This window comes from Sarcophilus harrisii, chromosome 5, assembly GCF_902635505.1.
Source record: "Sarcophilus harrisii chromosome 5, mSarHar1.11, whole genome shotgun sequence".
NCBI classification, from domain to species: Eukaryota; Metazoa; Chordata; class Mammalia; order Dasyuromorphia; family Dasyuridae; genus Sarcophilus; species Sarcophilus harrisii.
This window is the reverse complement of record NC_045430.1, coordinates 249,755,744-249,899,922: the sequence shown is the minus strand read 5'-3', so window position 1 is coordinate 249,899,922 and position 144,179 is coordinate 249,755,744. Positions and strand designations below refer to the sequence as shown.

At 36.6% G+C, this 144,179-nt stretch overlaps 5 protein-coding genes across 15 annotated transcripts; 1 reads left to right on the top strand and 4 right to left on the bottom strand.

The window, feature by feature from the left end:
• The first annotated feature begins 5,940 nt into the window (after positions 1-5,940).
• CDV3 (CDV3 homolog) lies at positions 5,941-19,322 on the top strand. Of its 8 annotated transcripts, none has more exons than XM_031940099.1 (5): positions 5,941-6,801; positions 7,217-7,293; positions 14,475-14,611; positions 15,519-15,672; positions 16,774-16,948. In XM_031940099.1, the coding sequence occupies exons 1-5, from the start codon at positions 6,547-6,549 to the stop codon at positions 16,898-16,900; spliced, it is 750 nt and encodes a 249-aa protein (XP_031795959.1). In that variant the 5' UTR covers positions 5,941-6,546; the 3' UTR covers positions 16,901-16,948. The 8 variants fall into 8 exon arrangements, with proteins under 8 accessions (XP_031795959.1, XP_031795965.1, XP_031795958.1 ...); XM_031940098.1 differs by having other exon boundaries at positions 5,949-6,801; positions 15,513-15,672; XM_031940101.1 differs by lacking the exon at positions 16,774-16,948 and adding an exon at positions 15,762-15,953 and having other exon boundaries at positions 5,953-6,801; positions 15,513-15,672.
• Positions 19,323-28,279: 8,957 nt separating this feature from the next.
• On the bottom strand, positions 28,280-73,230 carry LOC100913881 (DNA topoisomerase 2-binding protein 1). Of its 3 annotated transcripts, none has more exons than XM_031940095.1 (28): positions 72,952-73,179; positions 72,581-72,671; positions 72,343-72,477; positions 72,078-72,221; positions 70,243-70,424; positions 69,186-69,382; positions 67,543-67,722; positions 66,638-66,807; positions 62,448-62,611; positions 62,045-62,289; positions 56,441-56,757; positions 55,497-55,672; positions 52,848-53,059; positions 50,197-50,477; positions 44,108-44,281; positions 43,916-44,025; positions 40,703-40,826; positions 39,121-39,270; positions 38,878-38,980; positions 37,127-37,319; positions 35,683-35,903; positions 34,439-34,605; positions 34,031-34,142; positions 30,476-30,639; positions 29,699-29,836; positions 29,092-29,181; positions 28,773-28,934; positions 28,280-28,483 (listed from the first exon to the last, which is right to left on the bottom strand). In XM_031940095.1, the coding sequence occupies exons 2-28, from the start codon at positions 72,662-72,664 to the stop codon at positions 28,340-28,342; spliced, it is 4,539 nt and encodes a 1,512-aa protein (XP_031795955.1). In that variant the 5' UTR covers positions 72,665-72,671; positions 72,952-73,179; the 3' UTR covers positions 28,280-28,339. The 3 variants fall into 3 exon arrangements, with proteins under 3 accessions (XP_031795955.1, XP_031795956.1, XP_031795957.1); XM_031940096.1 differs by having other exon boundaries at positions 28,340-28,483; positions 66,638-66,792; positions 72,952-73,183; XM_031940097.1 differs by lacking the exons at positions 28,280-28,483; positions 28,773-28,934; positions 29,092-29,181; positions 29,699-29,836 and adding an exon at positions 29,866-29,959 and having other exon boundaries at positions 72,952-73,230.
• An 8,809-nt stretch (positions 73,231-82,039) lies between these two features.
• Positions 82,040-108,329, bottom strand: LOC100914323 (DNA topoisomerase 2-binding protein 1-like). 2 transcript variants are annotated; one of them, XM_031940093.1, is made up of 14 exons: positions 108,253-108,329; positions 107,390-107,478; positions 106,820-106,954; positions 106,358-106,501; positions 105,131-105,312; positions 103,320-103,516; positions 97,882-98,061; positions 97,325-97,449; positions 94,310-94,479; positions 93,897-94,126; positions 89,371-89,687; positions 88,260-88,435; positions 85,124-85,335; positions 82,040-83,095 (listed from the first exon to the last, which is right to left on the bottom strand). In XM_031940093.1, exons 2-14 carry the CDS (start codon positions 107,468-107,470, stop codon positions 83,091-83,093), a joined length of 2,154 nt encoding a protein of 717 aa, XP_031795953.1. In that variant the 5' UTR covers positions 107,471-107,478; positions 108,253-108,329; the 3' UTR covers positions 82,040-83,090. The 2 variants fall into 2 exon arrangements, with proteins under 2 accessions (XP_031795953.1, XP_031795954.1); XM_031940094.1 differs by lacking the exon at positions 108,253-108,329 and adding an exon at positions 108,189-108,250.
• A 7,274-nt stretch (positions 108,330-115,603) lies between these two features.
• Positions 115,604-125,593, bottom strand: LOC100917100 (C-C chemokine receptor-like 2). The gene is made up of 3 exons (XM_003771992.3): positions 125,250-125,593; positions 117,536-117,767; positions 115,604-116,727 (listed from the first exon to the last, which is right to left on the bottom strand). Exon 3 carries the CDS (start codon positions 116,688-116,690, stop codon positions 115,650-115,652), a length of 1,041 nt encoding a protein of 346 aa, XP_003772040.1. The 5' UTR covers positions 116,691-116,727; positions 117,536-117,767; positions 125,250-125,593; the 3' UTR covers positions 115,604-115,649.
• A 6,327-nt stretch (positions 125,594-131,920) lies between these two features.
• On the bottom strand, positions 131,921-136,851 carry LOC100913351 (C-C chemokine receptor type 5). Its single transcript, XM_003771978.4, has 2 exons — positions 136,595-136,851; positions 131,921-134,632 (listed from the first exon to the last, which is right to left on the bottom strand). Exon 2 carries the CDS (start codon positions 134,619-134,621, stop codon positions 133,566-133,568), a length of 1,056 nt encoding a protein of 351 aa, XP_003772026.2. The 5' UTR covers positions 134,622-134,632; positions 136,595-136,851; the 3' UTR covers positions 131,921-133,565.
• Between the last annotated feature and the right edge of the window lie 7,328 nt (positions 136,852-144,179).

Below are 144,179 nucleotides of genomic sequence, written 5' to 3'. Positions count from 1 at the left end.
CTTGGGGGAAGCCAGGGATTCCAGTATAGCAAGCATAAAGGAGAATAATTCTTATAAATAAATGAATAGATAAATAGGTAGATAAAAAATGCCTAGAAAGGTAGGTTAGAACTAGATTGGAAAGTTCTTTAAGAATGTATTTATAATTCTACCGGCAACAGGGAGCAACTGAAGTTTCTTAATCAGGAAAGTGGCAGGACCAGACAGTGCTTTAGGGAGATTTAACTTGGACATTGCTGTTTTCTAAGGCAATATGTGCTTCTTACTGCTTCTCTGACAGTAGTGGTAATCCTTTCCTTCATCCTTCTGCTTCTTCATCACATTTCTAATTGTAAGTATTCTAGGGTCTAGCCCTGTCCCTTATGCCTCTTGGATTCTGGGGTCAGCTCTCCCTTCTTCAGAGCTGGAGCAAAACTCCTTTCAAACATCTTTACTCACTGCTAACCTCTTCTGATTTGGAGTTTGGTTCTGGGCTCTCTGGATCATCATCCTTTTTTTCAGGGGTCCTCAAACTATGGCCCACGGACCAGATGCAGCAGCTGAGGATGATTATCCCCCTCACCCAGGGCTATGAAGTTTATTTATTTAAAGGCCCACAAAACAAAGGTTTTGTTTTTACTATAGTCCAGCTCTCCAACAGTCTGAGGCACACTGAACTGGCCCCCTATTTAAAAAGTTTGAGGACCCCTACCTTAACTCATTCCCAGTCAATTGGAGAGCCAATTTGTTGCTTGTGTATTCCTCCCATGATATTTTCTAATCATTTACCTAATTGCCTCTCCTCCTCCTCATTCTCAGTGGAGAAAGGAATAGAATGAAAACTATATAAGTGAAATTTTAAAAATTACTTTAAAAATAAGAATAATTCAACACATAGACTACTCCCAGAATTTTCAAAAGATCTTTTTTTTTTCTTTAATTTCATAGTCTCCCCTCACTATCTTCAACACACATTCATATGATTTCCAAATTCATATTCCCAATTTCTGATTCCTGGACCCCTTCCTTCCATAAGTGTGGAATCAAATTAAATTGGGAAATGAAGATCTTATTTAAGCCTATCCCAGCTCTTTCTTAGCTATATAATCCTGAGGAAATTGTTTAACCTCTATCTGCCTCAGTTTCCTTATCCTTAAAATGGAGATAGCAATACTTACCTATTAGTGTTGTGGTAAAGACAAAATGATATTTTTAAAGTGCTTTGAAATATTAAGGTACTAGGTAAAGGCTTAGTATACTTATTGTTATATTATTATACTTACTATAATATAGTTGCAGATTTCCAGCTGCCTACTATCTTCAATTGGACAAAGAAAAGGCTAAGTGGTAGCAGGACCAGACCTGGAATCAGGAAGGCTTGAAACTTGTCCCTGATACTTTATTATGGGTCAGTCTATTAATCCACCTGAACTTGGTTTCCTCATGTAGAATGGAAATAAATGAGAGTACCTACAGCCCAATAAATACTAGTCCTAATGAATTATGTTCTTACTTATCACATTTGGGGGGCTGGAATTACTGTTCTTTATATGCCAAGGATGTTCTACTATTCTCATCCACTATGAGACTTGAGTTATTTCTTCCTTTGAAATGGATCTCTTGTTTCCTTTTCTTTATATATAGTATACATGCATACATACACTTCCTCCTTTACCCTTTTGAGATAGCCTTTGTAACAAAGATTTTTTTTTAAGGCAAAAAAACAAAGCATTTCAGCAAAACCAAAAAAGACCATTAACCATGGCTGATTGTCAGTATGATATTCTATGACCATAGTTGTCCACTAAAGTAGGGAGGTACATTTTTCATCACTCAGCTCAACTGAGCTTGTATTGTATTGTATTGTATTGTAACTGTTGTATATGGGGCAGTAACTGGAGAGAACTTAAATGTTATTATCCAAGCACAACAGGATCCTCTTGGTTTTTAAGTGGGCCTTTTGTTGTCTTAAGGGACCTTTATTGCAATAGGACCAGGTTGAATTCTTTGTTCAATTCATTGCATTGATATGACCCACAGTTACTGTATCCAATCAGAAGGCCAAATTATAATGCTAACTCCTTAAGGTTATTTTTTTCCCCTGGAAAAGAATCTACTTGTTACCCTCTTCTCTGAAGATTGATTAGGAACTGCCTGTATTATGGCATGGACTTTGCTCACCATCTTGCTCCTTATAGCTAACTCCTTAATCTGATTACTAAACTTTACATTAGATAGTTCATTAGGAACTCAGCCTGCCTTAATGGTATCTTCTCCTTGTTAGGGCATTTATTTCTAATGAGGAACTTTGCCCTCATTTTTCCCCTTGATAATCAATAAAACTATTTGGAACTTGAGCCCCCAGTCAGTGTCATGTTAATCAAATCTTTGCCTCTTGATTTGGAAAAGTTCTAAGCCTATATGAGATACCTTGTGACACTGCTCCAAAATCCCAATATATTTCTGGAGTCCAACCCAGCTCCCTAACATTTGGTGGACATATGGGGAGAACCTAAAACCTTATTATATTTGGAAGGTTCAGCACTTCTATACCTCCATAGCCCATCATCCTTAGCACTTGGCACATAGTAGACACTTTAAACGAATTGTTGAATGAATCTAATGATTGAATCACCTTCATTATACTATGATGGGGATAGAAGAATGGGAGGGGAAACACCATAATGTACTTATTTGGGTATTGTCTTATTTTTCCTCTGGGCTTTTAAGTTCTTGATCAAGGGGCAGAGACCAACTCTTACAGCTTTAATCTGCTGCTGTGGTACCTTTTTAAATAAGGCTGTCAATTCTGGTTAAAGAAAATTTAGACATTAGGAGGATGGAGGCCCAGGTGGCTTTGTAACATCACAGGGGGGGTATGATTGTATCACAGAGGGAAGTGACCTGGGGCATTCTGGGACACACCCAGGGGGTCACTGGATGAGATAAATGGTTGAGAGGTGGTGGTGATTTGGCTTCATAGAAATATGTTGAAAAGAAAAAAAGACAATATAAACTCTTTGAGGGCAGGAATGAGAATCACTAGCCACCCAAATCTTCTTAGGGGATCCTAATTCTTGTCCTTGTTCTCTGGTAGATTTTTTTTTTTTTTTCTGTAGATGATTTACCACAACTTTTGGAGATCTTTTTCCCCTCTAGGTCTTGTTACAAAGTTTTGTGGTTACCCTCAGGCAACTGATGTGTTGTACCTTGTTTTCCCAATGTGACCCATGGTCTCCCTTTGCCAACTATATATACTGAGGATTAGGGTTATGTAAAATATTCTTGATTGGAATATCTTATATGTGGTCATCATTAGTAACAACATGGTGGAAGAAGTTTGTATTTACCATGTTTATCCATACAATGTCCTTTAGGTCATATCCATCTTTGATTCTATGGAGATTGTGGCATTCCAACATATCATACATTGTACAATATATTTATAACCATTCAGCATCACCAGGAAAACACTGGTATTGAGAATAGATGAGTTTGTTTTTTTGGTCAGGAAGCATCCTGAAAGCAAATGTTGTAAGCAATGCATAATTTCACATCCTACTCATTCTCCCTTTATTCTAGCCGATTCTGATTCTCAGTCCAATTTACTGTGCCTCTGCAATGTCTGAACATATGTATATACACTTATAGTCATTGCCTCTGCCATCCCATTATAGGTCCCATTTTGAAAATAGACATTATTCATGCATTTGTTTCACCCTATTTGAACAGTTGGGCCTATCTATGTTTTGGTCTCTTTCAAAAATTTTAATTTTTTTTAATTCTAATCAAGGAATATTTTCATATACAAAGAATAGAAAACAAGGATAATGTGGTGAAGATGTATATTTTTATTAGATTCAGCTTGCTTTCCTTTTTTCTTTTTTTCCAAATATATAATAAAATCAGCATAGCTTTCAAAGTGCTTCTGCTTCTCTTTCCTTGTGAACTCAATCTTTCTGTACACTAAAAAAACTCTGCCTTTTTTCTTTGCTTTTTTGGTAACCCTGTTGTTAGCTAACCTTCCTCCCCTTCATTTTGCCCACCCTCTCAAATAAAAAAAAAAAGAAAAAGCATATCCTTGTAACAAAAAAAGCATAGTCAAGTAAAACAAATCCACACATTTGCTGTCAAAAATATATTAGGTTAAATTCTTTTCAGTAATAATAGCTAGCATTTGTAAGTTGCTTTAAAGCTTATTAAGTACTTTACACAAGTTATTTCATTTGAATTAAATAATGTGGAGCTCATTAAGGAGAGGATAAGTGACAGTATTAACTTTATAGACTTTTATAAATCCAAAAGGCGCATCTCAGTTATTTGGTAAGCATGAACCAATCAAATCATGGCCCAATGCTGAAATTGTCCAGTATCCTCTATGTGTTATTTATATCCACATCCACATTGAACTGGGGAGGAACAGAAAAAATTTAAAAACATTTACTCCCTCTCCTCCTGGAGTTTACAATCAGGTTGTTGGGGAGACAACATTTTACATTTCAAGTAGATATTATCAAGGGAGACCTAGTTCATCGTTCAAATTTTAGCTGTCTAGCTTCCGGCTGTAAACTGGGCCATCTCTTTAAGGTCAGAGGCAAGAGAGATTCTTTGGCTGACTGACTGACTACATAAGCGTTGAAGGCACATCCTGATGATGGGCCCGTGTCAATGTGAGCTCTGGGGCTCCTAGCTGTATCTTTGTTGCATAGCACACAGCCTGGCACATAATGCATGCTCCATCGAGCCCATGATTCCTCATTTCTGACCCAGTGCTCTTCCCAGCCAGGCAGCAAGGGTTTATTTGTTAAGCCCTTCTGTGTCTAGAGGCATACTGCAAAGGTCTGGGGCGCCCAAAAGAAATGATCCTCGCCTGCAAGGAGCTTACATTCTATGTCAGGGCACAACAGATGCCCTACAACAAGCCCTTCTTTGGGCGCATCCAAAGCCCTCCTCAGAAACCTCACCAAGAACTTCGCAGAAAAGCTGAATTTCAGAAGGGGCTCCGCTGGCTTTCTGGCCAGCGGGGAGCAGAAAGAGGCCCCAGGAAAGTGCACGGGGGAAATTGTAATAACAAAGCTTTTTAAAACCGTTGGTCTGGACACCGCATGGGGTTTCTTAACTGAATGTTCCATTTTCCATCCGTATCTTATACCTGCTATGGGTCAAAGGGCAGCGCTGGCCTCCTTAGGGCTTTCGCCGCTGGGAGGCTTTCTCGCCACCGAGCCCTGCCTAGTCCTTCTGGGAGCTCCACCTGGGGCTCCCAGCGCCGTCTAGTCCGTTTCGGACCGGGGCCTCCGCCACGGCTGGCTTATCTCAGCCCGCGCCCAGCTCGGCCAGACCCAGCGGGGCGCCGCTTCCGTGGGTTACTATGTTACCAGGCCGCCCCCCGGCTCGCGCCACCGCAAATTGGATACACGCGCCCTTTATTACAATTTTTATTCGAGTCACAATAAATAGCCATTATATATTTATACAACATTGTGCCCAGGGTGCCCTCCAGGCTCCCGATAAAGGACAAGGTGATGGGGGTGATAATGGACAAGGGCCAAAGGAAGGTTCTGAACGTCACCACCCATCCCCATAAAACGGAGTCCGGCCGGCAGACACACACATACACACACACACACACATACACACGTACACACGTACACACGTGCAATTCACTCTCCTGCGCATGCGCTCGGCTAGGCGGAAAATAACTTTCTTTTTTTCTACCGGGTTCCCTACTTCATTGAAGTTCCTCCCTCAAATCCAAAAGTGTAGCCAATCAGAGGATTCGAGACTCTCCGGGACGTGTGGCGCGGCGGGAGGGGGCCATCTCATTTGCATAGTCCCACCTCTCCGCCCCCACCTCCTCTAGGGCGGGGATTGTCCTCTAAGCATTTCGCGCTGCCACCTGATTGGTCGTTTCTCCCCCAGCCCTGAGTTGCCCCCTCTCCCTCCCGTGGGCTCTTTCAAAAGTGAGGGCGGCGCCAAGTGGGCAGGTACCGCCTCTTTTCTTTTTGCCCTCCCTCCTCCTCTCCCTTCCCCTTCCCATTCCCTTTCCCTTCTCTGGGCGCGCGTGCGCGCTTCTACCGCCCTCCCCCTTCCCCTCCCCCCGTGCCCGCCCCGCACGTTGAGCGTCCGGCTCTCTCCTGCCCCCTCCCCCGCCCTTTCCTTTTCCCCTCTGGCTGAGGAGCTGGCAGCAGCAAAAGCAGCGGCGGCAGCAGCCGTGGCCGTGGAGTAGCCGGAGCAGCAGCAGGAGCAGTGGCCAGAACCCGAGCAGCCGCCGCCGGAGCCGCCGCCCCTCGCCCTTCCTCCCGCGCGCGCACGGAGCCGTAGCCGTCCGCGGGCCCCCCCCCGAGCGGAGCGGACCGTACCACCGCCGGACGGCGCGTAGGGGGGACAGCCGGGGCCCGCCCCGCCAGCCCCACCGAGCCCGGGCGCCCGCCGAGGACCTGCGGAGGCCGGCCGCCGCCGGGGGCGCTGCTGCGGCCCGCGGAAGCCCGAGCCGGGGCCGGCGCTGAGGCCGGCGCGAGGCGGGAGCCGGGGCGTCCAGGAACCGGGTCCTCGCCGGCCGCCGCGGCCATGGCCGAGACCGAGGAGCGCAGCCTCGACAACTTTTTCGCCAAGAGGGACAAGAAGAAGAAGAAGGAGCGAAGCAGCCGGGCCGCGGGCGCCGCTAACGCCGGAGGAGCCGGCGCGGGGGCCGCGGCCGGGGCCGCCGGAGCTGCCTTGACCGGAGGCGCCGGGACTGGGGCCGGCGGCGGGGGCGCCCGACCGGCTGAGGGGGCGGCGGGGGCCGCGGGGGCCGCGGGACCCGGAGCGGCCGCCAAGACCAAGGTGAGTGCGGGCGGCCACGCCGTCCTAGGCCGCGCCGAGCCTGGGGCCTGGGCGGGAGGGGTCCCCTTCCCCACCCCCGCTCCGCCCCGCCATGTGTCCGGGCCGGGGGCGGCGCGGGCCCTCGGGCGCCCACGTGACGCGCGTGTCCGCAGGCCTCGTGGGCCTCGCCGGCCCGGGAAAGCGACCGCGCCCCGCCTCGTCCCCTTCCCCGGAAGGCCCCGGGCAGGGCCTCCCCTCCGTCCCCGGCCCGACCGAGCCCACGACTCCGGAAGTCGCCAGGCCCGACCGAGTCCCGCCGGTTGACGGGCCCCGCGGGGCCTTGTGACCCACGCCGGGCCCTGAGCGGCGGCCGTGGGCGCGAGGCTCTCACGCCCGACGTCCTGGCGCGTTTGACCCGGCTCTGTGTGTTTTCCAGGATGAAGACGAATGGAAAGAATTCGAGCAAAAAGAAGTCGACTACAGCGGACTCAGAGTTCAGGCGATGCAGATAAGGTGCGGCTCTGGGCGGGCTGCGGGGGGAGGGGGGGCCCTTGGGATCGGGAGCGAGACGGGGGCTCGGAAACGGACCGAGGCGGGCGCGGAGGGGAGGAGGCGTCTGGGAGCTGTCGCCGTCCGGGAGACGGGAGACCTCCGGGGGCAGAGAATAGCTGCGCCGGACGGGGGAGGCGGCCACGCCTTCGTCTGCCTCCCGGGCGTCATGGGCGCCCGGAGCCCCGACTCCAGTCAGAGCCGAGTGCTGCGGGACCCCCAGCCAGGCCCTTGGTCCCTCCTGCCTCGGCTTCCCGCAAACGGCCGCAGAAGGCCTGTTCTCTTGGCTGAGAAAACGCCGCCTGGGGTCACGAGCAGTGCTGATGCACATGTGGGATTGAATTTAAACAGCTGGTGCTGTATGGGATTTCTGGTGATAGTGTTACCGGCAGGAATGAGATTTCGCTTCTGCGGGGCTGCGGAAAGGACTTTCGTAATAGTCACTCGTCTTCCTTGTGAGCTCCCATTCCTGAAAACGTAATAGTTTCCTTAACTTCAAACCCAGTTTTTATCTTAGGGGGTATAGCTTTTTATTGGCCTTAGAAACTTGTTTTTTAATACAAGCTTTTAGGTGAAACTCAGAAATCTGCCCTTAGAAAGGAAAGCCTCGACTTTCATGTGATGATAGGGGCTCACTAAGAAATGGCACTTGTTTTTGAATGCCCTTACAGAGTGTAGTCATTTTATTGAAACTTTTAAGCACTTAACTGAATTTAAATCTTAAAAGTTTTGTTTTTAGCTCTTGTGATTTGTTGGGTGTTCCTAGTATAAGTGGGTAGTCCTGGAATTGGGAAAGTATTCTGCCTCTGATTCTGTTTTTGTTTAACTAGTCATCACCTTTGCCTTAAAAGTGGGAATGATTTATACCTGCCTTAGAGGTCGCTTGAGCATGTGTAATAGTTTTCGAATTTTAAATGTCTAAATTCCAGCTTGTTTTGCTACCCTGTTTAGAATGGGGCTTAGGTTTTTTTGAGGAGTGGGGGGCGGGGCCTGCCTAATTGACACCAATTCACAGGCTAGACTAGCATTTGGCCATCTTATATGAACTTTCTGACTTGTTGGATTCTGGGGGAAGACCTGAGTGGTGTTTATAATTTTAGTCATCCAATTCTTGTTTGAATCCTTTGTTGGATTGTTGCTAAGACACTTAGTTGCTGAGAAGATAGAGCATCAAATTACTGGATGGAGGGGGGATTCCATTAGTATGACACTGAATTTTTAAAGCAGGAAGATCACTTAGTAATAATAGTAATTCCTGTTAATGAATCTGAATTCCAGATTCAGTCCAGAGCACATTTTTATTCTTTACCAGGAACTGGTTTTTTGCTATTAATCTTTCCACAGTCGGCTATAACTTTTAGCTCTGCCAAAGTACAAATTTTAGGTTCAGCATTAGTTTTGCTATTTTACTGCTAGCCAACACTAGAGGCTTACCTTTTCTAGTCTTATAAAACCTTTAAATCTTTGAGGATTTGTCTTTCAATTAGTTGGAATGGCCTTCAAATAAAGTTACCCATGTAACTTGCTTTTCTTAGGAAAGGGCATGATATATATATCTAAATAAACCAGAGCGTATAGTCTGGGGTGGGGGGTGGGGGAATGGAGGGAAAAAAGAAGTGTTCTGTTTTGCATGGGAAGTTGCACAGGGGTCATGATCATTTACATATTATTCATCCAGAGACACTTGGATGAAATCTTTAAAATCAGATCTTAAATCAACTTGAGGGGATAATCTAAGGATTTCATAGAACAGTCTCTCATCTAGCTATTTACTTGTTTCATAACTACCAGAATGTGGAGAGTCGCTGAACAGCCAGTGGACCTAGAAGAGATGGAAATGTTCCAACTTGGGAGTAAAAATTGGGAGAAAAGAACATTGGGAGGGGAAAGGAGGAGCAGTTCAGTTTTGGGAGAAGTTTAAGTTAGCATTACAACTCAAAAGGCCCGCTTGGTTTGATCAGTATTTTATTGGGAGAATATAGTTCTACTGTGGATATGCTTGTTTGTCCCTTTGCCACATTTTTCCTTCCTGAAAGTTTAGCATATCATGAAGGAACATTGGTAAATATTGGTTAAAAAAGCAGCAAAAAGTTAATAATTGCCCGTTTCATACTTAGCTTATGGGTGTAGGTATATCTAATTAATTGGATGTCTGCATTAATACCATTGAGTGTACTGCATTTTGAACAACTTTCTGCTTAAAGCAACATATTGATTAGTCCAACAACTTACCCAGGCAAAATAGGGATTTGATACTATTCAAAAATATTCCCAACTCTGGCAGATAATTGAAGGTTAGTCTTAAGTAGTAGGAGTTTGGCATCTACCAGCTGATATTGTCTAAACCTCATGACTTGTAATAAGTCTTTGAAGGGATAAAGGAGTATTCATGTTAGGTAGGGTGAACAGCCCTTTCTGCCTCAAATGTACACAAGTCTTTAGATATTAATGAGCTGTAAGTTATGATGAGGAAAATTCTATACAATATCAATATGGCAGATGCATTTTTGATGCAAAAGATTGGGATAAAAAAACTTTTCTGCAACATACTTGGGTTTTCTTAGCTATTTGGCTTGTGCAAGTACATTCAAGCTTGGTCTTGTTTGGATTTTCTTTGGTCATTGTTTGAATTCAGGAATGGGGCTAATAAAAATGAAAGGCAGATAGCATCATGTATGCTTAGAGGATTGGTGTTGGGAGCCCTTTCAGATCCTGCTTCTGACCCATCACACTTAGTGACCACCAGGAAAGGCATTTTTGTCCGCTTGGGCCTTTTCTCTTAGAAGAAAGATGGATTGCCAGCATGGGAGTTGATTGGTTGATCTCCCCCCTCCCCCCAGGATCACACAGGAAAGTGTTATGAGTTCAGAGGGTCTTCCTGATTTCAGCGCTGGTGCTCTGTTCCTCTATGCCACCTAGCTACCTCACTGGTTGATTTTGATTGCCAGACTTGCTAGTTCCTTGTGACTTGAAGTTGGTGTAAAGTAGGACACTAGATTAAGGTGATTGCTAATAGAGCTTCATCCTGAATAGGTAGAGGGAATCTTAACACCTGAAAATTCCTACCTGGGTGGATCCCTGTCTTGACCATTAAAAAAAAAAGTAAATGTGAGCAAATAGGCTATATTAAAATTAAATCTGCTATTAACTAGTTGGTGTGACTTGGGACAAATCGTATTTTAAATGACATTGGATAAATTTAATACTCTTAAGGGCCCTTTAAGTTCGAATTCCTTGATCTAAATACTAAATATTGTGCATTATAATGGTCTGGATGTAATGGGTTGAAGCAGAATTTTAATACTTTGACTTAAATGAGAAGACACAGGACTCATTGGAAAAGACCTTAATGTTGGGGAAAATTAAAGGCAGTAGGAAAAGGGATGGCAGAGGAGAGAGATGGATAATGGTATCATGGAACCATCAGGCTTGAGTGTGAGAATCATTGAGAAGACAGTAAAAGTATAGAAGTGCTGTGGTCCATGGGGTCATAACTGAAGGAACAACAAATTGTAATGAATGTTAAAGTGGTTAAACTTTTCCTTTGGTCAATTGGATTCAGGTGTTTGTCACACTTTGAGATTATGGTTAATGAGCATCATTAACTAGAAAGAATGATGGGAAATGGGAAGAAGGAACCTAATTATTACTGGCACTAAAGAAAGACCATTTTATTAGTTAGGTTTCTGTCATAGCTCTTGCTTTTTCTTCCTCCCCTCCCATTCTCCATTTCCTTCTTCTGCCTTACAACTTGAAGGAAACATTTATGAGCCCTCTACCATGGGCCAAGGACTGTGATAGTGTTGGGGTGGTACGAAAGGGGACCAAAATCTTCTGGTGTTGGGAAGCTTACAGTTTAACTTGAAGAAATGTCAAAAGTTCTACGTTAGAGCTAAATCAGATTTAATGGAAAATAACTGTCTTTATTGCTATAAATAAGATACCTACAGCATAAGACAGTCAACTTTTAAAAAAAGAATTTAGCACCTTTTAATTGCAGCTTAAAATGCTAAAATTTGTTCATTTATATGTATCTTGTGCATCTATTCAGCATTCAGTATGGATAGATAAAACATTTTTCATGGACAGTGGAGTTTTATAAAAGTGAATTTCATTCAGTATGGATAAATAAAACATTTTTCATGGACAGTGGAGTTTTATAAAAGTGAATTTCATACAGAACTATACAGAAATAACAGACCCTCACACAAAATTATTAAAGATACAATTCTAACAAAATTTTTTTTTTTTTAAGATCAGGGCTTCTTAAACCTTCAGTTGGCACCTTCTAATGTAAAGATGGAGACCCCTAAAATCTCACTTTGTTTAGAGAAACTTGTCCCTTTAAGATTGGAAGCTTTTTTTGCCCATAGCCATCAGTGCCTGAAGAGTTTAAGGTGTCAGGGGATTATTTACAGCATCAGTGGAGTTAGTTGGCTTACTCTGATAAAATTTTGAATTATAATTCTTACCTGAGGATCTGGAACCTAACTTAGTAAAAAATAATTATAATTATAAATATGTAACTACAATATAAAACTTGAAAAAAAGTAGGTTATAATTGATGCTTGGTGTTTCACCTTTTTTAATGATCATTTAATGAGACACTATGCTATACTTGTCCATGTAGCCTTTTCTGTATTGCAAATCTGATTAATACAATGAAAAATCTGATATGTAGTGATCCATAACTTCTATCTTCTTGGGGCTCAACTTATATCATTAATTTGTGATAGTTTTTTCCATTTACTTTTTATGTAGTCAAGTATGCATTTTCCTGGCTCTGCTTTGCTTAACTTCAGTCCATCTAAGTGGTCTGCTTCTTTATTTTTTTATTTCAGCACAGTAATACATTTGCAGACAGTCAGTACTTGTTGAGCCATTTCCCGGTTGATGGCACCTCAATGTTTTAAAGCATGATATTAAGAATGCCCTTGTTTACACTTAGTTTTTCTTCCCTTTGATCATCCACATTGTTTTAGTGTTCTGAAATCTCAAAAGGGTTGATTTAATACTGGCCACAGGAATAATACTTGCTTGAGTGCAGATGAGTTAAGGAAAGATTTTCCATCTTCCTGACAAGTTTTAATAGTTTGCCTCATAATAGCTTGTAAAACTAAAGAACAGTGCTCTTTGCCATTATTTTAGGGACAGAGTATAAAGTTTAGTATTAACTTAAAATATTTTTAAAGAATCATTTAAAACTTGTCCAAATTAGTCTTTTTCTTAAACCTTCTTGACCATACTATTCAAATGATAGTGCCATTGTTTGGAACTATTTGGGAAATTTGTCTTTTGTAAAAATGTCAGTTTCTTTGCTATAATCCTCAGAGACTCCTCTTTGGTTCTCATACCTTTTTCTCTTATTCTCTTCCATTCTTTTCCCTCTATTCTCAGCTTAACCTTTCCCTCTCCATCATTCCTGCTTCCTGAGCCAACAACCCTGTTTACTGGCTGTAGCCAAGAGAAAAGAGGGACTATCGGCCAGATTCAAGCTGGGAGCCAAGGAAAACCTTGTATACTGCCTGTCTTCTCTAAGTGCTGCCAATTGATAACATGGGTATAATTGGCTAAGTGTGTCCTAAATTCAAACTTTAGAAAAACTTATATAAAAATTCAAGTTAGTGACTCGATAGCGAAGTACTTAAAAGGATTTGTTTGTTTTGTAATTTCTAAAGGGACACCTTAAGAGGGTCAGGTGTCTCATTTATTGGAAAGGCATAGACATCTATAAAAATCTTTTTATCTCCAGGAAAAGATCTGAAACTAGAACTAGAAGCTGACTTAAATCCGAGTGTTTTGTCACTAGGCCTATTTTACAGGGGGAAGGGAGATTGTTTCAGGTAGAGATCATAGAAATGACTGTGATTATGAAGTCTTTTAAAGCATTAGATTTGTTGCCAAAATGAGGGCTTTTTCTTGGGTTTTAGGAAACTTGGAAACCTATGGGCCTCAGTTCTCTGATCTGTAAGGTGAAAGGATTAGTTGTAAAGTTTTGTGCTTAAAGTGATTGGGTATATGTTTTGTTTTAATGTTCTATATTTGTTTTAATTGGTGTTTAAGGAAAAGTTTTAGATTATTTTTGCATAAAGTTAGCCAACCTTTTAAACTATACTTAAGTTACATCAGACCTAAGATCTGTTTAAGGTTAAAAGCATAATATTGTAGGCGTCTCTAAAATTTTTATTTGAAACATGAGTATACACTGTATTATAGGCTAGTTATTTAAAGGGGAAAATTCTTAAGCTCCTTATACTTTTTTACTTTCTAAAATCTTGAGCACTTTAAAGGCTTTAAAATGAGCCACATTATCATGTATAGGATATATATGTAAGATGCTATAGTTGGTTAAAACTGCACTGACACTTTTGGAAGACACCTGTATGGAATTGTGGTGGGATACTAAAGGTATTCTTACCTTAGAAAGGAGGAAACTAAAGCTTAGGTGAAATGATTTATTTGTTAAAGAAGGATTTTAGGTTAAAAGGTTACATGTGAGGAGAAAGTATTTAGTTACTGATGAGAATGTAAGATTTATCAGTTATACAGCTAGAACTCAGACCCAGGTTTCTCAAAAAATTGTCTTCAGCATTCTCAGGACTATTGCTCTTCAGAATTCTTTAAGTGTATTCATGGGAGAACAATAGTACTTTCCTAGGGGGCGCATCCTTTGGAGTTAGCTGACAAATGAAGCAGACTTAAATTTGTTTCCAATTTTCCACCTCTCATTTTCCTCTCCTCCCCTTTCTCCATATCATTCCTCTATTTCCCTCTTCCCCCCGTTATCTTAAAGGTAATTCAGAATTTCTTCCTATTCAGAAACACATTTTACAACTCTTCTGCCCTACACCATTCTCCTGTTCCCACTAGCCCATGAATATGGCTATTTCTCCAAAAGAAAAACTTATTAGATGTTATGTAGTGTATATCTGTTGATTAGAAGCTTATCAGATTCTTTTTCTCCAAAGAATGAATGAAGCTCTCCTATACTAATTAAAAAAAATTAAAAACCCCTCATGAGCAACTAGTTTTGAGATTTTTCCTGGTAATTCTTGTTAGTCTTAGAGTGTGTGTGTGTGTGTGTGTGTATATGTATGTGTGTGTATATATATATATATATATATATATAATCTACTTTCTAATAGTGAAAAGGAAGAAGATGATAATGAAAAGAGAGAAGATCCAGGGGATAACTGGGAAGAAACCGGTAGTGGTGGCGTAGAAAAGTCATCTGGTCCTTGGAATAAAACGGCTCCTGTTCAAGCACCTGCTCCAGCTATTGGTAATAGATTTTTTTTTTTATCAAGTTGGAACATGATTTCATCATAACATACAGTTTAAATACATTAAGTGTCAACTATCTAAGTGGGTTTTTATGTAACTCTTGAATTTCATTTGTTCTACATGTGGTTTGGGAATTCTGTTGGGTGGTAAGTAGGGTAGTTTAAAATGGGTATAAGCTAGCCTATTCTATTTGTATATTGAGCTATAGCTCAATCCTCGATTTTAAAAAACTAATCTATTTTGTAATTTTCTATGACTTATTTTATCAGAAATTCATTTAAATTCAATCCTGCTAATCTATCACACTAGCCAGGAGGATAGTAATTAATCAGTAACATTTATTAAAATTATACACTAACATTTGTGGATGGGGGAGAATTTATTTTTGATCAAGAATTCAATGTGATTAAAGTATGTTCATTTTTACCTTCATAGAAGGCAAGTTTTATTCCTTGTCCCTCCTAATTTTTATTTGATTCTTTGTGAGCAAATCTACTTATTTCACCTTTGATAAATCTTAGTGCATTTAGTTCTGTTAACATTTAGTTTTATTGTAGTAGGTTGTTCTCTTTGACAGTACAAGTCTAGGTAATTCATTTTGCTTTCATGGACAGAGAAACATTTTAAAGAATAAATTGACTAGAAATTTAGGCAGGTAAGGGACATTCTTGTGTCATATTTCCAGGTTCAATGGTGGGGACTCTAAATAGTCTTGTCTTTTATGTATAGGATTCTGTTGGGTTTGACAGACTAGCTAATGCTTGTTTTAAACTACCCTACCCATATATTCCAAAAAGGAATTTCTGTTAGATGATTACTACCTAGATATTTCAGGTATTCCTTGTTTCATGTAGTTGGTAGCATGTTATTATTTTTTCACTCAATCATTTTTGTGTTAGTTACAGAAACCCCAGAACCTGTTATGACTGGTGGTGTGTACAGGCCTCCTGGTGCCAGAGTGACTTCAACGAGGAAAACACCACAAGGACCACCAGAAATCTACAGTGATACACAGTTCCCATCATTACAGTCCACTGCCAAGCATGTAGAAAGTCGGAAGTAAGTTTAGCTACTTAAGTAATTTTGGAAAGTTTGGGATATGTTTGCTGTAAGTTTGTCATTTATTCATGCCTCTTCCCTCTTAACAGGAAATCAAGGAAGAGGAATGAAAATGGTCTATTATTAGTTAATTAGACCTTAGCTGGGTTAGTTGATCCACTAAGAAAAAATTGGGCATGACACAACCGAGAGACAGAAAATGGGCTGATATAAGGGGTCGTTGGAAGGATCTGGAAAGACTCCTGTTGTTGATACAGTACCTAGTCTATATACTATATAGCAAAGTAAAAAATGTCATTAAACATAAATGCGAGGTATTTGACTTTTATAAGAATGATAAACATATGTATTTCAGCAATTACCTTAAAAATGTATTGTGGAATTGAATTATTTTAAGAAACAATTCATCTCAGTTTAGGAACTATCTCCTTTTGGGGAAACTTTAACTTACTTCAAATGTTAGTACTACTTCTACACATAGTAGGTGGTTTTGAAAGCAGTTTCCAGGGCTTTTGTCTTTTCCTTTTTCTCTTTAATAATAGCAGTTTGAGTGATCTTTCACTTAGCCTGTTTCTTTTCCGAATTGTACTCTTAAAAATTGGTAAATAAAAGCCATTTCCTTGAATATGCCATTCTCAATCCCCACCCCACTTTTATTTCCCCCCTTATTCTACACACTTCTATAAGATGGAACTTCTAGATGCTTAGTCAAGTTGGACTTTCATGACTTTGACAAAAAGATAGATACATTTCTAGTTCAAAGAAATTAGTGTGAAATAGGAATAGCAATTTTTTAGATTGTTTCCAAACTAGCCCTGAAAATACCTGCAAGTAACCTACTGCAGGAGAGATTGTTAAAAGCTAGGGCCATATTAGAAAACAATTCTGTGTTTTGTTTAGTTTGAAACCTTTTATTTTTATATCAAGAGGTTACTCCAGTTCTAAAAATGGCTGAGCCCTTTTAAAGGAGTTACCTTAACTTCATAGCATCCATCTTACCCCCCTAGATTTTTCTTGGGGTGGGTTTTTTCAAGGAAGATTATTTTCAAAACATTCTTAGTCAAGAAGAGATATTTACTGATTCCATTTCTTTTCCCTTAGGGATAAAGAAATGGAGAAGAGCTTTGAAGTAGTAAGATACAGAAATAGAGGTAGGGATGAGGTTTCCAAAAACCAGGCACTTAAACTGCAGCTAGACAACCACTATGCTGTGCTTGGGGATCAGTAAAGCTGCCCACACATTACAATTAAGGAATGGCTTTTTGATAACCCTCCTACTAAGGTAACTAAACTCCAGCTATAACAGCCATGAACAACAAGCCATCTTGTGATGTCTGCCGGATCTCCTGCAGCACGTGCAGACTGACATCAGTGATCCGCTGAACTGCTGCTCTGTGGAAGCTTAATGTTGTACACCATTGGATGTGGGGGAATTCTCAATGTTATAAATTGCTTGAACTAGATTCACCAGTGTTCTTTAATAATTATTCTGCAAACAAAAACAAAACACACAAAAAAACCAAACAAATCTGCAGCCAGTGGTCATTTCCAAATCTTTTTATGTTCAGATACTGAGCCTTCGTAAGGGTTGACTACCTCAGATTTGCTGCACTCATTGTGGACACCATGTGGATCACAACTTCTGGATAAGAAGGTTACAGCTATTAAGTGGCGATGTGAAACTTGAAACCAGCTCTACTGGATTCCTATCAGAAATCCTGCAAAAGTCAGCCATTTGGGTTCTGATCTGCTATAAATGACAAAGATTTAAGTGACCTTAATTAACCTGTCCTGGGCCCCATCCTTAAGGAATACTTTCTCTAGTAGCTATGGCTATATAGGATTTTTCCTGAGACGTACAACTCTCGAAAGAACTGTGTTCAAATAAACCCATGCAGAGCTGTCTTGTTTTTTTTTTTTTTTTTTTTTTTAACCCTTTAGCTGTAACCATATTCTGAGGTTACAAAATAAATTTAACCACACTTTGATGTACAAAGTGGGATTTGGGGGGTGGGGTAGGGGTTGAATGGTCCAATTTTTTTCTTTAGCAATTTTTATTTTGATAGCACATGTGTTGTATTTTCCGCCAACAAGGCCTTCCTTGCTTTGACTTAGAATCTAAGTTCTTTGAACAGAGCATAATACTTGGTTGAGTAACTTGAAACATCTATTAAGAGGGATTGTGAAATAAGTTTCATAACCTGATTTCCACCCCCAAGGGGCTGGAACTCCATAGCCTTTAAAGAGCAGTGGATGCCAAGGCTTGACTTCAGGTGCTGCTAAAGCCTCTAATCACCAGGTCTTTAACTTGTACAGTATGTATTTGACAGGAGTACTGGTATCTAGCAAGTGGAATTGTCACCTTTTTTTTTTTTTTTTTTTTTTAAACTACTAGAGTAGAAGTGTTCAATCACCTGTGAGTTTCTTTCTAGCAAACATGTCTTGTCCTTTTTCAACTCAAACCAATATGATTAAGTTTTAATCAAAAGCTTGGTGTGCGCAAAGACTTTCCAGATGTTCCACATACTGATCAGTAGTGTGGTGTTTGATAAGACCGCTAGGTCCCCACCTTTTTCAAGGTTCAGGATGTTTTGCTGCAGCGATTATCCTGACTAGCTCTGTTGGATGTGCGTGTGTCTCCATGTCCATGTCCGTCCCCAGTGGTTGGGGGGTGGGGGAGGGTGGGGGTGGGAAGAATGGGGCAAAAGACAGGTGACATAGCACTTCTGTTTTTAATAACTCCAGGTTAAACAATCCAGTAACTTAGTCCTTAAATGGGACCTTGATAAAGCCACCCAAAGTTATTGCCTATGGTATGAAAGTTTCATTCCATCTAACTTCAGATTCTGTTTCATCTTTCTTTGTTTTTGTCACTTTGATTCAGTACAAATATTACAGTGGTGTATGACCACTTGATATGCAGAGTCTGGGTTTCTCTATATTACATTTCAATGCCAAATTCAGGAGGTGCAGACTTGCCACTGATAAGTGAAGCAAGTAGGTGAGTAAAACAATCTTGCTGATATGATGTAGCAGCATGCTCTCTTGTAGGGGCTCAGATGCAGAATCACCTGACTCTTATAAGGGTTACTGACAGTATCTCTTGGCAGCCCCTGCCAACTGCTTCTTGGCATAGTTGCTGGCATCCAAAAGAATTGGCAGGCTAGCTTCCTGTCCTCTTAATAAAGGTGTACCTGGAAAAATTGCTGAGCCAAGGAGGAGTTGGATGTTCAGAAGAAAAAAACTGAAGACTTCATTTGGGAACCAAAAACCTTAGTAAAAGAATTAAATAGAATTCTTGGACTTTGAGCCATCTATTTTTCCTGAAAAGTATGCATCTTTGCCAGCAGTGTCTTGTTGGATTATATTACTGAGGAATGAACTGAGATGATTATGTGGAAGTGTTATTTAATGGCATATTGTACTAGAAATTTGAAGACCTGCAGTAGATTTTAAATCCCAACTCTTGTTATAACATTTTTAAGAGATTGTGAAATTGTCAAAATGCACATTAATCAAGTTTTAATATACTGTATGATGGGTAGATGTCCATTGTACCTTATTTCGTTATTTGAATTCTCAGGCATGGTTTTGGCAGTGCAAGAACCCTGTAACATTAACAAATTCAATAAAATGGAAATGTATATGGATTTTTGAGCATGACTTTTATCCTTAGTTCATGATGTAATTTGGTTTAAAAATGTGTTTGAACCCTTGTTGGGAAAGGGGGAATGGAGGGAGAGTTTTATGTTTGGGTGGAAATAGGGAAACTTGGTAAGTCTTTCAGTAAAAAGGCCTGTTTGAGTGTGCTTTAGTTTTTAATTTCATAATATAGTTGGGAGTGAGTTTGGTATTTACAACTTGGTGGTTATGGAACGAGATATCGCTACCAAGTTACAATACAAACTAAAGGATTTTGTGTAAGAGTCAATGTGGAGAAATCACTTGAACCAGTCATTTCAGTATGCTAAAGATGTTTAAAAATAGTCATAGCCAGGGAAGTTTGCACAGTGCTCTCCTATAATAGGTTCTTTCTTACATTTTGGGAAACAAGATCCTAGAGCAAAAAGGTCCCAACACTTTGAGATTTACTGCAAAACACTTCAAAGCTTTCTTACTTGGAGCCTCTCACCAGGCCCTGTCTGTGTCATAGTTTCTGATTTATTGGTGGAGATATTGCACAGCTTTCGACTTGGCCTTGATCACCCAAATGAAATTGCACCCAGATCTTTCCTGACTCTGCTGCCTTTTCCCATTAAGAATCAACTTATCCATACCCAAAGTTGTTTGTTCAGGGTACATATCCCCATCAAGACTTGGCTGCTGGGATTCAACTGGAAGGGAACTTGGTTTGTCCTAGATACTGGTTAGAAAGCTGAAATTTTTAGTATTGTGTGGCATAAATTTACAAATAAAACATTTCTCCCCCAGAACATTGTATATTCTCTAATTAGAAGAAAACAATAAATTAAGCTTATGTGGGACCTTTGTCCTGAAAAGCATCATGAGGTTATGTGCCTTGAGGTGTTACAGCACTTTCAGCCTATTGGTTAGATTTCGTACTGATTTTGCAGATGACAAAATGTCAGGTTAAGAGGTTTGTCCCAAGGTTGCCTACACAAGTGATTGGAACTTAAGACTCACTAAGTACCTGTGTAAATTTGCTTTCTTGCATGGGTTCAAGATCCGCCCTATTTATTACCCTTATATGTGAGTGCACCCAGCCATGGGTTGGGACTCCCTGAGTAGATTGCTTCCCATAAATTGATGGGTTTTTGCTATTAGCATTTGATGCCTGCTGGTCTAATGCTAGGTATGTTTTAATGGAGCCCCACTTTTCCCTATTTCATTAGAAAAACATTTTTGTTGATTTTAAGTTTTTGAATCACATCTTGCCTTAATATATATCCCTCCCTTTCCTCAACCCAGCAAACCATCCCTCATTTAAAGGTTTTGGGGAAAAAGGACAACTATACCACATCATTCATAATACCACCTATTTACATAGGGAAGGGAAGGGAAATGGATTTTCTCAATTGTTTTGCACCAAAGCTTTGTCATAATGTGTTATTTCATTGTCATTTGTGTACTGTTTTTTTTCTGATTCTTGGTTCTACAGAAATTCATGTACATTTTTCCCATGCTTCTGAATTCGTCATTCATTTCTTAACCGGAGTTATGAGATTTCTATTACTATGTTCTAGTTGGTTTATCCATTCCACAAATTGATAGCATCACTTTGTTTAAGTTAACTGACATTTATATAGGGCTTTAAAATTAGCAAGATATTTATACATTCCTCATTTTACTCACATAAGAAACCCAGAAAGGACACATGAATTTGGCTTGGCTTGGAGCTATTCATCTGAGGCAGAATTTTGAATTCAGTTGTTCCTGACCCAGCACTCATTTACTAAGCTGGATGGGTACCTACTTCTCACTTCCTTCCTGAAGTGCTCCACTCAATATTTTGGTGTATATGGGGCCATCTTTCTTTTCTTTTTTATTACAGCTTTTTATTTACAAGTTATATGCATGGATAATTTTACATTGGCAATTGCCAAACATTTTGTTCCAGTTTTTCCCCTCCCCCAGATGGCAGGTTGACCAATACATGTTAAAGTATAAATTAAATACAATATAAGTATACATGTCCAAATAGTTATTTTGCTATACAAAAAGAATCAGACTTTGAAATAGTGCACTATTAGCATTAGCCTGTGAAGGAAATCAAAGATGCAGGCAGACAAAAATAGAGGGATTGGGAATTCTTTGTAATGGTTCATAGTCATCTCCCAGAGTTCTTTCCCCGGGTGTAGCTGGTTCAATTCATTAATGTTCTATTGGAACCGATTTGGTTCATCTCATTGCTGGAGATGGCCACGTCCATCAGAATTGATCATCACCATCAGTATCGTTGAAGTATATAATGATTTTCTGGCCCTGCTCATTTCACTCAGCATCAGTTCATGTAACTCTCTCCAATCCTCTCTGTATTCATCCTGCTGGTCATTTCTTCCCGAACAATAATAATCCATAACAATCATATACCCAACCATTCTCCAATTGATGGGGATCCACTCAGTTTCCAATTTCTGGCCACTACAAAGAGGGCTTCCACAAACATTCTTGCACATACAGGTCCTTTTCCCTTTAATATTTCTTTGGGATATAAGGGGCCACCTTTGTTACTCATTTTCCGATTAAGTCTAGCAGCAGTGTGATCTCTGGGTCAGATTATAGATTGTCTTGGTCATTTTCATTTTAACTTTTTTGAAAATAAGTTCTTGTCCCAAATGCAAGAGTTTGACAAGATAATAGATGAAATCCATTAGTGATAAATGTAAAGTTTACGCTTGGGTCCAAAAATTCATAAGTACTGAATAGGAATTTGTCTTGAAAAAAGATATGGTGGGGTCTGGTGGATTGCTACAGCTTCAAGGACATTGAATGCATGTCAGAGGGGTGGAAGGAACTAGGGATACAGTTGAAAAGGCCCAATTGAGATGTAATATCTGTGTGTGAAGCATGTGAAGGACTCCCATGGGAAGGGAGGCATTAACTGGGTGCAAGTTATCAAAAGAGGTTGGGCTTTGATCAGGAAAACCAACCTTCCCAACACTTAATGGTCCAAAAGTGGAATGATATGCTTCAAATGATGGGTTCTCTCATATTTTCCTGATGGTTCATTGCTAAATTTTGGGATTATTTATCCTCTTTTTCTCCCCCTCCCCCCTCCCAAGGCAATGGGGTTGAGTGACTTGCCTAGCATCAAACAGCTAGGAAGTGCTATGTCTTGAGGCCAGATTTTAACTTGGGTTCTCCTGATCAGAGCTGGTGCTCTGTCTATTGTGCAATTTAAATTAAAGTACATTATACATATATATATATGTTGTCTATTGTATTTATATCAATGATATGAATATAATAAAATATATTAATGTAAAATTAAAGATTTCATTAGATTCAGAAAATGTTTTAGCTTGTTAAGACCAATTTTGAGCTGTTACCATTGTATTATCACCTTTGTGTCATGTGTCAGTCTAATAAGTAAGCCATCTGTGCTTTCCAAATCATTAATGAAAATAGTCAAATAGCATAGGGTCCCCCACAGATCCCAGGAAGAGCCCTGGAGACCTTCCGAAGTGACGGACGGGGTCTAGGATGGATTCCCTCGAAGGGCCCTTCCTGTTGGGCCTCATTTTGTGTCCCAAAATGTGGGATTCTTTGATCTGTTATTAGGTGATAGGATCTATGTGGACTGATGATTTAAATCTGCCAATCTGTGATTTTAAGACTTTTTAATCAATTGGAGGGTCTTAAATGGATGAAATAGAAGATCTTAAGCAAAAATTTTGTAAGCTGTCAACAAGGGCATTTTTTTTTTTTGTGGTGTCCCCTTCATATCCATGGGGAAGAACATTCTCCAATCAGATATTTGCATAGTTTAATTGTTAGAAATGACAAATTGCCATGAGTTTTTCTGAAAAGAATGTAAAATTAGTAAAAGCAATTAGGTGGTTGGTATGTGAAAAAAATTAAATATTTTTTGCTGAGGCACTTGGGATTAAGTGACTTGCTAGGGTCACATAGCTAAGAAGTGTTAAAGTGTCTGAGATCAAATTTGAACTTGGGTCCTCCCAGATCCATTGTGCCACCTAGCTACTCCAATTAAATTAATTTTAAATAAAAAATTACTTTTTCCTCGACTTGGGAAGATGAATGAACTTAGATTGGGAAGTCTTAGGTTTTGAAATCTGTCCTTGTACTTAGTAGCCTTAAGATGTTGGCCAAATTATGTCACCCCTCTTAAGTGTTCACCTCCCAATGAAGTAGCTGGTAGCATCAGGTGCTGTACTCTTCGGGGAAGGTGTAAGATTGGTAGACCAGGGCTTTGGGGCTCTGCTCAGGATCTAGGTTCAGTCAGGCCTCGGGGCAACTGAGCCAAGGTCCCCTTACGATCTTGAGTACAAGATTCTGTGACTGCAATCAGTTAGTGTTTGCTTTGTGACTGAAGATATGAAGCCTCAACTTTTGCTGCTTATGGAATTTCTGCATTTTCCCTTCACCTTTGGTGGGGCTCATCTTCCTTCCTCACTTTTGGCTAATGTCTCATTCACACTTGTACCTTTGTGCTATTTGCTCCTCTCCACTCAGTGCAATGGCTCTTAAAGGTCATTAGTGATGGAAATATATTAGAGCTTTATTTTGCAAGGTCCTCCTTGGAAACCTCTTCCATGAAGAGGTCAGCTTTCCCATTCCGAACCTCCCATTTGTCAATTTCTGGTTGTTAGTGATTTTGAAAATCTACTTGTTTCATATTCTATAGAAGGTGAATTAGCAACATGTTACCTTCTCTGTCCAAAAATTTAATTATTCTGTAGATTCTACTTCATTATTGGCAATTTTTATGGGTGTGCTAAGAACCCACTCATCAATCCATAGGGCGAGTCAGGTGATCTGCCTTTTAAGTCTGTTCTCATTTGGCCTCTCTTTGGGTGCTCAATTAGGGCACCCAAGGGCTTTAGCACTTCCTAAGATTCTGAGGGTTTTCCCTGGTGACCCTGAAAAGAAACCCTTAATTAATGCAGTGAGAAGTTTTAGCTGGTATGGAATGGCACAGCTCATTTACTTAAGGAAGAAAGCCTCAGAGACCAGTGCTTTATGCTTCACCCATATACCCGTTTCATGGTTCATCTTCCCTTTCTGTTCTTGTTTTAAATGCAACTGCTTTTTAACACAAAATCTGGCTTGCAGTGGGCCAGATTTAAGGACACCATCTTTTTTTCCCTTACCTGAATCCATTAGTTTCTTTGATATTTGTAGTCTTGGGAGGTCTTCCTTGGCTCTTCAGTGAGCACAAGAGCGCCCAAATCTAAACTTCAGAAGTGCAGTTGGAGTGGTTGGACATGGTCTTTGAGATTACAAAATATTCACAGACCGATTACAAAAATGTTTGGAATTTTTCCAACTGCCATACCTCCTCTTGCAAGTGTTCCACTGATGGCTTGAGTCCAACTATGTATGTCGCAAGCAGAAGACATTACATTCCTCTGCCCACCTCATTCCTGTACCCTTTTCCATTCTAGGTACTCGGGTTCATAACCTTGGGATTAACACTGATGCTTTCTTCTTCACCCCATCACGAGGCATCGAGATGTGATTGTCCCTCCATCTTATTTTTCTGGCCAACAACCTCTACTGTATTTTTCTTAGGATCTCTTATCTAAATGAACATATTGGCTTCCTCCTCGAAGCTTCAGATTCTTTCCAAAACAAACCCCAATAAGTATCACTCCCATATTTAAGTATCCCAAGTATGGCTCCTGTTTAGTGTCTAACTCTTGTAGGATAAAATCCAGATTTCTCCATTAATCTGTCTCCCACTAAACAGTCTTAGTCTCTGTTCCGGTCAAGCCTCTTTACCAGCCATCTCTTGTGTCTTGATCCTCCTCTTACATGGCCCATGTGCTAACTTAGACTCGAGCTCTTTCCCCTAACATTCCCTCCTTGATGCAACCTCTCACTACCTGGTATGTGGACATTATATTCTTTGTCTATGCGTTTTATTCCCTTACCCTTATTCCACCCCTACCCCCCTTGTAATCTGCTTGGGGCAGAGAGGCAGGGTCTCTTGTGACACACACACACACACACACACATATGCATGCCTTGGCGTTTCTGGACTAGAGGCAGGTTTTTCACGTATGGGCTGGACCACACTGTCTCGGGGGGCTGTTCTTCATTCTGCCTCTTGCCTACTTATGCTTGGGAATCCTGGCAGACTAATCAGGACATTTTTTTAAATTGATGCCTTTTGTATTTTACATCAGCCGTTCCCCTGCATCCCCTCTCTGGCCTGCTTGCCCACCTTCCCCTGTTTTTGCAGAGTCTAGTATTCTGGATCATGACATTGTTTCTCTGCTGAAGAGGGAAGGGGTCATATGTTTTATGATGGCAGCTGATTAGTGTATATTAGTATGCCTTTTTTTACCTGATCTAGAACACAGATCTGTATTTGAGAAAGCGCACATTAGAAACAATTTAATGAAAGCACTTAGTGCTAGGTGGTTTTGACAAAGGATAAGACTTAATAGGCTTTTGGTGTTTTGCTCTTTGCCCCCTGTTGCCACATGGGCACCCTGGCTGCTCAAGCACAAGATGTTCCGCACTGGGGTTTACACATTTGCAGAGTTGTTAGCACATCTCCCTCATTATTAGTTTGAGAGATCCTTGGGAACTGTTTTTTCCTCTCTTATATCCCCAGTATTTTATCCTAGTGCTTAACAGGTAGTAGCTGCTTGATAAATGCTTGCTTACTAATGAATGATGACACATACTTGTAGAGAGCTGGCGTGCCAGACTGCCAAGAGCTTTCCGATGATTCTCAACTGATCCTAAACCTTGCCAGGTGGGTGCTAACAAGTGCCTCAGGCAGATTTGTACTACGTTCTTATTGATTGGAGGTCCGGCACTATCTTGTCCCACACCTTGTTACCTGTTAACTACCGGGCCCCTGTACCCATAGATGCCAGTCTGCCATGGGAGAACAGCTCCACTGAGAGACCCTCCTCTCTGTCCCTGGCCGGCCCAGATGGGAGTCCTGCCAGCCCTTTCTGTCCTTCAGGCCCTTGTCTGAACTTCTTCAGCTGTTTTCACTGAACTGTGTCTTTCATGGATGTTCCCCTCCCCCCAAGAAGAGCCAGAGTTTCTCAAACGGGAATGTTGTTTTCTCTTTGTATCTAGCGCCCTTGGCACATAGAAGTGCTTCTTTCATTCATTGCACTGTCCTCTCCCTCCTTTATCCCACCATTAGACTAAACTTTTGTAAGATCTTCACTGAGGGGTCCCTGTTTTCGTTACTTCTCTTTTTAAGTACTCTGGAAGCAACCGGAGGAAACTGAAAGAAGCAAATGTAGGTTTGTAAATACATTAAGACGAGTCTGTATGCACAAGAAACATTGTCATGATTTCTAGATATGTTGGACAGAAGAGGCCCTCTGGTGTTTTCCAATTCTTGAGAATTTGTGACTCTAAATTTTGAACATGGAAAGCATTCCTAAATATTTATGGATAACATCCAAAGAAAGAATTAAAATTTCCTCCTTGTTTTCTAAATTCTTCAATTTCTCTTTAACCATGAGAATTTCCTAGCTCCACTAACGAGCTATCTTGTGGTTTATTCTTCCATTGTCCTCCACGGATAGTTTATTAAATGTTTTGATCATAGTAAGAGGAGAAAATAAAGAGAAGTTACTATTCTTTGTGATTTAGGTCATAGTATTGTTAGATTAGTGGATTGTAGGCTGTATAGTTCCTACCCTTAAGAGCTTATAATTTTGGGAGGAAGATCTAACATTGGGAGGCAAGTATGTTGCATGTGTACTAGAAAAACAAAAATCAATTCAGGGAAATATTAGGATGTAATTAAAGGTGATCTGAATTGATTAAAATCTGACATGGAGCTTAAATCAAATTAGGCTGGTATGGCCTAGCTAAGTGGAGAGATCGGGCTTCAAGCTCTGTGCTCCCCTTGCAATGACTGGAATGATTGCCTGATAGACTTGGTAAGGTCTGGATTCATGGGAAGCTGCCTCAATCTGCTGGTCCCTTGCTGAATGGTTCATAGGCACCTTCTCAGGTAAGAGTGCCACCTTGTGGCACAATGGGATACAGCTACAGGCTCTGGAGTAGTCTGCCTCAGATGCATGCCGGTCCAGTGTAAGATTTATAAAATCTTTATCTGGTATTGGAACACCTCCACCACATAAAAATGTAAATTCCCAGTAGGACTTTTTTCTTGTGCCAAGCCCTCCTAAAAGGTTCGGCTCTATTCCTGTCTCCCAGTAATCTGTACCATTTGCCACCCACTGCTTGGTGGTGGTGGTGAACATTTTTCTAGATAAGCTTCAAACTCCAGGACCATGTTTCTTACAGAAGAGCTTTCAGTGACATAACCACCTAGGATAGTAGTACCTATGTTTTTCTGGGGGGATGCTTATACTGCCTTCTCAAAATTTCTACCAGCTTTTATTTGAAAATGTCACTATTTTACTTAGTGTCTAGGAGAAAACATTTTTGCCAACATCAGTATTCACTGAGTAAGTACTGTAGATGCTAAATGAGTATGAGATTGAATTACAACCTAGAGATTATATAGCACATTTATCTGACTTTAATTTGTATAGTTCTCAGCTGTGGCTTAGCTCAGTGCTGATATTTGAATTTCTGATAATTATACTAGAACTAATTGTGCCATCTTTTGCCTCCTGGTTGCTGCCTGCATTTATTTCTATGAATCATCTTGTGTGTAGATATTTTGATTTCCTCCCTAAAATGAGGCAAATATTTTAGAAAGCTTACAATACCTGTAAATTACAGTTTAGCATGTCATATCCTTATGTCTACTATAAAAAAAAAAAAAAAACACTCCACTGTAGAAATACATATTTGGTTTATCTTCCTGACTCCAGGCCAGGCATTCTTAGCCTGTGCCACTTAAACAAAACAAAACAAAAAAACCACACCGTATGTTAGATTTATGATTACATGATAAAATTCAGTACCTAGATAAAAATTGTAGTAATCACCACTCAAATTCATGAAATTAACATTGCATATTTTAATTTTCAACATATTTCACATTAAGTAAAAGTGCAGACCCAGATCAGTATATTCTCGGTCGCTTAAATTTATTAATTTCTGTAGGAATTTTTCTCTTCTCTGGTAACGCTGTCCCGGTTTCCTTATTATTTTGGAGAAACGAGACTGCTTCAGGTAGAGAATATTGGTCCGACAAAGGAGGAGATTCCTGTAAAACAAAACAAACTTTTTCCCCCACCTCCTTCGTCTCAAAAGTGCCATAGTGATTTCCTATCTGCTTTGGAACTGTGAACTCTAGGGAAAAAGAGGTTCTTAAATTTTTAACAATAGAATCAGATGTTCTGATCTAGGTGAGGGTTACTATAAAGATGGACAGAGATGTACTTTGTTATGTCTTATTCTGTGTTATGGGAGGAGATATCAGTAAGCACAAGGGTATGGAGAAAGCTTTTTTTGATTTAGTGTCTTCTGCAGTTAATTTTAAAAGTGTCACCAACCTGCATCAGGTAATCTGCAATGTATTCTGGCTTCAAACAGCTCACTTTCTGGGCAGCAGCTTCTGCTATATTAGCTCTGCTGTCATCTGGTTTTAGCTTACTAAAATCTGCAAAAAGGTGTGTAGCTTCTTTGAAGAGAGGCACAGAATGACCAGGTAACACCTAGTAGTAAAAAAAAGTAGGGTCACTGTCTTTGATCAAATAGATCGATCAACTCCATGTTCTGATTACCATCTCAGAAAATGTGGGAAGATCTTATTTTTAAAAAAATCTCAGTAAAGTGATTTGATTCAATTTAGTTCATCGTGGTTCAACAAACCTTTGCTCCTCCAGACTGAAGAAGACGACGAAATCCTGCTTCTCTGGACTGATCGACATTTAAAATCACTTTCCACCCACTAAAAGCCCCCTACAGCAAAAGAAAAGCAAGTATTTAAATCAATTAGAACAATCTTCTTCCTGACTCAAAAACCAGTGCTAGAAATTGACACCGATAATAAAACAACAAAAAACATGGCTTTTGATAATAAAGCAGCTTTACTGTGTTTAGCATTTCCTTGAGTCTTTTTAAAGCAAAGAAGTATTTTTAGACTCCCCTGTTTTATTTTGCAAGTTTCTTAATTATTGCTTAAGGGCTATTTGGATCTATGTTCAGAAAGAAAAGATAAGATCTAGAGGACAACTTGGAGAAAATTGGTTAGTTGAACACTAAAAAATTTAAAAAATTAGGTGGGATTAAAAAAAAATCTACAGCCAGATATGCTTTTCTACCTGAAGTTGTCATGCTTCATTAAGTTGCAAAGGTTTCCCACCCGTGGCCAGAGGTAGCCGTTCTCTCTACTGAGAAGAGGTTCCCAGATTCACTGGGTATACTGAATACATGTGTACAATTTATTCACATTAAGAACACACACACAAATACGCACCTCCATAATACCCTCCTCTTGTTTTTTCTGTATCCTTTTCCTCCATCTCATTGCTGCAAGTGCTAGTTTCTTCTGTTGTATATTTATTCCAGTCAAAACATCAAGTATAGAACTACTTCCCCATTCATATTCTTCTTCCTAGAAGATTTTAGCCTCAGTAAAGATGCTTTCTAGTTTTTAATAAAATTGTAGCCTGAGGAAATGTCTGATTCACAATAATCAAGTCACAACTACCATGGTAAACAACACTTTGAGACTAACCTACAAAAAAATAAAAAACATTAAGGAACCTTTCACAATCCCATGTTGAACATGAATTCAGTGGGTAGACAAGATGATTTGATAAAAAAGGCAGGTAAGTGAATACCATGCTATCAGAGATATTTGATTCTTCTAATGAAAGCTTTATTAAGCTAAATGTCCTACCGCCATAAATAATATCAGAAAATAAGACTGTAAGAGCTCTAACTGTAGCAAATTTCCAAATGGTTATGCATATTAAAAACAAAATTTGTTATGCTGTTGAGCTCTGTTAAAAGCCATAGAGAAGAAAGATTCAAGCAATTAAAATTTTTAGAATGGAATCTGGTTACTTGAAGTCTACTGTTAAGCTATTAACTTTTTAAAGCTTTTGGTGCCATGGAAAGAGTTGTGACTCTGTGACTTTAATTTAGACGAATTGTTAAGTGTACTTTTCAGTTCTCTCTTTAGCCATCTGAGTAACATTAAGGTGCTTGAATGGCAATAATGACTGGAAGAAAAATTATTAATACATACCTGGACAAAGTGTCCAGCTGCTCTACAAGCCTCTAGATAGGAACGATGAAGTATCCATTTTCCAGCTGCCATTGAAGCCAAATACTTTTCATTCCGTAGAGGATGTCCCACAATAATGTGTGTACAGCTTGGATCAAAGCACTGTTTCTCTAGGACAAGACCACCTAAAGAAGACGGTAATTAGTTAGGTATTTAAGTAACTGATTGATTTCAAGGCACTTTTTTCTAGTAAGAAAATTCTTAAGTAGACTGTACTATAGAAATCAATTAAAAAAATTCGTAAGTTTTTCATTATACAGACTAATTGAAAATGGAGTAATCACTTATGATGTAGTCATTAATAGAAAAGAACTTTACAAAAGAGAAATTCTTAGAGAGTGGAGGTAAGCTAACGTTGACTTGAAGGAAAAAAGCAATTATGAGAAAAGGCCAAAGGAATGGGGAAAAAGTGCAAGCTATTACATATTGATGTAGAATGGACTAATGTCATCACAATGCTGGGGTCAGGTACAGAAAATGGCAGATGAGAGATGACTTGTGAATGAATCAGAATTAAGTCAAGCAGAGCTTCTCCAAGCTGCCAGCCTCACTCTGGTTCCAGAGTCATGACAAAAGTTGACCAGACTCTACAGAGCTTGGCACTTTCTCTGGCCATCCCCCTAAATTGTCCTCGATCTGGTTTAATCTGTCTGTCACTATGTGGCGCCACTGTGCCTGCTAGAGATTCTTAGAGTCATAAGTGAGAGTTGGGGTGACAGGATGACATCAAACGTGGACAATCGGCCTGGAGAAAGACTTACAAGCTTGTACTTCTCAAGCATCCCATACCCGTTAAAGGAAAAACAAAAAATTAGGCATGGGTGAAAAAGAAAAACGAAAGCTCTAATTTACACAAGCCATTTCTCTTAGGCTTTATGTGTTAATATATTTAATGGTGAGGAAGTTTTTTTTTAACCTTAAAGATATCAAACCAAACAAAAGCTTATGATTTTTATTTTTATGACAAAGCTTATGATTTGAACATAAGATTCTATGTGCTAAATAAGCACTTTATATAATTATCATCTCATTTGATCCCTCATCTAACTCTGGGAGTGTTAAGACACCATTATTATCCCCATTTGACAGATGAAGAAACCAAAGCAGTGTTTTAAAGATTGCCCCAGATCACAAAGTAAATTTCTGAAGTTAGATTTGAACTCTTCTTTTACAAGCTCAAATACCATTATCAATATGGTAGATTTTTCTTTTGCGATAGATTATATCTCATTCAATAGACATATACCACACACTGAGTGGAATAGTGTTAGACCCTGAAAAAACCTTATAGATCATCTGATGAAATGTTCAGTAAACTGAACTCATGACTTTGCTATTCACCACAAAACTAATGGCAGATCCAAGCCTCAAACCTAGGACTTCAAAAATCCCAATCCAACATTCTTTCTACTATACTATAAAGCTTTCCAGGAATACAATAAAATTTCTGGCCTTCAGATTTATAAAAGAAATGGATTGAATTCGATTATTGCTTAAATTCCCTCTATCTCAGATTCTATATTTTGTTTAAGAAAAAAAAACTCATTTTAGCAATAGCAAATGTGTCTAGCAGCCATTTTGTAAAAATACTATTCCAAATATAGGAAGTGAGGGTAGAAGGAAGGAGACCTAAGACAGCCACAAAACTTCCTGGCAGTTGATATTTTGACTTTTGGGACTATAATATGAATTTTGTCAGATCAGAAAAGAAAAATCCGTGCTGAGATCACAGTTTTGGTAGATTAGCACACTATCAAATTCTTTTCTCTATTTAAAAGATACCTGGGGACCTAATATTTTTAAAGCATCACCTAAAACTGACATGCTTTTCCAAAATGCATCAAATCTGTTGAACATACTTTTAAAATGCTTTCAAATATAGGAAGGAAAGCTTTAAAATTTTAAGGTTTTCAGCAGGAGTATCAAAGTCAAATAGAAATCTATCCCTGGGAGCCCATATTATTTCAACAATCACAAGCTAAAACTATGTTGTAATTTTACATCTTTTGTTAAACATTTTCTAATTACATTTTAAACTGGTTTTGCCTCTGGTTTTGAATATTTAAAGTGTCCTGAAAAATTCAATTGATTAAGGAAAGCTACAAGAGCAACAATCCTGAAATGTTCTCTACTGGAAATACTTTAGGGTTTCTCTATTTGAAGGAAGCTCTAGGAGTCCTCTTCTATATCATGGTTTTAGAAACAAAACATTAGTTTTTTGCATATTATCTATTATGACTCTTCCTATTACTTATAAATACATCACATACTTAGCATATGCTTTCTACACATTGAAGCAAGAACTTTGCAAAAAGATTAGGTAATTTTAAGGCATAATAGTCTCAACTCAGTTATTTACCATTATTCAGGAATAATAATAATAACAGGATTTCCTTAAGGTGGTTATTTCCTCCAAAGAAACAATTTAAACCATTCACGTCTCTCCACCCTGTAAATATTGTTTAACATCCTATCATAAATCCACTTAGAGGGATGGTCAACCCAACATATTAGGGACATTTCTTGAGTTATTTTTTACATAGTGCAGATACCAGTGACACCTGTGAGCTATGTCCTGACTCTGTCCTATAAATTTTTTGGTTGTAAGAAATTCTTTGGTACACATTTCCCTGCTTGGCTTCAACATAAGGAAAATTGAACGCAATTTACTTTTTATGACCTGACACTTAATTGTTTCCTCACCAATTTTAGACAATCCTTTTATTCCTGATTCCTTAATTGATTCTCTATGCCACTTTTCACTAGAGGTTGCTTTAAACCTTTTTTTTCCAAGTCTACCACAGCATTCTCTCTCCCAGCCTAACAACCCTTGGCACTATTCCTCATTTTTTCTTCCTTTACTCTGTCTCTAATGAAGAGAGGAATCTGCTTGCAATGGCCAACCCTTCTATGTGTATCAATGACACCCTATCCTTTCCTTCCTTTTATATCCAGTAAATGCTCCTTTTCATTTTAATCTTCAATCTCTTCCCTTTGACCGGTTTTTCTTACTGTCTACATATACCTTTTTCCCATCACCCATTCTACTTTGCAGTTTCTAAACTAATGTAGCCTGGGATACCTGGTGATTGAGCTTATTCAAGAATTATGTTAAAAAACAATCCAAGTATAGAGTTTTAAATCTGTTATTTCAGGTTCTCTAGAGAGTTGAGGTTGCCAAGTGGTTATTATTGTAATACTAAATTAAAAGGTTATTCTAACTTCTAGTGCAAGACTACTTCAACATCAATTTTATGCAAGAGTTAAAAACTATGAAGGCCCCAAAATCTTAAATGTAAACCTTGATGGATTAAATTATCATTACTTGAACTTCATGGCCCGATGGACTAATAAACAGATTCTGATGCTAGCTCCGATGCTGACTAATTACCTGAGACACATGAATTTATTATTACCTCTGTCCCAGTTTTTCTGACTAGAAAAAGGTTAGTAACATTTAACTCCATAACAAAACTACTGTGAAAATTTTAATGGTTTATGGAAAAGTATTGTTACCTAATTCCTCAATTAGATGACAATAATCAATTCGCTCCTGAGGATTAAGAGATGATAGTTGAAATCGGTATTGTTTTTCTAATTCTTCAGGTGTCTCCTCTGTCTGTACTATCTGGAATAAACCAGAATTTCAGATTGAGAAAATATTCACATTTTAAGCATATGCACATTTAGCACATTTCTTTAAAACTAATAACTTAATATTTAAAACAAATCTATCATACTGGGAACATTTTTTTTTAATAGTCCAGGCAACTGGTGTTAAGTGAGTTGCCCATGGTTACATAGCTAGTAAGTGTTAAGTATCTTGAGGCCAGATTTTAATTCAGGTCTTTCTGACTCTAGGGTCAGTGTTCTACCCATTGTACCATCTAGCCGCCCTTTGGGAACATATTTTGTAAGTTTTACCTTTTCTTTGGGATGAGGAGCCACAGGTGGGTTGGCTAGGGGGAAAGCAATGCTGGGGGCTTGTGGTGTAGGGATAAAGTGGCTGTCTTTTGCTGTAGTTTCCAGGTCTTCACAAAGTAGCTCTTTAGGGGCCTCTGTTACAGATACGTCTCCAGGATCACAGAGAGCTGAGAGGCAATAAAATGCAGCAGTAGGATATTTGAATACAAATAAAAATAAATTCTGAGAAATATATTCAGTTTGGCACTTCAAGGAACCAAAAATACATGCAAAAGATGTTGCCACCTTGTATCAGGGATTTAGGAAAAATAATTGTCAACTTTAAAGGGACAGAATTTTTTGTTTTCTCTAAATTTCTGTATTTCATTGCAGAACAATTCCAGTCTGAAAAAAGGGAAAGGAATTTACAGTGAGAACATAAGTATTAGAGAAAAGTACGATGTATGATGTAAGAAAGTATTATGGGGAGAAAATAAAAAGCTAAGCTCTTCAGTGAAAGAAACAAACTGAAATCGAGATGATAAAAAAGTATATATGATGCGAAGAATGTAAAGAAAGTGCTGAGAGAGAAATTGTTTTTATCAACACAGGAATGAAGAGAATCATAAAGGACTAGATATTTATCAGACATCAATTTTGGGAGGGAAGGTAATTGTGCTTGAAATGTTTTTCCAAATCCACCTTGAGGGCTTTAGTAATGATTCAAAACTGAACTTGTATTTGGATGTGGTAGCTTTCAAGTGGCAACAGCACTTAAATTTTGTCTATGTTGTGAGTCTTCTTCAGTTCTAATTTACTTAAGATTTAGATAAGGCTTTCTGTTTTCAGACTACAGAAATATATGAACATAAATTTCTTAAATATTATTGTCAAAAATGTAACCCTTTATCAAAATAGCTTTACTATCAAACAATGCTTATCTCCAGTTATATTTTAGAGCAATTTCAAAAGATAAAAAGATAAGGCATTTAAGGCTAATTTTCCAATTTTGCATTGTAACATAAAAAGAAGCTTAAATTAAAAAATAAGAAAATTAGACAAAGGCAAATAATATTAAGTTGAAAAGAAAGGCAAGGATAAAGACCTAATCAATAAAACTTCTTATGAAGTATTGCAAATTTATGAATTACTTCTAAATTTAAAGTTATGGAATAAACATAAAATGGTTTTTATTTCCTATCTGCTATTATTAATAAGCAAAAACCACTCTCATCAAACTAGTTAATGTATTTCTCTTTCCCTACTATGTTCAGTAACTGCAGAATCCTGCAAAGATTCCTGGAAGGCTGAATCTTCCAAATTCTTGACATTAGTTTGAAACTCAGGATACTGTGTTGGACACGTGGGCCACTGCAAGTTGCTGGCCAGCCTTGCTCTCTCCTCCCGTGCTGTAGGATCATCCCAAATGATCTGTTCACTCTGGGAAGGCTCTGTGTTGACATCAGCAATGGCTAGACGAGACTGCCTAAGAAACACAAGTAAAAGATGATGTTCAAACTATCTTTGCAGTGACATAAACTCATCTTGTCAAAATTCCTTAGTTGCAGCTGGAATTTTATTTCCTGAACTTGTTCTTTTCCAATAACAGCATTAAACAAAATTGCTCCATTATCTTAAAAAACATAATACATGCCCTGTAAGTAATTAAAAAAAAGGCATTTTATTGGATGTTTAATCTTTATGTGACCAAAAGGTTTCCCTTCTTTTCTTTGAGGTGGTGAAAGAGAAAGGAATACCTGTTTCTCCCATTTCCCTGCACTCTCTCATGACAAAAATACAATATGCAAAAAAAAAAAAAAAAGAAAAAAAAAATACCCCCCAAAACACCCTGTAATTATTGACATCTGATCACATATATAATTCTGTCTGTTTTATAAGTACCCAACATTAGGTAATTTTTTTAGTAAACTGCAGTAGTTACTTTATCAATAATGGCATATATTCAAATTATTACCATAAATGACAATAGCAATTCAATAAAACATTCATTAAGTACTTATCAGGGATGCAAACAAAAACTAAACCAGTTTCATTCCTCAACTCACATTCTAGAAGCAGATGAAAAACCATGAACATGGGTAAGTAAATTACTGATAATAACTGGGGAACGAGGAAAGATTTCTTGCAGGAAGTGGGACTTGAACTGAATCTTGAAGAGATTGAGGGACTCCCAAGAGAACACATTTTAGGCAAATGGGAAAACAGAGCAAAGACCGAGATGGAAGCAGACTCTCACAGATTAGAGTAAAATATCAACCAGGCCAGTATGGATAGCACATAGAATGGAGGTGGGAAAGTAACATTTATCTTAATGCTGTATATGTAATGAGAAGACTTTATAAATCAAATTGTTACAGGGAATAGCTAAAGCTCCTTAAGGATCCAAGATAGTTTACTCATAACAAAATAAACTCTATGGTCTTAGGTGATTTTATTTCTATCTATATCAAATATATATTTTTTTCTTTAATTGCTGAACAGTAAGTATAATTTTGTCTAAACACATCTACAAGGTACTGTATTAAGAAAATTACCATGCTATTTACTCAAAATTTTTGTTTACTTCACCCACCACAACACCATGCTGCTTTTCTTAAAATGCTAAACAGATGAGAAAAATAGTCTGAATTGCCTCCTTCTCTATGGCCACTGCCCGCCTCCATGGGTCTTGCATCATCAGCCAAATACCTTAATGCTTCTAGGACTCTGCTTCGACCACTGCGTAGAGAGCGGGTGCTATCAGGAGTGGATGAAGAGCTGTCACAGCCATTTCTGGAAAGGGAATTCCTCTGTCCGTGGTGTTTTACTATAGATGTAGCAGACATAATCTCCTGTAGCTGCTTTTGGAAGCTCTTTCTCATTTCCAGAGTCTGTGTTAGAGCTTGGAATAATAATAAAACCAGCATCTAAGTTTCATGTATTACTTCCTTTTTTCTTTTTCTTAAATCGGGCTTGGGATATATTTAACTTTCAGGCTCTGGCTAAGTACAAATCCCTTTATTATCTTTTCACCATCCACCTCACAGTAACATAGTAATTAAGCCTAGATGAAAGCAAGAAGATCATCTTTTCAGCCCCATGATTTACAGTTGTAGAGCTTTGTTAAATGACTGGCTGCATCTGATACCAGATTCCAAATCAGGAATGTTCATTTCACTACAACATGGTATGGGATATAAAAAACAAAACAAAACAAACTCCTGCCTTTTAAGGCTTCATATCATTTGAAGGCACATAAAACACATGTGTAATAATCACAACATATACTAAGGTATAGGGATTGTTCTCCTCCTGAAATCTCATCCCATTCTACTCCTTTTGGTTAAATAGAGACATTTTATCTCCCCAGTTCTGTGAGGACAATAATTGCCACTTCTAGCACCCAGCATGGCAGCTGCTCCATTAAGAACTGTGGAATGATGATAACATTAAAGAATGGATACATAAATGATAGATTAGTTCAAAGTAACCCAATAATAAGTAGATGTTAGCCTGTTAAAGGCAAGTCATTAACACTAAAGATCATCACAGATTTTCAGTTGTCAAGAGACTCAAGGTTATTCAATGAACCCTGTCATTTTATAACTGGGACATAGGAGGCTCCAAGAAGTAATGTGACCAAACAAGTGACATAATCAGACCTTGAACCCAAGGCTTTTCACTTTAAAATCCAGCATTTTTTTTTTCATTTCTTTCATCCTAGGAATAGACATTTTATTTTTATGTGTCCCTCAACATTTAGTTTTTTTCTTAAATAAACAAGCTTATTTTCTCTCCCTCTTATCCCTCTTTCACTTTTCCCATTTCATCACCACTACCTTTGGAAGGCCAAGCTCACAGTAGTCTAATTTAATCTGCAGATCTACTATAGTATAATGAGGGATGAGGCACACAAAAATGTTTCCTTTTCAAAATAACTAAAATTTTAAAAAGCACTTTAAATTTTGTCTTAAAGCTCTTTCGTCCAAACAACTCTGTAAGATACATAGTATAAAAAGTATTAACCCTATTTTATAGATGAAGAAGCCAGCATTGAGAGGTTAAGTGACTTAATTATTGAAATAAAATTCTGGCATGACCTTGGTCTCTTGACTCACAGTACAGCACTGTATCCAGTGCTTAAACTGTGTACTTGTTACATATTAACCCAAAGGATGGCATATATATTTGGCAATATGGAGAGACAGCCACCAGGTATACAATGGAAAGAAGGCAATTTGTATTAAACATTTACATTTTTCTTTTCTTCCAATACTTCAAGGATCTCTGCTTTTCTTCCTTCAACAATACAGATCAATCTTTAAAAAGCTATTGATGGTAAAAATATTTGTAATCTGTCAGCCATCCTGGTAATTCTTTACATAAAAACAAAATTTTAAAAGATATCTTTATAATCCAATTAACTTTCTTATGACTGTGTTTGGATATGAAATTTTTACCTCCTTTGGGGATATTTGGTATCTCTCCATTTGTACTTTTAATTTCCTTCGGATCAATAACCATATCTTCATCATTTCCTTCCAAAGATAAATGAAGAAGAGGCTATTGGGGAAAAAAATTGCAATTTCTCAAAAGACCATTATTTTGTACGCACACACACACACACACACACACACACACACTTTTGTGTACCCTATTATACATTTATTTTAGTTGTTAAATGTGTAATCTATATTAGATACCTCATTATCATCTTTGGCCATTTTACTAGTTGATGGAGCCCGACTGCTACAAACTCTGCCATCTTGCATTGCACTTATATCCAGGCTCATTTTTGGATTGTAAGTATGTGGATAAAGAGATTCAGGAAGACGCCTGTATTCTTGAGCACTCTGTAACAAACATACTTCGTAACAGTATTGAAAAATTATAACAGACCCACAATGTTATAGAATAAGGATCATCTTCATGTCTGAGATCAGTACAAAAATGTTTCCATGATGCAAGCAAATTTAATTGTTTTCCCTTTTTAAAGAGAAAAGTGTCCATTGAAGTACTTAAATTAATTTCATTGCTATGTTACTGTCACTGGCATGGGAGTGCATCTCTATATCAAACTAATACATGGAAATTATTCTCAACAAACTCAGGGAATAAACTACATATTTTTAATTTGCATAGCTTTTAACTTGTGAAAAAACCTTAAGTAAAAGGGAATCTACCACCAAAAATCTAATGATTTAAGAAGTAAAATCTTATGATTCAATTCAATGAAAGAAAATAATGATTAATAACAACTAATACACTTATTAAGCATCTACTGTGTGCCAAGCACTGTGCTATGGTGCCAGATAAGAACATAGTTCCTGCTTTCAGAGTTCATCATAGCTATGACATAGTATAAAAATACAGAGGAAACTCACAGAGGAAGATTCAAAAAAGGTTTTCTAGCATTTGAGTTAAGTTTTTAGGATTCAGAAATAATTTAATAGGAAGAGAGGGAGAAGTTGTTTATGAGATCAGGCAAGAAAAGTATGGCAGTGTCTGAATATCAGAAGCATATACTTAATCTCAAAGATGGAGAACTCAAAATTCAATGAATTTCTTCCCCTAGGATTCTAATCTGCTTACAGATGTCAAGAAGACTGAAAAACTCTCATTTCTTGAGAGCATGAATACGTTTTTTGTTTTGTTTTGTTTTGTTTTTTTTGGTCTGTCTTTGATTCATCAATACAATGTCTGGCACATAGTACGCACTTAATAAATGGCTGTTAACTGACTTGACAAGGAGGACACTTTTACCTCCTTAAGTAGCCTGACTTCTGATGAGCCCTAATTGTTAGAAAGTGTTTTTCTTACACTGAAGCTTAAATCTGCCTCTCTAAAACTTATATCCTTTGCTTGGGGAAAAAAATGAGGAACCCCTGACTTTTGGGCACATAAGATGAATTTATCAGTGGAAAAAAGGTGAAGAATTTATTACTCTATCTCAGGTCAGTGATCAAATCTGTAATGGGGTGGTGGCAATAAGAATAAAAAAGGAGGAGAAAGGTTTGAGGGATGTTGTGAAAGATATTCCCTATTTAGGGAAGAGCCAAAGAGAACATCAAAGTGATGGACAAGGGGCATTGGATGGAGAGTGGTAGCAGGTTTAGGGGATGGGATAAGCTTTTTGGGGGACCAGAGTTTTATAATGTCAAAGATTTACTCATGATAATCATAAAAACTGATCATCACTTTATATTTAAATGAAGCTTGCTGTTACTTTAGAACAAATTTTGTTTACATTTTCATTTAACAGAAAGGGAGAAAAATGTTACCTACTTCTAAAAGCCAGTGCTCTGAAACAATGTGTATCCCCCTTTCTTTAACAGCCTTATACTCTCGATTAGTGTCATTTGGTCGCCCTTGATAGATGAAATGAGTCACTGTTTCATCAAAACTCCATCTACAATGCAGACAAATGAAACATAAATAAGATACACAAACCAGTTTAATACCACTGCTACTTGGAATATGGGAATACTTTTAGATTCCAGAAAAAAGAAAGGAACTATACAATAATTGGTATGTAAACAACTAAATTGAACTGAATGCCACTCCCTTTTAAGTTCTGACTTTAAGGAAAAATTTTAGAAAGTGCAGGTCTACTTACAAAACTTCAAATATATCAAAGAAAAAAGAAGGAAACATTTAAAATTATCCAAAAACAGAAACAAATGTTCTTCATGGATGACTAAATTTATATTAACATGCTTCATTTCCTCTAGCTCAAGGTTTACTTAACCAGGGGGCATTCAGTAAGTATTTGTTTTTTCTTCTCCTTCTAACTGAAATTATAATCTTCTATTAAAGTATAAAAGCAAATTTAAATTGGTCATATGAGCTACCAAAGCAAAAGATTACTGTTTGTGTTCTATAATTATCTGGAAAATTTACCTCAATTCTTTGCCCTACTATTGCAATAAGAAGTCTGTGGAATCTCTGTAAGCTCAGTGCCCAACATATTCCAGACACTTAATAATGCTTGTAGATTTGACTGACTGGTTCAAATATTCCTTTGCTGTAAGGCAAGGGTTTGAGGCAGATCATCTCTTAAAGTCTCTTCAAATCTGTTTCTAAAACATTAAATATTGCAGAATGCCATCTCCCCACTCCCCCCCACCCTTTACCTCCCAACACCAATTTGGGTAAGGGAGGCAGGGTTAAATACAGAAACAGTTCTGACTCTAAGTGAGAAAACTGCCTATATTTTGGGAACTCACAACCAACTTCCACTAAAGGATCTTTAAACACATTTATTTTTACATAGCTCTAAGGTGAAGGAAACATATGATATTAAGTATGACAAAAACTACTTCAGGAAGACAGGGGACCAAGATAGTGAAGCTGAAGAAATACTATAGTTCAGCTACCCCATCACTAAACAAGCACATTACTAAACAACTCATCCCTTATACAATCAGGAAATAAGATCTAGATCCCTTAGGAATGAAAGTGAAAAGCTTCAGATTTCACATAAAAATCAAAGTAAAGTTGCTCCTCACAGGTCTCAGCAGGAAGAAATTCTTAAAATGAAACTAACAGACTTTAGGGCTAAAACTAAAACAAAGAGAAAATCCTCAAAACCTAGGCCCTAAGGAAAAAGAAAATACCTTGGTGTAAGAAAAAAAAACAACCACCTAAAATAAATTTCTGTTCAGGTTGATAATTAAAACAAACATTATGAAAGAAAAAGACTTCAACTTCTTTTCTCCTCCAGGAAAAGATGTACACTGAGCTTCTCCCATGAGGAGGAAGGCATTCTTGGCTTTAAGTGAAGATTAAAGAAAAGGCTTCTCTTTCTTCTTTCTCTTTGTCTACAGGAATGGGTTTCAACTAAAGCTAATGGACAGGCAATGTCTACAGACAAGAAAGACCTAAAAAAGGCCAAAAGACAATAATGGGGAAAAAAAAGGTCCCTGACTTCAACTGATCTATAGAGCAGACCTAGAATTCAAATCCTAAGGTATAAACATAAAAAAAGAGTACAAAAAAAGAATTTCATAATCCCAGATGAAGAATTAAATTTGTGTCTGAGTGGAACAAAATGATGTAGTAAGGTAAAATAATCTGTGCTGACCTATAGGGTTGCCAAGCAGAAAAAGGAAGCAAAAGAACTGCTGATAAATTGCAAGACTGTTTGTCTATACAGGAACCTCTGGATGTCCTCAAAACCAGAATTCCTTGAGGATAAGAAAAAAGACTTAAATCAATATTATGTCAACTGGGGACCAATGTCTGGTAAACAGAAGCTAGAGTTGTTTGATCAAAGGTATAAAAACTGGGGCAGTCTAGGGGAAATTTTGTATCCTTTTGCAGGCTGTCTGTTTAACATACACAGAATGATTCTTATTACAGAATTCTATAATAAAACTTTTATCTTTTCTTCTTACTTTACCTTTCCCAAATTTTCCTACTTCTGTTGAAGGCATCACCATTTCAAGTTTTTGACCTATCACAAAGATGACCAAAACATAAACCTAGAAAAGAATAACTCTAATAACTTCAGGAGACAAGAAAAATTGTTAAACCAAAGTCAAAAGAATGAGGAAAAAGAAAGTACCTGAATCCTATTATTAAAAAAGAACCAGAATGTTATATTTTAAGAAATCTTATCCAGAAATATTAAAATAAGGGGGCAAAGTAAAAACAGAAGGAATTAAATAATTTCTTGAAAGAAACCTTGAATTGAAAATTCCCAAGCATGTTATGTCCACCAATGAGATACTGAGGAACTAAAAACAAGATTCGCAGCTGACTGGATGGGTGAGATAATATATTCAGCTTGCTGAACCAAGAGAATGGTGTTTTAACAGAAATAGGAAAATCTGGGAAAGGGGAGATTTAATGGGAACAGATAATCAGTTCAGTTTTAGATATCTTAAAATTTAAGATATCCAGCTTGGCATGATCAAAAGGCCATTAGCAACATCAGGTTGAAATTCAAGGGAAAGATCAGGAGTCTTCTATAAAGATGTCCATCAAATCCATGGGAGCGGGTAAGTCACTGAGAAAAAGGACAATAGATGAGAGGTCTAGAACAGGAAAAATTGAACATCTATAGTTAAGAGAACATTCTCTGGCTGATGAATCAACTGGAGAAACTGAAGGTGAACTCCAAGAGAACAATATCATAGAACACTTAAGCTAAAGATAGTGGATAATAGCATAAACTGCAGTAGATACAGCAAAAAGGGTTATATTTGAGAAAAGGATATCAGATCTGTCAATTAAGAGATCACAGGGCACTTAACGAAGTTAGAAGACGATTGCAAAGAGGTGAGGAGTAAGGAGAAGATGACACCTTGTGGGAATAATAAGGTCCAGTGGAGAGCTTATGAGAGTGGAGGAGACTTGGGCATATATGACAGCAGTAGAGAAGGAAAAAATTGATAAAGAGAGGTTAAGGACTTGAATATGGGGAAGAGGTGATTGAGAATGTAATCTCAAATGAAAGCAGGATAACAGGGGATGCATTATTAAATAAATACAAACCTGTAATCTGCCCCGAGGGAGGCTGCAATAGTATTTAGTTCGCTCTGTTTCTTACTGAGTTTTTTACTAACACATATAACTACATTGTGAAGTGGTTTGGGGTCTTCCTCCTGTATGTAGAAAAAGAAAACAGATCAACCATAAATAAAGTTTCAAACCATTACTTCTAACTGTTAAGTGACCCAATTCTACCTTTTCTGTTTGAGCATTTTTCAGGACAGGGCTGGCAGTAAGAGCTACTGTGTGGCGAGTGCTATTTGCCAAAGCAAGTTTCAAGTTCTTGCCAATGACTTCAGAAAGTGGGGTACTCATTCTTCTGCTTCGTTGACTGGGACCTAATGGAGTTCCCAAAGCTGCCAGCGCATCCTATTGATAAAGTAAATAGAATAATTTAGTTATATCTTTACCTAGTAATTTTACATCCCAAATTTTTTACTTAGCCCCTCTATATATATTCACTCCATATATGACAAAGGGAGAAAATTCAGATTTTATGGCACTCTTAAAGTACTTATAAAAGACTGCTTAAAAATCAAGCCTGCAAAAATTTTACCAAACTTAGTCATATTTATTCACTGGGGTGTCAGAATAAAATAAGTGAAATTGGAAATACATAATCATCACTTCTTATAGGAAGAATATAAATCCTATTAGCCAGAAGAACTATAAGAAGCTCTCTATAGTACTGTGTAGTTCACAATATATCTTCATCACAACAACCTTTGCGGTAGAGCAGTATTATCTTCATTTTAGATAAAACAGGATCAGAGAAGTCAAATGACTTACACATGGCTTCATAGCTAGTAAATATTCTAGTATTTTCAAACATTGCTCTCAATTATTCTAATGCTCAAAAGTTGTCTGTTTTTAATATATTAAGAAAAGGCATATAAAAAAGATGGGAGGGGGTATACAATGAAAGATTAATATAATACAAATAATTTCAACTCATGTTTAGACTGTTTTAGGGTTTACAAAAGAATCAGCAATATAACTATTATTTCCATTTTACAAAGGAGTAAACACCAAGGTCCAGAGATATTAAATCCCTTGTCTATGGTCTCATAGTAAGTAGAGCTGGCATTCAAACTCAGATCTTTTGAACATAAGCCAGCACTCTTTTCACTGTTATTTAACATGAAGAGTAGCTGAAGTAAACTGAAATGACTGAAGCTGGTGAAAAATGTTAAACATTGAAAAGAAATTCTTTTAAAAAAATGTTTAAAAGATGAACAGGACAGGTAAACTGGAAAAGATGGCATGCTTTTTTTTTTTTTTTTTTTTTTTTTTTTTTTTTAACAAATAACAAAAAGAAGACAGAATGCTTCATTTTGTCTGTTTTCTTCATCAAGAGAACAATTTTTCTACTGTGCAGAACAGACTGATGAGCAATTGAGGCAAATAGGCAGCAAGATAATACAAGACCATTCATCCCCACTCATGTCAAGTCAATGACATGCAAAATCCTCTCTAGGAGTTACTACTGCCTACTTCAGGTGCATTGGTTTGTATGTAGCACAGAGGAGGCCCTAATTGGTGCTAATTTACTGATTTAAAAGATTTGTAGAAGTGACCACATAACTCCTGCTGGTCATCTCCAAGAAATTTTGGAGAAAAGGAGAATAATTCCAAGACATAAAAAAATATGGCACATTTAAAATCTTGAAAAATACATTTGATGTCATTCAAAATGTATATGAAACAGATAAGAGGATCACAAAGAGCAAGCACAAGCTCACTTAGAATAGATGATTCTAAAATGAATTTCCTTTTAGATAGTAGATAAGACTACAGATGGGGAGAAATCCCTGACAAAAGATTTCTTAATTTCAGCAGGCAATTTCTTATGATAATCTTCAAGCTTGTTGGGAGTAAAGGCCATCTCCAACTAGGAAATATTTCACAGATACTCATATAGATTTAATTACAAATTTTGAAAGGAAAAAGTACTCCAAATTCCAATGTTAGAAATAGTAATGAGATTCCTAAATTAATCCTCCCAAAATATATTTAACATATTACTATACTTCTGAAGTATTTTAGTGGTAAAGAATCTAACCACTATGTAATGATGATTTATGTTTAAAATTCTAATGATTATCTTTATATCTTTATTTCTGAAGAAGAGAGAAGATACAACTCCCTTTCTTAGGAGATTATAAATGTGGAACATTATATATACTAAAAGACCATGTTGATATTAATTGGTTTTATTTTAGATAAATTTTAATGAACTGTTTCTCTCTTATTGTCTCTCCTTCTCTCTCTCCATTTTTTTTGGCTATTTTTCTCCTTCTACCATTAAAAAAAAAAGATACTTAAGTTAATTATCCATTAAGATTTACTATAACATATAGTTTAAGTTTTAGGCCTTAAAAATTATTTTCTGCCAAACTTTGTTCTAGTTTTCCTAGCAGATTTTGTTATTGTTGTCAAAAACTGTCTCCACATGTAACTGGAAAAAACAAACAAAAATAAAAACAAAAAAAGGAAAAAACAACTGTTTTTTTTAAAAACTAGTTGAATTTAAATGAAACAAAATGAATTAATGCAATAACTTTCACAATTGGAAGAGGATAAATTTGGCAAAGTCTTATTTCTTTCTTTCTTTCTTTTTTTCAGAAAATGAAGAGTTTTTGATCTGGGGATTTTCACTCTCTAGAGCAGGCCAAAGTCCCCCTCTTTTAGGTATTATTTAAAGGACGGACCCAGTGCCACAAAATGATGATTCTTTAGGTAAATACATTGAGGCTTCAAACATATAACTCCAGTAACAATGACTGGATCTCTCCCTTCTTACTTTTAGCCCAGGGGTTCACTATTTAATTAGGTAAATTCCTGTCTGAACATACATGCCAGGAAATGCATTAATATGTCCTGTACAAATTGAAAAAAAAAAAAAAAAAAGAAAAGAAAAAAAAAATTGGAGCCCTATGTATTATTGTCCATAGGAAGCTTTAGGCCATCATTCCAACATACATGAGTTGATTTCTATAAATATTGCTGGACTACCAAGAATGGAGTTTTTTTGATATTAAAAATTTGTTTAAAAAACAAAAAAGTATTCTTTGTTGTTATCTTTTTGATATTCTCTGTTTCCTAAGAAACTAAACTAATTTGACATCTTTCATAAAGAATAATAATCAAAAATCAATAGGAAGGGCTTTGCCCTTAGTTGTTTTTCACTATTTTTCTAAATAATTTGAAGACATAAGTATGTCAAATGTGTATGTGATACAATATTAAATATAAAATTATTCTACGTAGTTATAATAGATGAAACAAAAAAAAATCATAATTATATGAACAAAAAATTATCAAAATATTAGAATTAATGAACTGAAAACTGAAATGAAGAGTAAAAGAGAAAACTATAAATGCCTAAAACCAACTGTGTAAAGTTTCGGGTGAGTGAGAAAACCTGGTTTAATAGCATGGAGAAAAGGACTAGGGATTTTGGATTACCACAGTGTCTTTACTATTAATTAATGCAACATCCAGATTAAACAGTTTCACTGAATTCTGGATTGTTAGAACATATCTAGATTACTGTGGCTTTTGTCTGACAAATACTGGTTTGTTAAAAAACATCTATGTGCTCAATATAAAGAACTACTTTTCTGGCTGTCTGAAATGGAATGGGGTGCCTTTTGAAGCAGTAAATGCTCAATTATTGGAAATGTTCTCCTACTACATACCTACAAATCCTGAAACTATGACTTCAGAAAAACCAAAACTGCTGTTGAATTAGAGGGAAATGGAAAGATATGTAGTATTTAGAAGATTGCAGAATATTTTCAAAAATGAGGAGTGTTGTAAAGACATTATCCAGGAAATTTATGACAAAGAAAAGGGCAGGCTAATTGTGTAAGAATAAGAGACAGAAGAGAGCCTGAGTGCCAATTCTCAGATAAGGAGAACTGTGATCTTTTACTTAAAGAATGAGCCTCTAGTATACGGGGCAGGTCTTCTACATGGACAAGAGTTGCATATAATCAGAAGGCACAGAAGGACTGTGATCTGAATGGTATAGGAACACTGACACCCTGAAACTTATAAATTCAAAACATGAAATTAAACTAGAGAAATCTGAGAGAAAGACAACAGGTTTTGAAAATGAAATCATATTTACAAAGGTAAAAAGAAGTGGAGATATAAGTCTAGAAAAGTAAAAACTTAGGAGAAACATGCAGCTGTCTTCAAATACTCAAAGATCTTTATCAAAGATATCTCAAAGATATTTATGTGTGTGTATACATGTATTTTTTATATATTGCTTTAGTTAACAACTCACATTTTATAAAGTGCTCTCCTCAAAAAACTCTATCCTATTAGTTAGATTTTATGATCTCCATTACAAATGAAGAAACGGAAGATCTGAAAGGAGATTAAAACATACTGTTATAGAGAAGTAGACAATGGCTCAGAATGAAGGAAAATTCTGCGTTTTTCCTACGCAGTGAAATGGAAAATTCCCCATTACTAAAAGGGCATGAAAAGTAGCTTATCCCTGATAAGTCTGGGATATGGTACAAGGGATTCCTTCATTAGGCAGATTGGACTAGATGTCTAATGTCCCTTTTCAACTTCAAAACTGTATGAGTCAAAGGCAGCTAGGTGGCACAGTGGATAGAGTACCAGTCCTGAAGTCAAGAGGACCCGAGTTCAAATTTGATTTTGACACTTAATACTTCCTAGTTATGTGACCCTGAGCAAGTCATATAACCCCAACTGCCTCAGCAAAAACAAAAATAAACCAAAAAACTGTATGAGTCCATAGTGCATATGGTATATGAATGACATCATTTCAATTTTTAATTAAAATCTCGATTTCTCCATAAAACTATTTCTTATGGCTTTATCCTTTTTTGGGAGGGAGAGAGGGGAAGCTGAAGAGGGAACATTCTTCTATCAAATGCCACTGGCCAACAAGAAAAAAAAATTGAGGGACATAAGTAAAAAGGAATTTTGATTTTGATTTTTGTCTTTTCTAAAAAGAAATGCTAAATGTTTCACTCATAAAATTTAAGGAGTATAAAATATAAAATTCTATTCACCATATATAACAAACAATTTTTTTTCTTTGCTGAGGCAATTGGGGTTAAGTGACTTGCCCAGGGTCACACAACTAGGAATTGTGAAATGTCTGAGGCCAGATTTGAATTCAGGTCCTCCTGACTTCAGGGCTAGTACTCTTATCTACTACATCACCTAGCTGCCCCATAAATAATTTTTAAAAGAGTATGATGTCAGCCAGACTACTCATCCTAAATTTCTAGAATTGTTCTCCACCCTAGGAGAAGTAGCTGAAGAAAGAAATAAGATCCAAAGATTAAACTTTATATCCAAACTTGTTGGTTTACTGAATAGAAGATGGAATACTTTCAAAAATCTTATTTTTTTAAACATAAGGATGGGTAAAAAGACAAAATGGAAAGAAAAAAAAGTGAAGAAAAGAGGTAAGAAGTGCAAAAATCTGTAGTGATAAGTATGAAATTCTTTTAACAGCAGAAAGAGGTCACTGACTAATACAAAAGAAATAATGATTTCACATTAGTGCAATATGAGTGAAAATTATGTACACCTCAACACAGTACCCTTCAAGATGATCCTATCTTCAAGATGGGATACTACTACTGTGTATCTTGTGTATCTTGTCCTCAGAAATACCCACTTGTACTTCAATAAAATGTCCATGAGTATCAATGATAGATCACCTTTAAATGGTAGTTTAAGATTTGCAAAATATTTTTAATTCATTTAATAAGACACTTTAATTGTGCAAGTGTATGGACAGATGACTCTTGCCTAATGACAACATACAGACTTTACCAGTGGAGTCAGAATTCAGAATTAGTGATAGAATTGACTTTAGAAATAATCTGGCCTAATCTCTTCATTTTACAGATGAGCAAAACTAATTTAGGGAGGTGAAATGAACTGCTTCAAAGATCTCCAGAAGAATTGAGACGTTCTGGTTTTCTGGACAGATGTTCTTTTCAGTAATCTGTTATAATACTATTTACTCTTTATTGCTACTATTCTGAAAGTCTACTACTTTTAAAGCTATAATGGGTTAGGGATTATCTAATACTATTATTTATTACAGAAGTCAAATCAACATTTTTTTTTATCTTCCCTTATTCAGATAATGTCAATAAAATTTGCTTGCTAACACTTTTGGGAAATATCTTATGACGCCATATGATAAGGGGCAATAGAGCACTTGGTGTTAACTACATAAACTACAAGACTGACAATACTAACCAATGACCTCTTACCTTTACATCAAAAGAAGGTTTGAAGAGTTTGTCTTTGGACAGAAATTTAGACGGTGTGTCAAGATGCAGGGAAGGCTCTTTTGGAAGTGGTTGTACTTCAACAGGAGGGGCTGAAGATTTTCTAGTATGCTGTGAGATCACAGTATGAAAAGTTTTACTCTGGAATCTATTTACATCTAAAGGTGTAACAGGTGGTTTTCTTTCAGGTTCTAGGACTGTACTAGAATTCTCTGAAGCATCTGAGTAAGTCTCTATTGTCATTTGAGTTTCAAAGCTTCCTTCTGTAGGATTAAAAGAAATAATGCAAATATGAACCAAAAATGCTCTCTTTTGGTCTCTAGTGTCCAATAATGGTCCCAACAAACTTTTTTTTTTTTTTTTAAAACATACATTATAGACTCACACTTAACACCGTATACCAAGATAAGATCAAAATGGGTCCATGATTTAGACATAAAGAACGAGATTATAAATAATTTGGAGGAACATAGGATAGTTTATCTCTCAGACTTGTGGAGGAGGAAGAAATTTGTGACCAAAGACGAACTAGAGACCATTATTGATCACAAAATAGAAAATTTTGATTACATCAAATTAAAAAGCTTCTGTACAAATAAAACTAATGCAAACAAGATTAGAAGGGAAGCAACAAACTGGGAAAACAACTTCACAGTTAAAGGTTCTGATAAAGGTGTCATTTCCAAAATATATAGAGAACTGACTCTAATTTATAAGAAACCAAGCCATTCTCCAATTGACAAATGGTCAAAGGATATGAACAGACAATTTTCAGATGATGAAATTGAAATTATTACCACTCATATGAAAGTGTTCCAAATCATTATTAATCAGAGAAATGCAAATTAAGACAACTCTGAGATACCACTACACACCTGTCAGATTGGCTAAGATGACAGAAAAAAATAATGATGATTGTTGGAGGGGATGTGGGAAAACTGGGACACTGATACATTGTTGGTGGAGTTGTTAACAAATCCAGCCATTCTGGAGAGCAATCTGGAATTATGCCCAAAAAGTTATCAAACTTTGATCCAGCAGTACTACTTACTGGGCTTATACCCCAAGGAGATACTAAAGAAGGGAAAGGGACCTGTATGTGCCAAAATGTTTGTGGCAGCCCTGTTTGTAGAGGCTAGAAACTGGAAAATGAATGGATGCCCATCAATTGGAAATGGTTGGGTAAGTGGTGGTATATGAATGTTATGGAATATTATTGTTCTGTAAAAAATGACCAGCAGGATGAATACAGAGAGACTTGGAGAGACTTACATGAACTGATGCTGAGTGAAATGAGCAGAACCAAGAGATCATTATATACGTCAACAACGATACTGTATGAAGATGTAATCTGATGGAAGTGGATTTCTTTGACAAAGAGACCTAATTCAGTTTCAATTGATCAATGATGGACAGAAGCAGCTACACCCAAAGAAAAAACACTGGGAAATGAATGTAAACTGTTTGCATTTTTGTTTTTCTTCCCGGGTTACGTTTACCTTCTGAATCCAATTCTCCCTGTGCAACAAGAAAACTGTTTGGTTCTGCACACATACATTGTATCTAGGATATAATATGACATATTCAACATATACAGGACTGCTTGCCATCTAGGGGAGGGAGTGGAGGGTGGGAAGGAAAAATCGGAACAGAAGTGAGTGCAAGGGATAATGTTGTAAAAAAATTACCCTGGCATGGGTTCTGTCAATAAAAAGTTATTATAATTAAAATAATAATAATAAAAACATAACATTATTTGTAGATATAACAATCTCATATGTCCCTTATAACAGTTTATACATCTTTCTGTGAGAAAATAAAGTCCACAACATAACATGTTCTCCTTTTCATTATTTTTATGTCTGAATGATCCTCACAAGATGTCTCATGTCTATTAAATGTCTGCAGGTCATTGGCAGAATCAAATTAAAGGTGTTGCATGTTTATGACTACTAAGAATGAATGCACAGGTTGCTTATGTTTTTGGAGAAATAATGAAAGTTTAATAATCTGATCAAAGTTTATTATGTCTTCATATCATTTTTGTTGAGTTGAGCAGTGGTCCAGAGAACTGTTTCTAGCACAGCCAAAAAGATCCATGATGCTAAAAGAGGTAAAAGACTCTTGATAGAGGGTTTCCATTCTATTTTATTTGAATGGTGACAAAATAAACATGACCCAGACCTTCCAATTTTATCACTTGTTCTATGTTCTAATTCAGTCACTTAAAAATATTTTCACGAGACTATGGAAAGATTTTTAAATTGTTGTATATCTTGAAGGTTATAGATGATGAAAATTCTCTGTGCTTACTTCCAATCTCAAAGATGATTTAAAACAGTAAACAAGCTTTAACTTGACTTTAAAATAGTGCCCAAAATACAAAAACAAAAATCAAAGCTCTTTCCTAGAACAGAGTCCTCAGTGCAATAGAATGTCAAGAGCTATGGGAACATGGGCTTTTCCCATTTTTGTTTTTGAATCCCTTGCACACAGTCATTTGACAAATTGATGTTACTTTGATTTTCATTTGGAAAAAAAAAAAAAAAAAGAGGTTTGAACTAGTAAATCTATAATTCTATGAATCAAGTAGTAATAGAAATATTCATAACAAAACAAAGTCAAATTGGTACCTGGCTTGGGCAGATTTCCAACCATGAACTTGCATTCATCTGCTCTCTTCCCCAACTTCGCAGTCTCTAATATCCACGCCATAGACACTGCAGGTAATCCCCATTTCTGTGCAGCCTGATATTTAGAACCATCTGGTTGTTTCACTATAAGATGGGTACTGGCAAGCATGTCTTTCTTTTCACTGTCTTTGCGCACAAAGAATTCCTGAACTCTGAAATTATAAAGAGTATACATACAGACATTTAATAAACTGACTTGAATAATACATGGTTTATGTAAGCTGCACCAACCAAGGATACTGGACAAAATATAGTTGAATTCTTCCAACTAAACAAAAATGCTTCAAAAAAAAAAAAAAAAGTTTTAGCCTACACAATTATTTACCTACTTGTAGCCAGAGGCATACAAGTCAGAGAATAATAGTAATTTATTATTAAGAGTAATATCCTATCCAAAAAGCTGTTCTCAGCTTTCCCAAGAACCAAGAGCTTTAACATACAAATCTTATTTGAGCTTCACAACAAAGAAATGATATTGAGTAGAAAAGAATTTATCATTATTTATAGCTGAGAAAACTGAGGCAGAGAGATGTTAGGGACTTACTTACTGATATAGTGACAACTGAGTAGAAGGGAAATTAGATAGTATTAAGGAAGATACCTAAATGTAAAGAAAGCTTGGACGCTTATAGACAAAAGAACATATAATACAAACATATGCAAATTGCTTTTTGTTTACCTGAAATGGTAAACTGAACAATGGATGGGAGTATTCAGATCATCTGTCTAAGAAGATGTGAACAATTAGAACTTAAAAAGCTCAGATTTTTTCCTTAAATTCCCATTTGGTCTGGGAAAAGTATATTCTGAAGCAATTTTCCAAGTTAGTCTGACAGCCATGTAGCAACTAAGAGACAATGTGATTTAGAGAAAAAAAAAAAAAAAAAAAAAAAAAAGCCTGGTATTAAGTCCCAATACTACCGCTTACTGGCTGTACAACTATGGTCAATTCATCTCTATGCTTTGTTTTCTTTATCTAGAAAATGTCAATACTCTCCTGCTTGTGAGAAGTTTTTCTTTTAAAAAATAATTCTTTTTGTTTTCCTTGTCACTTTCATTTCCAAACACCTTCCTTCTTCCCCATCCAGCTAGCAATTCCTTTTAAGGAAAAGAAAAGAAGATGGGGGTAGGGGAGGAGAGAAGCAGTTTGGCAAAACTCTCATGTTGCCAGAATCTAACATTACATGTAATTTTCTACACTCAAGGGTTTGCCCAACTTGTAAAGAAGGAAGACAGCTGCATGTTTTTATCTCTTCCCTGGAGCAGAAATGAAGTCATTGGTAAGAACAAAGCTTTTGTTTTCTTTCTTTCTTAATTTTAAGAGTGCAGTCATTGTGAAGACACTTTTCCTGGTTCTGCTTCTTTCACCTCTGCATCACTTTCCAATAAATCTTCCCAAGAAGATGTTGACATTATACTGGGGAAAGAATAGGGAGGGGAGACAGGGCAAGGACACAGGAGGAACAAACAAGAGAGGCAAAGGAAAGAGCTAGAAAAAGCATAATAGGATGAAGAACAGATGGGAGAAGCTAGGGAAGGGCACCTAGAGGAGGGAAGAGGAACTGAATACTAAAACAGGAGAATCCTCAAAGATGGAGGTAAAAAAGGACTGCATTCAAGACACAGAAATCACTTGGGCTGGAATGCACTGTGGCAGAATGGCACATCCAACTTGGAAGAAGAGAAAAAGGTGTAAAGCGGGGCGGGAGGGGGGGGTTGTTAGGAACTAAGGCTACAAAAGGAAACTGGAAGCTGAATGGGGAGAAATTTAAATGCAAGACTCAAGATCTTGTATTTTATATTATATAGAGGGAACTGGGATGCTAAGAATGGAAATATAAATGAGGATATAAACACAAGTAGTTTTTGTCCTCAAGAAGCTTCTATTACAATGGAGGAAAATAAGGGGATAGGAAATCGATAGAATGGTGAGTGGAGAATCATCAAAAAATAGCTATCAAAGCCCTTCTAGAAGTACTAACACTAGCAGAGGAGGGTAGCTTTGTTAGCTGGCAAGAGGTGCAAGGTAGATGGATGAGTAAGTCTTAGCCTGGCTAGAGAGTAAGTTAGGTGGGTTTACTCTCATTCACACCAATCAGGACAGTACCAGCCCCAGATTGGGTTCCTAGGGAAAAGTGAGTGAGGAGAATATGTAACAACATTGCTGAAAGGAGATAAATATGAAGGGGAATGATGCAAAAGCTGTTGTAAAGAAAGACTTGGTAAGGTTAGTAAATGACTAAACATGGGGAGCTGAGGGAAATGATGTCTTTAGAGTTTCTAATCTTGGGGTCCGGGAAAATCATAGAGCCATGAACAGAAACGAGAGAGTTTTGGAGGTGGGGCAAATTTGAGGATAGTTAATCCTAATCTCCCTTCAATTTTGGACATATCAAATTTGAGGTATCAATAAGACACTGAAGTGGAGATAATATTCTATGGGGGTGGTGGCCTGGAATGGATCAGATTGACAAACAGCCAGCTTGTTCAAATGCCATTACTTTACACTCATATATTGCACACATAAAGACAAATTCTATTTCACATGTTAAGACTCTATAAAGGTTATTCGCTAATGAGAAGGCATACCTTGCTCCAAGAAGGTTTGCTAAATATACCAAGGAATCTTTCTCTGCTCCAACAAATTGGCTGAATGAAAGAACACAGTTTTCTAAAGGCGTACCACTTCCTTCTAAGACTGGTACTGGTGTGAAGAGTGGATTTGATTCCGGGTCAAAAAGGTTTTGTTGTTCAATACAAGTAATCTTACAAGAGAGAAAACAAAAAAACAGGAATAAGCTATCAGGGTGTAATGCAAGTTCAGTTACAAAAACTCTTGTCTAAATGGGAACCATTAATTATCAGTGCAAAATTTAATTTTGTTCTCAATATAATTTATATGTATTTATAAATGCATACACACAAAACATATGCACACTCCTTTATTGAGACTAAGTAAAGAAAAAGGCTTTCAAGGAAGAAAATAAGCACAGTAGATAGAAAGGTGGCTTTGGAGACAGAAAGACCAGGGCTCAAGCCCTGTCTCTGATACCTATTACACAGGAAGCTCTGGGCCAATGGCTAAAGTAAATTCTCAGAATCTTTGGTGTTAATAAGGAGAATTTCCTCATCCATTCATTGTAACAAGGAAATCAGAGATTTGATTAAAAAAAAATTCCCTTCCTTATACAATACAGAGAAATTTATTAAAGCTAGTTCATGAGATGAAACAATCGTGTTCATCAGATTGGCCCTCCTGTAGATCACGAACCATGCTTTACAATTGTCCCTCCCTCCCAGAGAAGGGTCACTTTCAGGAAAGCCAATTACTTTAAATTTCAATATTTACTTTATTTCTGAATCTAATATCTCCAGAGGGGTTAGTATCTATCAATTCATTACAGAAGAATTGTATATGCAATAAACAATCAACAACCAATAACACCAGCTATCCTTTAATCACAAATTCTGATCATTGTCTATTTTTAACAATGTTACTCGCTGATGTTTCAACTGCTACAGTTTCCTCTTACCAGCCATGTATTTGTAACAACTTCTCCTACAGTTGACTCCACTTCACACCCCAGTAAAGGAACCACAGCATAGTCAGCAATAGTTCTGCTTTGGAGGGGCAGAATTTTTCCAGCATTTTCTTTAATAACGTCGGCAATGCAAGATTCATCTTCTTCACTAAAACCCACAACAAGGAACTTCTTCCGGATAAACAAACCTTCAATAATTGTAGAGGTCTCAGGCAGTGAACTGTGGCTGAGCAAAGACTGGTTATCCCCTTGCACAGTAGTATGAGTGGAATCATTAAAGATCCCATTTTCCAACTTCTCGCCTTCATCTGAAAAGAGAAAGGGGAAAAAAAAATTCTCAATGGGAGTAAATTCAGATTCCAACTATAATTTGTTGCTGGAGTTAGGATCATGAGTCACATAAATGGCTTTTTTTCCCAGGAACTCTTCTCATGTATTCTGAAGAACAATAATATTCAATTAAAGAGTGACAGCAGTAAAAAGAAAAAGAAAAATTTTAAATAGCACATTTGCCAATGAACAATAACAAAAGACCCACACTACATTTAGCCATCTCAATCCTCAAGGTGCTCTCCCACCCCTGATTCTCTCAGAAGAAATGGCCAGAGAGATAAAGACAAGACAGAGAGGTAAAGAAGAGACAGATCAGATCAAGCACACATCAAGAAATCCAAAATGGAAGTGATATGATGTTGAAAAAACTGAGGATTGATTTTCAAGATATCCTAAAGGGAAAATATTGAACAGACATTATTATGTACATATATCTGCTACTTCCCCTCGCAACTGAGAAGACCAGCTGGAATCAGAAAGAACATTTAGAACTGTAGCCTCATTTTATAAAGGGATAAAGTGATGTCCTAAAGTTAAATGAAATGCTTAAAATCAGACCAAAAGAAAGACACAATGCTGGCACTTGAACTCAGGTTCTAGGACTCCAAATAATATACTTTTTTTTTTTTTTTTTAAACTAATCACACTTGTTTCTGAGGAACTTGTGATAAAAATACTTGAAGCGTCAAAAGAAATTAATGATTTGCATGAGAAAAATTTGCATGTTAGCTATTAATATGTTTACACTGCATATATATGTATGTTATTGAACAGGAGCCAAGATAAGCAATTAAGTTGGTCCTATGATAAAAATGCGGAAGAAGTCAAGACTAACTGGCATATTGTAAAACTGTCTAGTACTTTCAACAATTCCAATGTTTATTTCCCAACTTTTTAACACTAAAATCTTCCCAATGATGCCTATGTGGATACAAATCATTATAAGGGTCAAAAACTCTGAAGATTCAAAGTAACTTAAAAGCTGACTATTATTATCAAGGAAACTTACAATAGAGGATGAGGCATTAAAAAACAAACAAACTGAGAACTAATTGGAAAAGAAGAGAAAACATTAATAGAACGCTGAAGTTGTACACTGGTACCTGTAGACTTTTTTGTTGTTGTCTATTATGTACATTTCCCATATTCTTCCCTTAAGCCCTTTTCAGAGGGCAATATTTTTTAATAAAGAATTTTTTAAAAGAGGATGAAATAAGTGCCCCAAACCAATAAACAGACCCCAAAAGTCTGTAATTACAAGTTATATTTCACATATGAACACCCACTTCTGAAAAGAAAGGAGATATCTTTTTATATAATTCTTTTATGGTAAAATCTGCCTGGTTATTATAATTTTGTAGCATTCACATTCAATTCTTTTCTTGTAGTTCTTCTCATTTACATTGTTGTAACCATTGGTAGAACAATGAACCTGGAGTTAAGATCTGAGTTCAAATGTTGTTTCGAATACAAATTTGTACATCCCTGAACAAGTCCCTTAACTTTGGTCTGCCTCAGCTTTCTTATCTATAAAATGGAAATAATCTCAGGACCCACACCTACCTGTGTTTGTCATGAGGATCTAATGGGATCACACTGGCACACAGTATAAGTTTTATACTTATATCAACTATCATTACTATAGATATATATTGTTTTCTCATTTCTACTTATTTTCCTTTCTATCAGCTGCTTCAGTGGAAGAGAAGTGTTCAATTCAGGACCATGAATGTAAAACTAAGTCTAAAATAAGTACAACATAGAGACTGTAATTAGATGATTATTCAGTTTACAAATACTATAGGACATTTAAGAACTCCTGGTTTTCAAGAATATCTGATGCAGAGTTCTAATTTGGCCACTTGATTCTTCCACTTGATCCTACTTTCCCCTATAGCTATGATGTCAAATGTACTGGATTAAAACACTCTGGGAAAAGTTATAGGATAGTTATATGTAGAACTGTTCCTAATTTGAATCAGCTTGATATTTTCCATCAGCTCATACAGGTTTCCTTTTTATTCTCCATGCTTATTCTTCCTTACATCACACTGATATCCAAGCCAATGATGTTTCAGTTTGTTGAGTCAGCCCATTGCTGGGTCCCTACTCTGGTTCCAGGTTCTTGCTGCTCCCCTGACTGTAAGAGGGTGGGCCTTCTGAGTGATTTCCTCACCAAGCCCAGGACACTCTTGGGATAACCTCATCATACTGTAAAAGATGCCACTATGCTCACTGTGACATCCCATCACAGGTAAGAAAGACATCTTCTTTCTCACCCACTTGTGGGACTTATCAGTTTTTCTCTACCGTGTACTGGGCACCTTCCCCAGCCACAAACCATGTCCCCTCCTACCATTTGCTTTTTGGCTTATTTTTGTGTTTTCTCCTTTCCTATTAGATTGTAAACTTTGAGAGTAGAGATTGTCTTTTTCTTATTTTTATCCCCAATGTTTGGGCTTATATATATTTGTGCCTGTGGAACATTTCTTTTAGTCATATACCTTGGGGTATATACAGAGTAAAGGGTACTCATGGATACTTTAGATATTTTCTTTGTATGATTCAAAATTAATTTCCAAAATGTTCTACCAATTTACAGTTCCACCAAAAATATCTTAGTGTGTCCATATTTCCACAACCTTTCCAACAAAGATGGGAACTGCCCATCCTTAGTAATTTTTGTCAATTTACTGTTTAGCATGGAATGTCAAAAGATCTAGACAAAGGTCTATAAAATACTGGATGAATTTTCTACAGAAGACTTATGAAGGACATAGATAGTAATCACAGGATGAGAAGGCACGGATAGGATACATTAGATGAAAGTGCCTACATGATGAAATTACAAATAAATCAAAATATTACTCTGTGTGTGTGTGTATGTGTGCATAAGAACTCATGGTAGATAGAGGACGTTTCCTCAACAAGAAATCACAAATTTGAACTATAAACCAAATAAACTGCAGTAAAGCCAAAATTCTACTTGTTTCACAATGAGACTGGAATCTCTAAATATAACAACTGACCTAAGTGTGGTCAAGGATTCCCAAAGGCTAACTCTTTAAGTTTAAGGTTAAGCTGGGGGAAAAAAAAGGCTAACTGGACCAATGTCCAATAAATGGCCACAGACCATAAATCTCATAAAATAAATTTATGTTCTCCAAAGTGCACTTATTGACATTGAAGAATAAAAGTATCAAATTCTTAATTAAAATCACAATATCCACGAAAGCAACAAGTTGCAAAAACCATAGGAAGAAAAAAAATTTTTTTTTCTTTGCTGAGGCAATTGGGGTTAAGTGACTTGCCCAGGGTCACAGAGCTAGGAAATATTAAGTATCTGAGGCCACATTTGAACTCAGGTCCTCCTGACTTCAAGGCTCGTGCTCTAGCCACTGTACCACCCAGATGCCCTGGAAGAAAATCATTTTAAGAGATTCTAGTCAGTCTGAAAGCTCCTCAACCATGCACCATTACTTTCATATCCTTATCAAGATTTAGCATACTTCTATGCCAAAGAAAGAACTTAAATATTTATCATTTATAAAACATACCTGCCAAACTTTCCTAATGATATGATAACTTTCATTTTCCTCTTTATGGAGATGGCGCCTAAACCTTTATGTCCAGACCCAGCCTCTAGCTTCATCATCTGGTCTCATTTGAACTAATCTGCCCAATGGACATCTCAAAGTGGATATTCTTGAGGTATCTCCAATTCAATGTGTCCGCCACTGAACTCATCACTTTTTCCCAAATCCACCCCTTCTTCCCAACTTTCCCATTTCTGTTAAGGATATCACTGCTGTTCTAATCACCCAGAGTCATCCTCAACTGGATTCTCCCTCAACTCCACATATCCAATCAGGCCAAATCTTGTCATTTCCACTTCTACCACATCTCTTACATCCATCTCTTCTCTACTTACAACCACCACCTGAATGAACTCAGAATTACACATTACAAGCTTATTTTAAGCACTGTGCTAAGTGATGGGGATGCAAATACAAATGTGAAATAGGCCATGCTTTCCAGAAATTTATATTTTAGTAGGGGAAACAAAAGACATAGGGGGATAGAACCCAAGAAAAGGAGTTTTTCCCAAGCTTCTCCCTACTCAAATTCATATTCTACATGGCTGCCAAAGTCTCTTTTCAATTAATTTCAGCAACTCTCTACTACTTCTAGGATCAGCCATAAAACTCCTATTTGGCATTTAAAGCTCTTTCCAAACTGGTCTCATTTTCCCTTTTCCACTCTTATGACACATTTCTTCCTCCCATGTAACAATGATCCAGACAAACCAGCCTCCATATGATGCTCTATTCCCATGGTTATGTAGCATGACACCCAGTTTCCTAAAAGACTTGACCTAAACAACACCTTTTGCATGAAACACTATCCCCACATGATTATTTTTTATCTTCTTTGTGTCCACCTCTACATGTGCATAATGTTTTCCCTTTCCTTTAGAATCTAAGCTTTACAACTAGTGGGTTCTATTTAGCTTTTTTCTTTTTTATTCCCAGCAACTGGCACAGTACCTGACACACAGCAGATGCTTTAGCAAATCTTGTTGAAGACAGGAGTTTTTCTTACTTGACTATGTATTTTTGCCACAGGTTTTTGTTTAATCGGGGAGGGGAGAGGGAAAGAACAAAATAATTAAAAAAACAAACAAACAAAAAAAAAAAACTCGATTGCTTGGGGAGTCTGAGGGATATTGAATTCATCCACAGAGCTTTTTATTGTCAGGACTTTCAAGAAGCAGTTGTAGTCAGAATTAGAAACCTATGTACAGAGGCTGCTCATTGATGTTATCAGTTTTTATATCTTCAAAAGTTGTTTAAAAAAAAAACCAAACCCAACCCAATATAAAAGCATCTTTCAGGTTAGAAACCAAAACATGAATCCACACTACCCAAAGTTTTAATCTTAGACTAAACTATAGTGAGATACAAGTAAAATTTACTGGATAGAGTACTGATGTAGCTGGGAATGAGACTTTGGGTTTTAGTTTCAGTTTAGCCACCAAGGAAATAAACTTTAAAAATACCCTTTTAGTGTCTGAGTTTCACATTTACAAAGGAGATTAACAACTTCCCTCTATCTCACAGGAGTGTTTTAAGGACAAATAAGCTAAATTAAAATAAAAGTTGATTTTTTAAAATCAAATAACAGTGACATAACAATTTTGGAAACAGTTTTAAGAAAAAGTTATAATTCTCATAAACTCAATCTGGCTTATACAAATCTCACCTGTCTTGTGGTCATTCACATACTGGGAAAGTAAATCTTCATCAGCTTTCTGATGTTTCTCTGGGTCCACAAATTCTTTCTTGGAAAAACTGTTATTTTTTTTCGAAAGGGTTGATTTCATTCTGGGCTGATCTGAAACAGTTATCTCCATTGGCTGGTAATTCAAATGAATATATGGCTCCTCAGAAAGCAGATAACCTTTACTAAAACATTCCAGTAGCCAGTTTGGTCCCACTACATGAGGCCTATGAAAATAGTAAATACAGTCATAACCCGTTACTTGAAACATGAAGACCATTCTTTGTTCAATGGCCTTCTTTACAGAATTTTTATAGCTATGATTATAATTTACAATAAAGTCATTATCACCATGGAAAGTCTGTAAAGTAAAAATAGTCAGAACCTGTGTGTTGATTTAGTCCAAAACTGTTTTAATTCATCATCATAATCTCCAACAATAACATGGGTCACATCTTCATTGAGCTGATTAAAACGAACTCCACCACCACAATTAATAAGTCTTCTCAGTTTGTCTAACTTTCTGCCACTAAAACCACAAAGGTATATCTGCAAAAAAAAGAATAAAAAAATACTGCTTCAGGCTAATGTTTTTGGTTACATTCATAATCTAAATTCCACATAGCCCTTTAAGGTCACAAGTATGCTTTTGGATTAGCAAAATCTACCCCAGGATAACATGATCATGGTTCACATTTACACAGACCTTTTAAAGTATACAAAGCATTTTCCTCAAAATAATTTTGTTGAGAGAATTTGCACAAGGATTGATATATAATCCCCATTTTACAAATGAGTAAATAGTATATTAGAATGACAAAGTTAAGTATCAAATCAATTACTTATTCAGGGCTTCTGTTACCCTTTCTACTACACTAAGCTGCCTCTTAAGTCAAAGCTATTTGTTGACCTATTTTTCTTTAAGAACTTGATGTTTTTGCTAATTTAAGTTGTACTAGATCTTTTAAGTCCTATCATTGTAGCAACAAAGAAATGTTCCCTAACCCATGCAATATCCACTCTACTTTTTTCCTCATTATGCTTATTGTCTTTTTTTCTGAGATTCAGCTCAAGCCCTACCCTAATCGGAGCCCCTTCTCAAGAATACTGATTTACAGTGGTTTCTTCTCTCATATCTTTTGTCTGCCTCACACCATTAAAACTTTGTTATAGGTTGAATATGTTCACATGGAATTCATTCCTGTCCCTGAATCCCAACCCTCTTACTAACTTCCTTTCCCCATTTTTCATCACCCTTCCATTCACTTAGGTTTGAATTTTTGGTGTCCTCTTTGACTATTTTCCCTCATCTCTACAACCATCAGTTGCCATATCTTGTCAATTCTGTCAAGTACAACATTTATGTATTGTTCTGTCTTTACTGATATGACCTAATCCAGGTCTTTCTATCTCCAAGTACCTTGACTACTCCCACTACCTAACTGGTCTCTTCCTCTAGGTCTTGCCCTCTCCAAAACAACATCCATAAAGCTACCAAATGATATTCCTACAGTATAGATCTTTTTTGCTCCACTCCTCAAGAAGCACCAGTGGTTCTCTAAAGCCTCTAGAACAAAAAATAAACTATTTGACATTTAAGTTCATTATAAATGAAATAAAATCATGTCATATCTATTAAGCTCAACTATGTGTCAGGCATTATGCTAAACACTTGAGAGCAGTGCCTAATCTCAAGAAGCTCACACTGTAATGGGGAAGTCTCCATGCAACAACTATGTACACACAAAATAGAAAGAACCCAAGAGGCTAGTGCCACTGGATTACAGAATAGAAAGGAGAAGACTAGATGATAGGAAGGTTCAGATAATGAAGGACTTTATAAGAATGGGTACTTTCTAGGTAATAACAGTGTCACCTCAGGGTAGTATACGAGAGAAATGACAAAAGAAATGATCCGGAGGAATAGCTGAGAGTGAGGAATCAAGGATGACTTTTGGTTGCAAAGCCTGGAACAAAGGTGATACCCTGACAGTAGTAAAAAGAAAGTTAGGAAGAGGTGAATAATTGGGAAAGAACATATTACGTTCATTTTCAGACATGTTGAGTTTAAGATATCTAAATCTCACCCAAGATGTTTAATAGTCAAGTCATTTAATAAACATTTGCTAAATGTATCCTTTGTGCCAGGCACCGTGCTAAGCTTGGTGATACAAAAAGAAGCACAAGACATCCTTACCTTTGAGGATCTAAGGGGGTAGGCAACAAGCACACAATTATGTACAAACAAGCTCTATACAGGACAGATAGAAAATAATTCAGGGGGAAGGCACTAGAATTAAGAGATTAGGAAAGATTTCTTGTACAAGATGGGATTTAGTTGGGGTTTAAAAGAACTTTGGGAAGCCAATAAGTAAAAGCGAGAAAAGAGAAGAAAGAGGACAAAGAAAGAAAATGCTCTGAGCTGAGAGAAAGTGTCTTGTTTGTTAGAGGAATAACAACCAGTGTCCCTGGATCAAAAACTATGTTGGGGGGGAGGGGGTAAGGTGTAACAAGAGTGCAAAGTTAGGAGAGGTTCAGATTATTAAGGGCTTCCAATTATATAACACTGGAGGTAATAAGTAGTCATTGGTTTACTGATTAGGGAGGCAACATGATTGGACCTGTACTTTAGGAAAAATCACTTAAGTAGTTTGGAATAGGCAGAGACTCAAAGCAGACAAAAGTTCTAGCAGTTACTGTAATAGTCTAGAAGTAATGAAAATCTGTATGTGGGGTTGGGGGTGGTGATAAGTGCCAAGAAGGGGAAGCATATTTAAGAGAGGAAGCAAAGGTGAAATCAGCAGGGAAGGGAGGGAGAGAGAGAATTTAAGAATCATCAGCATAAAGATGGCAATTAAATCTATAGGAACTGATGAGGTCACCAAGTGAAGTAGTATAGAGAAGAATAGAAGATCCAGAACAGAATCTTGAGAACATCTACAATTGGAGGATTAATTTGGAAAAAGATCCAGCAAAGGAGGCTGAGGAGTTGATAGACAGGTAGGAAAACCAGGAAAGTGGTTCCTGAAAGGAGAGGGGGATCAAATGTCAAAAGCTACAGAAAAGGTCAAGGAGAAGGAGTCCTGAAGAAAAGCCCCTGACTCTGGCTTTCTCATCTCAAAGACTACTATAGCCATTCTAAACCTTTTATCCCTTTTCATACCTCACATGGTATCCCCTCCCATCTCACACTCTCAGCTGAAGAGCTTACCTTTAATGAAAACCCGAGGATCATTCACCTAAGGAAGCTCCCATTTTTTACTCTTCTTCTCTCACTTCCCCTACTTTATCTTTCCTCAGTGTTTCTGCGGTCTGGCATCATTCAACAGAAACTACTTTCTCAAAAGATACAAACCATTTGTTTGATTATGGAAATGAATGGTCATCTTAGTCCTTATCCTTCTTGCCCTCTCTGTAGCCACTGTCACTGCTGATCACCCTCTTCTTCTGCATACTTTTATCTTCTGAAAGTTTTCATCAAATTCCCCTCTTTCTCCTCATTTTTCTCCCACCTGTCTGACTCTTCATCCAGATTATGCCCACTAATCACAGGTATTCTCCAAATTTCTGTCCTGGGCTCTCTTCACTCAATGATATCATTAGTTCTTATTCATTCAACTCTTAATTTTTTTCACTATACATAACCAACTTGTTGTCAAACACTACTATTTTGTACCAATCTCTCTCACTCTCCTTCCTCTTCTTCTCTCTGCTCACGCAGAGACTTTGACAGCAAGCTTGCAGATTCATCTTTCTGCCTCCAATCACTGCCTAGTGCTATCCCCCCCATCCATTTTTTTGCTTGGCTGCCAAAATGATCTTTCTAAAACACAAGTCTGCCCATATCATGATCCTTCTTGATATATTCCAATGTTTTCCTACTAACCTAGGATTAAATATCAAATTCTCTGTCTTTTAAAGCCATTTACAAACTATCCTTGTTCTTACATTTCACTCTCCTCCATCACATACTCTAGGAATAAGCATCACTGGACATTTTTTTGCTCTTCACATAGGACATTGCCATCTCCCGACACAGTTTAAAAAAAAAAAATTTTTTTTTCTGGTGCTGAGGAAACGGGGGTTAAGTCAGTTGCCCAGGGTCACACAGATAGAACATGTTAAGTGTCTGAGGCCAGATTTAAATTCGGGTCCTCCTGATTTTAGGGCTGATGCTCTATTCACCGCGCCCCCTAGCTGCCCTATGATATTTTTTTCAATGAGAACATATGCCTGGAATTCTCTCCTTCCTGATTTCTAACTTCCAGATTCAACATTTATTTCAAATCCCATTTTCTGCAAGAGATCTTTTCTGTCCCCATTCTGACCCTCCACTATTATAGTACATTTATATCTTCTATGTAGAGAGTTGTCTGCATGTTGTTTCCTGCATTAGATTGTGAATTCCTTGGGTGCAGACTATTTTTGTCTTCCTTTGGATCCTCAACACTTATTGCAGTATATGACACATAGTAATTAAATACTACTTGCTGATTGGTTGACTCAAAGGCCACAAAAACAAAGCAAATTAATTAAAATGCACTAAGTATCATAAGAGTTAATTTACAAACATACACGACAGCCATCTAGTAAATCCTCAGGTGCTTGAAATGCGCTGATATCCAGATTTTGTAGATTTTCAAGAAGAGATCCCAATTTGTTGTTCATGACTGAGTTATGTGTAGACTCATTAATGCAACTTGAATTGATGTTAGATATGTGACTGACATCTGAAAGAGTACGACCTACATATCAAAATGTAATGAAGACAAGCATTCATAAATGAAGATAAATAAATCAGGTCCTCACTGATTATGTTTTTCCCCCACTGAACTTGATTTTGCAATCGAAAAGGATTTTTACTTTTCAATAAGATTCAGCATTTTAGCTAGAAGACAAAATATGAAAAGGGAAAAAAAAACTAAATGTGTTATACTACAGAAAGCTAATTTCATTTAAAAGACATTATTAGAATTCTTTCATGCTCTAATAGAAAGTCCTCTCCCTTCCCCAACAAAGGCAAATCTTCTAAGTGCTAGGTTTAAGGGCTTAGAATATTTTGGAATTAAAAAAATTCCAAATTTTAATATATGTCACTCTCCATCAAACAAAATAATAAGTTTAACACGAAAAATTGAACATAACCCCAACAAAAATGAAGATAACAAACTATCACATGTAATAATATAGAAAATTAAACATGAAATTCAGGAATAATTTTGAGTGCTTTTCCATGGATCAATAGTGATATAATAAACCTAGCTGTCATATATCACAAAAACAAAAAACCTAAGCCCTTTATAATTCTGATAACCTATTTTTTTTTACTGTCTAATTATAAATGAAAAAAAAAATAGAATACTATGTCTAATTTTTAAGTAAGAAACATCTCAGTAAAACTAATTAAAGCAAATTTTTCCATTCAACTAATCAGTACAGAAAAAAAAAATTACTTCATTAAATTATGGTTAGAAACTTACCACTAGCTTCACTATTCTGGCCAGTGGGAGTAGAAGTATCTGGTACGCTCTTTGCTTGTGATCTAGGCTCTATCTTGTACTTGGCTTCATCTTGACAGAAGCCCTTCTCAATACTGTGAAAAAACCACTGGATTGTCACACAATGTACATTCCATCTCTTGGCACATTCATATTTCTGACCTATCAGGTATGATAAGAAAAAAAAAAATTACAGTCTACTAAAAATTCCCTTTATAAAATTCTTTACATTCTTAAGCATAAGGATAAAAAACTGAATTAAAATCACAGTAATAGAAAATATTATGACACAGAGACAATAATTTATAACACTAAGTAACTTACTGTTTTAAAAAGAAAAATTATTCTAATATCAAGTTGATTCAAGTTAGAATCAATTCCACATGTAACTTTTCTTTTCTCCAAGCGTCTTAATAAAATATATTTCATACCATAACTGTAGAGAAAATGGGATCAAGTAGAAGAATAAAGTGGCCAAATTAGATTCTGTGTAAGATATTCTTGAAAACCAGGAGTTTTTTGTCCTATAGCATTAGCAAACTGAAAAATCATTTAATTATAATCTCTATATTGTAGTCATTTCACATTTAGCTTTACATTCAATGGTCCTGAATGAGAACATCTCTTTCATTGAGGCAGTTCAGCAAACACAAGCAAAGATTAAAAAAGCACAGTAGCAAGTCCCCCTCTCAAGTCTATTTGTACACATATTGAAAAGCTCAGAAAGACATCTAAAGGAATTCTACATACAGATCTTTATTTTAGTGAGAAGCAGCATAGGGAAAGAAAAGAGCATGGACTAGCAGTCAGAAGACATGAGGTGTAGATTCAGGATCTGTGACCCTCACTATTGGTGCCAACCCCAGGTAAGTCATTTAACTTTCCTGAACCTCAGTTTCTTCATCTCCAAAATACAGATAATATTTACACTATCTCCTTGGTAGGAAGTGTGGTAAAGAAAAAATTTTTTTTTATCAATTCTGACATGAATGTGAGAATCTGCTATTTTAGCAACATACTACAGACTCCAAGTTATCTTATGTTAACATATCTATCAAGTTTTTTTACATTCTTTGCTAATCAATAGCATATCCTCTACTTCCTCTGGTTTCTGTTCATCATTTTTGGGAAGTACCCATGCATACAGAACACAATCATTCAGTAACTAGACTGACCCTTAAAGCAGAACAAGAATTAATTCTCCAATTTGATAACTAGTGTTTAGCCAGGTGTAAAAAAATTAGTCAATTTAGTTAAAAAACAAACAACTTTAGCTAATAATATAGAAAAACCGTAAGATTTGGGAAAGGACTAAAAATGCTATCTACTCTTTTTTTAATATAACTAGGAGCACGATAATGTATTACAAAGCAAACTTCCAAGCAAATCATATTACCCATATGGTATTTTAAAAAAGGAACAAACAAAAAACTATTAAGAGACACCAGTTGTCATCTAGTCATTTTTCCAGTCATGTCTTGACTCTTCATAACCCATCTTGGGGTTTTGTTGGCAAAGATGCTAGAACGTTTGCCATTTCCTCCTCCAGCTTATTTTATACTGAACTATCTAGCTACCCTCAATCTGACATCAGTAACAAGTTATTTTTCTGGAAACATTTTTACCTTTTGGTTCATGAACAATGAGGTGTGTGCATTCATTCATTTTCAGCTGTCCCATATATCGACCTCCATTCTCAACAGTAAGCCGCTGAACTGCCCTTCTATCCAAGCTGCATAAACCAGTCACGCAGATAGTACAGCCGAAAAATAATGGGCATTTGAAATCTTCCATATTTACATCTGTTAACTGTGTCATACATCTGGGGAAAATCAAAGTAGCAGAAGGAAAACCATTTGCTATACAATAACAATTAGACAAAAAAATCCTCAAAATGTTCTGAAAAATTTTACTTGTTAGAAGCAACTAATATTGTATCCATTATTTTCTTCTCATGTTTTAGATTTACTGCAACATATTCAAAGTCATAAGAGGTCTGAGAAACACTCAGAAAAAATCTGAATCCAAATTTACTTATGAAAAAAAAAAAAAAAAAAAAGACTGTTACACTTCCACAACCTCTCCCTAAATATACTACCTCAAAATTTCAAATTTCACACTAAGTGTTTTTATCCAGAGATTTAACTTTAAAAGCTTGAAATTACCCTCATACATCTCTCACTTAATCACTGCTTTGCAAACAATTAGGAATGCTTTAGCTAATTCTTAATGGCAATTTATACTCAACATAGCCTACCCTTATTGAACCTGATATACATTTGAGGAATTCTGGGAATATAGTGATTCAAAGGAAAATAAAAGGAGAGATAGTAGGGACCTCAGATGTCATCTAATAAGCCTCTTCATTTATGAGGAAATTGGAATCCTAGAGGGGTGAACTTTTTAGCTGAACATTCAAACACATTCCAATGAGCCCAAGTGCTCTGATTCCAAATTCAATACTCTTTCCACATCATACTGCCTACCACAGGCACTCATCAACATTCTGTGCCTAAGAAACTTCTACCCTTTTGAGTTTGGAAAAGAGAGGGGTGTTGAACTTGTTAAAGATGCTGAATGACTAAAGAGAGAAGACAATCACAAAACTTTCTCCAAGGAAATCTTCAGATTGGCTTATATGACTTATATGTAATTTTCCAGGTCTTACAATAAACAACTTACTTCTCTTGTGATTTCTTCCATAATTCTTGTACCCAAGAAGGAAGCATAATAGGTTTCCCTAGATTTGCAGCCACTAAATATTTTTTGCTGCCGACTTCTCCAGCAATAAGGTGGGTTACTGATATACTCAAGTCTCTGCAAACTCGTCCACCCATCATTTGTACATATTTATGAACTTCTTTCTGGAGTACAAAAGGGAGAGATAATAAGTATGTTACCATCACTATCATCAATTTTCTACAGCAACACTATATTATATCCACAACAAATTAATATTTAATCACTGTAACTGTTAAAATGCTTTTTCAAGATGAATAATTTACAAAGAAAAATAATTCTTTGTATGATTACTGGGTCTGTTAGAAGACATAGTTCATCAAATCTTTTTTTTTTCCCATTAAAAATCCTACCTCTAATGTTGGAAGGGATGTGGGAAAACAGGGACACTAATACATAGTTGGTGGAACTGTGAGTACATCCAACCATTCTGGAAAGCAATTTGGAACTATGCTCAAAAAGCTATCAAACTGTGCATACCCTTTGATCCAGCAGTGTTACTACTGGGCTTATGTCCGAAAGAGATCATAAAGAAGGGAAAGGGACCTGTATGTGCATGAATGTTTGTGGCAGCCCTCTTTGTAGTGCTAGAAACTGGAAACTGAGTGGATGCCCATCAGTTGGAGAATTATGGTATATGAATATTATGGAATATTACTGTTCTGTAAGAAATGACCAACAGGATGATTTCAGAAAGACCTGGAGAGACTCACATGAATTGATGCTGAATGAAACGAGCAGGGCCAAGATATCATTATATACTTCAACTACAATACTATATGATGACCAGTTCTGACGGACTTGGCCATCCTCAGCAAGGAGATCAACCAAATCATTTCCAATGGAGCAGAAATGAACTGAACCAGCTACACCCAGTGAAAGAACTCTGGGAGATGACTAAAACCCATTAAATTGAATTCCCAATCCCCATAGTTTTGCCCACCTGCATTTTGGATTTTCCTTCACAGGCTAATTGTACAATATTTCAGAGTCTGATTCTTTTTGCACAGCAAAATAATGGTTTGGTCATGTATACTTATTGTGTATCTAATTTATATTTTAATATATTTAACATCTACTGGTCATCCAGCCATCTGGGGGAGGGGGTGGGGGGGAAGGAGGGGAAAAATTGGAACAAGAGGTTTGGCAATTGTCAATGCTGTAAAGTTACCCCTACATATAACCTGCAAATAAAAGGCTATTAAAAAAAAAAAAAAAAAAAAACAACTTAGGGTATAATTTGATAGATGCAAAGTCTGCTTGGGGGTCAACTTTACCTCCTATTCTCTTTCAGAAAATTTCTCTTACCAGCCTCATGGGCACCTCTGGAATAAAGAATTAAAGATTAAATTTCAAATAAAAAAAAAAAAAATCCTACCTCTAACCAAATTTACAGAGAGCATTTAGAACCATATCATAAGGAGAGAAACACTGCTCTGAACCGAGGACTTATGGTCACTTTGCTACAGTAGCTGGGGCAAGAGTTGGGCATCTATGATCTGAAAGGAGATGAATGGTTATCAGGGGCAGAAGTTAAGGAGTATCAAACTGCAAGTCCTGCTGAGTGGACCAAGTGGGTTGCAACTTTGCATGATATTAACACCACTTGTGCTGGGTATTCCACTATCACCTTTTTAACCTCTTACATCGCTAACTCACAGTCCTCTAGTCTGCAGGCTAGGAAACCAGACACAAAAGATTTCAGAGCACAGCTTAGCCAGAGATTCCTATAACAAAGTACACACACACACTGACGTTGTCGTTCCACTCCTTCTTACCCTGGTTTCTTTGTCGAGGCTTGTGCAAGAAATGGTGACATCGGCCATGACCATGTTGTAAACCGGGTACTCTGCTTTGGGGACACAGCGCTGGTGCTGCATGCAGAAGATGACCACCTGCGGGCCCACGATCCTGCAGCCAAGCTGGGGGGGACACGCGGCCCACCGTCACTTAAGAGACTACATAGAGGGGAGGGGCCCTCCTGCTCCTTCCCCGATCGCGCCCCCTTCCCCACCAGCGCGGGACCCCAAGGGCGCCAGGCACCTTTTTGAGATGATCAAAAACGAGGCCGCTGAAGGGGTCGCAGATGTAGAGCGAGCGGTCATTGTGGCCGATGTCCAGCGCCTCCTGCTCCGTGATGGTCTGCAAGTACTCCTCCGACTGGAACTCCTGCATGGACTGCGGGGAGAAGGGACGGGAGGCTGGCCGGCCGCCCCAGGCGCCGGGGATCTCCGGCAGAACGCCCCCGCCCGCCGCCCGCCCCCGCCCCCGCGGCGCTCACCCCGAGAGCGGCGAAGAAGCAGTCCGAGTTCCCCGGCGCCTTCACGAACTTCACGTAGTACGGCTCTCGGTCATTCTCGGACATGGTGTACCTAGGGAAGCGGGGCGGAGGGATCACTGACGGCCGGGAGGGGGAGGGGGCGGGGGCGGCCGGGAGGGGGCGGGGCCGGCCGAGGCCTGCAGGCGTTCGGGCGCCAGCTGTCCCCCGGCCCGGGCCCAACCCCGCTCTTGGGGCGGCGGACCAACGGCAGCGTCCGCCCTGCCCCGCCGTCCGGCCGCAGCCCCTCGAGCCACCGGCTCTGCCCCGCTGGCCGCTCGGGCCCAGAGCGGACGCAACGGTCGCTCTCAACGCCGCCCGCCGCCCTCACTCACCACCCGGGGCTCCGCGTCCTGAGGCGGCGGCGGCGGCGGCGGCGGCGGCGGCGGCTGCAGACCCAAACGAGGCTCGGGAGCGAGGCGGCCGCTGAGGCGTGCGGAAAACCAGCGCGCGACGGGGACGGGAGGGGGAGGGGAGGGAGCCACCTCGGAACCCTGGGGCCGAGTTTCGCGCCACTCCAAGGGCTTCCTCTTCCGTCAGGTGGCGGAAGTGACGCAGGGGGAGGCGTGTGCTGGGGAAGAGCAAGACTCCCTGCGCAGCTCAGCCAGGTTTCCTTGCCAGCTTTCGTCTTTTCCCACCAGGCGGAAGTGGCGCGATTCCCCGCTTCCGTGGGGAGGAAAAGACCCAAACTTAGGCTCCTGCTTCGGCCCTCCCCGGCCCGGATTGTGGCCAGGCGGCCGGGATCAGGAGCCCCGCAGAGCGAACCCCGTGGTCGGCAGGACCCTGACCGTGGCCGGACTGAGGCGGCGCCAGGAGAGGGGGGGGAGGGGGGGGGGGGGGGCGGGGGGGGGGGCGGGGGGGGGGGGGAGGCTTGACTTGGATCTTGCTGAAGAGCCAGGCCCTTCCCTTCCCCCTGGTCCTGTTCCCTTCCCCCTGGTCCTGTTGTCTAGTTTGTGACCCGGTGTGCCGGTTTTCTGGTCAGGGAGAGTGGGATCGATGAGGTGTGAGTCCCCTCACTTCCTGGTGGTCACGAAGCTAGTGGCAGTGAGAGCCGTAAAAGATCCCCTTTGGTGGGTCGCGGGTTTAAAAGTGAATGTGCTTATTCCCGAGCTATTGCTTGCAGAGTGAAAGCTTGCTGTGGCCTCTGTGGTGGCGAGGACCTGTTGGGGAAACGGGATTGGCGCTGAGAGAGGGTCCCACTGAGCTGCTTGGGCCTCTTCGGCAACGAGCGAGTCCTGGGGCTTCGGGACTCGGGTTCCCAGGCTCGGAGGCCTATCGGTTTTCAGCCCAGCTCTCCTGTTGGAATTAACAGCATTTCTAAGGGGTGCCTTTGGCCAGGACTTCTAGTTGGATCAAAGGCTCTGGCATCCCGGAAAGATAACTTATCTGGGGGGGGGGGGGGGGGGGGGGGGGGAGTATGCCTTCCCCAGGTGGGGTTGGGACTCCAAAGGGAGCACAGATCAAAGGAACGACAGTTTCCTAAAGGGAACATAACTCCGGTAAAGGAAATAGTTGGTCTCCCTCCCTCTTCAGGATGGCTTACCATTTCCTTCTTCTGGGCGTTTTACAGATGAGGAAACCAAAGCGTCAGACTTGAAGTCCAGAAGAAGAGACAGTGCTCCAGGGTGCTTCTGACCCTGCTTGCTCCCTGTGGCCCTGGCTAGGCAGTGGGGGTGCACATGGAGGGAATAAGGGAAGAGGGGTGTGGGTGTGCAGAGCATCCTTCCTCCTCCTCCTCCCTCCTCTTCCCAGAATAGTTACTTTTGTGTGGGGAAAAAAGGATGATGACTTTTACAGGCATCGGTACAAGACATCGCTGCAGGCAAGGGCCTCGTTCTTGCGCTGGGCCTGTCGGGCTGACTCGAGACCTGTTTAGTCTTACACAGGCACTTCTTCCACTTCTCTTGGGAGCCCCCAGACCCTGGGTGACTCGCCTTGGCCTCTCTCCCCCTATGGGTGTGGAACCTCTGCCTTTCATTGGGTGTGGGAAGGCCTGCCCAGGAGGACTGATAAAGCCTGCCTCTTGGCCTGCTTTGTGCACTGGGAGCATTTCGTGGTTTAGAGGCTGATATAGTAAAAACCTGTTGACACTTTTCCCAAAGATAGTGAAGATACTTATGCAAAGATAGTGTAAGATGTGTAGTAGGCTAAAGAAAAGGATTAAGTGGCATGAGATAAAAGAAAATTATTTCAGATAGTAAATTGGTCAACAAATGCTGAGCAGAAGTTATGACTAGCAAATGATTATCTCAAAACTGAATCAGGAAAATCATTTCTGCCTAGTTAATTATCTTGAATTATTGAAAGTCTCAGCCAAATTCTATCCTATAAGAAAATACTCCAGCCAGTTACTTGGTTTTCTTTATAAATAAAATAAAAAGAAAAAAAAATTATGACAAAGAAAACCTACAGTCTAGCGGGGACCTGGACTTGAAATTTAGAGACAGGTGATGAGATTTTTTAGTTTTAAAAGACACTGAAGTGGACAGATTACAAGACTTGGAATCAAGAAGATGGGTTAGAATCTTGCCTGAGACACCATGTGACCCAGAGCAAGTGATTTAGCCTCTGTGTTCCTAAGTTTCATCCTCTAAAATGGGGGAAGGGGTGGGAATAATAGGATTTACCTAAGAAGATTGTTTTGAATCTAATGTAGCTATATGTTTCTATATGTAACTATATAAATGCTGGCTATTATAAGTAGCAATTCAGAGAGGGCAGAGTCAAGATGATAGAGTTGAAAGAAAGCTTTAAAGTATCACTTGCCCACCATAGCTCCTTGAGGAAGAAATAAAAGATGTACCAGACCTAATTTAGATCAGGAAAGCAAAGTCATTTATCAGGGTCAGAGAAGCTTTGGGAAATAGATTTCTAAACAATGAGGATGCCATGAGTTCACATAGAGGAGCATTCCAATATCTGGGGACTGAAAGAGGACAAGACAAAGCAATTGAGCAAGAAACAGAACAAAAAGATCCCTTAAACACTGGTGAATTATTATCCACTACCCAGTTCTGGGTCAGAGAGAAACAGTTGTGAGCTTGGGCCCCAATATCTCTGAATCTGCATAGCTTCCCAGCAAGCCATTAGAAGCTGAGTTAAGCAAAATCTGTTGAAAATCTCAACCAACCAGAAACAAGTTAATAGACAGGCAAACCTGAGTTGGGACTTTGTTGAGTTTAGATAAAGAAGGCAGTGAACAGATCCACCCCTGGATCACACTACTATGAGAGTATTGAAAACTTTCAGGACCCCATCTGGAGCTGTGAAATCAGCAGAAGGATGCAAGCTCAGAAGCTTAGGCTAAACATTCTTCCCAGTGTGTAGAGCTCAGTACTAACAAAGTTTAGAGTCAAGAAGTAGACTGAAAGAGCAAATAAAAGAATAATTTAACCAAGGAACTAGATATACATAGAATATATATATATATATATATATATGTATATACGTGTGTGTGTATGTGTATATATATATATGTATATAACAAGGAATTGTGAGACCTAATACAGTTTGAGCACAGGAGAAAAAAATAACTCCAGAACATCTAAAAGCAAAGCCTTATGAGAAAATGTAGGTTGTCTATAAATCCAAAAATAAAATAAAAATTTCTAGAACTAAAGCTCAAAATTCTAAAAACCAAAGAGGGAAATTCTGTGAAGATGGTGGAATAAGGGAGGAAATTACTTGATTCTCCTAAATCTCCCTACAAAAAATATAAAACATTTTGAGTGGCAGAAGTAATTTAAAGTCAGGCAAAGTAATAGTCTATCTAAGTAAAATAAAGTCTGGAGTAATAATTTGACTGGATTGAAGTGCAAATACCTCCAGACAGATATAGCAGAATCAACAACAAACCGTAGGCAGCTTCTGGAATTTTCACTCCAGACAGCCCTGAGGTTTGATACCATTAGATCCTGGGAACCTACCCCTGCTAAATGCTGGATATGGGTGCATTCATTGATGCGGCCTTGGGCTGTAGCTGTGGCTGAGGAAGAATGAACCTATCAGGTGAGTATAGACTCAGAGGGCAAGGAGCCTGCTGGCTGTGGATACTTGCACAGTTTCTGGTTTTGGTTCAGGGCAGAGAGGTGAAACTTTCAATTACAGAAAGGATCACAGGGAACAAGAGTGATTGGGGTGACAGTGTTGCAGAGGGATCTGATTGTGACTCATGGCCTGAGAGAAATACCTGAAGTTAGGCCTCTGGATAGAGCTCAGAAAAACAACAGCACAAAAAAACCCTGAAAACTGAAATATTATTCTTCCACACCTGGGACTAGAGCCCAGCAAAAAGCAGAGAATAAGCCACTAAAAATCCCGCAAAACCCAAATAAAAAAATCCACCATCACCACCCAAAACACCAATTATAAAATAAATAAGCAAAAGAGAACTCAACCATACATAGCTACTATGGTGACAGGGAAGATCTGGATTCAAAGTCAGAATAGTAAAATTAAAATAGCTTCTGTCTCAAAATAAAACGCAAAATGATCCAAGCCCAAAAAGTTTTTGTAAGAGTTTAAAAAGGACTTTAAAAATCAAGAGAAGTTTAAAAAAGAAAGTTAAAAATCAAGAAAAATTGGGGAAAGGTAATGGAAGAAAATTATTAAAAATTCAACCAATTGAAAAAAGAGATCCAACTAGGGAAGAAAATAACTCCTTAGAATTGGATGAAGAGAGTAGATGCCTATCAATTGGAGAATGGATGAATAAATTGTGGTATATGAATATTATGGATATTATTGTTCTGTAAGAAATGACCAACAGGAGAATTTCAGAAAGGCCTGGAGAGACTTACACGAACTGATGCTGAGTGAAATGAGTAGGATCAGGAGATCATCATATACTTAAACAACAATACTATATGATAATCAATTCTAATGGACCTGGCCCTCTTCAGCAATAAGATGAACCAAATCAGTTCCAATGGAGCAGTAATGAACTGAACTAGCTACGCCCAGTGAAAGAACTCTGGGAGGTGACTAAGAACCATTACATTGAATTCCCCATCCCTATATTTTTGCCCACCTACATTTTTGATTTCCTTCACAGGCTAATTGTACAATATTTCAGAGTCCAATTCTTTTTGTACAGCAAAATAATGGTTTGGACATGTATAATTATTTTGTATTTAATTTATACTTTAACATATTTAACATATATTGATCATCCTGCCTTCTAGGGGAGGGGGTGGAGGGAAGGAGGGGAAAAATTGGAACAAAAGGTTTGACAATTGTCAATGCTGTAAAATTACCCATGCATATAACTTGTAAATAAAAAGCTATTAAAAATTAAAAAAAAAGACTGAAATTTCAAAAAAAAAAAAAAAAGAATTGGATGAAGAGAAGCTAATGCCTTCATTAAGCACCAAGGAATAATGAAACTAATATATTTATTAGCCAATAATAATGAAACTAATAAATAAGAATGAAAAAAATAGAAATTGTGAAACATTTCATTAGAAAAACTGACCTGGAAAACACAGATACTGTAAAAATTGTGTACTCCCTGAAAGTTATGATCAGAAAGAGTAGATACTATAAGAAATTAAGGAAAATTGCCTCATAATTTTAAAAGGAAATGGAGACAAATAGAAAAATCTATCAATTACCACCTGAAACAGATCCCAAGGTAACTTGTAGGAATGCCATACCTAAGTTTTGAAGCTCCCAGGTCAAGGAGAAAATATTACAAGAAAGTAAAAGAAAATGATTTAAATATTGTGGATTTGAAGATTGAAGGTCATGGAGCAATATATTCTGAAGAGCTAAAGAGCTAAGTTTGCAATCAAAAAAAAAAAAAAACTTATCCAGCAAAACTATTATCCTGAATAGAAAAAAAAAATTGGATATTTAATGAGCAAAAAGAACTTTCAGGTATTTGTGGAGAAAAGATCAAAACTAAATGGAAAATTTTACCTATTAGATTCAGGAGAAACATAATAAAGTAAGCATTAAAGACCAATTATAAAAGACTTAAGATCAAAATTTTCTTAAATGGGAAAATATTTGTAACTTAAGAATGATGTGATTTGAGCAGGATTTCAGAAGAACCTGGAAAGATTTATATGAAGTGATACAAAATAAAATGAGCAGAACCAGGAAAAAATTGAATACAGTAATAGCAATACCGTTGATGATTAATTGTTAATGACTTAGCCATTCTCAGCAATACAGTGATCCAAGACAATTCCAAAGGTCTTATAATGAAAAATTATATCCATTTCCAGAGAAAGAACTGATGAGTTTAAATGCAGATTGAAGCATACCTTATTTTTTTTTTTCTGTTTGGGTCTGTGTCTTCTTTCACACTATGACTAATATAGTAATAATGTTTTGTATAACTGAACATACATATAACAAATTGCTTACTGTTTCAGGGAGGGATGCAGAAAGAATATTTGGAGCCCCCAATTTGTTTTTAAGTTAAAAATTCTACATGTAACTGGGGAAAAATTTTTTTAAAGCATATTGAGTAATTTGAAAGAGCATACATAGATAGCTTGATATAGGGTTGAATATAATGGGATGGTCCTAAAAAATAAAATTGGGTAGGGAGAGGTAAAAGCAATTATTTCATATAGATGAGGAATGAATGGAAGAATTGCTATACTGGAAGTTGAAGTGGGGACTGGGGTGCTAGAATCTTAATCTCATCAGAATTAGGTTAAAGAGGAAATAATACACATCTAGAAGAGGACAAAAAAATCTTAATTTACAGTGAAATAGATGAGGGAATAGGACTAGGAAGAGACTCTTAGAAGGGTGGGTAGAATTAGGAAAAAAGAGTAAAGGGAGAGAATAAGGGAAGGGTTCTTAGAAGTGTGGATTAGGGAGACAGTGATTGGAGGTAATTTATACATTTGAGAGGGGATAAGGTAAAAGAGAAGGATAAATGGTGACAAAAATAGAATGGAGGGAAATGCACAACTAGTAATTTTGAATATTAATAGAATGTACACACCTATAAAATAGAAATGAATAGCAGAATGGATTAAAAAACAGAAACTGACAATATGTTGTTTATAAACAAATTTTAAAATGATACAAATGGAGTAAAAATAAAAGAGCTGGAATAGCTTCAGCTGATTAAAAAGAAAGCAAGAGTAACTTCATGATCTCAGAAAAAGTTAAAAGATAAAAACAGAAGGTGCCATAGATAATGAAATAATATCAATACTAGATTTATATACTTCAAATGATATGCAATCAAAATTTTAAAAGGAAAATCTTAATTGCAGATGGAAACAGATTTTTCTCTCTCAAAACCAGATAAATCTAATGAAAAAAATTAGACATGAATCTTAGATTAGCTAGATATGATAGGTATCTAAAGAGGATGGGAATAGAAAGGAATAAAGCTTTTTCTCAGTGGTATATTGTATCTTTATAAAAACTATATTAAGACACAAACATTTTGTAGTTGCAGAAATATAGAATGCATGCTTTTCAGTTCACCATGCAATAAATTTATATTTAAGGGACCATGAAACAGATGAAAAATTAATTCAAGACTAAATAACCTAATCTTTATAAAATGCAGAGAGGGCTAAATAACACATTATTGAAACAATACTTTTCTAGCAATGTTTCTATTGGGATTGTATCCTAAAAAGATTATAAAGGAGGGAAAGGGACCCACATATACCAAAATGTTTGTGGCAGCCTGTTAGAATTCTTACAAGGTGCTAAGTCAGTGGAATTGATAGAGACAAGCAAGGTGCTTAACAGTTTTCTAGATGTATTTAGTACTTATTAGAGTTCCACAAGATTCACATCTTTAAGAGAGCATATGTAAGGAGGAGCCCACTAAAGGACAAGCCCACAGAAGTCCACAAACCCACTCTTGGAGGCAGAGTCAGATTCATTCATATTCCACCTTTGTGCTGGCTGGAGATTTGGAAGGAGCTAGAGGCTGAAGCTGGCAGAGGCAAAGGACTAATGGCAGGAACCAAGGAGAGAGATAGTCTCTAAGAAAGCTAACCGGGCCCAAGGAAGGACAAGACTTGGACAGAGACAATAAAGGATTTGGACTTTATTCCCTGGCTGCATTTGAGGTGATTATTACTCTGAACTGAAACAAAGGCTGCTCCTAGAAGCGCCTCAAAAAACATGCTCCCAGAGAACATATTTAAGAGAAAAACATTACAGCAGCTCTTTTTGTAGTGGCAAAAAACTAGAAACTGAGTGGATGCCCATCAATTGGAGAATGATTGAGCAAGTTATGGTATATGAATATTATGGAATATTATTGTTCTATAAGAAATCATCAGCAGGATGATTTCAGAAAGGTCTAGAGATACTTACATGAACTGATGCTAAGTAAAATGAGCAAAACCAGGAGATTATATACAGCAACAGCAAGATTATATGATGGTCAATTCTGACGGAATTGCTCTTTTCGACAATGAGGTGATTCAGACCAATTCCAATGATCTTATGATAAAGAAAGCCATCTGCACTCAGAGAGAGGAAAGTAGGAACTGAATGTGTACCACAACATAGTATTTTTATTCTTTTTGTTGTTTGCTTGTATTTTGTTTTCTTTTTTTTTTCCTTTTTGATCTGATTTTTCTGGAGCAGCATATTTGTGGAAATATGCACAGAGAAATTGCACATGTTCAACATATATTGGATCACTTGCTGGCGGGGGGAGGGGATGGGGAAAGATTGAGAAAAAATAAAGAGTTTTGTAGGGATGAATGCTGAAAATTATCCATGTATATATTTGAAAATAAAAAGCTTTAATTGAAAAAAATACTAATGAAGGTTTCCACAAAAGAGATCAATTAAAAAAACAACCAATACTTTTCTTAAAGATGACAATAATGAAACATCAAAACCTATAGGATGTAGCAAAAGCAGTCATCAAAGGAAAATTTCTATCTCTAAATGTTTACATCAATAAAATAAGCAGACCAATGAATTGACTATGCAGTTTTTAAAAATAGAAAAAAGTTCATAATCCAATGAAGTAGTCAACAAATATGCATAAATAACCTAAACACAGTGAAAAGTAGGAATTCTAAAAAAAAAAAGATGATAGAATTGAGGGGTTAGGAAAGACTTCCTGAAGATGTTATGTTAGTTGGGATTTGAAGGAAGCCAGGATACAGATGGATAGTATTCCAGGCATTGGGGGATAGCCAAAGAAAATGTCTGAAGCCAAAAGATGGAATTTTCAAGAACAGCAAAGAAGCCAGTGTCATTGAATCAAAAGGATTAAGGTACAAGAAGATTGGAAAGGTAGGAGCAGGTTAGGTTTGAATGAAAGGACTTTGAATATTGAACATTTTGTATTTGTTACTGGAAGAAATGAGAAACTGGAATTTACTGAATAGGGGAGTGACATTATTTGACTTTTGCTTTAGGAAAATCTTTTTTTGGAGGATTTAGACAAAATAATTATCTAAAGCAACATAATGAAGTAAAATAAAACTTTATTCAGTCCACATATGAATACAGTTTAAAATCCAGTAGAATGGTACAGCTGGCTTCTTGTAGACCATTGTTACGGGTCCTTACTGAAATTAATTTCATTCTTACTATAAGGATGGAATGTGTTATCTGAAAAACCATAGATCACAAGAATGCAGTAGCAGCAGTGGGTAGCGACAATAATTTTGGAAACTTGAGACTATTTTGTTTCAGGTGATAGTTCTTAGTATCAATCAAGAACAAGTATTCTTGAACAAAAGTGAGAAGGAAAACAACCTACAAGGTTGTATGGTATAAAAACAAACATGACAGCAAAAATTTACTTACAAATCTCACTTTTTTGCTTACTTGTATATCAATGTTTTCTTATTCTCCCATAGCAACAGTTAACAATAAACAGTAGATCATAAAGCCCCAAGAAGTCAATAAATGTTTCTAGGAATTTTCATCACATAAAGAACAATTAGATTTGGCAGAAATGTAATCTCTGCCTTCCAGATGAGTTTAGGAAGGCATTTAAGGAAAAAAAAAGGCTATTATAACTCTTCTACATAGAATTGTAAAAATGCTACAAGGTATCATTGTAAACTGAGAGAAATATTTATATGTGGACAATTGTCAAGTAACTATATTATCCAAAAATCAAACTGAAAATTGTGTTTGTATAGTAGCCTACTACATAGAACGCTAAAACAATTATAGAAATTGGGATCTCTGATATTCCTGCCTATGAATCCAGAAGGATCAAAAAAAGCAAAATAGAAACAACTAAGTTTAGGAAATAGATGTTGACCATAACTAAGTACTTTAATTAGGATCACAAGAAAGGCATTGGCTATAACGTCATGTATAAACCATGAGCAATAAAGGGATGACATAAATTGTGCCATACAAGCTTCATCATTACTTTCATGGAACTATGTTATCAAAAGAAGAAACTTTTATTAAAAACATTGTAGAAGTTTGATGAAGTATAATTGCTCATCTTGGGCTGTCTTGTGAAGGGTCTTTTTTTTTCTCTTTGTTTAAAGTAGTATCACTCTGGGGAAACAAAAGGACTAGTTTAGTGACACATTTTCTAAATCTTTTTTAGAGAACAGTATTCTAATATTGCTGAATAAACTGCTACTGGTATTTATGCAGCTTACATACATTTACATTTTCTCACTTGCAAAAATTAAGGTGATCATACTTCTCCCCCCTTGAAATTGTTATAAGAAAATCTCTTGTGAAAATGCTAAATAAATATGAATTAATGGTATTTAGAAATTAATTCTATCTTTAAGGTCATCTTGTTAAACTGCCTTATTATATGCTTGAAAAAGGTTCAGAAAGGTAGGTTGATTTTTTGAAGGGCACACAGATAATAAGTTGCAAAGGGATTTGAACCCAGGTCCTTCCTCTAATATTAATCAGAATAGCCTCATACAATTAGTGAGTTTCAATGATTTGTGAAATGAAAATTTAATAAAGCCTATTTGGTCAATGTTTGGGTCCTGATTGACTCAGAATAAGTGTAAATAGCAATCTTTTCTGCTTTGGCCAGAAACCATGAGGGTCTTCCCCTTCCAGAGTTATTTATTTATTTAGATTTTTTTTTTTTGGACTAAGTGAAAGAGGAGATTCTTTCCCTCAATTGCTACCTTTCCTTAATCAGTGAATGGGTGCGGCCTCGGTCAAACTAAGACCTTAGTTGAAGAGCTAAATTGAAGACCTTCGCTCATAAAGGCTCAAGTCTCCCACCCCATCCAAGGTCATCTCCAGTTGTTCTGATCTATATCCTACCACTGGACTTAGATATCTCTGACAAGGAAAGTGAAGCACTTTCCTTCATTTATATCCAATTCACTTGCTGTCATGACATCACCTCCCTGATGTCATGGTCCTCTTTGAGAACGAAGGACAAACAACCACCACCACCTTTCTGAAGCAGATTCTAGGCTTATAAAAGTATTTTGAGAGAACTTTTAAGCTCATAGTACTTAAAAGAGAACTGGTATTTTCATTCATAGTTTTTATGAATGAATATTTTAATCACCACACATACAACAGAAGAGGTGGTAGCCCCTTGAAAAGAAAGAGTGGCATCAGGCATGACCGGAAGGCCTCAAGGTAATACAGCCAGGGTCTGCAGAAGAGAGCAGGCTCCTAAAAGGCTCCCAGCAGAGCTGGGCTTGCCTTGACTGTGTGGGTGATGGCCATGATCTTTTAGTCTGGCATCCAGGAGCCCCCAGGAGGGCAGCCTTTAGGAGGAGATGGAAGTCCCAATCAAGGAGAGAACTGACTCTGAGAGTATGGCCTGACCAAGATAACCACAAGTATTACTTCTGTTTCATAGGTCCTAACTGGTCAATTAATTAAATCAAGAAACATTTATTAAGCATTTACTATGTTCCAGACATTCTGCTAAGTACTAGGAATACAAAACAGAAACAGACCATTACCTCAAGAAAGCTTACCTTCAAATTATATTATAATTTTGGAGCATTCAGATTTCCTTAATTTCTTATAAGATTGTCCTGGAACAGCATATTTATTGAAAATTGCTATAGAGAACTCTTGTCTCATTTTAGTTACATACAGTTTAGTAGAAGTCAACAACACAAAAAAAGGTACCAACACTACCAACAATCTAGATCTTCATGTTTTACCTCCTATTTTTTTTTTAGATTATGAAAAAAGCCTGAAGTTGCTCATCTCTGGGGTACAGTCAGTCAACATTTACAAATGATGAAAATTAAATGTTATCTATTTGTACAAGCACCACTTATTCATTTTGCCATCCCCTAAGATAATACAGAATAGTAGTTTATCAGACTTTAATTAAAAATATGACTGTTCAAACTATAAAAGCGAAAAATGAAAGTTCTTCCTTTAGGAGGATATTTAGTACAATTTGGTATCTTTCACATCCTGATACTTTCCTGTAACAGAAGTGAATCAGTTACTTCATTGTAAAATAAGAGGGCTGGACTGGAAGAGCACTAATGTCTCTTTCAGCTTATGCCTATGATTATGCATCAATTAGTGATAGAAATAGTTATAACAAAACAAAGTCAAATTGGCAACCTTGTTTGGGTAGCTTTCCAACCAGAAACTTGCATTCATCTGCTCTCTTCCCCAGTTTAGCAGTCTCCAATATCCATGCCATAGACACTGCAGGTAATCCCCATTTCTGTGAAGCCTGATATTTAGCACCATCTGGTTGTTTCACTATAAGATGGGTACTGGCAAGTATGTTTTTCTTCGCACCATTCTTCCCCACAAAAAATTCTTGAACTCTGAAATTGTTAAGAATGATACATAAAGACATTTAACAAACTGACTTGACTAATACAATAATTTATCTGGGCTGCAAGCAAACAACCAAAGATGCTGGACATGCATTAGTTCAGTTGAAGACTGTGAATAGAGGGAAGGGGATGGATGTAAGAGATGTGATAGAAGTGGAAATGGCAAGACTTGGCCTGATTGGTTATGTGGAGTTGAGGGAGAATCTAGTTGAGGATGACTCTAGGTGATTGGAAGGGCAGTGATATCCTTAACAGAAATGACAAAGTTAGGAAGAAGGGGTGGGTTTAGGAAAAGTGATAAGTTCTGTGGTGTATACGTTGAGTTGGAGATGCCTTAAGGATATCCACTTTAGTTCAAATGAGAGTGGATGGTCAAGCTAGAGGCTGGGTCTGGACATACAGGTTTGGGAGCCATTTCCATAAAGAAGAAAATGAAAATTATCCTAACTCGTTAGAGAAGTTTGGCAGGCATGTTTTATGAATATATCAATTATAAAAATTTAAGTGCTTTCTCTGACATAGAAGTGTGCTAAATCCTATTAAGGATATGAAAGAATGGTGCATGATTGAAGAGCTTGCAGGCTGACTAGAATCTCTTAAAATGTTTTTTCCTGTGAATTTTTGTAACTTGTTGCTCAGTGGTAGGCCGAGCTAATATAATAAAAATGATAATTCTACCTAAATTTATCTACTTATTCAGTGCCATATCAATCACAGTGCCAAGAAATTATTTTATGGAGCTAGAAAAAAATAATAACAACATTTATCTGGCAGAACAAAAGGTCAAGAATTTCAAGAGAATTTTTAGGGGGAAAAAAGCAAAGGAAGGTGGCCTCCCTGTAACAAATATAAAACTACATTACAAAGCAGCAGTCATAAAAATCATTTGGTATTGGCTAAGAAAGAGCAGTGGATCAGTAGAATAGATTAGATTCACAAGACACAATACTCCAGACACAATACTCCATGATTACAGTAATAAATCCAAAGATTTCAGCTTCTGGGATAAGAACTCACTATATGACAAAAATTGCTGGAAAAACTGGAAAATGGTATGGCAGAAACTAGGCATTGTCCAACATCTCACACCAAGACAAGATTGAAATGAATTCAAAAAGGGTGATACTATAAGCAAATTAGGAAAACAAGGGATACTCTGTCTCTCAGATTTGTAGAGAAGGGAGGAATTTATGACCAAAGAACAACTAGAGAACATTATGAAATGCAAAATGGATAATTTTGATTAAATTAAACTAAAAAGTTTTTGCACAAACAAAACCAATGCAGCTAAGATTAGAAAAGAAGCAGAAAACTGGGGAAATTTTTTTTATAGTCAAGTGTTTCAGATAAAAGCCTCATTTCTAAAATATAGAGAATTGACTCAAATTTATAATAATAGAAGCTATTCCCCATTTGATAAATGGTCAAAGGATATGAATAATTTGATAATGAACAAAGAAATTAAAGACATTTCTAGTCATATTAAACTATTGATTAGAGAAATGCAAATTAAGTACTCTGAGGTACTATACTTCACACCTCTCAGATTGGCTAAATTGACAGGAAAAAATAATAATGAATGTTGGAGGGAATGTGGGAAAACTGGGATACTAACGCATTGTTGGTGGAGTTGTAAAATGATCCTGCCATTCTGGAGAACAATTTGGAACTTTGCCCAAAGGACTATCAAACTGCATACCTCCATCAGTGTTACTCCAAAGAGATCATAAAGGAGGGAAAAGCACCCACATGTACAAAAATGTTTGTATCAACCCTTTTTATAGTGGCTAGGAACTGGAAATTGAGTGCACATCCCTTAGTTGGAGAATGGCTGAATAATCAGCAGGATGATTTCAGAGAGCCTGGAGATACTTACATGAAATGATGCTAAGTGAAGTAAGTAGAACCAAGAGAACATTGTACATAGAGCAAGATTAAGTAATGATCAACTGTGACGGACTTGGCTCTTTTCAACAGTGAGGTGATTCAAGGAAATTCCAATAGACTTGGGATAGAAAGTGCCATTTTCATTTGAAGAGGAAACCATGGAGATTGAATGTGGATTAAAGCATAGTATTTTCACCATTTTTGTTTGTTTGTTTTTTCTCCCTTTTTCATGTTTTCTTTTCCTTTTGATCTGAATTTTTTTTTTTTTGCTCAGTATGATGAACATGGAAATACATTTAGAAGAATTGCATGCATTTAACCAAATCAAATTGCTTGCTGTGTTGGAGAGAGGGTAAAGGAGAAGAGAGGGAGAAAAATTTGGAACACAAGATTTTGCAAAAATGAATGTTGAAAACTATCTGAAGATATTTGGAAAAACTGTGCAAACTCTCTGCTCTATAAGAGGCAAGCAGAATCTCTGCAGGATTGCTCTAGATAGTGTTCTCTATTCAAGAGACAGAGTAGAGCAACAAAGTAAAGAGTAAGATTTCTGGGTTTAGATGCAATACTTGTTTTGGTGGAAAACCATAGAGATGGTGTTTAGAAGAGCAATGCTAAAGTTCAGTTTTTAATATGTCAATTTTGATATGCCAGAAGATATTTAGGTGGAGATATCCATCAAGAAATGGTCAAGTGTTATACTAGAATTGAACAAAGACTCAAGTTTATTTTATACTGTATATTAGCAATGGATACACACAATTGTGGAGTTAGAGGTAGCATAATCTCTAGTATAAGGAGAAGGGATGGAATTGTTTCACTGATATTCTCTTTTCTTTCAATTGATTCATGCCACAAGAAGTACATTAACAGCAGGTGTAGCTTACTCAAGTAGTAGACTCTTTAAACCATTATTACACATCATAAATAGTACAAATATACAAAGTTGAATTCTATTTTGTATATTTTTCCAATGAAATTAAAAAAAGAGCACACCAAGTCTACATACTAATGAGAATACACACCTTGCTCCAAGCAGACTTGCTAAGTATACCAATGAATCTTTCTCAGCTCCAATAAATTGGCTAAATGAAAGAACACAGTTTTCTAAAGGAGTACAATTTCCTTTAAATACTGGTATTGGCGTGAAAAGTGGATTTGACTCTGGGTCAAAAAGAATTTGTTGTTCCATACAAGTAATCTAACAAGAGAAAAGACAAAAGCAGGGATAAGGAATTAATTGGGATCGATGCTAGTTCAGCTATAAAAGCTTTTGTTTAAATGAGAAGCTTTAGTTTTGCCTTAGTAAAAATTTAGTATTTAAATTTATTTTTAATATATTTTCACTCTCTCTATCCCTTTCTCTTCTCCTCTATAAAAAATAAACAGAATAAAGAATATATTTTTTAGTTAAAAGGTAAAATATAGCAATAGCTAGAAAGCTAGTTCTAGAGTCAGGAAGAGCTCAATTCAAGTCTTGTCCCTTATAGAGTCAGGAGTCGGGTGACCTCGGACAAGTCACCTAACTTCTCAATGTCTCAAGTACCTCTTTAAGACTCTTAAGTTGTGGAGCCTGGGTTAATCTACAATAGTAGGAGTTTCTTCATCAAAAATTCCCTTAAGTACTGAAATTCCAGGTCTGCAAAAATTCCCTCCAATCTTAAGGAATAAAGGGACTGAAGTGAATTAGATTAAACTCAGATTAGCCATGATTGTAGTCACTGAGCTTTTCTTTAAAATTAAGTTTCCCCTCTGGGGTGCATTAAACTGATGTTTTCCTTTCTTTCTCTCTAGTTTCATAAAAAGCTTTCTGAAAAACATCTTGAAGCAAGTTTTAGGGAAAAACCATTAAGTAAGCAAGTATGCAGGTAAAGACAGGATAGTCTGATTATCACCTTATTCTTATGCCAGGAGTCACATGGGTCCTTAGCAACCATTTATTTTCCAATTTCAACATTTATTTTGTTTCTGAATCCTTATATCTCAATCGTACTCAGATCAAACTCTATCTAAAGTAGAACTTTATGTGCAATAATAAATCACCTTCTGTGTATTCAGAGCTACCCTTCAACCACAATTCTCATCCTTTTCTACTTCTAACAATATTACTTGAACCATAAAGTAGTTTTCTCTTACTAGCCATGTATTTGTAACAACTTCTCCTACAGCCAACTCCACTTCACACCCCAGCAAAGGAACCACAACATAGTTGACAATAGTTCTGCTTTGGAGGGGCAATATTTTTCCACCATTTTCTTTAATAGCTTTGACAATGAAAGATTCATCTTCTTTACCAAAACCAACAACAAGGAAATTCTTCTGGCTAAATAAACCTTCAATAATTGTAGGAGTCTCAGGCACTAAGTTGTGGCCAAAAGAAGACTGATTCTCCACTTGTCCAGTGATATGAGGAGCTTCATTAAAGATCCCAGCTCCAGACATCTCATCATCATCTGAAAAGAAAGGAAAAATATTTCTCAATAAAAGCAAATTTACATTTCAATTGTGTCAAATTTCTGAGCAGAGATAATTTGTTGCTGACATTATAAAACAAAGCACAATCTTTACTTGGGCATGGTGTAGAATGGAATGTGAGTTCTATAATTATTTTTTTCACTCACTGCTATATATATGGTGAATGCCAGTAAAATTCACTTAAGGAGTGACAGTGTTCAAAAAATTTCAGATAATCTCTAAATCACAATTAGTTGAAAATTAAAAAATTTCAAATCTAGACTACTAAGTCTCATCATTTTTTAAAGTATATTTAGATCAGGTACACTACATTTTACATCTGAGAGGTGTACTCTCAGAGAGGAAAAGGGAATAATTTTAAATGATATATTTGTCAATAATCAGTAACAGAGCAACCACACAACATTTGGATTCAAAAATCCTGGTATCACTTCCCTCTGCAACCACATACACATGGCAAGCCTCAAAGCACAAATGTATGTATCTAAGGAAAAAGAAAGAGCCAGATCAGATCAAGCACAGAGAAAAGAAACCTATGATTTTGAAGGAACCAAAGGACTGATTTTCAAAATATCCTAAAGAAAGGAAAATAGTGAACAAATGGGAAAAAAAATCAGACTATAAAATGGCAACAAAGAAGACCAAAACGGAAGAGATAATATCTAGTTATTCCTGTGTGCTGATATTGTGCTGAACACAACACAAATTTGAATACTACAAAGAATGATATTTAGAGCTGGATGGTCCTTAGAAAAAATCCAGTCCAACCACCTTTATAAAGGAGAAAATCAAGGTCCAGAGATTATGTAACTAGCCTAAAAACCACACTAATAGAAAGACCTAAAACAGGTCTATGACTTGAACTCAGGCCTTCTGACTCCATTATTATTATTATTTTACAATACCAGGACTTGCTTTACGGGCTTTGTCAATAAGATCCATGAACACACAAAAGAGATTAACCATCGACATTTAAAAAAAAAACAAAAACAAATGGATGAAGAATGTTTATTTTTCAGAGTATGGTATACAGTTTGATATAATATATTAGTATGTATTTTTTAGACAGATTCTGAAAATGGACAATGAGCTGGCCCCAGAGTCATATAGGAGGAAGAGGTAAGAATACATTATAATATGATAATTTAACATTTTCAACAATTCCAAGCCATTTTCCAATACGAAAACCAATCTTTCTAATACTAATATTCTCCTAGTACTTTCTACATAGCTACAAATGAAGCGATATCATAATCTCTTTAGAGATTCTAAATTACAAGTGATTCAAAGGGCAATAGAGATAGGCTATTACCAATGATGATTTTCATGTAAGATGTGGCATAAAAGATGTCATTTGAAAAATGTATGACTGGAAAAGGAAGTTAATAGATGGTCAGCCCAAGTCTTTATAAAGTGATATTTATGGAATTTTTTGAAATAAGCAAATATTTATTAACAGCTTTTTTTTTTTAAACAATACTTACATTCCCCATTGTATCCCTTCTAACCCCTTCCTAGAGGGCCATCCCTTATAATACTAAATAAAGAGGAAGAGTCTCACATCAAATACTGTAATCTGATAGCTTCTCCAATTGTGTAAAGAAGCAATAGAAGCTATTGTTTTTCATCTCTCTTTTATGGTCAAACTTGTTTGGTCATTATAATTTTACAGTATTCAATTCCAACAGTGACAATTCCCATTTTTGCCAATTTTCTATATTAGCATGAAATGTTAAAAAAAATCTACAGAAAAATCTCTAAAAAAATTGGATGGATTTACTGTAGAAGATTTACAGGACGTGGAGAGCATTTCATCTAATTGGGAGATATTCTGCACTGTTAGATGGAATGCCTACTTAAGGTGATTACAAGGACATTACTATTGCAGTATGTAGGGTGATGACTATATAAAGTTAAAGAGTTAAAAAACCAATCTCCTGAAACTATGCATTTCTTCAGCATGGCGTGGGTAGAGAGAACCAGTCTTGGAGTCAAGAAGAGCTAAATTCAAAGTTCCATCTTTAAATCCTGCTGAATGTGTGACCCTACACAAGTAGCTTAACTTTAGAACAGTAGGTAGAAGTTTCCTCAAGAAAGAGTTGCCTATACTAATGAAATCACAAGTCCGAACCACAAACAAAATAAACTGCAATATTGCTGAAATTTCTACTTATTTCATAATGAGGTTGGAATCTCTAAACATAACAACTGAGCTAAGTAAGTAGTCAAAGATTCCCCAAAAGGTCACTCTTTAGAATAAGGTTGAGCTGAAAAAGGGTTAACTGGACCAATGGTAAATGACCACAGACTATACATCTTATAAAATAAGGATGTTCTCCAAAGTGCATTATTGACAATGAACAAAAGTATCAAATTCCTAATTAAATCAAAATATCCATGAAAGCAACAAGTTACAAAAACTACAGGAAGAAAAACATTTTAAGAGATTCTAATCAGCTGCAAGCTCTTCAATCATGCACCATTCTTTCATATCCTTAACAGGATTTAGCACACTTCTATGCCAGAGAAAGCACTTAAATATTTATCATTTATAAAACATGCCCGCCAAACTTTCCTAATGAGATATGATAATTTTCATTTTCTTCTTTACGGAAATGGCTCTCAAGCCTGTATGTCTAGAACCAGCCTCTAACTTGATTGTCCAGTCTCATTTGAACTAACGTGGATATTCTTGAGGCATCTCCAACTCAATGTGTCCACCACAGAACTCATCATTTTTCCCAAACCCAACCCTTCTTCCCAACTTTCCCATTTCTGTTAAGGATATCACAGCCTTCCAATCACCTAGAGTCATCCTCAACTGGATTCTCCCTCAACTCCACATATCCAATCAGGCCAAGTCTTGTCATTTCCATTTCTGTCACATCTCTTACATCCATCCCATTCTCTCTATTCACAAACCATCAACTGAACTAATGCAGAACTACATATTACATGCTTAATTTAAGCACTGTGCTAAGTAATGGGGATGCAAATATAAAAATGAGACAGGCCCTGCTCTTCAGAAACTTATATTTTAGTTGGGGAGACAGACATTTGGGGAAAGTACCCATGAAAAGGAATTTTCCCCTCAAGTTTCTCCTTACTCAAATTCATATCCTACATGGTTGCCAAAGTTCTTTCCTATGGCACAGATCAAACCATGTCACCATCCTTCTCAATAAATTTTAGCAACTCCTGATTACCTCTAGGGTCAGCTATAAAACTCCTATTTGGCATTTAAAGCTCTTTCCAAGCTGGTCTCATTCTCCCTCCTCCAGGCTTATGAAACATCTCTTCCTTCCATGTATCTATGACCAATCCAAACTAGCCTTGTGTTCTCACATATAATGCTCCATAGCTACGCCACAGATGTCCAGTTTCCTAAAATTCTTGGCCTAAACAACAGACTGTTTCCCTACATGGTTATTTTAAAATCTGCTTTGTATCTACCTGTACATGTGCATAGTGTATTCCTCTTCCTTTAGAATTACATAGGAGTCCTGTTTAGCTTTTGTTCTTTTTATCCCCAGCACAGATACTTTAAAAGTTTTTGTTCAATGCAGGAGTCTGTCTTGTTTGATTACATATATTTATTACAAGGCTTTTGTTTAATTGGGGAGAGGTAGGAGAGAGAGAACAAAATAATTAAAAAAAATATGTTGATTGGTTGGGCATTCAAAGAGAAATTGAGTTCACCCGTAGGGCTGTTTATTGTTAGGATTTTCAAGAAGCAGTTGTAGTCAGAATTAGAAACATATGTATAGAGATTGCTCTTTGCAGTGGCCAGAGTTCTTAAGTCTTCAAAAGTTGGTTTTAAAAAAAGAAACCTTCAGTTTAGAAACCAAAACACCAGCCCATACTACCTAAGGTTTTAATCTTATACTAAACAATACTGAGATGAAAGTAAAATTTGCTGGATAGAGTACTGATGAAATGTACTTGAGACTTCGAGTTTTAGTTGCAGCTTAGCTATCAAGGAAGTAAACTTAAAAAAAAAAACTTCAGTGTCTGAGTTTCACAATTGTCAAAGAAAAGGATAAAAATATCTGTTTATCTCACAGGGATGTTTTAAAGACAAATAAGTTAAATGAAAATAAAAACTGAGCTTATCAAAACATAATTTTGGAAATAGTTTAAGAAAGTAAATTTTTCTCAAAAACATGTCTGACTTAAATAGTTCATACCTATCATCATGTCTTCATTGTCATTTTGAGAGAATAACTCATCAGTTTGCTGATGCTTCTTAGCCTGTGCAAATTCTATCTTGGGAAAACTGGTATTCCTTTTCATTCCTGGTTGTTCGGATATGGATATCTCAACTGGCTGGTAATTCAACTGGCTGTATTGCTCCTTAGAAAGCAGGTAACCTTTATTAAAACTTTCCAGCAACCATTTTGCTCCCACTACATGAGGCCTATGAAAACAGCGATAGAGTTGTAACATATTAGTTTGAGGTATGAGGATTATTTTTTCCTTGTTTTTTTTTTTTTACAAGTTTCTAAATAATAAGCCTCTACTTCAGTCATTTTTATAATTTGCAAGACAAGAAAAATCTGTATCACTGTGGAAACTATTTTAAAATGAAAATGGAAAGAACCTGTGTGTTGACTTAGTCAAAAACTGTTTTAACTCATCATCATAATCTCCAACAATAACATGGGTCACATCTTCACTGAGCTGATTAAAGCAAACTCCACCACTACAATTAATGAGTCTTCTCAGTTTATCTTGATCTAACTTTTTGTCATGAAACCCACAAAGGTATATCTGTATAGAGAGAATAAAAAAATGCTTGCTTTAGACTAAAGTAAAGAGTAAATTTATTATATAATTTAGCAATAACCTCCCAAACATATTTTATGTTATGAGCACATTCTTGATTTTGAAATTGCAAAACCAGTGCACCCACAAAATAAGGTACTCTAAGTATGACATGAAAGTATCCAGAAAAGGGGCAGCTAGGTGGTGCAGTGGTTGGAGCACTAACTCTGAAGTCAGGAGGACCTGAGTTCAAATCTGGTCTCAGACATTTAACACTTCCTACCTGTGTGACCCTGGGCAAGTCACTTAACCCCAAGTGCCTCAGCAAACAAACAAACAAAAAAAGAAAATAGCTCAGAAATACACAGAACTTTAAGGTATACCAAACATTTTCCTCACAGTAATTCCGTGGGGGAGCTTTGGACAATGCCTAATATTCTCATTTTATAGATGAGGAAATGGGAGATTAAGAAAAAATTACATTACATTACATTCTTGTGTAGAATGACAAAATTGGCAAGTGTCAAATCCATTACTTACTCAGGGCTTCTGTTACCCTTTCTACTATACCTCCTAATCCAAGGCTATTTGTTGGCCTCTCAGTTTCTCTTTGAGAACTTGATGTTTTTGCTAATTTAAGTTGCACTAGGTCTTTTAAGTCCTAAATGTTGTAGCAAAAAAGAAATGTTCCCTAACCCATGCAACAACCCATTCCTTCCTCCCCACTTTTGGTCACACTGTTTGGCTGCAATATCCACTCTACTTTTTTCCTCATTATGCTTATTCTATCCTTTTTCTGAGATTCAGCTCAAGACCTACCCCCATCTAAACCCATTCCCAGGAATGTTGGTTTTTAGCCATTTCCTCTCTCATGCCTTTCATCTTCTCTACACCATTAAATTCTTGTTATATATTTAATGTTCACATTAGAATTCATGATTTGTCCCTGAATTTCACTCCTCTTATTTCCTTTTCCCTTTTGAGGTTCTACCACCCTTCCATTCATCTAGCTTTAAACCCTTGGTGGCATTTTTGACTTTATTCTCCCTCACTTCCATTACCATCAATTACTACATCCCTTCAATTCTGTCATTTTAAACATTTATTTGTTGTTCTGTCTTTACTGATATAACCACAAACCTAGTCCAGGTATTTTTATCACCAACTGCCTTGACTACTTCCACCACTAATTGGTTTCTTTTTCTCTCCAAACCAATATCCACAGAGCTGCCAAATGATATTTCTACAGCAAAGGTCTTTTTTTTTTTTTTTTTTTTGCTTAAAAAACATAGTGGTTCCTTAATACCTCTAGAACAAAACATAAACTCCTATTTGGCATTTACAGATGTGTATAATGTGATCACCAACTTTTTCCCCAGGCTAATTATAATTACTATCTCTACCTCAGACTCTCAATATGCTTCTTATACTTGATACTCATCAAATACCTCATTCCCTCTCTTTTATGCATATCTTTCCTTTCTTAACCTATATCTCTTAGAATCCTTACCTTCCTCCCTCAAGCCCATGATCTTTTATTAAGTTATCCTGATATGCCTTGCTTAGTGGCATTCTTGCCTCACCAAAAACAACTTTATATTTTTTAATTTGAATTGGTATACATTTTATCTGCCTCCAAAAACTTCCTGAAATCAAGACTATGTTGTTTCTGATTTGAATCCCTACAACTTAATCTAATGGCTTGAAAGTAGTGTTTAATAAATGCTTGTTGAATGAACTTTGTCCTGTTCTGTAACTGTTCTGTACAATTCAGTGCATCAGTAAGTAATGTTATTATCAGAGTATATGGTACATAATAGGATAAATTATTAAACCTTAGATAAACCTCTATAAAGTGAATTTTTATCACCTCTATGTCCCACAGTAAATTATCCTGATTGCTAGGAAGTGGAAACTTTATTTTAACAAGGAAGACAAGAGACACACACATGCTGGATTTAAAAGACATGAATAAGTAAATGATGCACTCTCATAATATAGCATAGTGGAGTCCTGAACATGTACTTGAATAAATTTAAGCACTTTATAATTTCAATGTTGTGCTCATTATAAAATGGGGATAATTACATACGCCCTTTTTCTTTCACTGAAGACATGGAAAACATGAATCAATTCATATTTATGGCTCTCTTTATGTGCAAAGCTATATTCAATAGCAATGCTAGTCATTGAGGAGATAAAATAGAATATATTAACACTTTTTTTTAAATTTAATAGCCTTTTATTTACAAGTTATATGCATGGGTAACTTTACAGCATTAACAACTGCCAAACCTCTTGTTCCAATTTTTCACCTTTTACCCCCCACCCCCTCCCCCAGATGGCAGGATGACCAGTAGATTATTAACACTTTTTTTAAAGAGCCCAGAGTACATTTGGAGAAACAAGGCTAAAAGAAAACTATAAATAAGGTAAGAATTAAACCATGATGTAAGAAAGATAACAAAAGCCAAATGAGTGGTAGAAAAAAATTTCAGAGAAGGGTAATCAAAATAGACTAAAGAAATAGAAAAGTCTTCGTCAAGGAGTTCAAAAATCCAGGTAGGCCTTATAAATCAAGGAGATCATGGTTAGGAAGAGAAGAGTTGGAGAAATAGAACATTCCCCAAAATAGGGACAGAATAAGCAAGTATGTGGAGATAGAAAGATGCAAAAAGTATAACTGGAGATAGTGAACTGACCAATTTGGCTGAAGGAAAAGTTTCACATAAGAGAGTAATACAAGATCAGGTTTGAAGATAAGCAGGGCCCCACCTATAGAAGGCTATAATTATATAAGGCTAAAGAGTGCTGAAAATCATTATAGAGTTCATCAATTTAGTAGACATACCCGACAGCCATTTAGTAAATCCACAGGTCCTTGAAATGCATTGATATCCAGATTTTGTAGATTCTCAAGCAGAGACCCCAAGCTGTTGTTCACAACTGAGTTATGTATAGATTCATTAGTGTAACCTGAATGAATGTTAGAAATGTGACATACATTTGCAAGAGTATAACCTATATATAAAATGTATTGAAGACAGTGAAAAAATGAGCCAGGTACTCAATGATTATTGTTTTCCTTTGATGAGCTTTATTTTTCAATTGATATTAAGTTTTTTTATTTCAAAAATAAGATTCAGCAATTTTGCTGAAAGACCAAATACGAGACAAACAGAACAAAATTTGTTAATAAACATAGTGCCATATACAATATAAAATGAACTGAAACCCTGAATAGTTCTGAAAAGATATTTTTCTATTGTAGTACAATTTATAAACTAAAGAAAGCATAATACTACATTCAGTTTTTAAATAAGAAACAGCTAATGATCCTATTAATAAAACAACTATCACTGCAGTAATCAAGGCTAAAATAATGACCGGTTATAATGAGCGACTTACCACCAGCTTCATTGTTCTGGCCTGCAGTGGTTGAAATACGCGGCTCACTCTTTGTTTCTGATATAGACTCTGTCTTGTACATAGCTTCATCTTGACAGAAGCCCTTTTCAATACTATGATAAAACCACTCAATGGTCACACAATGTACATTCCATCTTTTGGCATATTCATATTTTTGACCTACCATGTACAAAAAGACAAAAAATTACAATCTATGAATTCTTTCACATAATTATTTAAATTCTCAAATTCAGGTGAAGAAAATCAGAATTAAATTACAATACTGGAAAATACTCATACAATGATGACTATAAGTTATAGTGCTCTGTATTAAAATTGTATCTTTTTCTGGTCTACTTACCCAATCTACCCACCCCACCCCCTTATAGTCAGTATAGTAGGTTTATAAGTAATCACAACACTGGATATGTTAAAATTAACCTCAAGGTAGCACAGAAAACTATCTATCCCCCCTAAACATATAAGAAAGAGACCTCAAACTCCTGCCCCACTGAGCACTTTTCCATCTCTATCAGATGCATGTAGCCGAGTACTCTCAACTGTAAAAACCATGATTACTTGCTACTCTTTTCCTCTTCCCTTCCTGATCTTCTTCCAACTATGTTGCTTGCCTTCCTTCATGATTCTGTCCTCAGTTTCCATGCCACTTACCCTCTCGACAATTGTCTTTGTACCTTCTGTGCCTAATTAAACTTTGACTGCCATCCACTTTACCAATGCCTTTCTTGGTGAGTACCCAAAGAACTGGGCATGCCTGCTCCCATTTCATAAATTATCAATTTATGATCATCAATAACATCATTTTTCTCAATAAGGATGTTGGTGTTGTTTAGTAGTGTCTAACTCATGACCCCAATAGGGTTTTCTCAGGAAAGGTACTGGAGTAGCTTGCCTTTTCCTTCTCTAGCTTATTTTTACAGATAAGAAAACTGAGGCAAACATGATCAAGTTACTTGGCCAGGGTCACACAACTATAGTAAGTATGTGAGGCCAGATTTGAACTTGGGGAGATGAGTTTTCCAGACTCAGGCCCAGCATTCTATCTACTGTCCCATCTAGGTGCCCCCAGTCAAGTATACACAGACATATTTCAAAGTTAAAGCATCATAATGTAAATAAATGTGCATTTATACATGGGAAAATGTATATATGTATGTATGTCAAAACTCAGTATTTTAAAAGCAAAACTAATCTAATATCAAGCTGACTCTCTATATAACTGTTCTTTTCTCCAATTATTTTAATATGCTGCATCACACCATAGCTACAGAGAAAATAAGATCAGATGAAAGAAGTGACCAAATTAGAATTCTGCATCAGATAGTCTTGAAAACCAGGAGTTCTTGGATATCCTATAGCTTTTGTAACTGAATAATCATTTAATTACAATCTCTATATTGTACTCCAGACTTAGCTTTACATTCATGGCCCTGAAAGAGAACATCTCTTCCACTGAGGCATTTCAGCACAAGCAAAGATAATAAAAAAGGAAGCACAGTAGCAAGCCCTGCTCTCCAGTCTATCTGTACAGATACTGAAAAGCTCAGAAAGACATTTATAGGAATTCCACATACAGGGCTTATCTTAGTGAGGAGCAGCACATGGAAAGAAAAGAGCATGGACTAGGAATCAGAAGACATGGGGTGTGGACTCAGGATCTGTGACCCTCACTCTTGGTGCTGACCCCAGGTAAGTCATTTAACTTTCCTGAACTTCAGCTTCCTCATGTCTAAAACACAGATAAGAATATTTACAACATCTACTTGGTAGGCTGTGTGGTGAGGAAAAAATTTTATCAACTCTGACATCAATGTGAAAGCCTGTTATTTTTTAACAAAATGCTAGAGGCCAAGTCAGTCATCTCACCACATTTTAAAAAAATATTCTTTGCTATCAATAACATATCCTTTCCTGCTTGCTCATTATTCTTGGGAAGCACCCATGCATATAGAACACAATCATTCAGTGACTGGACTAACTCTTAAAGAAGAACAAGAATTAATTACCCAATTTAGTCAACCAATTTCCAAGAAAATTATTCAATTTAGTAAAAATATTTCATCTATTTGTCTGTGTAGACCCAGTGAATAACAATTATTATTTTAAAAATGTTTTTACTGTCTAACCCTTCTTTTTCCCAAGTAATTCATATTTGGAGGAAAAACAGTAATTAAAAAAACAGAGAAACATAAGATTTAATGAAATTATAAAAATGCTATTTAATGGCTTTTAACTTAACATGTGGCATGACAACATGCAAAGAAAGATATATATATATATATATTTTTTTAATCTGTTCCTATAGAAAATGAAAGGCATGGGACCCTTCCTCAGCTCCTTTATTATCATCATCACTTTTTTAATCAGCAAAAATCTGCCCTTTCATCCTGTTCCTACCACAAATTGAGAACTAACGAAAAACAAAATCCACTACAAACATGTATAACGTATAAGATTCATTTCTCCCTTGGTCATGTCTTAAAAGAAAAAGCAACATGCACATATTTGTCTCATTCTGTATTCAGTCATCTTTCTATCAAGAAGTGAGTAGCATGTTTCATTATTAGTGTTCTAGGATTTTGGTTGGTGATTATAATGATCTGTTTTTGAGTCTTTGACAACTTTTGTATTTTCAATGTTGTCATCTTTTGCAGTGATGAGTTCAAATTTGACTTCAGGAACTTACTAGTTATGTGACCCTGGACAAATCACGGGCTTGCCTCAGTTTCCTCAACTAGAAAAAGATAAAAATTGCACTTGCCTCACAGGGTTGTTGTGAGGATCAAATGAAATAACATTCCTAACTGTTTAGCACAGTGGATTAAAGCTTAATCTCTTCCTCTGGGTTCCCCAATAGCCCCTCATCCCTAGGATAAATAACTCTTGGCTGTAGATCTAATCCTTTGTCTTCTAGAATATCATATTCTAAGTTTTTCACTCATTTACAATAATGGCACAAATTCTTCTATGGTCCTGTGGCTCTTAGTGCTTGGATTTTTTCTTCTCTTTTTTTCATGGTAATTTTTCTTTTGATGTGAAAGCTCTTGCTTTTGATTCTAATGTTCCTGGTGATTTTCTTTCTTTCAGAAGGTGACAAATATATTGCTCCTATTTCTACTTTACTCTGTGATTCTAAGAGGTCCTATGAATTTTCTTTTAAGGTTTCTTAAAATATGATTCTAGCCTCATTTTTGGTCATTGCTTTCAGGAAGTTTTGTGATTTCTAAACTTTTTCTAAGTGAATTATTTTCCAGGCCATTTGTTTTTTCTATGTGATAGCTAACATTTTCTTCAATTTTTTTCAGAATTTTGATATTGTTTTACTATTTTGTATTATCTCATGGAGTCAATAGCTTCTTTTTGGCCCACTCTAATTTTCCGAGAGTTAGTTGCTTGAGCAAGATTTTATACTTTTGAACTAAACCGTACTTCCTCCTAATAATTTCTCCCACAACTCTCATTTCTTTTCTACTTATTTTTATCCAGTGCTCTCATTTCACTAAAAAATTTTTTAAAAAACTCTTTAAACCATTGCTTAAACCTTCCTAGGAATTTTAGTTCAATTTGTAACCGAGCCGAATTTTACTTTGAGGCTTTGCTTGTAGATGTTTTGAATTACTCTCTTCTTTTCAGATTGACTTGGATAACCATGGCATCGTATCATCTTTTTGTGGAAGGACTCTTTTTTTGTTTGTTCATTCTGCCAGTCTACTTCTTGACTTTGGATATGATATTAGGACAAGGCTCTGGAAACTTTGATGGGAAGGTCTAGGCTGATCTAATGGCTGCTTTCTTGTCATTTAGGTAGTTCAATGCATTAAGCACTGGGCCTAGAGTCAGGAAGAGTTCAAATCCAGTTTCAGAAGCCTTGTGACTTTGGACAAGTCACTTAAAATGTTTTCTCAGGAACTGGAAATTGAGTGGTTGCTCATCTGTTGGGGAAGGGCTAAATAAGTTATGATATTTGAATGTAATAGAATATTATTGTTCTATAAGAAATGATGAGCAGGCTGATTTCAGAAACACCCTGGAAAGACTTACATGAACTCATGCTGGATGAAGTTAGCAGAATCAAGAGAACATTGTACACAGCAATAACAAAATTATGTGATGATCAACTCTGAAGGACTTGGCTCTTTTCAAGAATGAGGTGATTCAAGGCAATTCTTATAGACTTGTAATAGAAAGAGCCATCTGCAACCAGAGAGAGGACTGTGGAGAGTGAATGTAGATCAAAGCAAAGTATTTTCACCTTTTCTTTGTTGCTGTTTGTTTGCTTATTTCTTTCTTGTGTTTTCCCTCTTGATCTGACTTTTCTTGCACATCATGACGAATATGGAAATATGTTTAGAATTGCACATGTTAAACCTATATCAGATTGCTTGCTGTCTTTGGGAAGAGGGTGAGGGGGGGAAGAGAGGAAGAAAAATTTGGAACACAAAGTTTAGCAAAGATGAATATTGAAAACTATCTTTGCATGTATTTGGGAAAATAAAATATTATTTTAAAAAATTCCTCATCTGTAATGAGAACAGGACTTCCCTCCAAGAGTCATTGTAAGGATGAAATGGAGTGATATTTGTAAAATACAGTGTCTGACACATAGTAGGTGCTATATAAATGCTAGGTATCATTGTCATCATCATCATCATCATTACTACTGTTGTTATAGTGTGTGACTTCTAAAGTAGTATATCCAAAACAACACTTGCTCACTACCTCCTAGGTCTGAACTCTACAAGTTCCTAATTTGGGTCTGGGTTTAAGCCAGAGTAAACCATCAGTGAGATGGAAAAACCCAGTTGATTTAGAGTGTAAATTGCCCTCTAGTTGGATATTCCTGCTCTTGTATTTCTTCAGCAGGAATCACACTGAACTGGAACTAAGATGCTAATCTGTTCCTGGGAGTCTGAGCTATATCCCAGGACCTAGGACTGTGTGGACTGCCATCCCTACATACAGATACGCTCATCAGTCTTCCCTGGAACTGGGTGGTCAGGGATGGAACTGCCAGGTGGCACCTCCTAAGCTGGCAGGAAGTGACCTGATATGATTCTGGGTCCTCACTTTTACTTTAGCCATTGTCCCTAAAGGCTGTAGGAATCTTTTTGGCGTACTTCTGGCCAGTCTCCATCTTGTCTGCATCCCTATGACCTGCTATGACCTTTTCTTTTTTTTTTCTTTCAGGATTTGATTGAGTACATATCCTACATCTATTTTATTTGGGGGGAGGATTGGGAGTAGGAAGGAGAAAGCTATCTGTTCTTCTTTTTGCTGAAATCTTGGTTCTGCCCATTACTAAGAGAAATCAAACCAAAGTATTAAAATTATTTTGGTATTAAAACCAAAAAATTAAAAGTATTAATAGCAATAGCTATTTGTGGTTGTGGTTTACTTTTTTGGGGAATCATTTTTACCTTTTGGCTCTTGAACAATGAGGTGTGTACATTTGTTCATTTGCAGATGTCCCATATATTGACCTCCATGTTCAGATGTGAGTTGCTGAATTGCCCTTCTTTCGAGGGTACATAAACCACTGACACAAATTGTACAGCCAAAAAATAAAGGACATTTAAAATCTTCCATATTTATATCTTTATGCTGTGTCATAGAGCTAGAAAAATAAAATAGTGGGAAGAAAAACATTTACTGTACCGTAAAAAGTTAAACAAAATATTTGCTCCAAAGTTGTTAGTAAATATTTTACTGATGCTAGAAATAGTCTGTGCTTTTCCCATCATTTTCTTTTCTCATATTTTAGGTTTACAATCATAACAATTCAAATAAACTACCATATACAAGTCACCTTCCCTTTGAACTTGTTATACATGTGGGAAATTATGAGGATAGATTAATTCATAACAAGCTAAATGGAGAAGCTGCAGGACCTTGTTGAGGTCATCTAATACAATTTTTTTCATTTTACAAATGAAAAAATGGAGTCCCAGAAGGTGACTAATTCAACACTCAGACACATTCCAATGAACAAAGGTGCCCTTATACTCTTTCCTCATCACACTGCCTACCACAGATAGTCATTTTGTGACTAAGAAACTTTCATCCTTCTGGATTTGGAAAAGAAAATGGTGTTGAATCTGTTCAGGTCACTGAATGACTAGGGAAAGAACATACAAAATTTTCTTCAGGGGATCATGAAGATTAGACTTAAGTGACTTCATGCATTATTTACTTTTTTTTCTTTTCAAAACTTTTTATTTTCAAAACATATTCACAGATAATTTTTCAACATTGACCCTTGCACAGCCTTTTGTTTCAGATTTTCCCCTTCTTCTTCACATCTCTTTCCCTAGATGACAACCAATCCAATATATGTTATACATGTTAAAATATATGTTAAATCCAATATGTGTAAACATATATTACAATTCTCTTGCTGCACAAGAAAAATCAGATCAAAAAGGAAAGAGAACGAGTAAGAAAACAAAATGCAAGGGAACAACAACAAAAAGAGCAAGAATGGGATGTTGTGCTCCATACTCAGTCCCTCTCCCCCAGTCCTCTCTTTGGGTGTAGATGGCTCACTTCATCACAACATCATTGGAACTGGCATCAATCATCTCATTGTTAAAAAGAGTCACATTCATCAGAATTGATCGTAGTACAATATTGAAGTTGTCATATACAACAATCTCCTGGTTCTGCTCATTTCACTTCACATCAGTTCCTGTAAGTCTCTCCAGGCCTCTCTGAAATCATCCTGCTGGTTGTTTCTTACAGAACAATAATATTCCATAACATTCATATACCATGATTTATTCATCCATTTTCCAACTGATGGGCATCCAGTCAGTTTCCAGTTTCTTGCCACTATGAAAAGGGCTGCCACAAACATTTTTGCAATGTGGGTCCCTTTCCCTCCTTTAAAATCTCTTTGGGATATAAGCCCAGTAGTAACACTGCTGGATCAATGGGTATGCACAGTTTGGTAACCCTTTGAGTATAGTCCCAAATTGCGCTCCAGAATGGTTGGTTCCATTCATAGTTCTACCAACAATGTATCAGTGTCCCACTTTTCCCACATCCCCTCCAATCTCCGTTATTATATTTTCCCGTCATTTTAGCCAATCTGAGAGGTGTGTAGTGGTGTCTTAACAGTTGTCTTAATTTGCATTTCTCTGATCAATAGTGATTTAGAGAACTTTTTCATATGATTAGAAATGGTTTTAATTTCTTATGCATCATTTCTTAAAATTTCTTAAAAACTTACTTCTCTTGTGACTTCTTCCATAGCTCTTTTATCCAAGAAGGAAGCATAATAGGTTTCCCTAGACTTGCAGCCACTAAATATTTTTTACTGCCAACTTCTCCAGCAATAAGATGAGTTACTGACATATTCAAATCTCTGCAAAATCGTCCACCCATCATTTGTACATATTTGTGAATTTCTTTCTGGAGTGCCAAAAGAAGGGACAGAAAAATATATTCATTAATAATCAATGTTATTTTTCTCTAGTATCCATTATCTTAAGCCCATAACAAAATAATATGTATCAAAACACCAAAGTTATGTTCAAATGAATCTTTTAGAAAAAAGATGACTTGTAAAGAAAAAGAGAAGTCTTCTAATGGTGAATAAGTCTATTCAAAGACACTAAAAACATTTTATTAACTCTGTTTTGATTTTAAATTGATTTGATTTTAAATCTTCTCTCTAATGCAGATTAAAATATATTTTTCACTTTATTCTTTTTCATGTCTTTCCCTTTTGTCTCTTCTTTCACATCTATGATTAAAATGGAGATATGATAGCACATATATAATAACCTTTATCAAATTGCCTACCATTTTTGGAAGAGAGGAGGAGAAGAAGAAGAAAAATTTGGAACTCAAAATCTTGTAAAAAGGAAGGCTAAAAATTATCTCGACATGGAAATTGGAAAGAAGTAAAATACTATTAACAAAAAAAGTGCCAAGTCCAACCTTGAAAATAATAATCCTATCTCTACATTCTGATTTATGGGCATAACTACCCAAAGCAAGCACTTGTTACAACCAGAACACTATTATAAAAGGAGAAACACTGGTTTTGGGGAAGGGCTGACAGTCAATTTGATCCAGTGGTTGAGGCAATTGTAGGCACATATGATCTGAAAGGAAATAATAAGGTGTGTATAAAAGGTGGAATATATAGAGTGTGAAATTATAGTCTTGTGATTGGACCAACTATGAGGTTACAAGTAGGCTTCATGATGTATATGTGGAAGTCTTGTTATACTGTATGAACATTGTTATGAGATGCCATTGGTCAGGATAAGTTGTGGGGCATATAACTCAATTGGAGATCAACATTTTGCCTATCGTATTGCTAAGTTGCAACCTTTACTACATAACATATGAAATAAAATTCAAAACATTTTGACATATAGCTTAATCAACAAAAATATTCCATGTAAGAAGTATATGTTTACATTAAAATTCTACTAAACTATCTTACCTTTGTTCCTTTGTCAAGGCTTGTACAAGAAATAATTATATCTGCCATAATCATATTGTAAACAGGATATTCTGATTTGGGGACACATCGTTGGTGCTGTATGCAAAATATAATTACTTGTGGGCCAACAATTCTACAGCCAAGCTATAAAAAAGACAAAGTTAACATCATTTAAGTAGAAAAAAGATGACTTTCCCCTTCACATACCTTCTTAACTTTAAGCTGTAGTATTTACCAGTATTTATATATGTTCTTCAAAAATTAGTACTATAATTTTGCATACTCTCCACCAACACATATCACTATGTTACAACTTAGCAGATAGTCTTTGAGAATTTTGTGGTTGGAAAATTTATCATCTTGTGGCCTACCTCTGTTTATAATTTGCATCTTCTTTAAACTGATCATCCCAGAAATAACAGACATTGGAATCCAAGTAAAATACTAAAACAGGTGACAAACCTTTTGGAGATGATCAAAGGCAATGCCGCTAAATGGTTCACAGATGTAAAGTGATTTGTCACTTTCTTTTACACTCAATGCCTCTTCTTCTATAAGAGTTTGCAGATATTCTTCTGACATGTATTCTTTCATAGACTGTAGCAAAAAGTGAAATGAAAGTATACTTTAAAGCATTCACATATCTATAAGCTATATAAAGAGAAGTGAAATTTACACTGCACTCAATGAATCTGGTTTCTAAAAATGCATAAAAAACTCTGTTCAAGAATTATTTTTCTAAAAATACAAGATGCTATTCCAGTGAATTATATCAAACTTCAAAAAATAATGAAGTTCTAGTGGTGAATACATTGTTCTTCCAAGGTATACTGAATATCTCTAACAGAAATGAAAATACAAATGAAACTACATAATACACAATTACGAATATACAGTATAATTGTGGAAATACATTTTAGTTACAAATCTACTTTTATTAGATTGTAAATATCTTGATAAATCAAAGTCACCAAAAGTTAAATGAAAACAAATTCACAACTCCGGGCAATACAAATGGCCAACTGCACTTACCCCAAAAGCTGAAAAAAAAAGTTCAGAGTTTCCCTGAGCCTTCACAAACTTAACACACGGATCCCTGTCACTTCCAGACATTTTCTGACCTAAAAATAAAATAAAATGTGGTCACAATGATTTTTTAAAAACAAGACTACTGGAGATAGTGACATGAATGGACCTGCAATTTCGCCTTCAGATGAAGTGCTCCTTCAGGTTGGCCCTTTCTTGGCACCTCAGCCTTAGAGAGCTGTCAAGAGCCCTGAAAGGTTCAGGATGTGTTGGGGGGGGACAGGAATTGTCTTGGGTCTTCCTAGCCCTCGGGTCACTTGGCCAGACTACCTTTCACTGCTGAAGATAACTTCAATATCTATATCTGATGTATCCCAGCAACAGAAAGGTCAAAAGTGGAAAATTAGGGGTAATTAAGGGTCGGGAGAGATTCATCATGAAAAAAAGGTTCAAATCCCTCTTTTGGGGGTATTTGCGCATGCAGGTCACTGGGCCTCCCTGGCTCTCCTTGATGTTCTAAGGAATGAGAATTAATAATAATGACGATGATGATGATGGTGACTAACAAGGATACTAGCTAACATTTATATGGCACCTACTGTGTGCTAAGAACCTGACAAAGATTCTCCCGTTGGATTGCCCACCTTTTCGGGGTAGGAGGGGCTTGCTGCCTCCAAGCCCCGCCCCCACCATCCCTTACGCAATGCAGCCCGTCCCCCGTGGAGGCCGAGGAGTGCAGCCCCTCTGGAACCCAGCTCCGTTTTCTCCCTCCCTCCCTCCCAGAATTTGTGGCCCAACAGCCCACCCGCTCCTCAGACACTAGCCCGGAGCAGCTACACAACGGCCGTCCCCCTGGGCCACCCTCTCACCACGGACTCTTCGAAGTCTTGACGTGACTGAGGTGAAGAACCAGCACTGCAGGAGACTGCGGCTGCGTGGGAGTCCAAACGAGGTTCCGAAGTCAGGCTGCACTCGCGCCCCGGGCGGGGTCGCGAGAACTCAAAGGGGAGGGAAGAAATGTGCTTCCAGCGCCTATTCCCAGGTACAAGTTTCCCGCCAATTGGGGGGGAGGGGAAAGATGTAGTCCCTAGCCTTCGAGACTTTCCACCCCAAAACAAAATGTACCATCCTTCTAAAATGTAAAGAGTTTACAGAAAACGTGAAACTTAGAACTAGTACAAAGCTTTTTGAAGCTTTGTCCCATCTTTGTCCTATGACACATTTATTTGGTTTATGGTTGTCTATGTATCCTGAAAGCGGGACGGGACAAAGATGGATGCGATAAAAAGGTAAATGTTTCATGGTGAAAAGTTTATATTTTATTTTAATACCTTTGACTATAAGTCACAACTAACAGCGATTCTGTGGGGTAATTTTTCAGTGGGACAGGGGATTGAAAGTCCCCAGGGTCATTGCTTTTTGGAAGGATGCCAACAATGGACAGGTTAACGATGAAAAGGTCAGTGTTTTCTTTGTGTTGTTTTTCCTTCTGGTTTCAGTTTTGTCTTGCATTGCTGAATCCTCCTCCTGGTCCTTGGCTTCCAGACAAATTCCCCCATGAAAATGTGCTGGGGGGAAGGGGAGGGCTTGTGCCCCAAGGGCCAGGCTAGGTCTTTCGCTCCATCAGGGGTGTTCAGAGGTCCCTAGGGAAACAAGGAGGCTACTCTCTCCTTACACAGGATGTCCCCAAAATCTTAGTGTGGTTGGGGTCTAGGTAACCAGTGCCAGAAGCATGGCACTTATGGCATGGGGCCTAGACCTCCTTGAGGCCCTTTCCTCTTTTACAAGGCGGAGAACCACAATTGTCCCCAAAGAGAGCAACACAGTAACAGGAGGAAGCCACCTAGCCTTGGCCAGACACAGCTTTGAGGGGCTGCCATTCTCCCAGTAACTGGCATTGGTAGAGCACCCACTCCTATGAATGAGAGAAATGTCACTGGGGTAGGTCCTGCTATTTATTTATTTATTTTTTGCTGAGTAATTGGGGTTAAGTGACTTGCTCAGGGTCACACAGCTAGGGAAGTGTTTAGTGCCTGAGATCAAATTTGAATTCAGGTCCTCCTGACTTCAGGGCAGGTGTTCTAGCCACTGCAATTACCTGGTTGCTCCCAGGTCCTGCATTTCAATAAATCTACTATATCTCAGAAACCTCAGTTTTATTCTGCTTGAACACAGATTCAGGAGGTAGAAAAAATAATTGAGAGCAAAAGTTAGAATTCTAAAAAACCTTTTGATGACAAAATGATCTCAGTGACAGCAAAATTATTCTTTTACATAGTGTGATCTTGTGTATTCTTTTAATCTATAAAAGTTAAAAATAAGATTTAAACCCATGATTCTTCCAGTGTCTTAAAAGTTGAAAAAAGTAAACATTTATAATCTTATCCAGTTTGAATCTTATGGAATTATTCTTATAAGTAACAGAACTAAAAGAACATCAACTTAGAAACCCCTAATTTACCTGAAAGTTCAGAGAATTTCAATTTTTATATACCACTTTCTATTTCTTTCTTTGCCTGACCCTGAATCTGATATGGATAATGTTATCTACAGGCTGAAGGAAGAATCTTAAGAAAACATGAAGTCCTGACTTGTAAAAATGAATCCTCTTTTGCTATATTAAAAAAGGAATTCAAAATGGGGGGGGGGGAGACATGATTTAAAATTTTCTTTGCAATTGTTAAGACTAAGTAAGATCCTTAATCCAGTTTTGAGAACTTAATATTAAAACCTATTTAGAGCCTGTATATCCCAAGCAAAAAAAGAAAGAAAAAAATTCTTCTGAATATATTCATTTGAACCTAAAGATTATTCAGTATTTTGCTCTGTTTCCTCATCCTTGTTCTTCAGGATCAAAACCAAAAAGCAATTATCCAGGAACATCATGTTTACTTGTCATTGTGTCATTGTTCTTAATAAAAACATAGGGAAGTCCTCCAAGGGCCATTTAGATATCAATAACATCATTCATGGGCCATAAAAATTTATACATTTATAAAATTCAAGCAGTGGGAGATTGTTGTATCTAGCTTTCAGCTCACCATTGCCTGTGGTTGCCTTAGCAAATGATTTCAAGGTCGGGGGTGGGGGGCAAATATTCCCCAGTCCTACAATAATATATATTTATAATTACATATATATCTATCTTAGTTCTTGGAGAAAACATCTAACTTGTTATTTTTTTCAAAGTAAAATTTGCTGCTCTATTAAAAAGTAAAGATTTTACATAAAATTTGACACTTGAAACTATTACAAATCTTAAAACTTTTACATTTTATCACATCATATCTTTGTCCTATCCCCCTTTTAGGATGCATAGATAGATAGATATAAATATATAGATCTATGTGAGTATGTGATAGGACAAAGATGATGTGATAAAAATGTAAAAGTTTTCAGTTTCTTAAAATTTCAAGTTGTGGATGATGTCATGGGGCAGTTTGGTGGCACAGTCCATAGAATGCTGGGACTGGAGTCATGAAGACTCCTCCTCCTGAGTTCAAATCTGGCCTCAGAACTTATTAACTGTGTCACCCTAACCAAGTCACTTAACCCCATTTGCCTCAGTTTCCTCATCTGTAACCTGACCTGGAGAAGGGAATGACAAATCGATTCTTGCCAAGAAAATCCCAAATGAGTTCACAAAAAGTTGGATACAACTGAACAATAAACAATAAACGAAATCAATAACACTTTCCCCATCATGTTTTGGGTTCTGACATTAGTGTTTATCTTCCTGGTATACAATTACTGTACTTTGTTGTTGTTGTTCCTTCAGTTAGAGTTGTCCCACTTGATTTTCTGGGGACAGAGCTAAGATGGATAATTTTCCTCTCAAAACTTCCTAACAGTGAGAGTCGTCCAAAATGGGCCTGGGAAGCTCTGGCAGGAGATTCATTCTTTCTCAGTGCATAACTCCCAGCATAGCTGGCCAAAATCCTGGACGTGGAATCTCATGACCTAGATTTAAATCTTAAACATGTAAAGCAGGTTGGCTGGAAAATAAAGCAATGGAAGTATTTTGACATGAGTCTAGAAAGATAGATTGGAGCTAGATTGTTAAGGGCTTTAAATGTAAAATAGGGAAATTTGTAACTTATTCCAGAAGAAATAGGATCGTTAGAGACTTCGTGAAGAAGCATGCCATAATTAGATCTGTGCTTTAGGACTTGCACTTGGCAGCTGTGTGGGGGGAAAAGTTGGAGAAGGGATAGACTGGAGACAGGGAGACCATTTAGAAAGAGGTGAGGAGGGTGGTTGCTTTGAGAATCAAGAAGATGGTACAACTGAAAAATATTTTGTGGGGCTAGAATTGATAAAATTTGGCAATTGGTTGGGTATGAGTACACAATAGACTGAGGAGTCAAGGATGGCTCTGGGGTAGTAATTTTGAGTGATTGGAAGCATTGTGATACCTTCAACAGAAAAATAAAAGTGCAAAAGAGGGAAGGGTTTTGGGGGAAAAGATAATGCCTTCTGTTTTTGACATTTTCAGTTTGAAGACCTTATGGGACACTCAATATAAATATCTAGCAGGCAGTGGGTTATGAAGACTAAACTCAGAAAAGACACACACATTATGTGTATATTTATACTATTATGTTATATGATATAATATACTATATTATAGTATAGTATCTAATATATAATATATTATGAAACATACAAGCGCTTTGCATTATACTAGTATATTAAATATTATTTGTATAAATACACACACAAATAAAAGTTGTATGTCTATGGAGGCATCTGTATAGAGTTTAGTTTCCTTATTTTTCAACAGAAATAATACTTATGCTATTTATTTCATAGGACTTGTGTGAGAATTGAATGATATAATGAATAGAAACTGTTTTATAAATCTGAAAGAGAAATATATATATGTGAACTATTATAATTTAATAAGGTTTAACAACTCAGATGTAAAACAAAAAGTTGAAAAACATGGGTAAAGAGTAAGACATCAGAAGGGTCAAAAGCTTATAGAATTTAGAAGCTTCACATGTATATGTAATGAACATTTTTTTAAAAGAAGGGAATCACTACTATTGAAGACCAAGAAACCTCACAAAAATGAAATTTGAACAAATAGGAAATAATTTGTCATGGCTGTCAGAGGAATTTTTGAATAAGCACTCTGTATTTAGTCAGACCACTAATTTGTTAGTTCAAAGATAAAAATCAATATCAAAATGGAAGATAGAATAAAAGAGAAGAAAATATAGCTAAGAATTAAGTCAACTTCAAAAAGCATTTTAAACAAGGTGTTGATGTTTTAAAAAAATGGATACAAAAGGACAGATATTGGCCCAGACTGATACTATCTCTCAATAAAGTTTATACTTTGTAACTCAACTGTTTTGTCTAGTCAAAAAGACTAGACAAAAAATCCTAGGAACCACAATCACTTGGTTTAATTGCCAAGCAGAGAGAAATGGCTTTCAAGACAACACTGGTTTAAAGGCTTTTGTAAGATCTTAAATTATTAACTATCACCTCATAAAACAATAAGAAACAGTAAGAAGAGACAAGGGAAGAATGAATCCACAAATGGTGAAAAATCAATCTAACCAGAGTCATCCTAAAGGATTTTTAAGATGAAACTTGGAGGACAAAAAGTAGATGAAAAATGAAAAACATCTGTAAAAAATTTCATACAATGTCTTTTCACCATAAATTCTAGGAGAGCCATCATCTTTGTAGTCCAACACTTCAGACCCAACTATACACACACACACACACACACACACACACACACACAAGAGATCAAAGTACCCAAGAGTGAAATATACTTAAACAAACAGAAAAACCGCATCTGTATTATTAAATAAATACAATCAAGAGAATGTTAACAACTACCAGCTCATCTGTTCCTTTTCTATCTCCATAAAAATTTTGATTAATCAATATATCATTTGGAGAGGATCTGACCTGAAGGAAAAATAGAATATGAGTACTTCAAACATACTTCACTCCTCTATCCAACTCCAAGGAGCACATCCAACTGCTTCCTTGATCATCAGGCAGGACCAGAGACAGAGACTGGTAATCAAATTATATTAGCATTGCTACTCCCAAGGTAATGACAATCTTCTATCCTAAGGGTCCATTCAGTATGCTGGAAATTGTTTCGTATATATTTTGTTTGATTTTTAGTACATTTGTTTCCTCTATTGGCTTCTTTTCCCCCCTCCCCCTTCCCGCCTATAGAATTTAAATTATTGAAAGCATGAAGTGTTTACTTTTTCCTTTGTGCAGTGCCTAGCACAGTGTTAGGCACATGACAGTCGCTTAATGAATGCTGGTTGAATTGAATTGACAGACATAGCAGATGATTAGTGAGTTGGCCTAGAATTAGAAGGAAGGAGAGCAAACTAGATAATATTGTGGAAATTACATAATACTTTTTAATGTAAATGTTAATGTCACCCCAAATGTGACACTGAAACAAAGTCCTACCTTTTAAAAAGAGTATTCTTCCAACAATGTTATCTATAAAAATAACTGACATTTATATAACAATTTAAGGTTTATGAAACAGGTTAATATATTATCTCTATTTTATATTTGACAAAATGGAAAGAAGTTAATTGATTTGCTGGGGATTACTTAGCCAGTGTTTGCCAGGGGACAGTCCAACTCTAGTGCTCTTTCTACTATGTCATGCTCGATCCTTGCAGAGTTAGCTTTGAGTCACTCATAAGGCAGTGGTGCAGCTTAGAGAGGGCATGGATTGGTAGCATTGCATTTATCGTTTTTCAATAATATCCAACTCTTTGTGACATCTTTCGGGGTTTTGGGGAAAGATACTAAAGTGTTTGTAATTTCCTTCTCCAAGAGTAGTTTGGAACTATGCTCAAAAAGTTATCAAGCTGTGCATACCCTTTGATCCAGCAGTGTTAGTACTGGGATTATATCCCAAAGAGATTATAAAGAAGGGAAAGGGACCTGTATGTGCACGAATGTTTGTGGCAGCCCTTTTTGTAGTGGCTAGAAACTGGAAACTGAGTGGATGTCCATCAGTTGGAGAATGGCTGAATAAATTGTGGTATATGAAAATTATGGAATATTACTGTTCTGTAAGAAATGACCAACAGGATGATTTCAGAAGGGCCTGGAGGGACTTACACGAACTGATGCTGAGTGAAATGAGCAGGACCAGGAGATCATTATATACTTCAACAACAATACTAGATGATGACCAGTTCTGATGGATCAGGCCATCCTCAGCAACGAGATCAACCAAATCATTTCTAATGGAGCAGTAATGAACTGAACTAGCTATACTCAGAAAAAGAACTCTGGGAGATGACTAAAAACCATTACATTGAATTCCCAATCCCTATATTTATGCACACCTGCATTTTTGATTTCCTTCACAAGCTAATTGTACAATAATTCAGAGTCTGATTCTTTTTGTACAGCAAAATAATGTTTTGGTCATGTATACTTATTATGTATCTAAGTTATATTTTAATATATTTAACATCTACTGGTCATCCTGCCATTTAGGGGAGGGGGTGGGGGGGGGTAAGAGGTGAAAAATTGGAACAAGAGGTTTGGCAATTGTTAATGCTGTAAAGTTACCCATGTATATATCCTGTAAATAAAAGGCTATTAAATAAATTAAAAAAAAAATTTCCTTCTCCAACTCATTTTATAGATGAGGAAACTGAGGTAAATGGGTTAAATGACTTGCTCAGAGTCACTAAGCTGGCAAATGCGCGAGATCAGATTTGAAGTCTCCATGACTCTAGGCCTGGCACTCTGGTCACTGCGCCAGCCAGTTGCCACAGCAGTACATCAACTGATAACTGCACCAGAGAAGTAAAAAAAAAAAAAAAAAAAAAAAAAAAAAAAAAAAAAAGGATATTAGAGAAACATATCACTGAAAAAGATGGTCATGGGGTCAGAGCAAGAGATAGCTAAAGGGAATCCTATTTGTTCCATCAGTATTCATGCAGCATTAGGAGTAGAGAAAGGTTCCAGCATGTAGCAGAGCGGAGCTTCTTGAGAGGATTTATGGTACAATAAATAGGATCAGAAGCTATCCCTGTCTTCAAGGAATTTATGAATTATGATAGTTGGTTACATATGACATGTACTATACATAGTTGACTGTAAACATATATGTGTATATGTACATATGCATACACCTATACATATATATGTAAGTACATATTAGAGATTTACACAAAATAATTACCCAAAGACAAGTAATACATGAAATCAAGGGAAACTTTATTTAGCCTACGCTGAATATAGTTTAAAATGTAGTCGAATTGTACAGCTGTCCTTTTGTTGGTGATTGCTGATCTGGTGCCTCCCTCAAATGACATTCAGTGTTATTTTGGAGATGGAAAAGGCAATAGAAGCGTTTGCGAAATGTTTCATCTAGAAATCCATAGACTACAGGATTAATGCAGCAGTGAGTGTTAGCAATAATTTTGGTTACTTGGATTGCTCTGTCCAGGTGATACCTGTTCTCACAATCATTCAGGTTCAAGTGCTCTTGAAAAGTCTTAAGGAAAAGCACTAAATTGTAAGGTGTCCACAACCCCATAAAAACAAGTGTCATGAGAAAAATAAGTTTAAGAAGTCCGTACTTCTTCTCCTTGTATCTTGATGTTTTTTTAATTCTCCAATAGCAAAAGATAGCAACAAACAGTGGGGTGAGAAGTCCCAAAATGTTCATCTTTAAAGTCAGGAAATATTTCCAGAATTTTTCATCCCCTAGAGGATAATAAGGCCGAACAAAGTGGCAGATATAATCTCTGTCTTCTGTTTGAACTTGGGAAAATGCAAATTCTGGTAAAGCAGCTAGTATAGCTAGTCCCCATGCGCTTGCAATGATGACATAGGTTGTCTTCTTGGCAGCTAAGTGAAATCTTCCCACGTGGACAATTGCCAGGTATCTGTGTATAATCAAAAGTACCAAGAAACATATGTACCCATAGTAGCCTACTAAGTAGAATCCAGAAATCATTTTACACATTGTATCTCCCAGGTCCCAGCTGTGTCTTGCAGTGTGAATCCAGAAAGGGAGTGTGATCAAGAAAAGAAAATTAGAGACAGCTGTGTTCAGGAAAAAGATGTCCACCAACTCTTTGAGTCCTTTGTATTTGACCAAGATTAGCATAAGGAGTGCATTGCCTACCATACCAAGTATAAATACCAAGGAATAAAATGGGGGCAGAACTTGTGCTGCAAAGACTTTATCATCATATTTATGACACTTTTCTATCATGTCATCACTGAAGTCATCTTCTATTAAAACATCATAGGTTGGAAAAGTGTCATTGTCCATCTTGGACTGTCTTCTGAAGGATCTTTTTCCTCTTACTCTGAATAAAAGAAAAAAAAACACAAGAATAATAAATATAACTATACTTCCCCATTACAGAGTTTGTGTTTCATAGTGGGCAAACCATTGGCTTTAGTTAGAAGGCCTGTGGTGGCCTCCTGTCTCCAGCACTTACTAGGCAAGTCATTTAAATATTCTACATTTCTTGCTGAGAAAAGTACTCTTCCATTTACTGTATATAATGACTAGCAATTAGGTAGGATTCAAAATTTGTTACCTCATCTATAAAAATGAGGGTGATAATTCTTCTACCATCTACTTCCCCCCCCCCATATAATGTTAACCAGAGTAGTCTTAGCTCTCACATGACTAGTCATTTTGTTGATGTATGGAATAAAAATCTCTTAGAATGTGTCCATACTTTACCAAAACAAAGAATCCAGTTAAACAATCATTTAGCTAGGTGTTTATTTCTTTTCAAGATGTGATGGGAAATTTAAAAAGTATATAAATATCCTCTGAGGAGCTCACAATCATTTGGGAAGTGAGGGTGGGGAAGAGAGAGGGGAGGAATAGAACAAAACATGTACGTACAAAATAATTACCAAATAATAGATGATATTCCAATATAAAATGCTAAAGAACCAAGTATCATAACACAATTAAAGATAACATTCACTTTTAAAAGAGAAATAAATACAGATAGTATCTAATACTTTTTTAAAAGTATGTATTTTTCACCAACTGAAAGTTTCTTGTGCAAGACTTTTATCTTGGATCAAAGAAAATATAGGTAAGCAACAGTATATATATTATGTATATATATTAGGTAAAAGAAGATGTCTTACCAGAGATCTTCTGATGTGAAATTCAGTTGTTTTCTGATCGACCAAAAGAGCAACGTGGATGAACAATACATTTGCCAAATAATGAAGCTTCTGTCATTTTTAGCTCCAGTCCTGAGCTCTGAAGAACAGGAAGAAGCTCATTTCTCTCTTAGTTTTTACCCATGGGTCAGCCTTTGTAACTTCCTGAAATAAGTAAACTGGAAGCTCCTCCAATTAGATCTTCAAAAAGCTCCTGTTAAAATAAAGGAAGCTGTTGTTTTTCTTTTTTCTTTTTCTTCCCCACCCCCAGTCTACCTCTGGTTTTCCCGCCTGCCACTTCTCCTGACTACTCAAGATAAGCATATTAGTTGGCTACTCTGCAGAATAGTTGTAACTTCTCATGGCTCATTTCTATTTTAGAATGAGTCTTACATCATTCTACTCCTTATCCCAGAATAACATCCTTTCTATCTCTACCCTTGAAATCCTACCCATCTTTTAAATTCTTCCCCAAATACTTTCTGTTCCTTGAAACTTTCTCAGATCTCCCCATCCCACTCCACTTACAGACCAGAAATGATTTCTCCATCTTCTGAACTTTCTTGGCACTATGCCTATTACTGAGAGTCTGCCTCTAGTCTACTTTTCCAAACATTTCACAGTAGAGTGTAGGAAATAAAAGTCTGGAGCCAGAGTATAAAATAAAAAATGTGTATAATATAACTCTTTCAATAGTTATCTGTTGTTGATCTATCGTGGAAACAAGTGAATATAAATTTCATTTTTCAAATATCCAGATAAACTATTGATTAAGAAACAGGCAGGAACTAGAGCTTTTGTTCCTATTTAATAAAAAGTTGGTGAAGACTTAGGTGATAAGAAACCTAATGAATAGGGAGAAATACTTTTGAAAGGGCTTTACAATAAAGTGAGATTACAACAGAGGATGATTACACCATCAATTGTTTCTTCCTGTTTTACCATAAGGTGAGAAGAGATATGGGAGCAGCTAAGTGGTACAGTTATTTTTTTTTTTAGATGGAGTGCCAAGTCTGGAGTCAGGAAGACTCATCTTACTCAGTTCAAATCTGGCCTCAGATACTTAGTAGCTTTGTGACTCTGGGCAAATCACCTGCCTCAGTTTCCTCATGTGTAAAATGAGATGGAGAGAAAATTTCTGCCAAGAAAACCCTAAATGAATCACAAAGCGTGGATCATGACTGGACAACAACCACCACCACAACAAGAGGAGATACAAGGGTGCCATAGGAAACCCTCAAAGGTCATCCTAGTTCATCAAAAATTCCATTAAAGCAAATTTAGGGTCTCCTTTTCAGTAGCTTATTAGCTCTATTGACCTACAAAGAATGAACAAACTGAAGATAATGAAGAAATTTGTACTAAGGAGAAGGAACAAGCATTCTGTTTCATACTCTGGGTCATTCATATACTGAGTGGAAAAGTAGCCAAACTCACCTGTGCTTTTTAATTTCTTTTGCTGAACACACATGATTCAATTCATGTACATTATCTCCTCCTACAATGTGATGACTACATTCTAGTCCCCTTCAAACATATTACTTTACAGCCCGCTTGGGCCTATTTGCCATTATCATAACTCATCATTACATACATCTCCTGCCTTTTTGCTTTCCAAAACCCACCCCATATACTTCCCTTAAGGGTCAGCTTCAAGATGCTGTTTCATTTAAGGCTCAACTTGCCTTTCCTGATCCTTTCTGATTACTACTTTGTCCATCCTGAGATTAACTTTCATTTATATACTTGTCTATATTTTGTATCTCTGTCTCCTTTGAGAGCAGAGATTATTTTTCAATTAGTCTTTGTCCCTTAGTATTGAAGATCAGTCTTTCCTGTAGTAAGTACTTAGTAAATGTTTGTTGAACTTAATTTAATAATGCACTTATTACACTCTGTTAATAATAGATGGAAAACTCCTTGACAATAAGGAATTATATACTTAGTTGCCTTCATATACCTCTCAGCAGGTGCTCAAATACAAGTTAAATGAATTTGAGTACTATTCTTAGACATAATTACTTAAAAATGGTTGTTGCATGTTAGATAACATTGTGTCAAAGTGGGTAGGGAGCTGGCCCTTGAGTCAGGAAAATCTGTTTCAAGTACCTTCTCTGACTGGACTTGATGTATGATCCCTTTGACAACTCTCTAAGCCTGTTGGTTGCATAGAATAGTTGTTGATCTGTTTAGGTAGAGGAAATTCTGTAAACCAATGAAATCATGAATATAAACAAACAAAAAAGAAGGAACAAAGAAAAGCCTCTACTCTCAAAGATCTTACATTTCTTACAAATAGCTTCTCACCCACAATTTATATTGTCTTGCTCTAACCAAAAAACTTTAAATCTTTCCCTCAAACCATTGGGCAGTCTGGTCTGTATTGGAAGCTTTCAGGGGCCACAGTGGCAAGGGAGAGTACTATAACAATCAGAGTATACTGAAGGCAGTGTTGCCTAATGGAAAGAGGATTGGGCTGGAAATTGGTATTGGAGCTGATGCTGGCTTTGTCATTTAGCATGTGATCTTGGGCAGGTTACAGCTCTGAATCTCATTACCTTCATCTGTTGTATGAGGAAGACAGTCCATCTTTCCATGTTTAAAATCTTAGGATATTTCTTATGATAGTCCTTTCCTCATACTCTATGATCTAGCCACAGTGGCCTACTTGTTATTCCTAAACATGGCATCCTATCTCCCATCTCCTTGTCTCTTCAGTTGCTTTTCTTCATGTCCAGAATTCTCTCCCTCCCAAAATGAGTCTTAGAATCCTTGTCTTCCCTTAAGACTCAAGTGCCATCTCCTTCAAAAGACATATTCTGGTCCTCCTAGCTACTAAGACAACCTTGTAAAGTTATCTTATATTTTCTCTATACTTATCATGTATGTTCTGATTCATATATTTTTCTCCCCATTCAACTGTAAGCTTCTTGAGGCAGTGGTGTGTTTCATGTTTAGCCAAGTACCTGACACATAGTAAATTTTTATTAAATGTTTCATAATTTAGTTGATTGATCAGTCAGAGCACAAGAAACAGTAGTAACATTCCTGGTTTTCTAGGTCTGGCCATATTCTCAGAGACACAGTTCTCTCCTTGATTGTGACTTCCATCTCCTCCTAAAGGCTGCTCTCTTAGGAACTCCTAGATGCCAAACTAAAAGATCAGGGGCATCACACCACATAGTCCATGGCAAATCCAGTCCTGTTCCCTTTTAGGAGGCTGCCCTCTTCTGCGGATCCTCATTGCATGATCTTGGGGCCTTCCTGTCATGGTACTACTCTATTGTCTTTCTTATCAAAGGGCTGTCACTTTTTCCTGTTGTCTGTGTGGTGGTTCAAATATTTGTTCATGAAAACTATAAATGAGAACACCAATTCTCTTTTAAGTGGGCCTATGAGTTTAAAAGTTCTTTCAAAATACTTCTATGAGCCGAGAATCTGCACATCAAAGGACACAGAGCCTAAGCCATATCAAGCTTTTCCTCTACAAAAATCCCTAACCAGTGGTGGGGAGTCCATTAGTTTGTTTGTTTTTTTTGAAGACCTCTAGTGACCAGAAATCTGCTTCTCCCACGGTCACCCATTTCACTTTGGCTTGTTTTTGTTGTTAAGACCTTTGGCCTGGCCTTTCTGTAACTTCTATCCGTTGCTTTAACTTCAGTACTTTGGGACCAAACAAACAGACGCAGTGTGGTTCATTTGAAAAATGCCTCCAGAATTCTTTGTTTGTCAACCATTTCCTCTGTAAATTTGGTTATTCACATGATTTCTCTGGACTTTTCTCATCAGAAAAAAAATGAAGTTAGACTAGATGATATCTGAAGTCCCTTCAATATATGTTGTCTTGTTTTTAATCCACATTACAATCTTTCAAGTTGTTTATTGTTGTGGAGTTGCTTCAGTTACCACTAACCCTTTGTGATCCCATTTGGGGTTTTCTTGCCAAAAATATAGGAATGATTTTTTTCATTTCTTTCTCCAACTCACTTTGCAGATGAGGAAATTGAGACATATAGGGGTAAGTGACTTGCCCAGAGTCACACAGGTAGGAAGTGTCTGAAGCCAGATTTGAACGGAGGCTTCCTATCTCCAAGCCTAATGCTCTATCCACTGAGCCATCCAGCTGCCCCAAGCCCTTTAAATATTTGAGGTCAATCCTCATATTTCTCTCGAAGTCTTCTCTTCATGTAAAACATCCCCATTTGCTTAAAAGAATCCTCTTGTGGCATGGGTTTAAGACCTTTTACCATCCTATTCACCCTTACCTAAATTTTGATAATGTCCAGAACCGAAATCCAAATTTTAGATGAATTCTAAACAGGACAGAATATATTGAGACTTAAGTCTGTAATTTATACCTGTTTTAATGCAGTTTCTGACTCATTGGGTTTGTGGTCTGCTAAATCTCCAAGATCTTTTTCTCAGTAATTATCTCTATTTCCTCAACTTTGCTTATGTGAAATTGAATTTTTGAATCCAAGAAATCCTTCCTCCTAGCTCAAGATGACTATCAGTTGACAGAGTCCATTTATATAGATTATAGAAGAGCATTCTTGTCAGAGTCCCAATATGGCAGTAACTACAGCTTTCTTTTCATGGAGATACCTCAAATGTTCATGAGACACCTCCTAAGCTTGCTAAAAGCTTCTCAGAGAAAATTACCTTTTTTTAAAAAATCTGAGGATTTTTCTACTTTACAGCAGCCTCCTAATCTACTTTCTATTACCAAAAATACTTAAACCAGACAAATTCAAGATTAAATTTTAAATGTCACAAATGTTATTTCACATTAGCTGAGACTGACCTTTAAAGGAATGTTAGTGGTGTTATTATTGGTTTTGGTAGAGATGAAATTGCTGTGACTTGTGTTGTTGGAGGGCCAACCACCAGTCCAAAAATAGCTGCCTTTGGCTGTGACCCCTCACCTAAGCAGTAAAACAGTAATACCAAGTCACGCAGTTTTACCTGGATAATGTAAATCCAAATCCATTGAATTCACTAAGGTGCCAGCCACTATGTCTGGCATTAGAATTCAGAAACAAAAATAAAAGTGCCTGTCCTTGAGGAGCTTATATTCTAATAGAAGTTGAGGGGCATGTGTACAGGCAAGAGAGTACAAAATAGATAGTAGATAAAAGACTTTTGGAGGAAAGTATACTAGCAACTGAGGATCTGTAGGGAGTAGTACTTAAACTGAATTTTGAAAGAAGCTAAAGATTCTAAGAGATAGAAGTAAGGAGAAAGGACATTCCAAGGATGGGGAACTACACAAAGATACAAAGAGAGGATATTAGGTACAGTTCTAGTACCAGTATTTACAAAATGGCAGGGGAAGAAGGGACTGAGATGTTTCTCTGTTTCTGGTAGAAATGCTGTCCTAGAGAATTTCCAGTATACCTCAAGAGGGATAAACCAGAGTCTCAGATCAATTACCCTTATAAATAGGTAGCTGGGGAAAAATTAGATAAACTGATGGAAACTGAAGTAAGTCAGATGCTCTATTTCATAACTATTTAGCCATCCCTTACCCCTCTGTGGAGCCTTAGTTTCACATTTCCAGCAGCTTATTAGAACATATCTGGTTATCTTATAGATCTTTTTTATTCAAAAAAAGAATGCATTATCTTTTCCCACAAATCCTCCCCTCCACCTAATTTCCATATTATTTTCACAAATTCCATCATCCTTCTAATGATCCAGGCTGACCAACTAGGATGACATTCTTGACTTTCCACTTTTTCACCTTACCTCCATATCCAATCTGTTGCCAAGACCTGTTGAATTTGCCTACACAATATCTCTCTTCTCCTTTCCATTCTCTCCTTTGATACTACTGCCATCTGTGTACAAGCCCTTATTACCTTATGGATAGACTATTGAAATAGTCTCTTAGTTTCTTTCTCTGCCTAAAGTCTCTTTTCACTTCAGGCCATCTTCCAAACTCATCTATCAAAGTGATCTGACTTGTTACCATAAGGATCAAATATAAAATCTTCTGTTTAAAAACCAGTGCACCTAAAATTATAAGAGAATCAGGTAATTAGGGAGAAACCACATTTCTCTGGTAAAAGTTCTCATTTCTAAGGTAGAGAGGAAAATGAATGAAAACTTTGTACACTTGAGCCACTCAAGTGAGAGTCAAAGGATATGGACAAATACTTTTCAGAAGAAATTCAAGCTGTCAATAGCTTTATGGGAAAGTAACTCAAATGACTAATAAGGAGAAGGATAGAAATGAAAACACTTCTGAGGTCCTATTTCTCCCCAATCATTTTGACAAAATGGACAAAGAAAGAAAGACAAATGCTTCAGGGGCTGTGGGAAAACAGGTGCATGAATGAATGCACTGTTGGGGCTGTGAACTGGTTTTGGAAGTAATTGTAATCTACTCATTACAGTACCCATATATACAAAAATATTTATAGCAATTTTTTGTGGTAATAAAAAAATGACATCTTGAGAATTATCTGGCAATTGGTGGATGGCTAAACAAATAATGGAATGTGAATGTGAATGTGAATCACTATTATAAGAAATGGTAAATGGGAATGGTTTCAGAGAAACCTGGAAAGACCTGTCTAACATGCAAAATGAAGTGAGCAGAACCAGGAGAGCAATTTATATGATAATAATAATACAGTAAAAGCAAATGTTTTCCCTCTTCACTTTTGCCTTTTGGCTAAACTAGTTTCATTCGAGTCTCAGCTAAAATTTTCTGTTCTTCGAAAACTTTTTCCTGCTCTACCTTAATGCTAATGCCTCCCTTCTGAGATATTTTATCTTTTATATATCGTGTTTGTCCCTAGTTTTTTATATGTTGCCCCTCCCCATTATTAGATTGCCATCTTCTTGAAGGCAGGGGTTATTTAGGGTTTTCTTTATATTTTCAGTGTTTAATATTGTGCCTGGCACATAACAAGAGGTTAATAAATACTTGTTGACATGACTTGAATAGAGAAAACAAAAAATAGCACAAACAATTATGAAAAGAAGGTTAATAATCCTGTGTAATGATAATAACCAAGTTTGGTACAAAAGGAAGGATAAGAAAATACACTACTCTCTCTTTTTGTAGAGCTGAGGGGGTAGTATGAGGGTGGAACAATGTTTACGCTATCAGAAGCAGTCAATGGTAGTTTTCCTGAACTTCTTTCCCATCCCCTTTTTTACTCTCTGTTACAAGGGATAACATTCTGGGTAAAGGAATCAGGAAGGATATATGCAGAAATAGCACTGGAGATTTAGAACTGGAGGAACCTTACAGCTTCTCATTTTACAGATGAGGAAACTGAGAAATGGGGAGGTTGTGACTCATCCAAAGGTATACAGGTAGTCAGTGTCAGGATTTGAATCTGCTTCTCTGACTCCAGAAGCACTGAAAACCACTATAAAACCATCAGAACCACTATAAAATATAGGTAATGTAAAAGCAAAAGCTATCTATAGCTATTGGAAAAAAACAAATCAGATATGCAACCAAGGTGGTATCTAAATTTATATATCGTTACCTTTTGGAAAAGTAACATCCTACTCTGGAGTGGATGTCGAGCACAGTCTCATTTCCCAAGGTATTCTTAGTGCTGGAGACAGAAATTCCCCAAGAACTTACACCCCCTCCCCTCCATCAGCCACCTTCCCAGTAGCACCTCAGAGAAGGATTTCACCACCCTGATGATCCCCTGAACCCCTTTCCCACCTGCTGAAGCTTGACTTAGGTCAGTCAGTTCCTTTCTTCAGAGCTGAACTGTTCCTTTCCGGAGGCGACAGGGGTTGTAGCCAATTTGAACTTCACCAGCAAAAGCGACTACTCTCCACCCCAGAACCTTTCCTTTATATATTGTTTACTAGGAAATTCCACCACTGCATAACAGAATGGTGATGAAATCCGGCCCCAGGCTGAGTGGCTCCAGCTCTGCTGGCATCCCCTGCTCACCAGCCCAACAGTCACAGGCTCTTTTTGGCAGCTACGTGGCATGTGTGTCTGTTTTCTTAATGGGGGAAATGGAAACTCAGAGTGAAACTGAAATCAATGCAAAGCAGGCTGTTAAAAAAGACAGTCACAAAAAAATTATTCTCATGGCTCATGTCAGCTGATACAATTGTTGGCTTTCTGTTTGAATAGAGGAAAGGCATCTGGAAACCGAAAGGAGTCACCTCACCAAATTCCGTCATCATTAGGTGTGTCTGGAATATTTCATACAATTCAGAGTACTATATTTTTAAAATAGATTTTTATTGAGGTCTTTTGTTTTGACATCACCTAAATTTCTTGCAGTATCTCATCCCCCAATTCTGGATATTACTTTTTTTTTTTCTGAGGCAATTGGGATTAAGGGACTTGCCCAGGGTCACACAGCTAGGAAGTGTTAAGTGTCTGAGACCAGATTTGAACTCAGGTTCTCCTGATTTTAGGGCTGGTGCTCCAATGGATATTATATTTTAAGAGAAATATTGGTAAATTGGAATGACCCTTAGAGTCAGGAATGGAGTCAGTAAGGGCATGAAAAGCATCCCATGAGAGACAATTGAAGGATTTGTGATCTTTGGTTTAGAAACATTTGAAATTGAAAGGGAGCAGAATAGTGGTCTTCAAATATTTGAAAAGCTAGAATAGGAAAGAGTCAATTTATCTGCTGTAGGGGAAAGAACTAGGAGAAGTGGGTAGAAGATATAAGGAGGCAAACTTCAGTTTAATGGAAGAAATATCTTTCCAACAATGAGAGCTGTCAACAGTGAAATGGTATACCTTGTGAAGAATTAAACTGTGTCCAAAGATTGAGTGGGCTGACTTGTAAAGTAGTGAGTTTTGTCACTGGCAATATTAAGCAGTGACTATAAATGACCTTATATCAGAAATACTATAAAATGGATTCATACATTTCAAAGGCAAGTTGAATTAGATGATCCTTAGGTTGTCAGCCAATGTAAGAATTCATAATCCCTCAGTGAGAGTTATCAATAAGTATTTATTAAGCAGACATATGCCAGTTCATATTTTGTTATTATGTAGCATTTCCTTATAACTATTGGATGAAACAGATAGTATAAGTAAAATTTTTTCAAATATTTTATTTTTTCCCCAATTACATGGAAATTATTTTTAGCACTTGTTTTTTGTTTTTAAATTTTAAGTCATGGCTGGATCAAATATATGAAGCTTCACCTGAAATAAAAAGACAGGGGAAGCAATCATGATTCCAGATAAAGTAAAAGCAAAAATAGACTTAATTAATAGAAATAATCAGAAAAACCACATTTTGCTAAAAGTTAGCACAATAAAATAATGTGTAAATTTTTTACAGCAAGTTTCTCTGATAAAGGCCTCATTGGTCAAATGTACAGGGAACTGAGTCAAATTTGTAAGAATAAGCTCCATTCTCCAGTTGATAAATGGTCAAAAGATATGATGGGCAGTTTTCAGAAAAAGAAATCAGAGCTATCTATAGTTATATGAAAAGTGTTCTAAATCACTACTGATCAGAGAAATGTAAATTAAAAAATTCTGAAGTGTCACCTCATATTGATTAAAAATGATAAAAGTTGGAGACGATAAAGGAAAAATAGGTAGATAACTAAACTATTAATGAAATTGTAAATTGTTGAAATTGTTGTTGGAATTGTGACCAAAGGATTGTAAAACTGTGCATATCCTTTGACCCATCAACACCACTACCAAGTCTGTATGCTATAGAGAGCAAAGGAAAAGAGAAAGGGTCTATACATATAAACTATTTATAGACGCTTTTGGGGGTAGCATAGAATTGAATTTGAAGGAATGTTCTTCAATTGGGGAATGGCTGAACAAGTTGTAACAGATGATTGTGATGGAGTACTATTGTGCTGTTAGAAATTACAAGGGGAATGCTTTCAGAAACAAACATGGTGAGAACTGATAAACTGCTGCAAAGTGAAATCAGAAGAAGGGAAAGGTCATTGTGCAAAACTATGTGTTAGAACTTATAATGATGACCAATGGTGAAATAGGTAGATCCTTTGATCAATACAATGATCTAAGACAAATCCAAAGGGAATCATGATAAAAAGAACAGTATCTACAACAGAACGAGAACTGATGAACTCTGAGTGCAATTTAAGGAATTTTTTTGCTTTCTTTCTTTTTCCATGTTTTTTGTTTTTTGTGATATAGCTGATATAGAAATATGTTTTGTATTATTTTGCATGTACAACTGATATCATTTTGTTTGCCTTCTCAGTCAATGAAGAAGGGAGTAGGAAGAACAGAGAATGTGGAACTCAAAATTTAAAAAGAAAAAAGTTAAAATAAATTTTTTCTTTTCTTTTTTCTTTAATTTTATTTCTTTAATATTTCCCTCCAGTTACTTTAACAAAACAAAGGTTTTTTTTTACCTTTTTTTTTTTTAAATTTTGAGTTCTAGGTTCTCTCCCTTATCCCCACAATTAAGAAATCATATGTGAAATTATGCAAAACATTTCCATAAAAGTCAAGCTGTGAAAGAAAACATAAATCTCCCACCCTAATGAAAATAAAATTCTCAAGAAAAATTAAGAGGAGGGGGGGGAAGGAGAGGGGAAGGGGGAATAAGAAATGGAGAGGAAGAGAGGAGGAAGGGAAGGAAGAGGAAGGGAGAGAATGCTTCAATCTGTATTCAGACAATCTGTATTCAGATAAGTTCTTCAGAGTAGTTGTGGATGATTGTACTTCTGAGAATAGCAAAGATATTCATAGCAGTCATCCCAGAACATTGTTTTTACTTTGTATATAGCACTTCACTTTGCTTGAGTTCATGGAGGGCTTTTCAGTTTTTTTTTTTCCTGAGAGCATCCTGCTCATCATTTCCTGTAGAATAATAATATCCCAACACAAACACACACCATAGTTTATTGAGCCATTACTCATTTGACAGGCATGTCCTCAATTTCCAATATTTTTGCCCTGAGAAGAGAGCTGTTATGAATATTTTTTGTACATATAGATCATTTTCCCTTTTTAAAAAAAATCTCTTTGGTATTCATGCCTAATAGTGGAGTTGTTAGGTCAAAGGATATGAATGAATTTATAGCCCTTTTGACACAGATCATATCTTTTGATCATTTATCAATTGGGACATAACTCTTACTTTTTATAAATTTGACTCAGTTCCCTCAGAAATGAGGTCTTATCAGAGAAACTTGCTTTGAAATTCATCTTTACAGTTACTTTTGTTAACTGTATTTCTTTCCTATCCTCTCTCCTTTAACTGTCTCTTCTCAAAAGTGTTTTGATACTGACTGTTCCTTCCACTCGTATGCCTTTTTTTTCCCTGAGGCAATTGGGGTTAAATGACTTGCCCAGGGTCACACAGCTAGGAAGTATTAAGTGTTTGAGGCTAGATTTGAACTCAGGTCTTCCTGACTTCAGGGCTGGTGCTCTATCCATTGCACCACCTAGTTGCCCCTATGCCCTCTTTTTTTTTTTTTTAATCATCCTCCCCCTTCCTATATCCCATTCCCCTCCTATTTTCCTGTAGGGTAAGATGGATTTCTATGTTCCTGTTGAGTATGTATGTTATTTCCTCTTTGAGCTAAATGTGATGAGAATAAGGTTTCACACACTCCCCTCTCCTCCCCCCTTCCCCTCCATTTCTTCTAACTGCCATAATAATGAGAAAGTTCTGAGTTATAAATATCATCCTACCATGTAGAAATGTAAACTGATAAACCTTATTAAGTCCTAGCTCCATTGCTCTCCAAAATATCATATTCCAAGCCCTCTGGTTCTCTAATTTAGAAGCTGCTAAATCTTGTATTCTTCTGACTGTAGCTTCACTGAAGTTGAATTGATTCTTTCTGGATGCTTGCAATATTTTCTCCTTGACAAGCAAGTTTTGAAATTTGGCTATAGTATTCTTGAGAGTTTTCAAAATAAAGAAAAGAATAACTGATTTTGTTAACTATTTCTTTCCTATCCTCTCTCCGTTAACTGTCTCTCCTCAAAAGTGTTTTGATACTGACTGTTCCTTCCACTCATATGCCTTTTTTTTTTTTTTTTGCTGAGGCAATTGGGGTTAAATGCATCTTAATGGAGAATAATTAGGAGGGAAATTATGGGAAGATAGACATAATTTAATCATGTGAAACATGAATGGATTATGGGAGTATACTTGGATATACTTGGATTCCTGTCATGATATAGACATTCCTTCTACCCGTGCATATTGCAATCCATTCATGCGTTTTTATCCTCTTTGTGTCCTATCCATTTGTTAAATACTTTAAAAGGGGGATGTAGCCCCTGGAGAGGCATTCATTGGAAGCCTTCCTCTAATTTTTTGACTATTTTGGAAGTTCCAGAGCAACTTGGCTAGATGGTTCTTATTCAACAATGCCTTGTCAATACTTTTTTTTTTTTATGATATATGTCCTTTATGATCTCTTTTACCCCACTTCTTATACTCAAAGTCACAGCTGTTAATACTACCTCAGGCTTCTACTCATCATATGTCCTTTTTATTATCCTTTGGCTCCCCTGCAATTTTGCCTATTCTTAGATCACTATATTCTGTGTTTTTGGAATTTAAAAAGAGATCAATTTTTGCATCAAGGAACCACTTTAGATCAATAAAAAGATTATTCTCTTTATCAAGTGCAGTTCAACCCAGCTTTCCCCTCTTATTCAGTGCTCAAGACTTTGGCCTTCTGCAGACCTCATCTAAGATAAATATACTAATGACTTGCCTATATAACATGTTGTAACCTGGGCAATATGAATTCTTCATCCATTTGGTTTTTCCTGAATGGATTATTAAATCATCTCTTTTGAGTGCTTGTGGATTTATTAAGTACCTACTATGTACCAGACATTGTGCTCATTGTTTTATAAATAATATATTATTTTTATACTATTATTCCCACTTTATAGTTGATGAAACCAAAGAGATAGAGATTGAGTAATTTGCTTAGGTCACATAGTTAGTGGTTAAGACTGAATTTGAATTCAGGTTTTCCTCTTTTTTGATTCAGTGCTTTATCCAGTATGCTACTTACCTGGTGGCTGCAATCAATTCCATACCTTGTTCTATATAACAGGAAAATTTATATGCATGTTTAGAGGTACTGAGGGGTATTTTTGTCTAAGACAGTGAATTTATTCCTGTTAAATATATTATTGTAACTTCACATTAAAAATTTGCCCCGAGAATTTGTATGAATCACATGTTCCTTGAAGAATGTTTTTAAAGGATAGCTCTATACCTTTAATTATGTATGACACATGTATATCATGGTGAAGCCTTTTGCCTAATGCTTATAATTACTATAATTATAATTAATATAAACAAGTTAGAAGAAAAGAATTAAAAATCAGTGCTACAAATTGCTTACTACTTTAGATCACAGATTATGTTATGCCAGTAGGTAAATCAGTTAAATACACCCAGAATAGCACTGAGAATAAAGGCAAAAGAAACCTGCAGTTTTCTTGCAGTGAAAACATAGCAACTACTCTCTTTTATAGCTTTTTTTTTTTTTCCTGAGGCAATTGGCATTAAGTGATTTGCCCAGGGTCACACAGTTAGGAAGTGTTAAGTGTCTGAGGTCAAATTTGAACTCAGATCCTCCTAATTTCTGGGCTGGTGCTCTATCCACTGTACCACCTAGCTGCCCCCATAGGAACTTCCATCCATGGGTACATGTCAATATTAGACTGGTCAACTGTACTTCTGGAGAAGTAGAAAATGGAGTTTATATACCAATTGTGTGGACCAGGGCTACATTTCACTTATTTTACATAGTTAACATCATAAGAAAATAAAAGCCTTGGGTGATCTTTTTTTTTTTTCTCTGCCAATTGTATTTATTTCCACCTAAGAATATTTTTGAAAAGACAGTTGTGTCTTTATAATCCAATTATGGAACAAGTCCATTTTCAAAACAGTACAATTGACGGTGAAATGTTTATTATTAAATATATGAATATTAGTTCATCAAGTCTTGAAAGAAATCAGATCAAGGCACAAGGAAAACCAGAAAGAAGAATCTTGAGACCAAAACCAATCTAAAATTATTTCATAATTTTTTTTCATCTTTCCATTAAGATCTAATCCCTATTTCTATAGTCTCATTTTCTTTCTCCTTTCTTTTTCTTTTTTCTTCAATCTTTCTTTCTCTTTCTTTTATTTTTTCTTTCTCTTTCTTTCTTTTTCTTACTTTATCTCTCATTTCCTCTTTTCTTTTTTTCTTCCATCCTTTCTTTTTCCTTCCCTCCCTCTTTTCTTCTTCCTTTTTCTTTTTCTCTTTCTTTCTTCTCTACCTCCTTCCTCCCTTCTTTCTTCCCTTGTTTCTTCCTTCCTTCCCTCCCTGCCTCCTTGCCTCCCTTTCTTCTTCCCTCCCTCAGTTCCTCCCTCCTTACATCTCTCTCCCTCTCTTCCTTCCTTCCTTCCTTTCTTTCTTTCACTTTCACCCTTTGAGTCTCTGTCCTTTGTTCTCAGTACTTATTCTCTTTTTGATTTGAACCTTTCTTCCTGGCATCACCCCCATGTCATTCTGATCTTAGAAATAGTAATATAAACTCTGAATCCTCAGTTCTATTGGAGGTCTCCAATAGAAATAAATGTTGTTCTAACACAACTCTCCTCAACTTATTGAGATTGATGTTTCATTTTGAGTCAGCATAGAAAACCCCACAAGTTTCATTTGATGACATGATATGCTGATAATTCTTTCTTCTTTGCTCCTTTTTCATCACAGCTTGCAATAGTAGACTGAGTTGTAAATTCAGTATCAAACGATATATCTCTGAATCTTGGTTCTGTTTCTTAATAGTCACATGATTTGGGACAACTTATTTAATCTCCTTGGCCCACAGTTTTTCCCTCTTGGGTAATGTGAGAGGGTTAGATTGGTTGATTTCTAGTATCTTTTCCAGATAGACTCATGCTCTGAAACTCATTCCTGTCTTTTTATTTTCTTGACTTTTCTTTGACCTTTTATTTCTTCTGTCTTTATTGAAGTATTCCACTCTGAAATGTTTTAAGGCTCATTACTATAATCTTTGTGGTCTGCTTCTACCACAGAGCATGGACTGAACATCCTTTTTGTTGTTCTGGGAGGTTAGTGGAGATGGGAAATTTTAAAAATGGTTCAGTGAGCAGTGGTTTTAGAAGACTAAGAAAAGATATGAGAGAATCAAAATGCATGGACCTGGCACAATGGATACACAGGTGAGATCTTGCCTTTACACTTTTTGTTCATATACTTTTTCCTATTTAAAATACTTCTCTTTTCATCTATCCAATGGCAAAGTTTGAATTCCTTCTCCATGAACCCTTCCTTGATTGTTACAATTAGCTCTCGAATCTTAGTATTCTCCAGTGTTCAAGGCCTGAATTAGGGTACTAATATAGGGTCTGTCAGTCCCCAAGGCATCCATGGGAAAATTTCAGGGGTCCATGAGTTTATTTTTAAATATTTTCATAACATTATTTTAGTATAGTTGGTTTTTTAATAATCCTATACATATTATTCTATGTATTTGAAAACAGTTATGAGAAGGGATCTCCAAGCTTCAATAGAGATTGCCAAAAGGATCAATGACATAAAAAATAAAGTTCAGAATCCTCAGTCTAGAACTTTTTGGGGGGCAATTATGTTCTTTATTTTTTTTCTTGTACAGTTATACTGAAGTCATTTATTTCTATATTTCTTGACTGTTTATGTTTTCATAACTAGATAGTAAAACCCATGAGAATAGGAGTAAAGACTATACCTCATAATTCTTTATATCCTTTGTGGTACTAAAGGCAGAAGAGGCAATCAATTTTTTTGATAACTTGATTTGAAAATGGCTAGTACAAAGCACACAATGGCTGCTTAATAAGAGATTGTAGAAGTAACAAGTAAATGAATTATTTCAATCACTATAGCTGTAAACTTTCAAAAAAGAGCTATGAAGACTTTTTTTCCACTGAAGACTTTTTTTAAAAAAATGAGGATTTATTTTTAAAACCTTTATGAAAAAACTATTAATTAAAACAAACACAGTAATAAATCCACTTCAAAGGCCAGTTGAAATGTCCTGTTCCCCAGTAGATCTAGTAAATGTTGAACTCACTCTATCAAGTGTCTCCCCATGGAAAATGGGACATTGTTTGCAGAAATGCCGGACAATATATTTGTGGAAGAAAGTAGAGAGATATCTCCTAAACTTTTCCCCAACAAAGGCATAAATCACTGGATTGATACAGCAGTGAGTCATTGCAAGTGTTTCCGTTATTTGCATGGCTCTGTCCAGCCTCTTGGAGCTATCACAATTGTTCAGACCAAAGAAAGATTGGAATGTGTTCAAGAGACACACAATGTTATAGGGGGCCCAGAAGAGAAAGTAAATGATCATAATCACAAAGATTAACCTCACTGCTTTATGTTTCTTCTTCTCATTTCGGCACTTCAGCAATGTTCGTATGATTCCTGAGTAGCAAATGATCATAACAACGAGGGGTAACACTAGTCCCAAAAGATTCATCTTTAGAGTTTGGAAGTTCTTCCAGAAAACATACCAATCTAATGGGAAATGAGGGCTGCAGGTGTATTGGTTGCCTTCTTTTTGAGATTTGATGAAGATAATTTCTGGGAGAGAGACAAATCCAGTCACCATCCAGGTGATGACACTTGTCAAAATGCCAAAGGTGACTGTCCTAGCTTTTAGGGCAAACACAGCGTGGACAATGGCTAGGTACCGATCGATGGTCAGGAGAATGATGAAGAATACTCCTCCAAAGAACCCCATATGATAGAATCCTGTCAGCAGCTTACACAGGACATCTCCAAAGATCCACTGATCTGCAGCATAGTGAGCCCAAAATGGGAGGGTGATGATAAAAAGTAAATCAGAGATGGCCAGATTGAGCAGATAGATGTCAGTCATGCTTTTCAGCTTTTTACATCTTATCAAGACCAGAAAAACTAGGGCGTTACCCACAAAGCCAGAAATGACCACCAGGGCATAGAGTGGGGGGAGGAGCCGTGATGCTGTGTACTTCACATCAAATTTTTGACAGGGTTCTTCAAAAAGGTATTCGTAATAGAGAGGTGAGGTTGACTCATTCTCCATCTTTCTTTGTCCTGTGAATAAAGAAAGAGATAGTCCTTTTCAAACCATAGAGTTTACTTAATGTGGCCCCTTAAATTCAAACTATCCTACAAACTAAAATTATAGTTATGTACACAAATGCATTCATACATGAGCTCTTCTTCATTTATATTTTAGTTGTAGGTTATTTACATAGCTCTGTATATATATCACTTCACATTCTGTTAGGTTCTTGAGGGAAGGGACTTACTTTGTATCCCCAATTCTACATTGTTTAATACACAAAAAGTACTTAATAATTATTTGATGAAAGAATGAGTGAATAAATGAATGGAAAATCATTGAATATTTACAGGGAAATAGATACAGAGGATGCATATCCCATCATTTGCCAGTCATGAAGGTCATGTCTAAGTTATTTAACTTTTTAGGCCTCAGTTTCTTAATCTGTAAAATGAAAGGGTTGGGCTAATTGATACCTAGATTCTCATCCAGCTTCTGACATTTCAAGAGTTGGTGAGGGTTTGCCTGTCATTTTCACAAAGCAAAGAATTCTGTTCTGTTGGGAAGTGAGATGGACATAATTTTCCACTGGCAGAAATCTGCTGGCTTTCTACAGTGACTGGGAGGGAAAATCCCACAGTTTCAGGTTAGGAGAGAGACCCCACTTCCTCGGCATGTGTTGTCTTAGGAGAATATTCATTTCAGCAGCATGTTGTAAATAGAAGGACTGGGACTCCAATTGGATTAGCTTGGAGTCTTTACAATTTAAATTAAGGGAAGAGATGCAGTCTTCTCGGCAGTTTTCTTAATTAATAGTCAGTTTAGATAATCAAGGGCATGCCATCTACTTGCTCTTTTCAACTTTCTTCAAGGGAATGATGAAAGTGTTCCTAAATTTATCAATTTTAATAGTTTCTCATTCTTTTCCATTTTATTTAACCATATTTAGGAATCCTCCCTCATGCATATAGTGGTAAAATAGAAAGGACATACATAGTCAGCACATTTCTTAGGTTTCCATTAGAAATTTCACATCCTCTTTAACCAAAAAGCTGATCTCTGCCTACACACACTTTAGGGAGTAGCATATTCTTTCTCTCCAGTCCTTACAAAGGAATGTAGAAACCTTTCTTTATCTAGGTAAAGCCACTTCAAGGAACATATGCCATGTAGAATGAGGCATATGATGGTAAAGTGGAAAGTATAATCCAGGACATACATGGCATCCCACTTCTTAGGTTTGAAATAAACTTGGAGGGTCATAAATAGAGAGCTGGAAGTGATTCTAGAGGTCACTTTGTTTTAAAGGTAAAGAAACTAAAAAAAAAGGATTAAATATTTTGTTCAAAGTCAACCCAATATTAAGTATTCAAAGCAGGATTTTAACCAGGGGTCCTTGGTTCCAAAGACAATTCTCTTTCCTGGTAGACTACCTCGCCTCCCACTTGCAATTGACTTTGCTCTACATTTAACAAAGGCTCTAACAATAAGACTAAAGCTTGTGGGTAACTTGCTGTCAGTTTTGACTTTGTAATGGTTTTCCTTCCTTTGGAGAAACAGGACCTGAGATAGATCTGGAGGAACTGGGGAGATCAGTTTAAATTTCCTGTCATACAAAAGATTATATTAAATTAAAAGATTAAATTAAGGATTCAGTAAAGTCTCTTCTCTCTGACTAGAGATTAAATTTACAATTTGTCATCTGACTGATTTTAGTCTTCAGAGTTAGCATAGAATTCTATAGCAATTGTCATTTATTACAATTTTCCTCAGACTCTAATGTGATCATAGGGAGAAATATGTCCCAAATTCTCTATTTTCCTTATGCTGATGATTTTTCCTTTAAAAAGATAATTTTGTCATCATCTTGACATATTGTCAAACACAATCTTCCCCCTATGAGTTATTTTCTGTTCTTCTCTCTGATTTTAATTTGGCTTATCCAAGCAGCATTGATAATTAGTAGGTAGAAGAGCTAAAAGATGACTTACCTGAAGAGTTTTCAGTCTGTCAGGGGAATTTCTGTTCTTCTGGCCAAGTGAACTGTGAAAATGAATTATGTATAGACAGTATAGTACCAAGTAGGAAATAATGTTTCCTGCCTTCAGAGGGAGGTGGGTTGGGTTTTTTTTTTTTTTTTTTTTTGTCTAATTAGATGAAAAAAAAGTTCTTCTTTTTATAAATAGATCATCCAATTTTGAGGGCATATGGAACATCTTGTGAAACACCCAGTCACTTGTCTTGCCAATTAGCTTCTGCTCACTGAGGGGTAAGATTCATTCTTACAAATATAAAGGGAAGGGAAGTCAAATATCTCTATGGTTCTGACTTCCTTAAACTTCATCCACAAGATGGCAGAATAAGCAGTTGATTCAGGCAGCTTGGTCCCCAAATCATTTAGGATTTTTATTTTGCAGTTTGTGGGTATTTATTTTACTTTATTTTATTTTTGCAAATGGGTAGCCCAATTGATTGATTAAGTGTTACACTAGTTGGGTTATATCAGTGTCTGGAGTGAGCCTTTAATTGCTTTGTGACTATGGTTAAGCTGGGTTACGTGTACACCCATGATCTTGTTACGGTGAAATTTCCCCAGGAGACTGAATGTCAGAGCCTCCATCTATGAGCAGGTATAGTGGGAAATGGTATAAGAAGGTTTCACTTTTAAAAATGTCAGAGTCATCTAGAGAGGCAGCTTGGAGGAATAGAGTACATAGAACTTCTAGCTGATGCTTTTTTCCCCCTTTTTATTTCCAAAATATATGCATAGATAATTTCCACATTCACCTTTGCAAAACCTCATGTACCGTATTTTTTTCTCCCTCCCTTCTCTTCACCCCCTCCCTTAGACTAGCTGATGTTTTTGAGAAATCGTTTTCTTTATCTGCAAAATAATGATAATAAAAATTGCCCTTATGAGGAAAACACTGGGTGAGCTTATCAAGGAGTTAGAATTATTAGAGGCATTAACCCTGGCCATCTGATCAATTAGCTTTGATCAGTACCTTCAGGATGACCCACATTATATAGCATGTTTTAAAGGACCTCAAGGAAGTAGTAGATATGCTTCCTCCCTTTAAGTAGCTTGTAATCTTAGTTGCTAAGGCTAAATAATTTATGTAAAACAACTATTAGAGAATATTTGTCATTGGTAAGGGAAGCATTGGATTGAGCGTTAACCCTTGGAATAGCGAAGACCTGAGTTCAAATCTTCTCTTGGACACTATGTGACCTAGGCAAATCATTTAACTTCTCTTTGCCTCAGTTTCTTGATCTGTAAAATGGGGCTAATAATAGAACCTATTTTCCAGGGTGGTTATAAATCTCAAATGTGATAATATTTGTAAAGTACCTAGCAAACCTTAGAGTAATTTATAAATGCTACTTACCATTAACATTATTAATCTTATCAATAATAAGAGATAGGGATTATATTACAGGATTGTTGTGAGGATGAAATGAGAGAAGCTAAAGTGCTTTTGCAAACCTTAAAGTACTATATGAATGATAGCTCTTATTATCATTGACAAAAACAAGAAAGTAAAACATCTTACTTATCTGATAGCCACTAATCTGGATATCCAAATGAATCTGAAACTTCATGAAGCACAGTTGAGAAGATAGCATGGTGTCATAGTGCAGAGCTTTTTAAACTTTTTCCACTCATGATCCCTTTTCTCCTCTGAAATTTTTACAAGACCCCAGGTATTTAGGTATATAAAATAGGTATACAAAGCCAACCATTTACTGATAATAAGTCATAAAGAAATTTATTTTAAAAAAGTTTTTTGGTATACGCATACTTTTACCATTTATTAAAGACAAAAGCAAATTTGCATATTAATAAGATGGATGTGCTTGTTTATTTTTGTATAAACAATTCAGTCTTGGAGAAATATTTGATACCTTTTGCTGTTGCAAATTTTTTTTTTGCCATCCCCGGATTCAATTACACTATCCATATGGGATCTCAACCCATGGATTAAGAAGCTTTGTCATTGTAAGGAAGGTCAGTAGTTCTCCATTGCTAGAGGGTCTTCAAATGACTGAAAATTAATGGTTTGTAAAGAAAATTCTTCAGGTATTTGTTGGACTAGATAATATCCCTAGTCCATTTCAGTTTTGAAATTCTATGACTTTCATGATTATAGAAAAAAAAAGACAGAATTGACATGCTGGGAATATAGGTTCTGGATCTGGTTCTCCCACCCTCCAGTGAAAGAAATATTAAGTAGAAGTATGTATAGTATGTTTATAAATGTATATCAAATGGTTTCCTTCTTTAGTACCAGGTGAGGAGGGAGGAAGGGAGATAGTTTAAAATTATGAATATAAACAAAAATAAATTTAAAAAAACCTTTTTAAAAGGAAAATTAAATTCCATCTGATAGAACAAACATTTTCACCTTTTAAGATCTTTTTGATCACTGATTTTATTGTCTTTCTTAGGTATCCCTTCAAGATTTATATAATCTTAAAATTTGAGAAATATGTCCTTTGAGTCTGTATCTAAGCCATTGCTTAAAATTTGAGAAAGTAGGACACCCAAGCAATTTTTCTAAGCTGCAGAACAATTTCCAATTTGCACCAGTAGGGGGAGTTTCCTCAATAGGAGTTTCCGACCCACTCATAGAAAAACCTCTGCCCTCTCCCCACTCACTCTCTTACCCAACTTCCATTTCTTCTTCCAAGTGATTTTTAAACTTAGATAATGAATTTCTTGGAAATTTATGGCTGTATATCATACTAAATATTAGTATAATTACATTTCCTGCCAAATTCTTCTCTAGTAGTTTTGTTGAGAAATGAGTGCCTTTCCCAGTAATCTATTCTTGGGTTTATCAGATCTTAGACTACCATATGCATTTGGTTCTATTTCTTGTTTATTTAACTTATTTGATTTTTTTGAAATAAGGTATACAATTATTTTGATAAGCATTGATTTATAGAGTAATTTTAGGCCAAAAAGTATCATTCTCCATTCTCTCTTACTTTTTTCATTATTTATTTTGATGTTCTTGACCTATAATTTTCCACATACGAATTTTGCTATTATTTTGTCTAATTTCATAAAGTATCCCATTGATATTTTTTATTGCTATGAAATGACATTTTTTGATTAAGTTGGGTGGTATGGTCGGTCACACATTTGTGTTTTGGTTAGCTATCTCTCAAATATTTGATACATTTTATTGTGATTTTTAAATAGTGTTTCTCTTTCTGTTCTTTTTCCTCGTAAAAATAATATAGAAATAATATTGATGAGTTTGTGGGTTTATTTTTTATTGTTACTTTGTTAAAGCTTTTTTGTTTTTTTTGTTGATTTTATTGGATTTTCTAAGCAAATCATCATATCATTTGAATAGACTCCTTTTAACTTCTTTTTGTCCAGTGTTCTTCCCCCTTTTTTGCCTTATTTTGAGTTCTTCCAGCAATTCTTTTTAGACATAAGAAAAATTCACATTTTTCTATGAGACTTTAGATGTAGCAGTTTTGACTTGTCGTCTTTTGAGTTTGTATTTTTATCTTCCTTGTGATCCTAGTACCTTTCTATGGTCAAGATTTTTTGTTGTTGTTGTTTGTCATTTTCCCAGTTTATTTCTTGACTTTTAACTTTATGTTAAAGTTCAGTTCGGCTCCCAAGATCGTGGGACCACTATCCCAAGTGTCAGGTTTTTTTTTTGTTTAGCTATTTTCAGAGTTAGCTGTGGGGAGATTGTGATTTTTAGTTCTTCTTTTAAGGAAGTGTATTTATTTCTCTCCTGGCCTATGTCCTAGTCTATGAATGACCACAAATACCATGGAACCATGACTAACATCCCTACTATCTTGGGTCCCCAAGATATGGTGTGGTAGTGTTCCTCCTAACCCTAGGATTGGGACCCAGGCCACAATCTGGATCCACATATGGACAATGCAACAGAATCCTGCCCAAGTGCTAGCAAAGAGATTCTTGTAATCTCTTTCTAACCAATTGTCTGACCCTTTTACCATCTGTGGGCTGAGAGCTCTGGAAGCCACTGATGCTATTGCTGTTTCAGTCATTCCCAAGATCTGCTTCTAGTTTGCTGGGATGTGGTCTGGGCTCATTCTCACCCTTGTATGACAGACCTTTCCTATCAACATTCTAAGTTTTCTTGGAGTGGAAATTTGTTTTATTTAATATTTTTTGTGGGTTGTGCCACTACAAAATTTGTTTTGAAACATTATTTTTAAATTTGAGAGAACTCAGGTAAGTACCTGTTTTTTTAGCTATCTTGACTTCATCCCTGTACTGAATGTTTCAAAATGGATAATGTTATAGGCAACTCAAACTCACCATGTCAAAACTGAACTAATTTTCTTCCTCTGAAAACATACCTTCCTTTCAAATATCCCCTTCCCTGTTATGGCTAACATCATCCTTCTAGTCATCTAGGATTGTAACCTCAGGATTTTCCTTGAGTCCTTTTTTCTCACCCCATATATACATAAGTTGCTACTTATCTTCACAATATCTTCACATATCTTCACAATATCTCTCCCATTTATTTCCTTCCATGCTTTGATTCATATTCAGTCTCTATATTTCTCTCCCTAGATGTAGTTAGCACTTTCCATCACAAGTCTAATGGAATTGCCTTGAATTACCAAATTATTGAAAAGAGCCAAGTCCATCATAATTGATCATCACATAATCTTGTTACTGTGTACAATGTTCTCCTAGCAAAATATTATTTTTCCATTTAAAAAAAGAATGGAAAGATTATGTGATTCATTTCTTCCATGCTGCTTCCAAAATCACATTGATTTAGAGATTGAATGAGCCTTATTTGTGATTCCTGTATGTTGGCATCCTATGTTTTCTGTTGATCTTTACTTTTTCTTCAGTTTTATCTAGCTGTCTTTTTAAAATATAATTTCTTGAAACATGGTATTAAGACTCTTTCTAAATATTTTTTTTTCTGGGAGTTTTGTCTAGTTAATTGTTCTGCTTTTTATTAATTATTTTGTTTCCATTAGAATTATTGAATTCTTCAGAGATTCTAACATCTTAGTAAGAATCTCCACCAATTTTTTTGAACTACTGAGTCTCTTTTATTTGTGTATTTTTCACTACTCATCCATTGATTTTTTATTTTTCTTCTTTCACTAATTTCTTCCTTAACGTCTCCATGCTACTTAGCTTTTCTGAAGAGTTATATATTAGTTCCATTTTTGTTCCAGAGACTTTTTCCCTTTATTTAGTTTTTTTCATCCCAAACTACTCCTTGTGTGGTGTTGCTCTCCCCTTATCTTTTGCTTACTTATTTCATAAGTTGATTCTCCTTTCCTCTTTCAGTGAGGACATATTCCCTATGAAGGTTTTTGTTTTTGTTTGTTCTTTTGCATTGGTACATTTCTTGCTCCTTTTTTAATGATGTGGAGGAATTGGGTTCGAACATGGGCACTTGTTCCACCATATTTTTCTTCTCTCCAATCTCTCCTTCCTATTCCATAAAGCTTGCCTATTCAGTTTTTGAGTAGTTGAAAGTGATCTCTAATCAAAATTGAAAAAGATATGAAGTAGGAAAGAATGGATGAAAATGAACAAAAAATGTTTAAAAAAAAGGCAAATGCAGTCATAATATAGTACAGAAGAAACCTAACTTAAGGAAAGTTCACATGAAAAAAAAATCAGCAAAGCTTTTATTTGACAACAAGCTCAATACAAATCAACAGTATGATTATATTAACAAAATAAATTATGATATTTTAGTTTGCATCAATGGGAATAATAATGCCCCAACTTCCATTGGGGCAACTCCTTGTCTCATTACATTCCATTATGCTCAGACCAAACCTAGAGTGTTAGAGGTTAGTAGTGGAAGACAGATTTTCACAATGTCATTGACAAACTGGAACATATCTAGAAGACAGTTATTAGACTGAAGAGGCTGAAAACATTATATGAGGAAAGCTGAAGGAGCCAGTTATGTTTTACTAAGAACAGAAACTTTATGATTTTCCTTTATTTCAAACAGCTCCAGAAGGCAGAATTTAGACTAATAAGAGGAATATTTTTAGCTCAATATAAGGGAGCACTTTCTAACAATTAGAACTCTCTAAGAACCACCTCTTAAAGTTGTGAACTCCCTGTCACTAGAATGATGTATGCAGATTGCATTTCATAGGGTTATTTTCAAAAAGAGAGTCATACTGGATCAGAGACTGGACTAGATGGCTCTTCTAACTTTAGAATTCCTTGACCTAAACACTTTGGTGACATCTGTTTTCTTGATTAATGATTTCCTCCAGGGATCTACCATTTTAGGAAGAACTGCAGTCATATTTCACCTCACTCACATCTGCACCCAGTGTCCAGACTTTTCTTTGCCTGTTGATTTGCATTTGTAGAATGCAAATTCTTTCTTTTTTATTATAGCTTTTTATTTACAAGATACACACATGGGTAATTTTTCAGCACTGACAATTGCAAAACCTTTTGTTCCAACTTTTCCCCTCCTTCTCCTCACTCTCTCCCCCAGATGTCAGGTTGACCAATACATGTTAAATATGTTAAAGTATAAGTCAAATACAATATATGTATACATGTCCATACAGTTATTTTGCTGTACAAAAGAATTGGACTTTGAAATAGTGTACAATTAGCTTATGAAGGAAATAAAAATTTCCTTCATGTGGTGTTCATATGTAGTGGTTCATAGTCACCTCTCAGAGTTCTTTCGCTGGGTGTAGCTGGTTCAATTCATTACTGCTCTATTGGAACTGATTTGGTTCATCTCATTGCTGGAGATGGCCACATCCATCAGAATTGATCATCATATAGTATTGTTGTTGAAGTATATAATGATCTCCTGGTCCTGCTCATTTCACTCAGCATCAGTTCATGTAAGTCTCTCCAGGCCTTTCTGAAATCATACTGCTGGACATTTTTTACAGAACAATAATATAGAATGCAAATTCTCATAGAAACCTCTGTTCTAAGTCGATGCTCTTTTGATTGAGGTTTCCCTCCCGAAGGCTATCATTTCAAGAAGGAACTCAGTCAAGTTTCACCTCTCTCATGTTTGGACTCAGTCACTAGACTTGTTCTTTTTTTCCCGATGCCTTATCCTGACATGGGTACCCATTCCCCCACTTTCTAGCTTTCCTATATGTGTTATCTTTCTTCAGTGGAAGATTAATTTCTTGAGGGCAGGGACTGTTTTTTGGCTTGTATTTGTATGCATAGAAGTATCCATACAGTGAGTACACGCTTTCTCTCTCTCTCTCTCTCTCTCTCTCTCTCTCTCTCTCTCTCTCTTTCTCTCTCTCCCTTTAGACATTGAGCAAATACCATGAAATCAAGTTATTTTTTTCAGCAAAAAGTGAAATTATTTCTGAGATCTTTATCAATAATATATATTTCTTGACAAATCTCCCCTTCTAGTTTTTTCTGAGTTCCTTACCAAATGATTCCAGGATCCTATGAACATCTAACATTTCCCATGTAGTTACTCCCTTTTTAGAAATTAAAAATTTTTTTACATATATATTAATTTTTTAAATACGCATTTCTTTATGAATCATGTTGGAAGAGAAAAATCAGAACAA

Coding starts and splice junctions, on each gene's coding strand:
- LOC100914323 (XM_031940093.1), bottom strand. CDS start 107,470: ATGTCTGGAAGTGACAGGGATCCGTGTGTTAAGTTTGTGAAGGCTCAG. Junction 103,517..105,130: donor TGGAAGAAGTCACAAGAGAA/GTAAGTTTTTAA, acceptor TTATTTTTCTAG/CTCTATGACACAGCATAAAG. Junction 94,480..97,324: donor ATTTACTAAATGGCTGTCGG/GTATGTCTACTA, acceptor CTCTCTATACAG/ATATACCTTTGTGGGTTTCA.
- LOC100917100 (XM_003771992.3), bottom strand. CDS start 116,690: ATGGACAATGACACTTTTCCAACCTATGATGTTTTAATAGAAGATGAC.
- CDV3 (XM_031940098.1), top strand. CDS start 6,547: ATGGCCGAGACCGAGGAGCGCAGCCTCGACAACTTTTTCGCCAAGAGG. Junction 6,802..7,216: donor GAGCGGCCGCCAAGACCAAG/GTGAGTGCGGGC, acceptor TGTGTTTTCCAG/GATGAAGACGAATGGAAAGA. Junction 14,612..15,512: donor AGCACCTGCTCCAGCTATTG/GTAATAGATTTT, acceptor TTTTTGTGTTAG/TTACAGAAACCCCAGAACCT.
- LOC100913351 (XM_003771978.4), bottom strand. CDS start 134,621: ATGGAGAATGAGTCAACCTCACCTCTCTATTACGAATACCTTTTTGAA.
- LOC100913881 (XM_031940095.1), bottom strand. CDS start 72,664: ATGTCCGAGAATGACCGAGAGCCGTACTACGTGAAGTTCGTGAAGGCG. Junction 30,640..34,030: donor TCATCTAATTGAGGAATTAG/GTAACAATACTT, acceptor CGTCTTCTTTAG/GTGGTCTTGTCCTAGAGAAA. Junction 28,484..28,772: donor TTGCAGATTACCTGATGCAG/GTTGGTGACACT, acceptor TTTGTTTTACAG/GAATCTCCTCCTTTGTCGGA.